This window comes from Natrix helvetica (assembly GCF_964273705.1).
Source record: "Natrix helvetica genome assembly, chromosome: 1".
NCBI lineage: Eukaryota > Metazoa > Chordata > Lepidosauria > Squamata > Natricidae > Natrix > Natrix helvetica.
In genome coordinates, this window is record NC_138548.1 from 275,571,372 (window position 1) to 275,715,550 (window position 144,179).

At 41.5% G+C, this 144,179-nt stretch overlaps 2 protein-coding genes across 7 annotated transcripts in view; one reads left to right on the forward strand and one right to left on the reverse strand.

Moving 5' to 3' along the window:
- Window positions 1-355, reverse strand: part of ARHGAP26 (Rho GTPase activating protein 26) — a 257,550-nt gene extending 257,195 nt beyond the window's left edge. For 2 of the 3 annotated variants that reach the window (XM_081936141.1, XM_081936143.1), the window contains exon 1: window positions 1-353. This exon is cut by the window's left edge and continues 539 nt beyond it. The gene's annotated coding sequence lies outside the window, so the exon portion shown is untranslated. The other variant, XM_081936142.1, reaches the window with a different exon arrangement.
- A 39,672-nt stretch (window positions 356-40,027) lies between these two features.
- Window positions 40,028-104,755, forward strand: FGF1 (fibroblast growth factor 1). 4 transcript variants are annotated; one of them, XM_081937422.1, is made up of 5 exons: window positions 40,028-40,336; window positions 54,382-54,430; window positions 93,458-93,658; window positions 102,763-102,866; window positions 103,843-104,755. In XM_081937422.1, the coding sequence occupies exons 3-5, from the start codon at window positions 93,523-93,525 to the stop codon at window positions 104,035-104,037; spliced, it is 435 nt and encodes a 144-aa protein (XP_081793548.1). In that variant the 5' UTR covers window positions 40,028-40,336; window positions 54,382-54,430; window positions 93,458-93,522; the 3' UTR covers window positions 104,038-104,755. The 4 variants fall into 4 exon arrangements, with proteins under 4 accessions (XP_081793548.1, XP_081793549.1, XP_081793547.1 ...); XM_081937423.1 differs by lacking the exon at window positions 54,382-54,430; XM_081937421.1 differs by lacking the exons at window positions 40,028-40,336; window positions 54,382-54,430 and adding an exon at window positions 58,446-58,574.
- Window positions 104,756-144,179: the final 39,424 nt, after the last annotated feature.

Here is a 144,179-nt window from a genome sequence, read left to right on the forward strand (position 1 = left end):
GCTCGCGGCCACATTTTCCCAAACACGCTGCAAACTCGGGGGCGGTGCGGTCGTGGCTGTTGCCGGAACCTCCAGCTCTTCGCCGGGAATACGTTGCCGTTGCTTGCTTGCCGCAGCCTTGAAGAAAAACCCACCCCGCGGGGCCTCTCGAAGCAGAAGTCTTCCGATCTCCAGCTCAGCACAGGCACCTCCGACGGCATCCGGGATCCACCGGGACCCTGAGCTTCCCCATTGGAACGCCAGCGATCATTTTCCTACCGCTCTGCCCGTTGGAACGTTGTGGAAAGAGAGAGGATTTTTTTTGGGGTCCCTCCCCTGGGCCAGACGCGACCCCGCCTCTTGCACCAGCGGAAGCCAATCAGAGACCGGACGACTCATGGAGCAAGGAGGAGGCAAGCAAGAAAGATGCCCTGCGAAGACAAGACCGGCTATGAACGGGGGGGGGGGGGGGGGGCGTGGCCAGAGGTATGTCAAACCGCATGGAGCTGATCTCCTCCCTTCCCGCCCTCTTAAAGACATACCCTCCGGAATGGGGAGGGGGGGGAGTGGCGAAGGCTGGGTTGCTCAAGGGCGTTTCTGGTAAACCTGTTGCTGCAGTGCAGGCTGAAGGAGAAACCACCTTACACCGAATCGGTGCCGCCGGGAGCTACGCTTGGAGGCGGAAAAGGAAGGAAGGGAGAAGATGCACGCTCGGCGATCCTTTAAGAGGCTACAGTGACGGATCACCTTCACGCTGGCCTTGGCATATAAGGGAACAACCGTTCTTTTCATAAAAGGGATCCTTTCCCTCCGCAAATGAGATTCCCCTTTGCACCTTCACAGCCTGGCTTGCTTGCCTGCCTTCGACGCTCAGATATTATGTTCTGTCTTTTACGCCTGCCTTTCTACAGGGAAAATGAAATCAGCAGGATGACCTGCTGAATTGGTTCATGTCTTCGCCCTATCTGTCCTCTGCTGATTTGAAAAGCTAGCCAGGAGACTAAGCTTGCTTAGCATTGGGTGGGAGAGCATTGACAAGAGCTAAGGTGGAAATAAGACAATAGCCAAACTATATACGGTTCCTCCCTCTCAAAAAAAAAAAAAATCCTTCACAGACACGGTCATGAAATCAACAAGAACTGATCTTGATTCCAAAGAGATTCTCTTTCTAACCATACTGTTTAACATACATATTTAGTAAATATTTACATATTTACTGTTTAACATATATATTGAGTGGTCAACGCCTGGAATGCAGTACCTGTTACATGCTCAAATCCCCATAACTTCAACCTTAAAACCGTCTACTGTTGACCTCACCCCATTCCTAAGAGGTCAGTAGGGATGTACATGAGCGCACCAGCATTCCTAATGTCCGGGTCCTACTGTCTCTATTTATTTGTCCCCATTTCCTGTGTTCTTATTCATGTTTATTCTTATTCCCGTTATCGTGTACATGAGTGACAAACTAAATAAATACAATAAATAAATACTGTATATAATCTTGACTCATCTGAAAAAAGCTAATTGCAAGCCATGCCTTTTTCACTTCAATATTCAAACATTTGGCAGATTAAGTACCCTTTATTTTTTCCCCAAAACATATCACATGACCAATTATTGATTGCACTGGACTTTAGACATTATTCCTGCCCTTCTGAAAGACCTCTGGGTCAAAATTTTAGATTACGTTAATTCTAAAGAGCATTACGTAAATTGACAGCAAAAATTTTAGATCGCGTTTGTTTTGAAGATATTTAAATTGACAGCAGATTAAGAGACAGTTGAGAAGCCAAATTCAATGCTCTGATTAAAAATCCCAAGATTTGGAGAAGGAGCTATTTGAATCTTGAGTCATAGGACAAATATTTATTTGCAGTCCACCAAAACAATGCTACTTAATAAAAGGGGCATAGGCAAGTGCACTCCTTGAAGCATTTCATCTTGCAAAATTGCTCACAGGCCATTTCATTTAAATGATTTAAAATAGTTCTGTAAAATCTGAACAATGAGAAGACAAGGTGATCTAAAAGGTTTGACGTTCCTTAGAATGAAACCGGAGTAGTTTTGGCATTTTTATATTTTTAATTTTTCTTTGACTAAGGCTTCGCCATTATACTTTGCTTGCCAGAAGTTTGCAAAAAGTGATCACATGACTCCAGGACACCGCAACCGTCATAAATATGAATCAGTTCCCAAGTGTCAGAATTTTAATCATGTGGCCATGGGGATGCAGCAATGGTCATAAGTGTGTACAATGGTCATAAGTCAAATTTTTTCTGTGCCATTATTTCTTAAACAAATGGTTGTAAGTTGAGGACTACCTGCGTGTGTATGTGTCTCTGTGTGTGTTCCAATATAACTCTGGAGCACCTCGAGCAATTTCAACCTAACTTGGTACACAGATGACTCTGGAAACAAATACTGTGGGGGTAATCCACCAATAAAACCCCTGGGGGTAGAGGTGTCGTTCTGTTAAAATACAACCTATTGTGCCTTAAAATGGCTTCTACTGTACTGCCATAAAATGGCTTCACCTGTACAGCTCAGCTCATGGTAATGGCTTCACTGTATTCCATAAGAGGCCTCCCCTCGCAAGAGGGGACATTTCTAATCCAACATTAGAAATTACGTTTGGTCTGGACATTTTCCCCCTATAAATAAATATCCGGGCAACACCGGATTATCGGCTAGAATTCAATAATAAAATCACAATCCTGAATACATATTTGTATAGGAATACTTAGAGAAAGATTTTTCCTCATCAAGAAGGCAATAGCCACAACTGTTTTCTAAATTATTCCCTTATGCATAAGCAACATTGACAAATTGCATACCTGTAGGTTTGTTTGATTAAAGAAGCAAAAAATGACAGTGGAAGAGAGACTAGGCTGACTAAAAAGCAACAGATGGCCGCCTTGGTTTTTTGGACTAATGTCAGATTTAAAACATTTAGAGGGATTGCAGGGAATTGGTTTTGTTGGGGTCTGCATTAAAAATTAAAAGTTTCTCAATCAGAATATCCTGTACTGTATAACTGTATAACTGGCATTTTATAGGGACTTTTGGCTTGTATAGAAGTTCACTGCTGTCATCTTCTTTATCAGGGAAATAATAACATTCTAATCACAATCCTTGAATCTTCTTACCATATGACTTACATTTGTGAATATCCACCCATCTGTTTTTAGGAGTACTTATTCCAGATTAAATACCATGAAGTGAAAGAATTTGTTGTTATAGTTAACGTGTGATATTTCTTGAAGCAGATGGGAAAATTGAGTATTTGTTTAACCAGTTTACAGTGCTTGATTCAATTATAAGGTTCCAATGACTATTTTGTTACTAAATTCATTTTTGCTAGGTGTATTATAATAAAGTTGCATCACACAGTATAGTTACATTTAATTTTAAGATCCTGGTAGCTGTTTGAGCCACATTTTACCCCATAATCTTAGCTTGTGGCCCGAATAAAAGGATTTTTGAAAAAAAAAAGTCCATATTTTTACAGATTAGAATTTGTGCTGGTATAACTTGAAAAACCACAATTTTCGGTAAGATTCAGAAATGAGGCATTAGGTTGCCCTAATTTTGTTGTTATTCCTGTAGTTCATTCACAAGAAAGCAAAAAATAACACAGAAGGCAGGATGATGCAGTTGCTAAACAATCCACAATCGGTGTGTCACCGGTTGCAACAGTGCTGCTTATGGACAACATTAACACAGATATACAGTCCAGCAGAATAAAGAGATTACATAGGAAACAACATACTGGAAAGTTTGCCTGAATGTAAATATATATGTAACAATCAAGGAGAATATTTATAGCTCAGGGTTGAAATGTGGGGTCCTTGGTGCTCTCTGAGCTTTCTTGTTTTCTTGTAGATGTTTCATTAGGCACCATCACCAGTGCTAGTAAGGTGTGCTGTTTGCTATCAGTTTATATTCTGGTGACTTGCCTGTCTATGTGGCTGGGTATGATCTTAGAGGTTTTTTGGTTGGGCTGTTTACTGATGTGAAATTTCACAACATATTGGCAGATTTAACCATAATTTCAATTGAGAAAATATGACAATTCTAGACCAGGCCAAATCCAAAAATACCAGGGAATTTCTAGAAACCTGATACCCTGACAAATCAGTCATCAATAGACACATAGACATTAACAACATCTATAGGGGGTAGTTGGACTAGAAGACCTCCAAGGTCCCTTCCAACTCTACTATTGTATTGTATTGTATTGTATTGTATTGTATTGTATTGTATTGTATTGTATTGTATTGTATTGTATTGTATAGACCAGTGTTTCTCAAACTTGGCGACTTTAAGTCCTGTGGACTTCAACTCCCAGAATCCCCCAGCCAGCATAGCTGGCTGGGGAATTCTGGGAGTTGAAGTCCACAGGACTTAAAGTCGCCAAGTTTGAGAAACACTGGTATAGACTATGCAAAAGAAGCAGTCAACTTGCCCAAAAAGGAACCAAAAGACTCCAGCACCTCTCCATCAGTAATCAGCACCCAGGTCAGCATAGATTAACTCCAAGGTTAACTCTGGCCCAACAAACAAGTAAGCAACACCCCAATCAAGACACTGTCAAAGATCCATCTATAAACAGCCCAACCAAAGAATCTCTAAGACCGCCCCCTACCCATATTGACAGGCAAGAGGCCAGACTATAAACTGATAGCAAACAGCATGCTTACTAGCACTGATGACATTACCTAGTTAGAGTAATGAAACGTCTGCAAGAAAACAAGCAAATTCAGAATATATCTGTATTTACCATTAAAGCCAGAGTTTCTCAAACCATGAGATGGGCCTCCCTTAGACAGGTGCAGCAGTGCCCAGACATGCGAAGAACATTTTAGTTTCATTGTTACAATAAATCCACCTTTCCAAAAGTTTCATTGAATTGTTTTCATTGTTTGTTTCTGTTCATGTTGGTGCTTGGCACAGTACTCTAGAGGAGGTATGTACATTAGAATTCTACTAAAGGGAGGTGTGATGGCAAAATGTTTAGGAACTCCTGATATAAGCCATTCCTACAGTGCCAATTTGACTCTACGCTAACTTAGGACAATCTTTTCTCAGGCGACTCAACTTTGGCAGCAGCTTGCATGATGTTCAGTCCAGATTGCAGGCTTCCAGATCTTCCAATTTTGCACAATTGTAGTAAAGCAGGCCAGAGTTGAATCAGATTCTGTTTTAAAGTACTTCAGTTTGGAGGTAATCCATGCCTGAGGATGATCAGGAGCTAAACCATTAGTTTCCCTCCTGCCGTCACCCTTTCATTATAAACTTGTTTCTCCCTTCCACACCAGCCCTTTGGAGAAACCAGGGGAGAAATGAAGGGGAAATCCTCACCCAATCCTGCAACTGGCTAAACTACAAGAAGGGAAACAAAACAAAACAAAACTTTGAGACTCTGTAGCTCAGCCAAGCTGTGGCAGCTGCCATAAGGCAGCATATCAACATCTAGATTCAAGTCAACTTTATTAAATGTGACAAAGGAAAACACATTCAACACACAGTAAAAAAAATATGAAATTAAATGCAAAACACATAACACCTTTCTAGACCAAGCCTGGGTTCTATATACTTTTATCTACTATGCAACTTCCGGTTTGAAATTGAAAACGACAGCAAAAAAACCATTTTTAGCCTTGCCTGTGATAATCCACTTCATTCGAATCTAGTCACCTGAAACTCTCCCTACCAAAAATTGACAGATCCCTTTCTTTTCTTCTATTGGGTATTTTTTTTTTTTTTTTATTAATTTTATCTGCTGCTCATTTGCGGTTCAAGGTGATGTAACCTATTACATGTGCTCTAATAAGGAGTACTTCATCTATGAACAGCATCTGGGCCAGGGGTGAACTGGTTCGGGCCAGTTCGCCCCAGCTATGTGACAATCAGCTGTGCCTGATTGTCTGTGAGGTTCCTGCTTGTTGCAGGGGCCATTTTGTGTGAAGTCCAGCTGCTTTTGCATTGTGTGTGAGTCAGTTGTGCAGCCACGCCTACCTGGTCATATGACCACCAAGTCATGACCACGCGGTCACACGATCACCAAGCCACGCCCACAGAACCGGTAGGGAAAATTTTTGAATGTCACCACTGATCTGGACATGGGCTGAATCAGGGCAACCAGGATATCTACTAATTAAAAGGAGTACAAATTTGGATGTCTCCATGAAGGAGCAATAAAGAAGGATATGTTCTTTCCACTACTCTGAAATCACAGAAGCAAAACCTTTCAACCAATGGTCCTTTTTAATATTTACCATCCAATCCTGCAGAGGGAGAGGAGTATGACATTGGGCCAAAGAGAAAGCTTTCCAGTGGATAGTGTTTCTAGCTGTGTGAGGTAGCTGACAGCAGTGACAATATATATCTCTTGCGTACAGGAAAGCTGGGGCCTTCCCTAGATCTGCTTGTCTCTCTGTATCCTTTATCCTTTGCTTCATGGTTGGTTTCACCTGATCATATTCCACCTGAAGAACTGAGGGGAGAGAGTAGCCTAGATGTAAAAGATTAGATTCAGCAGCCTTGGTCCATATGGGTTGAAAATTGCCTTGAAGAATTATTGGTGCTAAGCCCTGAGGATCTGCAGAGAGATTATTGCCACAGTCCATGTGTATGCAACAAAATGCATACTGTGATACGTTTCAGTAGTGGTGGTAGCACAATCCTTTTCCATTGGGTGATTAGGTAGTGAAAAGGGGTAGATGACAACCTTTATCAGTTTTGATGCTTTGACATTTCTCTTGAAATTGCAGGATGTTATTTCTTTCTTGCAACAAAACAATGATGTCATTTTTAGGTCAGTCATGTGTACTGTTTCCCCGAAAATAAGACAGGGTCTTATTTTCTTTTGACCCCCAAAATAAGCACTTGGCCTTATTTTTGGGGTGGTCTTATTATTTTTGAGGTGCAGGAGGCAGCGAGCATGGTCACCTCATGGCTGCTGCTGTGTTGTAATCTTTTCGGGGAGGGCTTATTTTAGCGCATGCGCTCAAAAGTCCAATTGGGCTTATTATCCGGGGAGGTCTTATTTTCCGGGAAACAGAGTGCACATTCTTTGTACTAGAAGTAGAAAAATACATAGGATTATAATTCAATTATGCTGGTTTTATCTGTTACTGAGTTTCGATTAATAGACCTGCGAGAAGATGGAGACATGGCTAGTCTATACTGTAGATGTAAAGATCAAACATTATTGTTATGTAAATTGGAGAACAGAAGAATTTTGACAGAGATTCGTGCTAGGCTGACATTTCTCCATTTTTTAAGCAGAAAACAAATAAAATAGACAATATTATATTTTAGCTAGTAACTAATGATTTAAAAATTTTCTGGCCTTCAAGAAATGTTTTACGTATGGCATGTGTTCTGTAGAGCTTAAGCATGTTGCAGAGAGAAAATTGTAAGATGCCTTCTCAAATGCCAAAGAGAATTGGCCCAGCCTCAAAAATTTTAATATATTTAACTGAATGTGCACCTTACAATACATTTAACAGGGGTTAGCATTCCAGGCATGTGACTGATGAGATATTGTCAATCAGCCAGGCCACTGACCTCCTTTTAGTTGACAATGTTCAACCATTGTAAAATGTTTCCTTGAATGCTGCTGTGTAGATGACAGATTTCCTTTAAAAAAAAACCCTATTCTCTTGTCACTTGCTGGCAGAGAAAGAATCCTTGTCACCTTCTAACAATTCAGGGCAATGTTTTAAGAATAGCAAAGTTTCTCTCTCTCTCTGCCTACTTACCTGAAGATAAAACCATGGTCTTTCCAGAAAAAAAAGAAGTGTTTTGTAAGGAGACACAAATTATATGGTACGGCGTTTCCCCGAAAATAAGACAGGGTTTCTTTTGACCCCTGAAATAAGCACTTGGCCTTATTTTCGGGGAGGTATTATTATTGTTGAAGTGTAGGAGGCAGTGAGCGTGGTCATTTCATTGCTGCTGCTGTGTTGCAATATTTTCGGGGAGGACTTATTTTTTTGGGAGGGCTTATTTTAGCACATGCGCTGAAAAGCCCAATTGGGTTTATTATCCAGGGAGGTCTTATTTTTGAGGAAACAGGGTAGAAATACAGCTCTTGAGTAGCTACAATAGCTCTGTGGTGCTTACCTTCCATTACTGATCTTGAACAAATGATCTGATAGAATATGACTCCAATAACTCCCTGAAGTTTGCAGTTCTGTCTACTTGGCAAAAAAAATCAATCGGAAAGACAGGGTCTTAAACTTTTAGTTTGATTGAACTCGTGATGGTTGTTTTTGCAACGTGCTTCCCTGGACAAAATGGCGAGGAACGTAATGGAGCTGCAAGTCTCAGGTAGGACGCATGCTTCGCTTCTCCCCCGCCCCACCTGCTACCCCTCTCGATACAGAGATGGTGAAGAAGGGAAGCAGCCTTGATGCTGTTGCCATTGGGGTGGGGTGAGACGTGTTGGGCCATGAGACTTTCTTTCCTTTCTCCTCATTCTCTCTCATTTTTTCCCTAAGCAGTGGTACTTAATGGCAAGACATAGGGCACTAGGCAAGATGCTGGCCTGCCACTTTTTTTGTGGTGGATGCTCTTTTTGCCCAGCCATCAGCCTTATCGGTAGGTATGGTAAGGGTGTGTGGGGTGCGTATGGCATGTCCCACCCACCCCTTTGCCCCCCTCTGGCCTCACCTCCTCACCTCGGTCGTTTGCACTGAAAGCAACCAGTGGAAATGGCAGGGACTGGCTGCGCATGTGTTTTAGTACTTTTGGGGGGGCACTTTAGCCCATGCCCTGAAAAGCCCCATTGGGCTTAGTATCAGGACATGTCCTATTTTCAGGGAAACATGGTATCAGCAAATCCCAACTCGGTGCCTTCCAAATTTTTTAGATTACATATTTCATCATTCCCGCATTTCCTGCTTGGATATTATCAGAGCTGCTATCCAGTATTTTTGGACATATCAAATTGAGGAAGTCTACGGGAATGGTAGAATACTAAATAGTATTTCTTCCCCTGATTTCCCAAGGTCAGTTCTACATACTATTACAGTCTATTGATTTTCTGCTTATAATTCATCCCAAGATCCTACGTTTTATTTCAAAGACTGTGTAAATGCACCTGGACCAGGAATTGTGAAACAAGACCCCATTGTTTGCAATAATGTCAGTCAGTTACTTCTTCAGTGCAACTAGAGTGGGAGTAAGAGGGGCCTTACATTAACAGTAGTACATTAAGTATTAATTAATTAATTAAGTATTAATGTACTACAGAATCCAATAGAACTCTAAACTACTGTTAGGTTACCAAATATCTTCAGATCTGCCCAAGGAAAGGTGAAAAACAAAGATGAAAGTATACTGTATTACAATATGTTTTCATGATAATGTGTCAGATCAACTACTACAAAGCAAAGAGTCTGTGCTTAACTCAAGAACAATTGTTCTTTTTATTTCCATTTTAAAACCATCCTCCATGGAGTAATATGAACACAGTGCTGTCCATCAGATACAGCAAACACTACATTATTATTTAGAGGATGCTAGCATAAGTTAGCTACTGAATGTCTTAAGATGGGGATGGTAGTTTCAAGCACTGCAAATTCAAGGTATAAATATCGCCATATCCTCAATTACAATCTGAATATTTGCTAGCTTGATTCTTACTAGGAATTAGAACAAATGAAAAATTGAAGTGAATATGCTCAGTTTGATTTTCATTCATTCTGAAATAAATGTTCAGCAGCGCTAATAATAATAATAATAATAATAATAATAATAATAATAATAATAATAATAATAATAATAAATATTTATTTCTTAGCCGCATCCTCTCCCGAAGGACTCGGGGCGGTGTACAACAAAACATAGGAAATAAATATATCGACATACATATAACAAAACATATACCAAGACATATACACGACATATACAAGGAGGAGGTGAAGTGATAGATAAAAACAAGCAAAAACACAATGTTTAAAAACCCCTAAATAAATTGAATGCAATTAAAATACCCCAAATAAAAAAAAACCCGTCAGGAGCGATATAGTTGGATCAAAGTTGAGCCAGGCCAGCAACTTGAAAAAGGTGGGTCTTGAGCTTTACACGAAAGGAGCGGAGGTCAGAGGTATTCCTAATATCCGGAGGGAGGTCATTCCACAGGGCTGGGCCCGCCACAGAGAAGGCTCTACTCCTAGGCGCCGCCCCTCGACACTGTCTGGTGGACGGCACCTGGAGGAGGCCCTCTCTGTGCGAGTGGATTGGTCGCAGGGATGTATGGGGCAGAATACGATCCCGCAAGTAACTAGGTCCTGAGCCATGGAGCGCTTTAAAGATTGTTATCAAAACCTTGAAACGCACCCGATAGACCACAGGAAGCCAGTGCAGCTCGCGCAGGAACAGTGTCACATGGGAGTACCTAGTACTCCCCATAATTACCCGCGCGGCTGCGTTCTGGACCAACTGTAGCCTCGGGGTGCATTTCAGGGGAAGCCCCATGTAGAGAGCGTTACAGTAGTCCAAGCGAGACGTCACCAGCGCATGAGTGACTGTGCGTAAGGCGTCCCGGTCCAGTAGGGGGCGCAATTGGCGCACCAGGCGAACCTGGTGGAACGCCCCCCTTGCCACGGCTCAAATGACCTCAAACGAGTTGAAAAAATGCTTCAACGTATCTCCAAGCAAGGCCAGTCAAGATCTAGGTGCAGCTACCGGTTACAGGTAGCCCGTCACTGACAACTATTACTTTAGTGCCATTCAAAGGTACACAGACCAGAAAAAGTGACCCATGACTGCTTTTCATCCGGTTGGAGCATCCACATGGTCACGTGGTCACATGATCTGGGCACTTGGCAACTGGTATGTAGTAATGACAGCTGCATTGTCCTGGAGTCATGTGATCACCATTAGTAACCTTCCGAGCCAGTTTCCAACAAGCAAAGTCAATGGTGGAAGCCAGATTCACTTAATGACCTCCTCATTCACTTAACACCTGCAATGATTTGCTTAACTATGGCAAAAAAAATGGGATGAAACTCACTTAACAACTGTCTTGCTTAGCAATGGAGATTTTGGGGTCAGTTGTAGTCATAAATCAAGGACCACTTATAGTCAATGTGAACCAGAGATAGCCAACTATGTGTCTTCTGGATATTTTGGAAAACATTTTCCATAATCCTTTACTCAATGCCATGGTAGTTGGGTCTGATGAAGTCCAGTGCACCAGCTAGATAGATGACTCCGTGTAAGGCAACTTCTTGTGATCTGAACAAATGCCAGTAACTAAAGTAAACTAAGGCTTATGACAGTTCTGATACACTTGACTTACCTGAATGTATTCTAAAATTAATGTCGACTGTGATAAACTAAAACATTTTTCATACACAGTCTTAATCCATTGCCATCTCTGCAGAGATTGAAGGAATATACAATAAATACATAAATAAATAAAATGGCTTTCCTTTACCCATGAGTAAACATGACAAATCTTAAATCATTCTTGTGCTGGTTGGTACGAGAAAGGTTGTATAAATAATGTATTTGTTTATGTTTTACCATTGTATTTTTGGCTTATGAGTCACTAGGCTCAGAATGATTAAATGTTCTAAAGAAATAAATGAAAAGAACCAGTCTGACCTAGTGATTAAGGCATCGGGCTAGAAACCAGAAGACTGTGAGTTCTAGTCGCACCTCAGGCATGATACCAGCTTGCTGACTTTGGGCCAGTCATTCTCTGTCAACCCTAGGAAGCAAGCAATGCTAAACCGTTTCTGAAATCTTGCCAAGAACAAGTCAGGGACTTGCTCAGGCAATCCCCCAGAGTCAAGACTAACATTATCAAGGGAGGTAATTATTAAGATAGATAGATAGATAGATAGATAGATAGATAGATAGATAGATAGATAGATAGATAGATAGATAGATAGATAGATGATAGACAGACAGACAGACAGCAATAGTACTTAGATTTATATACCACTTCATAGTGGTTTACAGCACTTTCTACGCAGTTTACAGAGCATATTGCCCCCAATAATCTGGGTCCTCATTTTATCAACCTTGGGAGGCTGAGTCAACCTTGAGCCAGTTAGGATTGAACTCCTGGCAGTGAGTTGAATTAGCCTGCAATATTGCATTCTAACCATTGTGCCACCACATCTCAGATAGATAACTGATAGATAGATAGATAGATAGATAGATGGATGGATGGATGGATGGATGGATGGATGGATGGATGGATGGATGGATGGATGGACGGATGGATGGATGGTGATAGATAGAGATAGAGGATTTTTTCCTACTTGAGATATCCCTTAATTAGGTTTATTATACGTAGAACCAGTAGCTAGAAGTGTTCTTCTTCTGAAGATTAATTATATATGATCTAGAACTTTTGAGGGATACTCCTGCTCTATTCTTAGATATGTGTCCCAGAGAAACATAAGGATGGAATTGTTAAAAACAGTAACACTTGCCATAATCATGGCAACAAATTATCTTCAACCATTGACCAGTCTGCAATCATTCCAACTATACTGATGGTATATCTGCACAAATTTTGACTTACCACTCTTAACCACACTTAGGTCAAGCTGTCACCAACTTCTAATTTTCATATGACAGAGGAAGGACATTCTTAAAGAAATGTGCAAGATTCATATTTAGTGTCTCAGCCAATTCTATATGATTTAATTAATATACTGTAAATATGAATTAAATTAAAGGTATTTTGGTTTTTCATGGCCCCATCTACTTTTTTGCCCTGACCTTACCTCATTGTTGAAGTACAGTCCCAGGTATACTACTTTAAACTAAGTGTGTTCTTCTGCCTCAAAATTATTTTGTATTCTGAATTATAAGCATAAAAAATAGACAATTCAATAGCAACATGAGCCCATGTAATACTACAAGATATAGGCCATCAGTACTGACATTTATGAAGTGATAAATATGTATGCATAATTTGTTAGACTAGACATGCATATAACTATGCCATTTAGTGCATTGTATCTGACAAAGTCCTAAAATATCTATGCAAGGGGAACAGGACAGACATGGTAGTTGCATTATGATGCTCTATTGATCAAGTCAAGATATTAAGATGGATTAAATCTTCAAAAAATAAACTCTGAAAGCTTCAGAGGATTTTTTTTTTTTAATCCTCAGAATCCCTGCCAAACTAAACACATCCAAGCAACAATAGACTAAAATTCTCCCAGTCATATACTTATTCCATATTGGTGCAGAGAAGTAATGTAGTTATATCTTACCTGTTGGGTGTGGGTGCAATTGGGACAAGAGAAACAATCCTAAAATAATTGATAACTTGGCTGGACATATGATCCAGCTGAAATTAAACTTCAGGCATATTTCAAATGACTCACTCGCAGTGGGCATTGCATGAAAATTTTTTGAAGCAAAATCATCCTGTTTTCACAGACTTTATGGCTTGGAGCAGAAACATTCAGTGTGTTGCTTAGCAGCCCTCTCATTTCAGAATCTATTTCTGATCCTTAAATATAGGTTTTGATATTTTCATGTTTGTGCCTGTGAAATACCAGGTTCTGTATTTATCCCACATTTTCACATTGCCAATTGTTATCCCTGTTAATCATGGCATAATCTATAGCTATGTAAATGGTGAGAACCAGTTTGGTGTAGTAGCTAAAAGCACCAGGTTGGAAAGCAGGAGATGCGAGTTCTAGTCCTGCTTTAGGCACATGCCAGCTTGGGTGACCTTGGGCCAGTCTTTCTCTCTCAGTCCTAGGAAGAAGACAATGGCAAACCACTTGTGAATTCTTGTCAAGAAAACTGCAGGGACTTGTCCAGGCAGTCGCCAAGAATCAATACTGACCAGTGGTGGGTTCCACATCCCGTTCCAACCAGTATGGTTGGAACGGGCCCAGCATCGCCCACATGGATACATGTGGTGTGCGTATGCGTCGTACCTGCCTGCGATGCTTCCACAAGCCTCCGCGATGCTCCAGCTTCTCAGAGGAGCGTCGTGCAGGCACCGTATGCACCATGCACATGCGCGGAAGCGCCAAAGGCTTAAAGGACAGGTAAGGAGCTCACGCGGGCCGGCCCACTGTACCGTAATGGTACCCAGGGCTCCACGTCCGTACCGGGGCGTACCGCCTGCAACCCACCCACTCAAAGAAAAGAAAGAAAAACAAAAAAAAGTAATGGTTGGGCTTTACTTTAAGAATTGGTCAGATGTCCAAATATTATGTGGTTAACAGAAGGGAAGGAAACAGTAACATGCACAATGTTCTGAGGAACCTAAAATCAAATATTTCTACTAATGTTTATGTAGATAAATACAAGTAAGATCAATCCTTTAGTTTTTTGCATCAAATCCTTTGATTTTTGGATTTCCTTTTCCCAGGAAAAGGGAATTCAATTTCTCTTCATCTTCTCAAAGGTTCCCCAAAGTTGGGGGATTTTTATCCTGACATTTTTGAACGGAGACTTGACTACTATGAGGGAACAAAAGCTGACACAGTTGCTGCTGTATCTTGTTACACCTGTCTTTGCCTGGAGACTGCTTTTCTGACTGTCCCCGCGTTCCACTTTGCAAAATCAGTAAGTGTGTAAAATCAGGGAAGGTTGAAAATATCTCCAGTGGTTATTGTTAAATGAAGGGCAACAATAAGGTGACCAACTTTTTTACAGTGAAAAGGAGGACAAAACACGTTCTATTGTCCAAAATGCTAAGGTGACCAACTTTTTTACAATGAAAAGGAGGACAAATAAATTGGAAAAATATATCGTAAATAAAAGAAATATTTTATTCATTGCAACAATAATACACTAAAATATGATATATGCATAATAAAAACATTTGCAACATTTTATATTGTAATTATGCTTACATGCCTGTTAATTATTATTTAAATGAGTACTTTTCCATTGAATTAATATTTTTTGTCAATGTATCATCTTCTAACAATATATTGGAAATATCTGAACAAGAAATATCCTTCATGTTGAATTTTACGGCAAGTGCTGCAGCTAGAGTATCAACATTCAATCTCGATTTCTCACTTGTCGAAAAATCATTGGCAATTGAAAAAAACTCTTTCAACTGCTGCATTAGTTCCAGGGCAGCACAACGTAAATTGAACAAGTATAAATAAATGTTCACATGGAATATATTCATTTTTTAAATGGCTGAAAATATCCACCCATCTTTTATCAATTTCAACATGTTGATTTTCCCATTGTATTAATTTTTCAGAATATACATTCAGTCTTCTAATTTCTTCAAAGAGACAATTGTCGTCTATTTTAATGTCTAGCATTTCTTTAGATAAAAATTCAACACAAGATTCAATATCTGTTCAATATACTTGCGATGAAGTAAAAAAAAAACCATTAAAAACTGTTTAATAAAACGTGAATTGTACTTACCTCTGTATAATTGAATATTCACTAAGAAAGAAATAATTACCGTGAGTCATTCAATTGCCAACGTGCCGTGAGTCTACTGTGTGCGTATGTGCCGTGTTGTGTTTCGGTAAGAAGTAAACAAAGCCACTTGCATGCAGCGCTCTCTCTCAAGGTCTCCCGTGCAGAGCGCATGCATCTCATAATCACGTCTTATACCGCACTATACCGAGTCTTGACTAATTGTCATGTCAAATACAAATAGGTCACATAACGCGCAACAGATTAGTCTTCAAATATCAAAAAGGAGGACATGTAGGAGGACACTTTTCGAGAGAGGACAGAACTTACAAAGAAGGACTGTCCTCCCTAAAGGAGGACGGTTGGTCACCTTAGCAACAAGGAACAAACCCACACAGCTACTTGAGCTCCTTAGTCCACTAAAGTAAGAAAACTCCCATGTTCCACCCATAAGCATTTACACGAAACATTCTTCTACACTGATTAAAGAAAAAAAAATTAAGGCAGTTTTGTTTCATCCAATAGAAGGTGGCCTAGAAAAAGACCAGAGAAGAAATGTGGGTGTACCATGGTTATAGATATGAAATTCACACTGCTTTTAAGTGGCATTTATTCTGTGCATCGTATGGATAAGTCTCCTCTCTTCCATTGCAGAGCTTAGTGTAGAATAGTGTCACTGAACATTCCAAGAAAGTTTGGCAGGATAGCAGCTGGATGTTCACTTAGGCCAAAAGCAAGATCATGGCACTTATATCTCTACAGCGTTCAGCTGAGTAATGATTCATATAATAGGATATGGGATATAGTCCTGCACAAGCTTTGCTGAAATGAATAGGACAGTGATGGCGAAACTTTTTTGGCTCGCGTGCCAAAAGCAGGGGGAGCACAGGGGGGTTGTGCACGGGCATGCCACACCCATAATGTAATGTGCAATCCCAGCATGCATGCGTGCATGACCAGTTCGACCTCCCATTTTTGGCATGCTTTTTTTGCCCTCCCCAAGCTCGAGAGGCTTTATAGGAGCCTGGGGAAGGCAAAAACACCCCCCTGTAGGCCCTCCAGAGGCTTCAGGAGCTTCCCCTGAAGCCTCCGGAGCGCAAAAAACGGACTTACAGGCAAACTAGAAGTTCGGGAGTGGACTTCCGGTTTGCTTGTAGGGCCGGTTTTAGCCCTCCAGAGCCTTCAGGGGCGTTCCGGAGGCTTTCCTGAAGGCTCTGGAGGACAAAAAATGACCCAACGAGCAAACCAGAAATCACTTCCAGTTTGCCCATAGGACCGTTTTTAGTCCTCCGGAGCCTTCAGGGACCTGTAAAGCCTCTGGAGCCTGGGGAGGGCGACAAATGGCCTCAAAGAAAAGCTGGTCAGCTGGCCAGCATGCGCATGCTTGCCGGGCAGCTGACTGGGCAACATTTTGCGTGCCCTGACAAATGGCTCCACATGCCACCTTTGGCACACGTGCCATAGGTTCACCATCCCGGGAATAGAAGCTCTACTGAACCCAAAAGGATCATACAATATGAAGTAAGAAGTAATACCATGCAAAAAGAAAGCAGCAACATTACTATGGCCTTGGTTTTATTTTCTTAAATTTCTGCCTTAGGCTTCTGCTTTGATAGCCAATCAAAAGAAGCTACTGTAATAGTCTAGGATGAACTTCTGCTTTGCAAGAGTAGTTTCTTGGTCTTTGCATCTTGCGCTGAAGGATGGGGTGAAGGGAGAAGTTGGTAGACAGAACAGCATTCTCACCTGACACACTGTGTACGCACAAAGCTTCCAGGTACTGGAACCAAACCTTGACAACTTCATTTGGCTGGCCTGAGGTTGAAATATATACCATATTTTTCAGACTATAAAACGCAGCATGTATAAGACGCACCAAGATTTCAAAGAGATGAGTAAGAAAAAATGGGTGGAAAACAGGCCGTTTTTCGCAAAAATGGAAGCATTTTTGCCTTCCCCCAGCCCTGCTGAAGCCTGCAGAGTGCTTTTTGTGAAAACGGCCCATTTTTTTTGCAACAATAGGATGCGGGGGCAGGGCTTCGAGAGGCCAAAAATGACTGTATTCAGTATATAAGACCCACCAACATTTCCACCCTCTTTTAGGGAGGGGGAAGGTGCGTCTTATAGTCCAAAAATACAGTGATTAGGTATCATCAGCATGATAACGATGTAATATAAACTTTTGAAATTAACTATAGATAGATAAAACTGCATGTTAATGTTATAAAAATTGTTCATGTATAGATTACTTAATCACCTGACACAAATTATAGTGGCTTCTTGTTTTTCAGCATCAAAGAAAGAAACAAATATATTAAGTCAGGAGAAAATCAATACTCTTATCTCCCCTGCAACCTGTTTGGAGGTCACAGTTAATCTTGGCTAAGTTAGTGGAATTCTACATCAAACTCTTCTCAGGGTGCAGCCTAACAGCTAAAAAGCCAAAAACTGAGAGTTACAATAAGCAATTGCCAAAAGTCAAGGCAGGCAAAAAGGAGTGCGAAGATGGACCAACCACATCACCAAGTATTGCAGGCCCAAATGGCAAAAGAAAGCTCAAAACCGTATTGGTTGGAAACCTGTGGAAGAGGCCTTCATCCTGCAGTGGACAGACAAAGACTGGAATGATGAATGATAATGACATAAACGTTTGGGATTTCAGTTTGAGTATTTCCTAACATCTATTTAGTTTTGTTATTTTTCTTATAATTTATTGTTTGCTTAGCGTTTTATTGCTTTAAATCCAATCTCCTTCCCAATGTATAAATCCAGAACTTCAGCATCCCCAACAGATGACAACCCCCACCATCCTTTCTTTAAACACTTCTAGAGAAATTGAGCTGACCACCTTCTGAAGCAGGTGTTCCATGGCTGAACAGCTGTTACTATTGGGAAATTCTTGCTGATGTTTCCCCAAATCTACTTCTTTTTTGTAATTTAAACTCTTTAAATCCTCGAAAATAGCTTTCATTTCTGCATGCAATCTTTTTTTTCTTCAGATAAACATAATTAGTGTCTCCAACCATTCCTTTTTTAAAAAAAAAAGTTGATAAAGTTTATATACGAAGATTAAAAACTAATACAAATTAAGAAAAACATAAAAAGTAAAGGAGAGGAAAAGTGAAAAGAAATAGAAAAGAAAAGAAAAAGAACATGTATAAAATATGACTATTTCTCCCTTCAAATATAAACAATTTGGCTTCTATAGTAGGACTATTTTTTTTAAAAAAATCTCTTCTTCCCATGTCTTCCCTCTTATCAGTGGTCAAATTACAAAAAACACATAATTCGATCCTAATCAGCAAAAATCTACTAAGAGCTACTACAAATATTAATGGATGTGGGTTTATTTTAAAAAACAACAACTTCATAATCCAAACATATATCTTTAAGAAATAAAGCAGAAGAAATCTCTTCCCACTTATAAACAAATCTTTAAAGCCTTGTCATAAACTCCTGGGCATAAATAAATCCCATAAATACCCACCAGAAGCCATAACATATATATTTTAACTTTTATCAAATGGATTCATTTTATAAATCTTCTTCTCATTTTTAAAAAGCTTGATCTTTAGTCCCATCAATAGTGTCCCACAAGTTGATTTCTTATTATTTTCTTTTTATCTCTTTCCAGAAACAGCTTGAGCCATTCCTCTTTGTCTCTTCTCAGAAAGAGTTTCCTTGGTCCCACACATTCCTTTTGCAAATGCAAAATAAAAAAAGGCTTTCCAAGCCACTCTTCTGATTTATTATTTGTATGTCCCCTTTGATTATTAAGACATCAACTATTTCATTTGCAAATCCATTTTGGCATAGCTTTCCACATCACTCTTATATTCTGGCATTTTAAAATCCATTTTCAGATCCACATCTTTTTTCCATATCATTTTTATAATCCCACATTTTAAAACTCCAAATCCATAGTCAGATCAGTCACAATCTCTGTTTTATCCAATAAAATGTGTTGTTTTTCTATGTCTTCTGCTATAATATCACACAATCTTGTAAGTAACCTCTGAATAAATTGTTCCCAAACAACCTTAATGTACATGATCAGTACCTGAATGAAAGATTACTAGGGAATACCAATCTGTAGTCTAATTTAGTGGATGGAAAAACATCTTGGAAGAAATGCCTAGACAACTAATTATTCATCTTAAATCATCTGGCTGACTGTTTTTCATTAGAACATCTTACTGTAATATGGCACTCTCAATGTATATGATCGTCCATTCCCATTCTCCTTTCCTCCTCCTCCTCCTCCTCCTCCACCACTTCTCCTCCTCCTGCTTCTCCGTCTCTTCCTCCTCCTCCTCTTTGTCCTCCTCCTCCTCCTTCTCTGCCTCCTCCTCCTCCTTCATAATCTCACATATATATAAGAATAATAGACCAGAAGAGGCCATGCTGGCTACTGAATAATAGGAATTACAATCCAGCCCATCCAGAGTCCCCTGAAAAAAAGCTTCATTATTAATTCTTCACAAGTTAAATAATATTCAGTGCAGTGAAAAGTTTGAAAACATAGATGAATCATATTGTTTTTATATTTCAGAGGTATGCCAACTATGATGTTAGAATTTGGAGAACGATCTCCATTTTATTTGGAAAAGTGCTAGTTTTCTGCAGTTGGGATTAATTTTAACCTCTGGATGCTTCCAATCTGAACTCATTTTTTATTCGTTCTCTTCTGTAAATTGTTAGCAGCCAGTCATGTAACACAATGTTGTCTTAAGCTCAGGAAAAAGTTTTCAGATGGCTTATTCTCTTTGTGTACACATTAGTCATTTCTAAGTTTTGCTGTAATGCCTTCTTTATTAATAGTTCAGGGTGTTGTTGATGCCAAGATACAACTGAATCAAGAGGCCCAAGCTGAAGAAAGATGCAATTCCTCCTGATCTCTTAACAAGTGGCCAGGATGGTCCCAACTGGGCTCCGCCCCTCCCCAAATCCCTTTCACCCAGCCATGTCAATGACTTGGCCTTCAGTAACACTGACACTCAATATTAATGATAGTTGTATATCGGGGGCAACCTGGGCAGACAGCTGCAATACTGTGCAGATCAAGGAATTCTGCTGACATAGGCAGCCTGAACTATGCAAAGGCCCAAGCAAAAAGAAATAAAGAAAAAAAAAGTCAGAGACAAAAGCAAACTACCGGTCTTTGGGTGAATGCCTGGATGCCAATGGAAAGGGAGACAGACTTTCCTTTGTCTGGACTTCTAGAGTCCCTGTTGTAAGGGAACCAGGCAAGCTTTGTCTGAACAGGCCTGTCTCATACCATTTGTGCTAATTGCTGGGCTGAAAGAGAAGACAAAATAAAGAATATTTCAAGATTTTAGGCAATGAGGTATTGCCAGCTATGTATGGATCTAAATATCCACACGTTTTGTTTTTCTCTTGGGAAACATGTTCAGCGGTGTGAATCACTTTCTGGGAATGGAGAAATAGCAAACGTCAAAATTACGAGAGCCTATTGTTTTACTATTTAATCATTTTGCGTCTTGTTTTCAAAAGCAGGAGGTGCGAAATGTCGGTTTCAGGGTCAACACACAAAATGAATGAGGAACAAAAACCATTTAAATAGAGAAAAGGACAGCCCACAGAGAAGCTCGTTTCTAAAGAGTGGGTTGAAAAACCGGACAAAAATAGTCCATAAAGTTCCTGCAGAAAGTCAAGTTTAAGAACTGTCTCAAGAATGTTGACTGTGGAAGAGATGCCCGTAAGCCTTTTTGTAACCAACTGATACACTTTCTACGGTATGGAAAGAAGGATGGGTTGTGTTTGTTTTGAAAATTTTTAAAAAAACTTTTATTTAAAAAAAAAGAATGTTTACTATGGACTAGGAAAATGATGTCTCCTTTTCTTGCTGTGCAATAATATTGGAGAAGGCAGGAAGGAGCAGGAGCAGGGCTGATGTTTGCTTTCATTTGTTCTATATCACAAAGATCTCCTTCCCATATTTCCTTCCCATACGCGCTTCCTCTTCTTTGCACTGGCAGCCAATCTTTAGATCTGGGCTCCTCTCCACCTGAATAGAAATCCGGATAGAATGTTCCATTAAGGGGGATGCATCACAGCTACAAAAATCGTCATCACTGAAAAAAAATATTGATGACATAACCTTATCTTTCGGTGATAAGCAACATCTGCCCACAAAACTCCCTTAGATTCTTATGTAATGTGTGGATTGTATTTTGAATTAATAGTCTTAATTAATTAATAGGATAATTTTTACTTCGGTGTCAGGTGTGATAAAGACTCAATTATTCAGTAATTCTTTAAGCACTTACACAGCAGTCCCATTGCTATAAATAAAAATTATATTCAAAACGGGCCCGGGTTTTTTTTTCAAAAAAAGGGCATAAATAGCCTTTAGGAGGCTTGTAGAGTGTTCCTGGGGGGGGGGGACGACAAAAAATGTCCCATTTTTCACGAAAACAGGCCCGTTTTTTAATCAAAAAAGGGGCATTAGGAAGCTTATAGAATGCTCCTGGGGGCTGGGGGGGCACAATTGAGCAAACCACGGCCCCTTTATGCTCATGTCTGCCCTCCCCAGCTCCCAGGAGCTCTCTGGAAGCCTCCTACAAGCTATGCACGGCCATTTTGGTGAAGGGGTCAGGATTTCAGGAGGCAAAAAAAAATGCTGTATTCAGTGTATAAGACGCACTCAGATTTTCACCCTCTTTTTGGGGGGGAAAAAGGTGTGTCTTATACTCCGAAAAATATGGTAGATTGAAACTCCAGATGCACAGGAAACCTCTTCTATCAGACATTGGATCCAGAGTTTTAATTTCATTCGCGAGAGCAATGGTTCTCAATCCATGGCCGGGTCCGTGGCCACAAAAGGTATTTAAAGAGGGTCCACAGCAGGGGTGGGTTCCTGCCAGTTCTAACCTCTTCTATAGAAGAGGTTCCACAAATCTACAGTGCCGTTTATGTTCTAGCTGGGAGAACACGGGTGGACAAACGGAGGCGAGCCAGGACTTAACAAATGCTAACAGTTTATTGCTAACAGGTTGCCAAACGCGGCACTTCACATTTCGCGCGTCGCCTAGCAACGCAGCAGTAAATTGGGGGCCATTGTCAGAAATGACCAGATCAGGTAACCCATGGGTCGCGAACACCCTCCTTAACACCTTGATAATGGCAGAGGCAGTGGTGGAAGACAATAATGCAACTTCAACCCACTTAGAATAAGCATCAACAATAACAATAAATGTTTGGCCCTTTACTGGCCCTGCCAAGTCCATATGAATCCGGGACATGGAGCCCTTGGCTGCTCCCAATTCTGGATGGGAGCTCTGGGACAGGCAGGTCGGGACTCCTGGCACTTAGAACAGCTAGAGACCCACCTCACAATGTGGGGTCCATGCCCAGCCACCAAGCATAGCTCCGGCCCAGTGACTTCATCCAGACTATGCCCGGGTGGCCTTTGTGGAGAGTTGTCAGCACCGCAGGGAGGCAGGAATGATCACTCGGCCACCCCACAGGAGGCAACCCTGCTGAGAAGAGAGTTCATGTTGCTTGGTTGAGAAGGGTTGCCACTCGGTGCCCAGAGGTTTCGCTGGCCATCCCCGTTCAGTCCAAGCCAGCACCTTGGCGAGTATCTTGTCCTGACTCGTGTGCGCGGCCACATCAGCTGCTGTTATCAGTAGCTGCATCTCGTCGATCAGCAAAATCTTTCACTGCGATGGGCAAAGGGCACCTGCTCAAAGCATTGGTATGGCAAATGTGCTTCCCTGGTCTGTGATGCAAAATATAGTTGTAGGCAGCCAGGAACACAGTCCATCTTGTGAATCGTGGAGATAGAATTTGGGGCGTTTGTCTGTTCCCAGCGATGATGCCCAGCAGGGACTTGTGGTCTGTCATTATATGAAAATGATGGCCATAGAGATAAGAATGGAAACGCTTCACCCCGGCTACTATAGCCAAAGCTTCCCAATCAAGCTGGCTATAGTTTCTTTCAGGCGAGGACAGAGTGCGAGAGAAAAATGCCACAGGGGCTTCTAGTCCTGACTGCAGATGGTGGCTCATGACTGCACCAACGCCGTAAGGAGATGCGTCACAAGTCAGAATCACAGGGAGGGATTCATCGTATTGGCGCAGGACACTCTCAGATGTTAATTTTTTTTATATTGTCAAAAGCTGTGGCTTCCTTCTTGCCCCAAACCCACTTCGCTGAGCGGTCTAGTAGTCTGTTCAGGGGTTCCACAACAGACGCCTTGTGAGGCAGGAAAATATTATAAAAATTGAGCAGACCCAGGAAAGCCTGAAGCTCGGCTTTGGTGGTAGGCGGGGGAGCCTGACTAATAGCCCGCTCTTTCTCAGGGGTCGGATGAATGCCTTTCTTGTCTACCAAGAAACCCAAAAATTCAACTTGGGGAACTGCAATCTGGCACTTGGTCGTTTTAAGTTTTAAACCAGCACCACGGAAATGCCGAAGTACAGTTCGCAATCGGGACAGGAGGTTGGATAGGGAGCGGGCTGATACCAGGACATCGTCAAAATAGGGAACGACGCCTGGTATCCCCTGTAGCAGCCATTCCATTAAATTCTGAAAAAGTCCAGGTGCTACACTAACCCCAAATTGTAAATGGTTACACTTAAACGAGCCCCTATGTGTAATTATAGTCTGGGCTTCAGCAGTCGCCTCATCCACAGGCAACTGCTGATATGCCTGAGCTAGGTCAAGCTTCGCAAATATGGTTCCCTGACCCAGGGAGTGCAGCAAATGCTGCACCACAGGCATGGGGTACGCGCTCTGCTGCAAAGTACGGTTCAAAGTGTACTTAAAGTCAGCGCAGATGCGCACAAAGCCATCATGCTTAACTGGTGTGACAATGGGAGTTTCCCAAAGGGCATGGTCAATAGGCTCTAACACCCCTTGAGCCAATAACCTGTCTATTTCTGCGTCTACTTTGGGTTTTAACGCAAATGGTACCCTATGCGGCTTCAAACGCCGTGGTGGTACCTGGGGGTCTAGGTTAAAAGAGATGGGGGTGCTGTGTATTTTCCCAATCCTTCCCCCAAAACTTCGGGAAATTCTTTGATCAGCATGTCAAGGTATGGAGTGGTCTGAACCTGATCTATTCCCGTTATGGCCAGACCCAGGGCTTCAAACCATTCCAAACCTAACAAGCTGGGCCTGGTATCCTTGACTACAATAAGAGGAAGCCTCTTATGATATTGTTTAAAGGACACCCTACAGAAAAACTTTTCCAGCACTGAAAATCCCTCAACTTTAATGGGCACGGTTTCAATCTCACTTGGGAGATGTCTGGCACAAGTCTCTTAATGCCTGCCCACGATATAATAGACACGGCTGAGCCAGTGTCTACCTCCATCTGACAGGGTTTGCCCTCCAGTCTAACAGTGAGGAATATTTTTCCTCTCGGGGTATGGACAATCTGATCTACTTCAGATTCATCTCTGTCCTCATTGACTGCAAAACAGGAATCCTGCTTCCTGAACCCTGCGTTCCTACCAAAATTGGAGGGTTTTTTGAAACCCTGGCTGGTGCTGCGAGAGTTCCCTTCTAAAGCACTTGCGCAAGGCGCAGCTGCCCTACAAATGGCTAAATGGCCCTTTTTTCCACAACGGAGGCAGGACGCATTTTTAAAATGGCAGTCCGCTCTATCGTGCCTACCCCCACACCCAGGGAAATTTGTTCGGGACATGGCTTTACCCTGCCAACCTTTGGATTGCTCACCCCTTAGGCGATGTAGTTCATCATTCCCGGTGGGCCCAGCGTCATCGATAACGTCATCATAGTGCACCTCGGTAGTTTTATCTGCGGGTTGTGGTCTGGAGAATCTCTGGATTTCCTCTGTAGATTTCATTGACAGCTCTACCGCCCTGGCTTCATCCAGGCCTGTCTGTAAGTCGAGTTCAGGTTTGTCCAGCAGGCGGCACTGTATGCGGAGGTCTCTAACCCCCCCCCACCCAATCTGGTCTGTCAGGGCTTCATCTAAATCTTTGAATCTACAATGAACAGCTGCGGCTCGTAAAGCAGCCACATAGTCGTTTATTGACTCTCCCTCAAGCTGAACACTTCTATAAAAGGCAAATGTGTGCGTTGTATGGGACAGCGCTGGGGCGTAATGATTTTTTAACTTGGACATTAAAACCTCCCAGGTCACATCGTGGACGGAGTGTGAGGCAACCAGGGTCTCCGCAAGATTAAACATCTCCGTACTACATAAATTTAAAAAACATGCCTTTTTCCGCTGTTCAGTTAGGTTTGTAAAGCCGTTGGCTTCTAAAAAACACTCAAAACAGGAAATATAGGAGCCCAAAGTCTCTGTGGTCGCGTTAAAAGCGGCTAGTGTGTTCATTGAGGCCATCTCTGAGGTAACTTCTTTCTTCGTCGATTAACCAGAGGCAGTCTTCGTAGGCAAGTGACTTACTCGACCTCTCGTCGAGTGATTCCCTGAGGAAATTCAGCTCTCAGTGACTTAGCTCGTAAGTTAGTGACTTTTCACAGCTCTGCCTGGGCTCCGCCTGTTGATCTCACCTTTGTCGCCAATGTTCTAGCTGGGAGAACATGAGTGGACAAACGGAGGTGAGCCAGGACATAACAAATGCTAACAGTTTATTGCTAACAGGTTGCCAAATGTGGCACTTCACATTTCGCGCGTCTCAGCTAACTGGCCACAGCTGAGCCCTGTTTGACATCCCTTTATATATGCTGGCTGTCAAACAGTCAACCAATCAGCGTCGAGCACAGCGCCCCCTAGTGAAATGGATCAGAGGGAAAACTATGATACATAACAGTTTAGAACCGATTCCAGCTCCCTCCCCCCCCCCCCCCGCCCGTCCGCACATCATCAAGATGAAGAGCGAGAGGAGGAATTCTGGGAGTGGAAGTCCACAAGTCTTAAAGCTGTCAAGTTTGAGCACCCCTTGTGTTTTTTTTCTAAAGGGTTAGGGGTGCAAGGGTCTTGTAACTTGACAGCTTTAAAACTTGCACACTTCAATGCCAGAGTTCCTGAGCCAACATTTTGATTGCTAAGCAAGAGCATTGTTAAGTGAGTTTCACCACATTTTACAAGTTGGCCACGCCCACCCAGTCACATGGCCAGCAAGCCACTCCCACCCAGTCACATGGCTGGCAAGCCACTCCCACAAAGCAGGCTGTACCTACAGAAGAGGTTCTAAAAAAATTTGAAACCCACCACTGGTCCACAGAGAAGAAAGGTTTTGGGAACCACTGCACATCCACATCCACGAGCAGCAAGCTGCTCAGAAACTCATTGGTAAAAAATGAAATGTTTACCCATCCCACTTTCTTTAGCCTTATCCCCACTGTTCTGGATTGTCCTCTAAAGCAGGGGTCTCCAACAAAGGTGGGTTGCTCCTGGTTCGACCTGGATCAGGCAAACTGGTAGTGGCGGCAGCGGGAGGCATAGAAGCCTCCCAGAGAAGCATCACACATGTGCAAACTGGTAGTAAAAAAAAGAAAAGAAAACCCGCCACTGGTGTCCAACCTTGGCAACTTTACGACTTGTGGACTTCAACTCCCAGAATTCCTCAGCCAGCGCATGCGCATGCTGGCTGAGGAATTCTGAAAGTTGAAGTGCACAAGTCGTAAAGTTGCCAAGGTTGGAGACCCCTGCTCTGGAGCATATCTTGATGGGCACAGTTGGCTGCAAGAAGGAGCCAGAATTGATAAAAGAATAACTTCTCTCATCTCAAGCCAGGAGAAATCTCTACAGGATCAAAAGCTTTCCATCTATGGGAGGATTTTGTTGGAGCTGGTCCAGTTCTTTTAGAGAACTCAGAAATCTTAATTAGTTTAAGACACAGGAACAGTTTTCCATGGACTGCCACTCTTATCTAAAGAGTGAGCTTAAAAATTAATCTCACATCATGATGGAAAACATCCACTTCCTTGTATTTGCTTCCCTCATTTTGCTTCTTCTCTTTCCTTTGGTATTGTTTAGTGCAGAGGTACAAACGGACAGGGGCAGATCATAGAAGTGGGTGTCTATGGAGATTCTCCGTCATCCAGGTCATGGTTGTCCCAAAGGTGCTTTTTTCAAGAGACAACTGGACTTTCTGATTTTTCTTTGAAGACATTTTGCTTTTCATCCAAGAAGCTTCTTCAACTCTGACTGGATGGTGGGGAGCAGAGGATTTATACTCCTTGCAGACAGCTGGTCATTTGCATTCTTTTAGTGAGTTTCTTAAGTTTCTGAAGGTTTATCTGTGTCATCAGGTCACCTGAATGGTGAAAATGGGTGTGGAGCCTTCTTGGAACATTGAAAGGGCTGTGTTGTAGACTGGAGATAGATGATGTTGTATCCCCCCCCCCTCTGTTGAGAGAGGGCTGTTCAATTTTGACATAGATGGCCTCTTTGACCCCTCTTTCAAACCAGCAGTCCTCTCAGTCCAAAATGTTGTCTTTGCTGTCTTCAAAAGAGTGGCCTGTGTCTTTTAAATGCAGATGGACTACTGAATCTAGTCCTGATGTGTGTATTGTACCATGAACTTATGAAGTGGTTGTTTTGTTTCCCCAACGTACAGATTTTCACATGGCTCACTGCACTGTACTGCATATACATTGCTCGGTTTTTGTCTTTTATCCTTGGGGTGGACAAGCTTCTGCCTTAGTGCATTCTTGGGTTTGAAGTGTGCACATGTGTTATGTTGGCTGAAGATCCTCCTGAGCTTTTCCGATATGCTACAATGAACAGAATGACAATGTTGCTTCATTTATTGTTCTCTTCATTATCTGTTATAGAGGAGCTCCTGTAGGGTTTTGGGATTTTTTTTTAGATTTGTTGAAGGCCACTTGGGATAGCCCCATGTTCTGACTGCTTCCTTGATGTGTTTTAGTTCTTTTTCTTTCCCATCTTTGCTGGTAGGCAAAGGCCTTCAGCTCGGTGGTATACATTTCTGAAGACTCCCATTTTGTGCTCCAGTTGGTGGTGGGAATCAAAATGTTCTAGGCAGGGGGTTGGACTAGAAGACCTCCAAGGTCCCTTCCAACTCTACTATTGTATTGTATTGTATGTAAATATTGATCTCTGTGTGTGGGTTTTCTGTACACTTCAATGTTAAGGCTACTGTCTTCCTTATTGTGTACCACATAGTCCAGGATAGTTAGACTATTTTCCTTAACATCTTCCCATGTGAATTTGATGTATCTGTCCACAGAGTTGATGCGTTGGGTGAACGCTTCCAATTCCTGTGTTGTGATCTTACCCAAGTATCGTCCACATTAGAGATGGTATTCAACCGGTTCAGACCGGTTCACCCGAACTGGTAGAGAAAATTGTGGCTGGCTCTATGCCAGCCTATTTAGGCATGTTTTTTAGACCGGGCACATGCACAGAAGGCTGGGTACATACATGAAAGGAACATGTGCACCTACAAAGCAGGCAGGCAGGTGGGTGGCGAACCGGTGATAACAAAATGTGAAACCCACCGCTGGTCCACATAGCTATATCAGTGAATGGGTGGAGTCAGAGCTGAAGAAGCTACTTGGATGAGAAACAAAACGTCTTCAAAGAAAAACCTGAAGGTCCAGTTGCCTCTTCAAAAAAGCACCTTTGGGAGATAGAAGTAGGCGTTCTAGCAACAAGAGAACAAATAAGAATACAATTACACATACACATGTCATTTCCTACACTTCTAAGCTATAAAACAATAAAACAATTCTTAGGGGTGGAGGATTATACTGGCACTTTTCTGCATGTGATGATTCTCATGAAACATTTGAGGTGTGGTCAGAGCCGTAAGGCATGATTGGAAGAAGGACACACGACACGTTTCCCATGTCTTAGCCTGATAAATAATTTGTGTAGGCTCAACTGTTTGCTCGTTTGTTGTGTTGTTTGTTTTCACTAAATGAAGCATTGCTCAAATAAAGAATTCCTCATTTTTCTCAGTGACAATGGGCGGCTTCAAAGTCTTCAAAGTCTAATACCGACTGTGCACTTTCGAGATAACTCCTGGATACTTGTATGGCTGGGCACAATGTTCTTCCTGTCAAAGCTTCTGATTCTGTTAAGGGTGTCTGCGTGACTCTGTTGAATGCGGTGCTGACAGCCAATTTTGCAAAAAGATAGTTTTTTTCACAAATATGAAGTCAACTGTAAAAAAAAAAAAAACATCATCAAATGTTTCATTTAAAGGGAGGTCAATCAGTTCCAGTTGTTCCTGGAAATGGCCCAAGTTGACTTAAAGGCTGAGAATGTGGCTAAAGCTCCCCCTTGTGGTTAACAGTGTCGAAGCCATAAGCTACATTGTCAAACAAGTCCGGTTGCCTCTTTGAAAAGCACCTTTGGGACATAAGCTGCATTGTTTCAGGAAGTTCCATAACATCAAAAAAAGAGTTGTGGAGTTCAGATGATGAAGAACCTCCAAATGTGACTACTGTTCATCACTTCTATTCATAATGTAGCCGGTATTGCTTTTCAGATATGCAAGAAGCTATGACAGGAAGAACCAAACATATTCATTCTAATTTTCAGTGTGCCAATCTCAGCTATCTTCTCTTGGATGTGTCGGAGTTTACCTCATATCAGTCAAGATTAAGGCATAGGAAGAAAGAAAGGAATCTGAGCAGTGAGCACCAGGAAAAAAGAAATAAGTAGAGACACAGAGAAAGAATTGTCAGGCACAAGTTTCAACCCCCAAATTAGATTTCTAGACATGTATTAACAGTATATTTCTCATTAACATCCCTAAATCTTTTTCCTCTAGAGAAGGTATTGCTGATTTTGACAGACATACTTTCAAGTCGGCCTCTTGAGTACTGCAACCCTATTTTAAGTCCTAATTTATTTTTCAGTTATCATTTTTATCTGAAATTATAATCAGCCCCAGGGTTCCAGCTACTAAAGGGCAGAAGGAAACCAGCTTTTTATCTGGAGGAAGGGGGATGACTCAGTCCACATGAAGATGGAAGACTTGCTTTGATCCTAACATAAGGATAGAAGAACTCTGATGGATTCAGTCACTGCTCTACATCTTCCAGCATTCAACGCCACGTGGCCAATTGAATTCTCGGGTATAAAGATGTGCTCTCTTCTTTTGTTCCATAAGGCTGTCATTTAAAATTTGTTGCTTCCAGTTCTGGAAGGAGTTATCCTTTTGTAAGGCATTAAAGACTTGGCTGTTCCCCCAAGTGTTTGGGCTAGGAGATTAAGCCTTCTCTGTGACTTAAGTTTGTCTTCTTGAAATTGTTTTGTTCTCAAATGTTTATGTTGGTGTTGTTAAATTGTTGTATTTCTTTTAACATTGTACATCTGCCCAGAGTCACTGCTGTGAGGTGGGCAGCCATAAAATAAAGACTAGAAGGTACTGATCACTTAATTTTCTAGGAATTTATGCAGCTTCTTATTGAAACTATCTGATGTGGTGGATTCCACTTTAGGGCTAGAAAAAACCTTTCTTGAATCTTCCTGTATTTAATTTTAATGGGTGATCTCCAGGGGTGGGTTCTGGCAGTCACTACTGCCAGTTTGCTTGTGGCTGTGCCATGTGTGCATGCACAGTGCATTAGAAATTGCTCTGCGCATGCGCAGAAGCAAAAAACAAGATGGCGGCGCCTACAGCACCGCCTGGAGAGCCAGTTTGGGGGCATGGCAGGCCTGGGTCGCTGCCGGTTCCAGCGACCTAGGCCACCAAACCACTACCGGTTTCGCCAAACTGGGCCGCACTGGTAGGAACCCACCACTGGTGATCTCCATTCCCAAGTGATAACATTGTGAAAAGGAAATAATAATTGTTTCTCCCACGTTTTCTCTATTGTGTGTGATTCTTTTTTATTTTAAAGCTTATATAACCTATGGTCTTCTATCCCAGGCAGTTTAGGATACAAGTATTAACCAGGAATGTAGCTACCCAGCTTGTTATTACATTTTGACAAATTCAAGGAGAAAAACACACACATTCATAATTTATGGTAGTAGATGTTTTACCTCAGAAGCCCAGCTCCGTGTAGTGGTTAAGGCACCACACTAGCAACTGGGAGAGTGTGAGTTCTAGTCCCACCTTGGGCACAAAACCAATCGAGTGACCTTGAGCCAGTCACACACTCTCAGCCTAGGAAGAAGACAACAACAAACAACTTCAAGAGTTGAAAAAAACATTGTGTGGGGGAGTCAAACATGTATTCAGATTCAGACAAAAATTCCTGCATTAACTAAAGTTTTATTACTATATATACTTGAGTGTAAGAGACAGAGAGGAAGAGAAGCACTGCGGATAGAGAAAAGCATAGCCAATTTCATTGCTGAGTATTATTTTATGGATGAGTAGATTTGAATTTAAAAATAATCGAGATATAATTTAAAAACTTCCATGTGACGTAATTCCATGTTCAGTAGTTTTTATGAGAAACTGTTTCCTGTTCTGGTCCAATATCATAGGGCACAGGTGTCAAACTCACAGCATCACGTTGCCATCATGTGACATTTTGCAACGTTTTTCCTATTCACAGAGCTGGGGTGGGAATGGCCCACATGTGACGCATTGGGCTCAGGCAGGAGACTCCGTACCAGTTTAGACAGGTGGCTGTCCAGTCTCTCCTTGAAAGCCTCCAGTGATGGAGCATCCACAACTTCTGCAGGCAAGCTGTTCCCCGGGTTAATTCAGGGGTGAAATTCAGCAAGTTCTGACCAGTTTTGGAGAACCGGTAGCGGAAATTTTGAGTAGCTTGGAGAACTGGCAAATACCACCTCTGGCTGGCCACAGAGTGGGGTGGGAGTGGAGATTTTGCAATCTTCTTCCCCCAGGAGTGGGGAGGGAATGGGGATTTTGCAGTATCTTTCCCCTGTCACGCCCACCAAGCCACGCCCACAGAACCGATAGTTTTAAAAAAATGAATTTCACCACTGGGTTAATTGTTCTCATTGTAAGGACATTTCTTCTTAGTTCTAGGTTGGATCTCTCTTTGATTAGTTTCTATGCATTATTTCTTGTCTCGCCTTCAAGTGCTTTGGAAAATAGGTTGACGCCCTCTTCTTTGTGGCCTTCAAATATTGAAACACTGCTACCATCTCTCCCCTGGTCCTTCTTGTGATGTGTGACATCACAATGCACATAGGGAAATGGCAGGGCTTGCACTGAAATGTCAGTCACTATACTATCTCTCCCTGAGGACCCTGTTGGTGGCTAAGCACACCAGTTCTTAAAATACTAGCTCAGCTATGTCTGAAAACAAGAGTGAGATTACCATGGCTACTTACACACCACACATTTTCAGGAATGATATCATCTTGCCTGTAGGTGCCAGTATTTGACCATTTTTGATACCATAATGGACCTTCTGTAGGACTGTGCCTTTCTCATTTAATTTGTTTTAGCTCAATGTTGAGAAAATTATATAATATGATAACCATAAATATTTTTTAAAAATAAATAATGGATGTCCAAGTATTTGTAAACCTATCTAATTCTTTTATCACTTGTATAAACAGCTATAATAACAGATTGATAACGTTTGCTGAAATGAGGGCATCAAAATTCACTTGAAAAGGTGAAAAACCTTATCTAGCTCCATTCGTTTTTGAGAGTGTAACTCAAAATCATACAAAAACGTGTCAATGTTTGAGCTTTGCAGTGCTCTTCTTTCAGCATCAGGATTAGTCTGGTCAATCCAATGAAATAAAGTTCTTTAACTCTGAGCAGTAAGATACACAAAAGAGGCAGGGAGGAACAGGTTTCCTTGTTTGTTTATGTAAATTAACATTTACATCGATGTAAATGGATGAAGGCTCGCAACCTCCTCTCACATTTTGCCTTAGTGTTTATGTAAATTAACCCTAAGGCAAAATGTGAGAGGAGGTTGCGAGCCTTCATCCATGGTTTTATTAGGAAAACAGATGGTTTGGTGTGTTGCATTTAGGACTCTCCAAAGAACTGCAGCCCCTTGGGCTGAAAAAGTCACTGATGCTTAATTCCCCATATTTAAAAATATGAAATGGAACCTGTCTTCATCTCTGGGCAAAATAGTAATGTTCTGTAGAAATATTGAACAGCATTTCTTTCTTTGTGAACAAACTCCCAAGACTCTGGGCAGTTTCCTACATGTTTTAAAAAATCATTAAAACAAGAAAACAATATAAAATTTTGAAAAAAAAGCAAAGATGGCAGAAATAACAAACACAGATAGGAGCAAAGAAAAAGCAGAAAAGGGGGATTCACTCATACTTGCCAAAGACCTGGATGAAGCTCCATGCGGTCAGAGTTCTTCAAAATGTATTTTGTTTTAATCAACAGAAAGATCATCAACTAGGCCAGTTGAATGCCAATCTCTAAAGCTGAGCCTCAGCTCTTGACTTTGTAATACAGGGGTGTCCAAACTTGGGAACTTTAAGATGCTGGCTGGGGAATTCTGGGAGTTGAAGTCCACAAGTCTTAAAGTTCCCAAGTTTGGACACCCCTGTTGTAATATAAAGAAGATGCTATTTCTGCCTATGTACAATATGTCATCCACCCTAGAAGAGAACGTATGTAGCTCAGGATTGAGCTGTGGAGTCCTTGATGCTGAGCTTGGTTGTTTGCTTGCAGGTGTTTCATTACCTGATTAGGTTACCTAGTTGGATAGCTGATGATATTATCTAGTTAGGTAGTGGAATGCTTGCAACCAAACACCAAAGTTCAGGAAGCACTAAGAAATCCATGATATGTCATCTCTCTGCTGAATGATTATTACCATCATCATCAAACCTGAGGGGGGAAAGCACCTTTGGGACATCAAACCTGCATTTATAGTGAAAGCCACAAAAACTCATACTTGATTCCATGATCTCTCTCTTTCTCTCTCCATGGGTGATGTTTGTGTCATACATTTTAATTCACATCACTCTAATTCCTTGGCAAAGTATCTCTTTTCTTCCGCAAAAGACGGAGGGTGAAAACCAACTCCCCTGGGCTCCGGAGGCTGGAAATGGGCTCGTTTCCGACCTTCCGGAACTTTCAGGAGGCCCATTTTTTCACTCTCCCCAAGCCTCCACATGAGCCCTGCACTTACCTCACACCCAAAACGGGCTGCATGGAGACTCCTGGGAGGGGTGGGGCAGAGTGGGGCCAGCCAGGGATGGGATTTGGAGGTGCCATAACATTAGCTACGGGTTCTCCCAAACCCGGTCAAGCCTCTAGCAGCCCACTCCTGCCTTTAAGGTTCTATTACTTTTACTTTTACATTGTGCCTTAAAGGGCACAATGGCTCAGAGGCTAAAGATATTGAGTTTGCCAATTGGAAGGCTGACAGCCTGGGTTCGAGACCCCAGCTCCTGCATCATTGGCATATAACCATACTGTCCACATGACCACAGAAATTGTCTTCAGACAACACTGCTCCCTCGGCCAAGAAACTCAGGATAAGCACTATGCTGTAGAGTTGGACACGAATAACAGGGAGAATATTACCTTTGGTTTTTTTTAAAAATTTTAAGTACATTTTAAAACCACTTTTTCTTTGCTTATGCTTTTAGTTATTGATATTGGTATGATTGTTTTTCATTCGGATTTTATGTTTGATTGTAAACAACTGAGAAACTTTGGTAGTTGGCAACATAGTCAATTAAATGAGTAATAAACAGAAAATGAAGCGAGGAGCTTCTAAGAAGCTTGCAAATGGCCTAGTCCAATATTTTTCAAACTTGGCAAATTTTAAGATGTGTGCGCTTCAAGTCCCAGAGTTTTTAAGTCAACATGGGAATTTTTCTGATAATGCTATTTTACTACATGCAGGCTTATAAAACTTCTTGCCCTCCTTTCTGTTATCTTGGTCCTTACAAAGAAGGTATTGAAAAGAATTCGTTCGTTCATTCATTCATTCATTCATTCATTCATTCATTCATTCATTAATGTACAAAAGCAGGGAATGTGATATAGTACCTTTCTCCCCTTTTCGCCCTCTTAATAGTAAGAGAGATTATAATAAATGGGCATCCTAGAGTTATGTACTGACCTTCCTGCCTACTTAGGGCTTTAAACCTGTCTCTCTGTGCCCTAATCTAAAGCCACTACACTACTCCAGCTCTCAGGAAACTGATCCCAGAAATTTAACCACTGTCAAAAAGTGGTAAATAAATTTGGAATAAGGCTTTTCTTTCACTGCCTTTATCTCCATTGTGCTACTCTTTATTGTTTTTTTTTTCTTTTCTTGCATGCACATTTTAGAATTCAAAAGTCAGCTGAATCCGTTTCCAAGACACTTTTCTCCATGGTGATCTCTCAAACCTGCGGTCATCTTTCAATTTTTTTTCTTCTCTTTAATTTTGTAATTGAAGGCAAACTGCACAGTGATAGTTTTCTCCAGTTCCATCGCAAGGGATCTGCAAAATATGTTTGTGTGGTTATTAAATATCCCAGCAGAGCATTCTGACGCAGTTTGGGTGTGTTTAGCAAAAGGAGTAATTCATTATTCTGCCTGAATCTTGTGTGTCAGGCTTTGAAGCAGATGACACTTCCCCTTAATGAAACAGGAAAGCTCATCTTAATCAGACAATGTCTTGGCTTCCTATTATATTATCAACTACCGAATGGAATTTAACGTAATTATCCTGGCTGAGCCATGAGAATGTATGAATAAATAAAGCTCTAAGCAAAAAAGATTACTCCTTTAAAAATTCTGTTAAAGATGGAGCTCAGGTTTTTTTCCTCCCCTTTATATTCACCCTGAACTTTTCCCTGGTAGTTTTAGGATTGTAAATGATGTACTGGTAATAGCCATTCAACAGAAAGCTTATATACAGTATGGTAGAGTTGAAATTTGTGGAAGGAAAATGTGACAGTAGAAATGGCATTCTGTGAATGTTTGCAAGCAAACTAGAAAAATAGAGATTTTATCTGATCTTTAAATTAAGAATTAACATTAAAAAAGAAAAAAAATGCCACTGAGTTTGTGTTCTTCCCAATCCCTCTACCATTATTTACTTTCACATTCCTTCAACTTAACGGTTAAAAACACGATTTTGTATAATTCTGTAAGAGCAAAAGCATTTCTTTCCAACAAGACTGATATTATGGATATTTAAAAAGACAATTTCAGAATGTTCACTATAGCTTCATAGTAACTTTCATTCTTCATAAGTGTTCATCTCCAGATTCCTTGTAAAACTGACTAAAAGTATTTACAATGGTACAAATAAAATAAAAAATAAAAAACTTTGCAAATATCTGGCAGAAGATACATGACATAGAAGGATGTGAAGCAGCAAGGGGCTTTAAGGGTATGAAGAACTTAAAAGATAACTTTATCCAGAATCATGGGCCAACATGAAGGTGATAGAAAAATATCAGAGGTATCATAGAATAAGAGCAATGAAAGAGACAATTGATTTAGTCAGCAGAATGCTGAGTATATGTGGAGGGCAGGATAAAGAGATAATAGAAGGTCATGAAGGAAAATATTATAGTAGTCTAGGTAAGAGTAATCCAACACACTGACTAGAGTTTGCCAAGAGAACAGAAACAAAAAGGCATTTTTACAAGGTTATAAAATGAGGTGATGTCTATTGGATATGGGAAACAAAGGAGACTGAGGAGTTAAAGCCAAGGTATCATTAGTGGGTGGTAACATTTTTAATGAAAGTTTAAAAAGCATATATTGTGGAGAAGAGATCAGGAGGGAGGGAAGATACACCCCATTTCAAACATACTGAGCAAGAAAGACTGAAAATTTTCCATGCAGAAATGGAGGAGGACCTGGAAGACCAACAGAGAGAGGGAGGAAAGCACTTCAAGAACTTCCACCACTAGAAACTTACCTTGATCAGCCTAGATTTATTTATAGCATGAAGCTACATTTGGAGAAAAAATGTTGTGTTGCCTCTGTTAAGCATGTTTGTACATGGTATATTTAGAATAGTGTTTTTTTGTTCTAAGTTCCTGAATTCCCCTAAAGATCACTCAACTTCATTGGCCCTTCATTGGCACATGCTGGAAGAGAAGGGTCACATCTGGTACCAAGGGGTTGCCAAAGACAAGGGCATAATAGGCCCTGTCAGGACCTCGGACAGATCACACTAGCAATTGCTCACCTAAAAAACGGCAATGAAGCAATGAAAGAACTTTAAATTTACTTTTAATTTTATCTATTCTGAATCGGGATGAGAATTAACAGGTTCAGATTTAATATTAGCTGGATGGAGTGATCATAGCTTCAGAAGCCCTCCAAGATCAGGAATATTCTATCTTTGGTCATGCACTGCATTACATATGAAATTAGTTCGTAACTTGAGGATCTTCTTGGACTCAGTTCCCACTTGAAGAACAGGTACAGTTATGAGTAAAAGATATTTGCAGAACTACATCTAGTATACCAGTTAGGACCTTTCCATGATTGTTTGTCATCTGTAATGTGCTATACATTGGGATGCCCTTGACTACCACACAGAAGCTTCAGCTGAATAATAACTCATTAGCAATAGTACTTAGACATATACCACTTCATAGTGCTTTACAGCCCTCTCTAAACAGTTTACAGAGTCAGCATATTTCCCCCAACAATTTGGGTCCTCATTTTATCTACCTTGGAAGGATGGAAGGCTGAATCAACTTTGATCTGGTGAGATTTGAACTGCTGAACTGCAGCTAGCAGTCAGCTGAAGTATTACTGCACTCTAATCACTGTGCCAGCTCAAGTAAAGAAAGGAGCCTCTAGGTTTAGGAGTCCCTTCTGCTTTGAAAGCTGCATCAGTTAAGAGTTTCCTCCTAGCTGCAGTTCAGGATTCTGGTTGTCATGTCTGATATTCTACATGGCTTAAGACTGCCTTCTTACCCACCCAATAAAATCAGGATGATAACCTGTTTTCGGATCCTCTCTTAGAAGTGGCTCTTTTCAGGGACCACAAAAATGAGCCTTCTCCGTTTCTCCCTCTCTTCTCCAAAAATTAGAATGATCTCCACCATACTGGATTTGGAATGTACGCTTGTTTGTTTGTTGAAAACCATTTAAACCTCAATATTCCATAGACCTTTAGGAACAGATTTGTTATGAGGGGAAACTTCCTGTTATGCATTTTTATATGAAATAGTTTGCTGTTCCTGTATGGATTATTTTAAAAAATGTCTTGTAGATTCTATAAAATTCTAAATTATAGAATTTTTCTTTCAGCTACTGATTGGACTGGAATGAAATATAAGCCACAATCAATCTGTATATGCAATCTCTAAAACATATAGTTCTTCGCCCTTTGGCCTTAGAATATTAGGCTCTGGGTTATTTTGGGGGAAAAGAATTGCCCTTATTTCTTAATCTTCTGCAGCTATTTTGTCTGACCTAAAGAATTGGATGATAGCTTTTTCATTAGAGTTTTCCCTGTGGGTCAATTCTGTGGGTGATAAAGGAGAATGCAAGCCAGAGAATGTGACAGTTGGTCAAACTGGGTCAGGCAACTGGAATATTCATTTCTTACAATTAAATGTATAAATAGGGTAAGAGTCCATGTCTCCTTAGACCATTTCTTACTAAGTCCCATTCTTGATCACCAGAGTTAAGGGCTCTGAAGGAGCTTCCCTTTGCTACTGGTTCAGAGGAAGAATGCAGACTAATGGGTGGGCAGGATAAAGGGAACAGGAGAAGCGGAGGCCCCACTGCCTGCTTTAGCCCCATCAGTCTACAGTAAATAAATGGAGATTAGAAGAAAAGAGGGAGGGGTTGGAATGGGGGAGATGTACTGAGGGACGTTTTCCCCCAAAAGTCAGACATGTCCCAAAATATATTGGGGGGGGGATGATATTGCTCTTTTATTGTTTTCAGATTGGATTTTTATCCTTGTAAGCCATGTGGAGTCATTGAGTTGGGTGGCCAAATAAGTTTTCATAAATAAACAAACAAATCAATAAGCAAATATTTCTGCCTCCTTATCCTCATATAAGGATGACTATTATTAAAACTGATACCTGCCTTTCGGCTTACCTAAATAAGTGATGAGTTGGCTATTGAGAAATTGATTTTATTTGATGCATGGCAATCACTTCTTCCTCTCCCCCCTCCTTTTTTATAATTAGCTACTCTGCTTATCTAAACTTTATAATAGCAGTAGCCTTGTGAAGTTGGCTCTGGTTTTAATTTGTAAATGGCTGCTTCCAATAAGTTTCTGGACCCTCTTCTCCCTCAGCTGGCTCTTTTGCTATCATGTTCTGTTAAGACAAAAGGACCCTAATAGATAAGAAGAGGCAGTAGGAAAAAGAGGACCCGGTGCCTCTCACACTCCCGTTTTTTCCCCCAAATCAGACACCATCCCACTTACATGCCATTTTAGACATGATCAGACAGACCAAGATTTTAAAAAATCATCATTCTGCCTAATTTTGCCCTAATACTACGACACTTTGAAGAAGAAATAATGATGGAGAACACTTGAAGTCCAACGGAGCTGCAGTCCATTCTTTCCCTAGAAGTGGGAGTCTGAAAATACCTCTGCAGCTCAGCTGAGTGGTCCATCTAATTCAATCATCAGCCTAGAAAGAACCCATTGGAGGGTGATTCATTAGAGCACCGAGCTGCTGCAGCAGCTCCTGCCTGCCAAGGGCTGCTAGTCACTGGGATGAGCTGGCTGTTCTTATTTACCCGCGGCTGTTTCAGGTTTCATCCCTCCTTCTCCTGTCACTTCTTTCTGCTCTGTGTCAACTTGTGGTTTTAGGTGGAAAGGGTTTCTTTTCCCCTGCTCCGTCTAGCAGGATCTCTGAGGAATAAAGTGTAACCACAGTGATTCCCAGGACTTTTCTTATCCAAACAGAGCTGTGGACACTGTTCTGGAAACCTTCCAAGCCCTGATATGCACGTTGTGGCCTGTCACATTTGTTCTCCACAGTAACAGAGAGAGGAGAAGGCGGAAAGCACAGGCAGTATCTGAGTGAAGCTGTACAGGCATCAGAGTAAGAGAAAGAAACCTGCAACTGTGTTGGCACCCTTCTCTTTTGCTGCTCAGCTTTGCTTCCCGATCCAGACGGCGAAAGCTTCAGATCAGTCGGCTGAACTGCCCTCTAGCAGGTAAGATAATATTACACAGAGATGGCCAAGAATGCTTGAGCAACAGGAAATGGATGAGGAAAAGACAGAAAGCACCTTGTATAGGTTACTGCTAACTGTAAAAGGCAGATAATCTAAATATGACTACCTTCTGTGTTGAGAATCCATCCAGGCCATAAAGGTAAGAGACTTAATCAAGGGCTCCTTCCTTTCATAAGCATGCCCAGGGATAATCTCAAAGACCACAATGATCCAGAATTCAGAAAGAAATTCCTTCTTCCCCATCTCTGCACTTTTATTAGTGATGGGCCACCCTTGAACATGGGTGAATTCATAGGGAAGTTTTCTAAGAATATTTGCTGGGAGACAGCAGGGAAAGTTAGTTTTGCTTAGATGCCAATTCTCTAGCTTCCGCATTAGCAAAAATGGGGGAAAAACTGCTCCTAGTTATGTTACCTTTTGTCCTGTCTTTAATTATACAAATCCTGTCGAAAAATCTATGAGATGGTGCAAAGGATTTTGCCTGCTTGTTTGTTTTTCTTTTGCTAAATCCCCACTGTAAGAAATCTGTAAAGTAACGGAGGTCCCCCATGGAGGCCTCTTTTCTTCCTTGAGGATTTTTTTCGCATCAATCAAGTGTGGACAAATGGCTCATGAGAGCTTGAGAAACCTCTGCAGGCTTCCTGGTCAATCTCAAATGTTTTCTTGTTTCTTGTCTCCAAGTGTTGATACTTTGGAGCAGGTGGAACAGTTAGCATGGTGGTGGTGGCTTGGAATCACATGGCTATTTTTTAGAGCGTGTACCACGTGTCTTTCCATTTGTTTCTACTTGTGAAATGCTGTGTTCCGAATCACATGGGATTCTAAGGGAACATATCTTAGCATCTTGATACAAAGCCAACATGTGCCCTTGAACATTGCATTCAAATGTTCCTTTTGAAGTTTATACCCCTCATTGCCTTTATAATACTCTGGCTTACAGCAATATGGCTAGCAGTGGAAATAATAATATGATCCAATTACATTTGTTCTAAACCTAGAAAAAACAACCCAGTGTTATTCTAGTCCCTGATGACTCTCAGATACCCAGTAATGGGTTGGGTTGGGTTTTGTTTTGCTTTGGCTTATGAATCAAATGCAATACTGTTTCATAGACTATTTTGGGATACTGCTATAGTGTAGTATAATATAGTTACCCAAATCAGGGAACCAGGCATGTTGTTAGTACCTGGCTTATGTTTGCCAGAGTCCTCCAGGGCTGAAACCGTTTGCTGGAACATGCTTTTTTACCCCTGTCTTTGTATAAAGCCATAGCAATAGTACTTAGACTTATATACCGCTTCATAGTGCTTTACGCCCTCTCTACGCAGTTTACAGAGTCAGCATTTTGCCCCCAATTATCTGGGTCCTCACTTTATCCACCTCGGGAGGATGGAAGGCTGAGCCAACCTTGAGCCTGGTGAGATTCGATCTGTCAAACTGTAGGCAGCCAGTGATCAGCAGAAGTAGCCTGCAGTACTGCACTCTAAACACTGTGCCACAGCAGAAACATATGCTCACTGTATTATTTTTACTTTTAAAATACAGCATTCTTCTAAAAGAACAAAAGAAAGAATGGTGCTTGCACTCAAAGATCAATAGATGATTGAAGTCCCTACAACCGATGAAATATATGTTGTAGAATAATTAAGTTGTATCCCTGGGGTTATTACCACCATAATATTTGTTGGTGTGAATGCAGATTTAATTTATCTCAAGAACTCCCAGCAACCTTAATATCTTTATTTGATACCTGGGGTAAACGTTGCTTTGCTCAACTAAGACACCAACTCTGGTGTCTTAGTTGAGCAGAAACCAAATCCTGATTCCATCTCTGCTGAAATCACATTTCTAGCAGATCCTAACTAATGGCTTCAAGGGAAATACTGTATGCTTCCAGTATAATGCGTGATCATTGGGTAAGATTTATGGGGAAACTGTCATATCTGAGAGCTTCCTAGTAAGCTAGATAAGAAAGAGTGATACAATGCATGCCTTAGGACAATTAATACTGAAAAAAAATGTCACAGTTAAATTATTTTTGTGAGAGATAAAAATAATAATAGAGGTGTGTTACTCAATCCCTTATTTTTTATTATTTTCTTGATCAGCAATAACCCTCCCCCCCCTTTCCCCACGTACATTTAATATCTTTTATTTTGTGGGTAGAAAAGCAGATAAGGAACCATTTTAAGTGGGAAAAGAGGAAGAGAGGAAATGATTCTCATAAGGGTTGTTTGTTTCAATATTATTTTTCTCAAGAGAATTCAAACCAATGTAAGCGATCCAAATAGAATCAGAGAAGCATTCATGCCTGCATTCTAAATTTCCTTTATCCCTTTATTTCTTTTACAATCTCTTTTTCTAATTAAGAAACACAGCAGAAAACTTATATAATTTCAAAAGAAAAGTTATATAAAGGTAAATGCATCTTGGTATATATAGGTAGTCCTTGACTTACAACATTTAATGATGGTTTGAAGTTACAATGACACTGAAAAAAGTGACATGACTATGTTTCACACATATGACCATTGCAGCACTCCCATGGTCAGGTGATCACAGTTCAGACACTTGGCAACTGACTCAGATTTATGACGCTTGCAGTGTCCTGGGGGAATCTTGTGATCGCCTTTTGCAACCTTCTGACAAGCAAAGTCAATGGAGAAACCAGATTCATTTAACAACTGTGTTACTAAATCAACAACTGCACTGATTGACTTAACAAATGCAGGAAGAAAAGTCATAAAATGGAGCAAAACTCACTTAACAAATTTCTCACTTAGCAACATAAATTTTAGACTCAGTTGTGGTTGTTAGTTTAGTCCACTATCTGTATAATATTGCATTAGATTTCCCCCCCTTGGTGTAGGCAAAGTCATCTAAGGCATTCCACAGAAGACTTCAGTACCGCAAGAACTGAGTGTTCTAATTATGTGCTGGCAGCAGATTAGAAGGTGACCACAAGGAAAGGGTCCCATACCCCTTTCCTGAACTTTCCCAACCCCTCTATTATCTATCGTTTTCCAGTTGTAAGAATTGTAAGGGAATCAAAGCCAAGAAGGAGGAATGTAGCTATAGCAGCTCTCCTCCTGATTCCTAATCCATCCCAACATCTTGTCCTGGGCCTTCTTGGTGTCAGAAATGTTGATAAACAGTTTCAGAAGGAAATGGAAGAGGCCAGAGGGAACAATCTAAGGATTTGATACTTCCTGCTTTGTGTTTGGAGCCCTCAATCAAAATCACCCGCCCATGCATGCATTCTTAATTAAACCAACTTTAATTACATATTTAACTCAAACATTTTTTTCAACTCACAAGGATAAGGCTACTTATAGTCTTTTTTCCCCTCACAAGAATAAGGCTATTTATAGGGTGTGTTAAGCTATCTCCTCATCTTCTCCAGGGTGGAAACTGAAATACTTCCTTCATAATATCCAGAATTGAAATTATAATATAAATAGTGGTGTTTCTTTGTCCTCAGTGATACCTTTGAAAGAATATAGAAGCCGTAGGTTTTTCTCTGTGTAAAAACTACAAAGAATCTTATGTTAGCCAAAATATGAAGATGTGTAATGACACAGGCTTTGAGAGAAGTATAAATTAGCAAATGGATGGAACATTATTTTGTTCATTTATTTACTTCAATGTATTGCTTTCTATGAAATGATATCTCCAGATGGTTTATTGGTATAAAATTAAAGAGTATTAAAATACAAAAATAGAATACTTAAAAAACACTTAAGATACAATATGTCAGGTGCAAGTAATCAGGAACCAGGAGAGTGTTCAAACTACTACAAGTTTAGTTCATGCTACCTACACACAAGTCTTTGAACTACTAAAGTCAAGGCAAATTGGCACTAGATAGGAGTCAATGGAATTCATGGGCAGCTAAATGTAGGTCTCTTGTGGGACTTCAAACTGATGATGCATTTTATCCCACCCTTGGGCTCAGTCTCATCAACAACACTTTGTGTGGCAAAGAGGGCAAAACCAAGCAAATTCACAACATTGAAAGACAAAGACAACATTGAAAGAAGAGGCCAAGTGAAGAGTCAGATTTTTAATAGGCATCCAAAAGATGTAAGACCTTCTGGGTTTCAGTGGAAGGAGCATTCGAGAGTACTATAGAGAAAATCTACATGTAATCAAATACAAATTTATACTTTATCATTTGACAGTGAACAAGGAAAGATTTTCTTTGAGGTTCTTAACAATTAATCATCAGTACACAGAAAGTGAATCCATGTATCCTAGCTCCAAATCGCATATGAACTTATTGGTCAGAAGTAAACCTTGAATCTAGCTTAGTACGTAATTGATAATTAACATTATAATTGTCAGGGCTCCAACTAGCACCCCCAATGAAATAAGACTCTGAGGCTCAAAGTTCCATTTTATTAGAGATGTCATATTGGCACCTCTGGTAAAACCTGACTCTGAAAGCTTACAAGTTTTCCCCACCCAAATAAAAGACCAAGTCCCTGCCTAGCACCCACATATCTGTCACATTTCCCAATCAGGCACCATCCCAACTGGAGATGCCTCCCAGTCATACCCCTCCAGGTACAGGGCAAGATGTCCTTGATTCTCTGAGAAAGGAATGTTATTATGCGTATATATCTCCCATACTCCATATAATCCCCCCTCCCATTTTCTCACAGCATTAAATGTGTCAGGCCTAATGGCCCAATGCAAAAGATAGTTTCCAGGCCTGACAAATAAGTAACAAGTGAGCAATGAAATTAGGTGGATAAATGCATATCAAAGAGAAAAAGGTTGGGGGAAATGTATAGCATTCACCTATGAGTGTTCCATGTAAATCCTTCATCACCTTGAAAATGTATTTTAATAAGTAATTTAAATGTAATGGTTTTTCATTTCTACTGTATAATTTGTATACATTTTTTAAAATGCAGGCTTTACTTAATTTCCCAATTTCATCTGATTTTGCTATCCTTGTTTTGTGAATTTGTTGGGAGAGCCTGTCCCGCGGGATAAAGTAAAACTCAAAGAATTGTGAAGAAATGAAGTTCCCATTTATATCCTGAAAACACTGTTTTTAACTTGCATTGTAACATTTATAAATTAGGGTTGCACCCATTTTCCCCCCCACTTGATCTTTTTGCAAGGGCTGGAATCAGCAATGTTGAATACATAAGTATTAGTCCAGGTACAGTAATTTCATAACAATTCCAAGAATTACCTGATGTAATCTGCATTCCTGAGCATTAATTAAGCTCATAAATCTCAGTTATAAGTTTCAGTTATAGTGTCTTGTCTACTTGTAGGTTTTGCATGGAATTGCCTTTGATAACATCTGGGAAATTAACATATCAGTTCAACTCATCAGAAGAATGAGTCACTAAAAGCATGTTATGTCAATGCTCTAACAACCATCCAAGTAGAGGATGCTAGGTTAGGGAGAGTCTTGAGGCTGCTGTTGTGGATTCATGACCTTGATAAATACAGGTAGTCCTTGACTTAGGATCATTCGTTTAATAACCAAAGTATTCTTTTGAAATGATTTGAGGATTATTAGAGAAATCCCAATAATATCCCAAAGTAATTTCAACTGAAAGTTGTGTTTGCATCCTCTTGAAGGAAGCCCCCTTCCAGTGGAATAGTATAATAGGTCTCGGGGGGGTCGGGGGGGAACCTGTTGATCCACCTCATGGCCCCTTCCTTCTGGTAGCAATTGTGCAGGCCATTTGTAGCAAGAGTAATAGGATAGTTGTTGTGAAACGAACTCAAAAGCCATCTTGGGAATTGCACCCATAATAAGAAAAATAACGTGCTATTTCCTTCCTTAAATACATAAAAGAAAAGGAACTTCCTTACCATATCTGTTTTATTTAAATCAGCTATAAACAGATTTCTGTACTTTTCAAAGCCATGCCAAAAATCAGGTATGACCAGACTTAACGAATAAAGAATTGATTAATTATGTGTGAGTATCAATTCTTCTCAGCATTGGAACTTTCTCCAATGAGCTACAGTAGGTCTTCACATAATGTATTAGACTTCATTGTATGATAATTTGGAGCCAGGCCATTTGTGCCTTGAGTGAGAACTTTGGATTGTTTAACAATCCATTTGTTTTCCTGTTGTTGTTTTGGGTTTTTGTGTGTGTATTATCAATGGTATTCTCAACACCTTAATTCAAACACACCAATACTCTTTATCTTCGTAAGTATACGATAAGTATAAACATACCGTAATCACTTTTCCAAGGCCTTTGTGGCTGCTGTACCAAACATTAATCTGCAGCAAATTCCTTCCTTGACTGCTGTTACTTTTACATTTTTGTTTGATTCCAAAAGCCAGAAGTTATCTACCATTTCAATATCTTCATTGTCTGTCTTTCATTATTTCTCCTTAACATTTGCTTGCATTCCAATGCTCCTCCTCCTCCTTCCTCTCCCTCTCTCTCCCCTCTCTCTGTGTTCTGAGTAGTGAGCCATAGGATTTTTTTTTAATGAAAGCATCAAATTCCAGTTCTTTTCAATTGGCTGATGCCTAGGATGTCAATGCGCAGTCAATTAATGTAATTTTTCCCTAAACTGAACTTTCCCGTGTCATTTGTTCTGGTTCTTTTTTTTTTTTTTTCAAAAAATTTTATTGGTTTTTTAAACATTTATAGGGAAAAGGGTAAGTGGAATGGTGTACAAATTTTGGCAGTTGCAAGTGTGCAAGGGGCCTCCCTCCAAACTCATAAAATACATCTAAATATAAAACATTAATACATGATCATATAAAATCAGCATATTAATTCTAGAAAAATTTTCAATCAGTTTATATATTATAATATATAGTCTACATATAATTTCATTATTACTTTCGGTCTGTTTATAACAATGTGGTTTTCTTATTCATTTTTGTGATCTGAGCTTTCTTGGTATTGCTCCTTCTCCCCCCGCTGGCAGAGCTCCGGCCCCACCCGTGTCCTGCGTAACCGTTGTAGAGTCTTCTGTTTTTTCTAGGTTCGCTTTGTTTTTTTCCATAAAGGCCTGTCCCTCTATGGGTGTATTGATTCTAATTCTTGTCTCCTCCCAGAATATCAGCATACCTTCAGGCATCAACCATCTAAACCACACCCTCTTCTGGTATAATTTATTCGCCAATTGCGAATAATTTTTCCTTTTCTCCCTAATTTTTTTGGGGATCTGCTTCAAGATGGTTATCTCCCTGTCGTGATATGTCAATGCTTGCCCCCTTTGTACACCCAGAATTTCGTCTCTTGTGCTTTTCCTAAGGAATTTAATATGGACCTCCCTGGGTACATTGTGTGTTCTGGCATATGCTGAATTCACTCTATAGACCAGATCTATCTCCCATTCCATCTGTTGTTTATCTTTATGTATGTATTCAGCTAAAATATTAGTCAGTATAGAGAATGGACAGCTGGAGAAGTAGAGCAGACAGATGAGTCCAGGAGGCAGAAGATCCAAGCAGATGGGAGTTTCTTTAGTCAATCTAGCAATAGAGAGGAATTTTCCCCCCAGAGAGTTCAAAAAATAACAATCCACAAGAGATTCTTCTGGGTGACACGGAGACAAAGACCGGAAGCCTGAATTTTAAAGGTGGAGTCAGGTTTCACAGTTCATGAAGACAACGGAAGTGTGCCATCTTGCCCTGCCAGCTTTGGGCTCAGAGGCATAGTAAAGTTTTAAAAGTTCACAAAATTCTCAGGTCATCAATAAATTCTGGAGCTAAATACAGTGAAAATCACTTTTACAGGGGAGAGGCATCATTGGTTGGCTCTCCCCCCTCCTCCTTCCCCTGGGGGCAAAAGCAAAATTTTCTCAAGCCACTTGTCCAAGGGGGGGGGAATCCCCCTCCCTCCAGCCGCACCTCCAAAAAAATCCGAGAGTTTAACTTTTAAAATTGCTGAAAAGTCCATCAAATCAAGAGAAAGGGAATGAAGAGAGGAAGCGCCTCACCACACCGCCGCTGCTTCCTTCAATTTTGCATTGTCCGATCAGCCTGAAGCGAGACGCACGAGCGCCCTCCGAGACTGCTCCTCGATGCCTGGAGCAAAGCGGAGAAGCCCCCACCAGCCGCCGCCGATGCCAGGGTCCTCCGTGAGCCGCTCCTTCAGCAGGACGCCTCTCCGGGGCGTCCTGTGCCCCCCAGAGGCGGGGAAGCCCACCGAGGAGCGGGAGCGGGCAAGGAACTTGCCCGTCGCCGTAGCCGCCGGAACCGGAAGATTTGTTCTGGTTCTTGATATAAGATACCAGCTTTGGATTTTGTATTTTCTGCTGCTACATTGGCAACTGGATGCCTTGAAGGCTTTAATCTAGGTACAAAACACAATTTTTCACCATTCATAGTCTGAAAACTTCCCAGCTCTTTCTCAATAGCTGGATCTATTTCAGTCACATTTCAATCTGGAATTTAGGCCAGAACAGCATTAGTGACATGACAGGGTAACGGTAGTTATCTCCAGCACCTCCTTATATGCTACATCAGGGATCCCCAACCCCTGGGCTGTGGTCCACTACCAGGCCATGGCCTGTTTGGAACTGGACCCGCAAGTGGCTGGTCAGCGCACTTGCCTGCATGCGTGCACGAGCGGCTGGTCAGTGCCTTCGCGTGTGCAGCTCAACTTGTGCAAGCAATGGGCTGGCGCTAACCCTCTCAATCTCTATGATCATTACATACAGCTTTTTTTTGTCTCCATTCCAGTTAATTAGTTGCTATTTTCTAGCAGTTAGTAAATACGGTTGCTAAGTAGTATAGCATATTTTCTGTTGGCGGTATCCAGATTCAGTTTGGAAATTTCAAGTGAATTTGGGGGAAACACCTAGACAGCTTCTCTTAGTCAGTATCAAGCATCCTATACTACCTTCATAGAAGTTGTATGTTGGGAAACAGATAATATCATTCATTAATTCATTCATTCCAGTCTGACTCAGTAAAAGGATCAGAATTGCTGATCCATAAGATAATATCACTTTATTAAAAAGACTTGGGAGATAGAAAATAAAACATTGGAAGTAGTTTCATGCCCTCTATAAATAGTTAAGTATCTTCAGAGAAGCAAAGACCTGTATCAGACTGCCCTCAATTTTGAGCAATCTATATATTACTCAAGAAGTTTTTTGTCCCTCCCCAAAATTAAACAATCTTAATAGTAACAACCACCACATAAAATGTTACACAGTGTTGAACAAATGCAAAGGAACATAGTTATTACAGCAGCTGGTATTACAGGATAGGAATATGGAGGTAGGAAGAAGCATATCAGGAACAAACCTGCCATATTATATATTGTGACAATCTATATATGCAGTAATTCATAAATAAATGAGATACACACCCCAAAGTCTAGTATTTCTGGTAATCTCATGTGATATTGTAATGCAAATGAAGAGGTGAGGGTTACATTCACATGGAAGTTCAAACATACATGTCTGGAGTGAATAATGCAATTCAAAATGAGTTTTATGTTTTCCTATTTACATAATTAATCTTGGGCACAATTTGGTTTCTGAAAACTGGATTTGAAGTTCTGGGAACTGGTTCAACAGGTGTAATTGTAGTGGAAGACTAACTTTAGGTTTGCATCTTTTCTACCTTCTGTCCAGATTAATACACATATTTCAAAAAGTCCTTAATTAGATTTCTCAAAAATACAATCAGGAAGATAAATTTAGCCTATCTTATCCCCAACATCCACCCTCATTGCCCATTCTTTGAAGGCTAACCATTTTTGGATCATTTACAACTTAGAATTGAAAGGCCTTCAAGTAAACATATTGTTTTGTATATTTATTTAACTGATCCCAAATTACAGGATGAAGCTGCAGGCAAGTATTGTAACCACTGACCACCAATCTTTTCTGTCTATCATGCAGGGTTGAAGCATAGCCATCAACAAGACACTTACTCTGCTCCTACTGTTTCTGTCTCACTGCTATTAAACAAAACCTAGTCCATTAGCTCTTAGTGGTGTGTGTACACACACACACACACACACACACACACACACATTTGTGTTACAACCCTTGGTATGCCCAAATATGGGAGGGAGCTCACTACTCCCCCTTTCTGTCCTTCAGCTCAATTATAGAGGACCATCCAGGCAGAAAACCATATTTTTTATTTTTAATGTTGCCTTTTTATATTTGTGTTGTATTTGTGCTGATAAATATTAGGCAGATGTAATTGCCACTAAGCCACAGGCTCTCTTCCTTATCAGCTAGGCCAGGGAAATAGGTATGTATTTGTGTTACAACACAAATATGTTATATTTGGGCATACCAGGGGATGTAACACAAATACATACCTATTTCCCTGGCCTGGCTGATAAGGAAGAGAGCCTGTGGCTTAATGGCAATTACATCTGCCTAATATGCAATACAGCCCTGGTTCGATTGCCAGTAAGGGTATGGCTAGCTGATGAGACCTAAATATGTTGAAATAGATCTATACTAGTCTCCCTTTATTTATTTATCAGCACAAATACAACACAAATATAAAAAGGCAACATTAAAAATAAAAAATATGGTTTTCTGCCTGGATGGTCCTCTGTAATGAACCGAAGGACAGAAAGGGGGAGTAGTGAGCTCCCTCCCATATTTGGGCATACCAGGGGTTGTAACACAAATACATACCTATTTCCCTGGTCTAGCTGATAAGGAAGAGAGCCTGTGGCTTAGTGGCAATTACATCTGCCTAATATGCAATACAGCCCTGGTTCGATTCCCAGTAAGGGTATGGCTAGCTGATGACACCTAAATAGGTTGAAATAGATCTATACTAGTCTCCCTTTATTTATTTCTCAGCACAAATACAACACACACACACACACACACACACATATATCTGTTTTCTGAGGTTTTCGCGGGTGTTTGTATGTATGTCTTTGGTTGAATTGCTCCTGGAAGCACCAAGCCGGAAGCACCAGCCTGAAGATGATGAATGAGACTTCATCGAAACGTCGTGAAGATACTTCCAATTCTACGCGGGAGAAAACCCGAACAACCAAAGACATACATACATACATACATACATACATACATACATGCATACATACATACATATATATGTTGTATTTGTACTGATAAATAAATAAAGGGAGACTAGTATAGATCTATTTCGAGCTAATTAGCTCTCATCAGCTAGCCATACCCTTACTGGGATTTGAACCTGTGCTGTATTATATCTTAGGCAGGAGTCTTAGCCACTATGCCACAGGCTCTCCTCCTTATCAGTTGAGCCAGGGAATTTAGGCATACCAGGGGTTGTAACACAAATACATACATACATACATACATACATACATACATACATACATACATACATACATTGTGTGTGTGTGTGTGTGTGTGTGTGTGTGCGTGTTTGTAGATTTTCAAGGGTGTAGTTATGCTGGTCTTGTTGTATTCGGATCTTTTCCCATGTAAGATTGAGATTGTCTTGGCAACGTTTCAGCGAGGTCTCACTCACCATCTTCAGGCTGGTGTTTAGCCGAAAACATTTATCAGCACAAACGCAACACAAATATATACATATGAATGATATGATATGATATGATCTCCTTGGGATTATATTGCAAAGAGCAACAATAAACTGAAAAATGCAATCACTTGAATGTTTAAATCTAGAAATATAAAGGTTTGTGTTTAGATCACAACCTACAAATAGAACTTTTGACCAATCATACTATTCCAATTAAACCAAGTTCACATGAATGAAAAGAGGGAGATTGCTGACTTGAGACTCTGGGGAAAATATAAACGTTCACAAGAAATAGTTTTTATTGTGAAAAATATCAAAACGTAGAACAGGTGGTAAACAGCCTCCACATCATCATATTTGTCATAGCAAAAGAAGAAGCCACTTTGATGGTTTATGTTTTAAGATCACAACCAATTACACAGTGATATGTGGAGCATTCCTTCTCTCAGCTAGTGAGAAAGAGGACCACATAGCTAATTTAATGTTATCTGCAAAGATGATCCAAAATATAGTTTGCGGGGGTTTTTTTGTTTGTTTGTTTTTGGTGCCTGTAAGTGAGTTGACTCCAGTATTGGATTGGATTGGATTTATTAGATTTATATGCCACCCTTCTCCCAAGGACTCAGGGCGGCGTACAGCATTAAAAAACACATAGTACAAAAGTTAAAAGGAAATTAGAAACAGTCCAAAAAACAAACCCAATTTATATAACACTCACATTTTAAAAATTAAATAAAATTAACAGGCCAGGCCGGCTTGCTGGAAAAGCCAACTTTTTAGGGCACGTCGGAAGGACCGGAGGTCAGGGATTATGCGAAGCTCCGGGGGCAGCTCATTCCAGAGGGAAGGCGCTCCCACAGAGAAGGCTCTCCCCCCGGGGGTCACCAGCCGACACTGTCTGGCCGACGGCACCCTGAGGAGGCCAACTCTGTGGGATCGTACTGGACGGTGGGAGGCTATTGGTGGCAGTAGGTGGTCTCGCAGGTACCCTGGGCCTAAGCCATGGAGCGCTTTAAAGGTCATAATTAGTACCTTGAATCGCACCCGGAAGACAACCGGTAACCAGTGCAGGCCGCCTAAAAGGGGTGTAACATGGGAGCACCTAGGTACCCCCATGATAACCCACGCAGCCGCATTCTGGACCAGCTGAAGCCTCCGGGTGCTCTTCAAGGGCAGCCCCATGTAGAGAGTGTTGCAGTAGTCCAGGTGAGAAAGGACGAGGGCATGAGTGACTGTGCACAGAGCATCCCGATCCAGGAAGGGGCGCAACTGACGTATCAGGTGAACTGAACAGGTCCTTGCAATTTTCCTGGCAAGATTTCAGAAGTGGTTTGCCATTGTCTCCCTCTTAGGGCTGAGAGAGATTGACTGGTGGTTCAATGACTTCCAAAGGCTGGTCTAGAACTCATGACCTCCCATTTCTAGCCTGATTCATTTAGCAAGAGAGAAAGACTCAAAGAGACAAATGTATAACCCGTTCCCATTATTCCTGTTCCATTTTTTGGGGGGGTCACAAAAGCCTTATACTTGTTCCTAGATATGACTATATATAACTTGGATGTTGCAGCAGGAGGTGGGGAATCGAACACAGCACAGAGTCCCAGGAGGGAATTTCTATTTGCGGAACAGCCTATTTCATAAGTGACAAGGTGCATTGCATCCATTTACAGGATTTAATTATAAAAGGACACAGAACTAAAAGTACTGGCAACTCAAGCTTATAATTTTGCTGTCCAGTGTCAGAATACTGAAAACCCCTCATTTACTCTTTTGCTTTTTCTGGAGGTGTCTGTTTGTTTTGGTCAAGAGAATGGGGGTCACTGCAGCTTCCATGGCTTACTCTTAAGAAAATGAGAAAACACAATCTTCAAGTAAACAACTAGTTTTTAAAAATTGAACACCATTTTTGTAAACATCATTGCCATTGCCATTCATAAATACATATCTTCCCCAGTTATTTTAATTTGCCAAATACACACCCTTTGCTGAACCTTTCTTCCTATACTCTTATTTCCATTAGTAAAAGAAGAAGAAGAAGAACAAGGAATTAACTCAGAAAAAGAGGACTGGATAAGTTGGAATTCATGGAATGTGTCCAGGGTAGAGAAAAAAGTGGTACTTCAGGAAAATAATAAAAATAAATGTTAAAAAGTTAAATGGCATTTTTCATTTGATATCACATGTCTACTTTTTTCAACTAAAACACCAGGTTTCCTTTTAAGCATAACATGACTATATCTAAGCATTTGTTCTCTAATATTGATCTCAAAATAGTACCAGAAAAGTAATTCATGGTCCATACAATAATTTTTATTTATATATTTGGGTTATATCCTATCTTTTCCTCTAGAAGTTCATGTGTGCAGCATCTCTTCCTCCATTTTTCTCTCCTAAGCATCTCTATGAGTATTTTGTGTTCAGAGAAAGTCACTGCCGCATACACTATCAACAAGCCACATAATTCCATTTTCTATCTGATGTAATTGTGCTCTGCAAAGAAACTACCTTCTTATACGAAAATTATTTCAGGAAATATATTTATTTCTATCCTGTTATAGGTTACAAAGAACAAGGAGTATTCACTGTGAAATAAAGATGCAAGGACTGGTGAGTAAAAATGAAACAAGAGTAAAAATTATCAGTACCATAACAAACGCTACACATGTACCCTTTTTTCCTCATTCTATTCATTGCAAAATTCTGAATTAATCCTTCTAGTAATGCTATCATTGTCATCATCATTTGACACCAGTAGATTGGAATTCTGCAATGCATTTAGCAATTTTTCTTCACTGTCACTTGCCATTCTTAATTCTGAAATCATTTTCAGGATTTATTATATTTTTTTAAAATGCATATACATTAGGCTTGCAGATCCCCATTCTATCTGACCATATCCCATGCTGCTTGTATCTTCAGAGAGCTTTCCACTTTCCTTGGCAAAAGAACTTTGGGACTGTTTTGTACATGTCACCTAAAGAAGCACAATTGTTTTGTATCTAAAAGTCATACTGTAGTTTTAGCTGCACATACCATGTGTTAGAGAACAGTTTGGGACAACTCATTGACTGGATTCACATATAACACTAACTCATCATATGTATTATTTCTTTTGTTTGGATGTTTATTGTGTTATTGGAATCCAGTCTTTGTTTGGAATGTGTACCCTCATGTTATACTTTGATGATTTTTTTGGGTTTTAGGTATTTTTAGTAAGAGGTCATTTTATATATCAGATTACCTGGAACCAGTTTTAAAATGTGTCAAAGTAGTTGAAAAGGAATATCAGGAGCATCTTCTCTACCTGTTCAGTAATGCCCTGTCTTCCAAACAACCCCATTTTATTTTGCTCAGTGAATAGCCGAGTCCATCAAGGCAGAATTAAAAAGAAAAAAGAACAGTGTTCATCCTTGTATCTCCAGAGAGGAAGTTCACATCATAATTATCTGTTCTTCCTGGACACTGACGCAGCAGGGATAAGATAGGATGATTTTGAATAGCCTGCAAAAATAACAATATAACAACTCATGGTTAATTGTTTCTATCTCCCACATCTGCAGAAGGATGTCTGCCAACATGATTTAGCCTCTTCTCCTCTCAAGATAACAGTATGATAGTTAGGTCAGGCTGTCCTAAAACTTTAGGCTCAAATAACACCCATTCTCCGTGCCTTGGGTCCTTAGTGTGAAAACTAGAATCTAAAGACTAGATCTAATACCAAATCTTGTCTTTTGAAAATGGAGATGAGGGGGAAATGTGGTTTTTTTGACTGGATTAACAGAGCAACAAACATCTGGAGATTAAATATATCCTGTTTCAAGCTCTGGTCTCAGCGTACAGGATAAATTCTGAGTGAGTGGTTGATTTGCTGACCGCAAATAACTGGCTATTACTTATATTTTCAGGCAGGCCTAAAAAGCGAAGCAAAGGAAAAGGGACAGAATGATGTCTAAAAACAGCATGGTGAAATAAACCTATTAAATGCCCTGCCTTGGTCCAGAGGTGATTGTTGTTTTTGTATGGACTTATTTTCCTGCAATATGGAGCAGGAGGAAATGGCTAACTACTTTTGTAGGAGGTAATTCGGGGCAGGATTTTTGTGCTACGGAAGCCACACCTGCAGAAAACACCAAACAAACCTGAGTTGTATTGCTTTTGTGGTCTGGCATTTATATATATGTAAAAAGAAAGAAAGAAAACAAGAATAAGCAGAGAAAACAAAACAAAGTGATGGGAATATCTGGCCCTATTAACTACACCAGGGAGTTGACTTATTTTGGATTTCTATCACGCTTTCTGTTTCAAAATATTTCAAAACCCAGACCTTCCAATTCAAAATACATTCAAAACATTATCACTTTGCTTAGCAATTATCACAAAATTGATAATGAAATAAAATACGCTGGGCTGTAATATTCCCAGAAAATGTTTAACAACCAGATAATGATCTAGAGTCGTCTAGAAGTTTCATAAGAAATAATTGAAAAAATATAAAGATTAACTTATCTGGACATTGAGCCAGATTCCATGTCCCATTTCCCATATCACAAATGGCAATGCAACAATCCTTGGGCAGAAGCCCAGGGGCTAAATGATTTATTAGATTTTCTTCTTTGGGGTTACTTAGAATGCCACAACTCGAGAGGAAGAATTCAGAAACCCATTTCTTTCTTTGCAGATAATTCCTCGGCCTTTATTTCTTCAGTTAGCGCTAAGGATGCTCAGTGCCAAAAAGAAAATGTAGAGCAGGGGTGTCCAAACTTGGGAACTTTAAGACTTGTGGACTTCAATTCCCAGAATTCCCCAGCCAGCCATGCTGGCTGGGGAATTCTGGGAGTTGAAGTCCACAAGTCTTAAAGTTCCCAAGTTTGGACACCCCTGATGTAGAGAGAATCACTGGGCTTTCCTGCTGTGTACTTTGAAAAACTCTCTTGAAGGTTGGAAGACCTCCTGGGCAATTTTGATTAAAACATAGGATCTGTTGGGGTCCAAAGAATCCCATTACAGAAAATTGGTTTAGATTCTAACGTGTTAACTTTCCTCTTCTTTTCCCTTATGACATTAATGAAGCAACATCTGTCCTTTGTCCAAAAAACTTTGGCATGGAACTTTGTCCAAAGTCGTCCAAAGCACTTTGGACCAAAGAACTTTTTCCAAACAACATTAGCATATCATTCCCTCCTGTTATTCTTGCAGCTAAGATATAGCAACAGGCCTTCTGTTGTTAGTTGCAAAGTCGTGTCCACCCCATCGCAACCCCATGGACAATGTTCCTCCAGGCCTTTCTGTCCTCTACCATCCTCTGGAGTCCATTTAAGCTCATGCCTACTGCTTCAGTAACTCCATCCAGCCACCTGATTCTCTGTCATCCTCTTCTTTTGCCCTCAATCTTTCCCAGCATGAGGCTCTTCTCCAGTGAGTCCCTCTTTCTCATTAGGTGGCCCAAGTGTTTGAGTTTCATCTTCAGGATCTGGCCTTCTAAAGAGCAGTCAAGGTTGAGCTCTCTAGGACTGGCCGGTTGGATCACCTTGCAGTGCAAGGGAGTTTTCTCCAGCACCATAGTTCAAAGGCCTCAATTCTTTGGCCCTCAGCCTTTCTTATGATCCAACTTTCACAGCCATATATTGTAACTGGAAAAATCATAGCCTTGACTATATGCACTTTTGTTGGCAGGGTGATGTCTCTGCTTTTTAGTACGCTTTAGTATGCTTTTTAGTATGCTTTAGTAGCTTTCCTCCCCAGGAGTGAGCATCTTTTAATTTCTTGGCTGCAGTCCCCATCTGCAGTGATCTTGAAGCCCAGGAACAGGCCTAAGTGTAACTATTTAGTTTACAGCAGAGATCCTGAATCTGGATTTCCTTGATGTAAGTACAGCATCTAATCAATATTCACATGGTCACTTACTTTGTAAAGAATTTTCTACCTTGTCTTTTGCTGAAATCCAAAGTGGTTCCTTCCTACCTGCCCAAATGGTGTCTTTTGAATGCTCTCAGGTACAGAGGCAAGAGTGTGTGTCTGGAGAACAGATCAGAATGATTCATTTGTTGTGGTAGGTCACTGCCCATCTGTTTGATGTCTTTTGTTGGCTGTAGTGACTAATGACACTTTCCATTTTAAACAGAAGAGGCTTGAGCAATGATAACATTATTTGATGTGGCTTGCTTGGACACATGATTACTCAGAAAACAGGGGAAGAAAGCCAATAGTTTTTTTCCCCTGCAACTCAATAAGCCATAATTTTATTTTTCTTCTGCATGTCTACAGATAGTGAACATCTTTCCTCCAGAACTAAGGGCCAATCCCAGCTATCATTTCAGTATTAAGTTATTCACCAGGCATAAATGTTGCAAACCCCAGGAGGCTTGTCTCACTGTTCCTATTTGAATTGTCTACATGGAAGAAATCTGTATGATACTTATAAAGCAATATCTTAGCATATATTCCAAGAGATCCCAGAAGAAAAATATGTAGACAGGGTCTTCCCCCTTGCCCCCCCCCCCGTCTCTGTCTCTGTCTCTGTCTCTGTCTCTGTCTCTGTCTCTCTCTCTCTCTCTCTCTCTCTCTCTCTCTCTCCTTCCCTCCCTCCCTCCCTCTCTCTGTCTCTCTCTCTCTGTCTCTCCATAAATGAGTCAGTCTATTCAGTCAACTCTTTCTAGATCAGCAGATTGGTTGGGTCAGACCGGCTATTAAATGCTGAACTGAAGCAGACAACTCATGCACAGGAGTCTTTCTGTGAGTCCCATGTCACCAGGTAAGCAAATGTCTCTCATGGCTGGGGAAGGGAAAGTTTTTATGGATTGATTCCAAAGGTTTGACATGGAATAGTGCTACAAAATATTTTGCCTTACAGAAGTCAAGAGCATTCCCTTTTCTCTTTGGGTACCCAAACTATCTTAATTATGCATGCATTAGCTCTGGAAATGTCACAGATGGAATTGCTTCTCCTTTTGTGGAAGAAGAGAAGTACTGAACTGCTTCCAAAGAAAAAGAGCACACCACATTCCTTGCATTCTCTTAAAGTGTTGGTAACAAAGGCAAAAGTAGATCAGAGCACAGAAATTAATCGGGAGATACAAAGAGATGCTTCCCTGTTATCCTTCTATTCTGTTTTACCTCTATATAAGCAGAGCTGCACCAGTAACTTTGAACACAAATTCAGAGCCAGCCTCTGGATACCTAGATGCATCCCCTGAAAGATCTAGAAATTGGATACAGCTGAGAAACTATTTGACATCTTTTGATTCTAATGGAGTACAGCTACTGCACATTGACCTGCTTAAGCTATAGTTCTTGTTTTGCTCTGCTTATAGGACTCTATAAAACTAGCTTCTTCTAGATTATATGCAACTAAAAACAAATAATAAAACTTTCCACTTCATACTAGCAAAGTCTTGCATTATTTATGATTTGTTGTTTAGCTAATCAGATATTATTTTATTTGAGTCAGTGGGGGAAGAAAAGCAAATAAAGAGGTCTAGACTTTATTGTAATTAAAGAGAGTTACAGATAGGGTCATTTTACTTTAACTTTATATAGCTTGAGTATCTACAATATGTAGTGATTGCATTTTGCTAAATACAAATAAGGTGTGAATAACAATATGTAAGTATATTTTATCCTTTTTGCATTATATTGTTATGAAGGTTCAGGTTAAAACTGTCTAGGAATTATGGAAGTTGACATGAAAAATACTTCCAATAAGGTAACCTTCTCCTATATGATACTGGGGGAAATTGCCTTATTGTGCTGTGAACTATCTTTTCCCATCTTCAAAAAAGGAAAAAAATAGATCCAGGAAACTACTGACCTATCAGCCTGACATCAATACCAGGGAAGATTCTGGAAAAGATAATCAAACAACGAATTAACAAACACCTAGAAGCAAACAAAGTAGTAACCAAAAGCCAACATGGGTTTGTCAAAAACAGATCATGCCAGACTAATCTTACTGCATTCTTTGACAAAGTGACAAAATTAATGGACCGGAGGAATGACATCGATATAGTTTACTTGGACTTCAGTAAGGCATTTAATAAAGTAGACCATAACCTACTACTAGATAAAGTAGAAAAATGTGGTTTAGAAAGCACGACTACCAGATGGATTCGTAACTGGCTGACCAACCGCACTCAATGTGTAGTCCTCAATGGAACTGCATCTTCATGGAGGGAAGTATGCAGTGGAATATCCAAAGGCTCTCTTTTAGGCCCAGCACTCTTCAGCATTTTCATCAATGACTTGGACGAAGGGATAGATGGGAAACTCATCAAATTTGCAGATGATACCAAGCTGGCAGAAATAGCCAACACTCCAGAAGATAGGCTAAAGATACAGAAGAAACTTGACAGACTTGACATTGGGCGCTGTCCAACAAAATGAAATTCAACAGTGAAAAAAGTAAGATTCTACATTTAGGCAAGAAAAACAAAATGCAGGTACACTATAGATGGTACCTTGCTCAATAGTAGTAACTGTGAGAGGGATCCTGGAGTCCTAGTGGACAACCATTTAAATATGAGCCAGCAGTGTGCAGCAGCTGCCAAAAAAGCCAACACAGTTTTAGGCTGCATAAACAGAGGTATAGAATCAAAATCATGTGAAGTGTTAATACCACTTTATAATGCCTTGGTAAGGCCACACTTGGAATACTGCATTCAGTTTTGGTCACCACAATGTAAAAAAGATGTGGAGACTCTAGAAAGAGTGCAGAGAACAACAAAGATGATTAGGGGACTGGAGACTAAAACATATGAAGAACGGCTGCAGGAACTGGGTATGTCTTGTTTAATGAAAAGAAGGACTAGGGAAGATATGATAGCAGATGGATGGATGGATGGATGGATGGATGGGTGGATGGATGGATGGATGGATGGATGGATGGATGGATGGATGGATAAATCCACCAGAAGTCATCTATAAAAGCATGATCAATATGATTTGGTTCTATACCAGACCTGAATTCTGACTGAATATGGATAGATATTGTAATAACCAGAAATGTATTTATTTATATTTTATTTATTTATAACATTTATCGTCCACCCATCTTACCATAAGGTTGGTTTATGCCATAAGAATTGGTGGTTTTGCACAATGCATTGAGCCCTAAACATTGCTTATTAATAACCATGGTTGGGTAATGTCTTTCATATTAAACCAAACCAAATGAGCCCATGTTGTCTTTTAGTGTGGTATTAGCAATAGCAATCACATTTAGGCTTATATACTGCCCCATAGCACTTTACAGCACTCTCTGGGCAGTTTACAACATCAGCATCTTGCCCCCCTCAATCTGCGTTATTTTGCTGACCCTGGAAGGGTGGAAAGTTGAACCAACCTTGAGCCCCTGTCAGGATCGAACTTCAGGCTGTGGGCAGAGCTTCCCTACAATGCTGCACTTTAACCACTGTGCCACTCAGGGTACTGAAAAGGTGCCATTGAAATTATGAATGGAAATTATGTAAATATAGTTTTTTTTTCCCTCTATGAGAATCTATATGATAAACATATTTTGACTCCACCTAGATGAGGACATTCTGAATACTAACTGGGTTTGAAATAGCTAGTAAATCTGTTAACATTGATAAACCTGGCATGGGAGCAATAACGTAGAGCTGAGCTCAGCCTAAGGACCTAAAATGTTTTTTACCTTCTGTTCAATTGTGTCCAATTCTCAGAGATTGCTTTACATGTCCCTGCAGTTTTCTTGGCAATGTTTTTCAGAACTGGTTTGCTATTGCCTCCTTCCATGGGCTGAGAATGAGTGATTTACCCAAAGCCCCCCACCTGGTTCTGTGCCTAAGACAGAAGTATAACTCACAGTCTTCCTCTTTCTAGCCTGATGCCCTAATTACAACATTAAACTGTCTCTTACCTTTAAGATATAGAAACCAACATACATACCCATGTAGAAATATCAATATCTGGGGCCTAGGTTCTTGCTTATTTATGTTTTCCTCCTAAGAAACATACCCTGAGAAATGTATTTTGTGACTTTATAATGTTGCAATAGCTGTGGTGGTGCATTGGTTAGAATGCAGTACTGCAGGCTAACTTACTGCTCACTCCAGGAGTTTGATTCTGACCAGCTCATGGTTGACTCAGCCTTTCTTCAGTGGTGGGATTCAAAAAATTTTACTACTGGTCCTGAGGCCGTGGCTTGGCGGGCATGGCTTGGTGGGCATGGCAGGGGAATGATACTGTAAAATCTTCATTCCCTCCCCACTCCAAGGGAAGGTTACTGCAAAATCTCCATTTCCTCCCTATCAACTGGGACTCGGGAGGCAGAGAATAAATGGGGGCGGAGTCAGTCAGAGGTGGTATTTACTGGTTTTCCGAACTACTCAAAATTTCCACTACTGGTTCTCCAGAACTGGTCAGAACCTGCTGAATACCACTTTTGCTTTCATCCTTTTGTCAATAAAATGAGGACCCAGATTGTTGGGAGCAATATGCTGACTTGGTGAACTGCTTACAGAGGGATGTAAAGCACTATGAAGCGGTATATAAGTCTAAGTGCTATTGCTAACTTACCAAATTTTCCCCAAATAAAACTTTCTGGAAACCAGGTAAACTTAAAGTAGGTAGGAAATAATGTCAGATTTCTTTGTTGGTCTTCTGTTCTGGTGTTCTCTGTTCAGTCCTGGTTAGGCTAGGAATTCTAGGCCAATATATCCAAGGGGTACCAAATTAGGCAAATCCCTACATCAGCAGAAACACTGATATGCCATCTTCTAACAAAATCTCATTTAGAGAAAGAAAAGAAAAAAACCACTCCTCCCACTCAATAGATCCAGACTTCTGCTTTTCATCAGGAATTAGCAGTGAGAGCTTTTCCATATGAGACAGTAAGGTTTTGCTTATGCAGCTATTGTGGTATTTGTTTAAAAATGCAGATGGGCCACATAGAATCCTTCTTTGAAATGTTAAAGCCTTCCTAAAAAGTCAGAAAATGACACAGCTCTAAAAATAGAGTACTATGTGATACAGTAATCTCTGCTGACCATACTGATTAGTTTGCAGATCAATGATTATTTTTTAGACAGTTGGGTTCAACAGTACAGTGGAGAAAATGTGAATAAAATTAATTGATGTTAGTGGGGAAATTAGCAAGGGGTTTCTTCTCCAAAACTGGAGGCAAGAACTGAACGGTGAATTAAAACTGGATTTAGAGGTAATCAAGAACTAAGAAAGAAGATTCATTTATTGGCAATGAAGAACTGAAAAGAGTGAACTGTTTGAATGTTAAGAGATGGCAGTGAATTGGACTGGGACACTAAGAAATTATTGTTATTGGTGGTACAATCCTCCCTTCAGATGAGAGACAAGGGCAGTAGTAAAATGCTCTCCCCCAGGCTGGAGGAACAGAGTGTAGACTTTCTAATTCTAATTAGAAGATTATGAAGGTATAGTAAGTGTAAATGTAATGACCTTGTCAAATCAGCCTCTAGGTAAGAAGTTGGATAATTTGAAGAATCGGGAATTGGGATGTCTAGCTGCTAAAGGGAGAAAGAGATGTAGAATTATTTCCAGCAGTTCCTCTCGTATTTTATTCAACAACATTCAGGAGTTCAAAGCACTTGTAGATGCTTGTCCTGGAAAGGATGGGTACATGCTCAAGATCACAGGATGAAAACTGGTTGATTTTCTTCTGTTGCTTTAGGTTGACGTAGAACTTAATAAGAACATATTCATCTGCTCCACAGTCAGCCCAGTGGTGGGTTTCAAAAATTTTTGGAACCTACTCTGTGGGTGTGGCCTCCTTTGTGGGAGTGGCTTGCCAGCCATGTGACCTGGTGGGAGTGGCTTGCCGGCCATGTGACCGGGTGGGAGTGGCTTGCCGGCCATGTGACCGGGTGGGAGTGGCTTGGCAGTCATGTGACCGGATGGGAGTGGCCAAGACAATGTCACTGAATTTTTTGCCCCAATGAATGATCTACAAAAAGAAAATATAAAAAAGGAAATTTATTATTTTGTGCACTTACTACTTAAATAAGATTAAAATAAGTACACAAAACAATAAAAGAGCTACTTACAGAAGGGAATAAATACATATTTAATTTTACACATGTTAACAGCTGTTGGAATTGTGTTTGCACAACAGTGGAAAAAACAAAGATATGAAAATGAATAAATATTAGAATGTGCAAGAATGAATAAATTGACAATTAAAACCAAGAAGGCTTTGAATACTTTTTCACGTGGAATTTGTTTTATCAATTGCTAACTAACAGAAACAGCAATTAGAAATCTAAAAGTATGAAAGAAAACACCAATTATGAAAGGAAAGGTCATTAAAATGTATAAGGAAATATTATTAGTACTTGATCATTATTAATGTGTAGATAACTGCAGGACATTACATACACACAAACTATGACAGTGCCAGGAAAACACACACACACACACACACACAAAACAATTCCCCCCCAAAAGACTGCAGATGAAACCAGTTTTTTCCCCTAACCCTAAGAACAGGAAAGACAAAGCCACAGGAATAAAAACCATCAAGGCATTGTGGGAAATTATAAAGGACAGTGCCAGGAAGCTCACAGAACCAGCAACCACCTCACAATTACCTAAACAACCAGGTATCACACAGAAACACACAAAATCTGGCAAAGCTGCCTTGCACCAACCTGGCCTGCCCATAGAAAAGAAGCCACCTTGAGACACATACCATACACCAACCTGTACACTTAAAAGCAACATATTGCATCACAAATAAAACATTTGCAAAAAGGAATAACATTTCTTGTAATAAACATTCTATAAACAATAAATAAATAAAAATTCCCTAAAAATAATTAAAAACCACCAGGTTCAGAGAACACCAAAGGACCCCACAGTCCTCTCCCTCCTTATCTTTTTCCTTTTTGTCCTTCGACTTCTCCTCCTCCTCCTTTCCCCACAACCCCATCTAGCACTGATGATGTTACCTAGTTTGGTAGTGAAATGTCTGTAAAAAAAACCACCAAGCTCAGAAAGCAGCAAGGATCCCACTTTCCCCCACCTCCTCCCTCTTTCTCCTTTTTGTCCCCCCCACCCCCCCAAAGACTGCAAATGAAACCAGTGTTTTTTTCCCCCCTAACCCTAAGGACAGGAAAGACAAAGCCACTGGAATAAAAACCATCAAGGCATTGTGGGAAATTATAAAGGACAGTGCCAGGAAGCTCACAGAACCAGCAACCACCTCACAATTACCTAAACAACCAGGTATCACATAGAAACACACAAAATCTGGCAAAGCTGCCTTGCACCAACCTGGCCTGCCCATAGAAAAGCACCCACTTTGAGATATATAAACCTGGTCTGAACACTTTTAAGCAACATATTGCACCACAAAGAAAACATTTGCAAAAAGGAATAATATTTCTTGTAGTAAATATATTTTATAAACAATTAAAACATAAAAATTCCCAAACAATAATTTAAAAAAGATATTCTATAAATAAAAAAAATCCTTAAAAACCATTAAGTATTCCACCAGCAATAATTTATACTATAACTATTTTAAGGTATTGTACCAACTGTAACCATTATTCCACCAGCAATAATTTATACTGTACCATTTCAAACTACTCCACACACAATAATTTAAAATGAAACCATTAAAAACATTCAATACACAATAAATTACAATAAAACAATTTAAAACAATTCTATACACAATACATTTTAAAGTATTGAGTATAGAATATTTTAAAATGGTTTATTTTAATTTATTTTGGATAGAATCTTTTTTAAAATAGTCTGAGACAATTTTAAAAAAGAATCCATACACAATAAATTGAAGTAAACCATTTTAAAATATTCTACACTCAATACTTTTAAGTAAAAATATTTTAAAAAATTCTATGCACAATAAATAAATTATTATTTTAAAATACATTAAAAAAATAAAAGAAAAAAAAACAGGTTACTTACCAGCAGGCAGAATCAGCAGCTCTCCGATGCAACAGGCAGCAGACAGGCAGAGAGGCAGGAGGACAGGTAAGACTGTTTAAGACTCTTAGGGCTTAGCCAGCCAGGCGAGGCTGGAGAGGGGAGGGTGGGGGGCTTTTGGCCTAGCCTCGCGGAGGCTTGCCGCCCACGCCAGCCTGGTGCTTTGTCCCGGAAAGGCCCAGGGGCCTCTCCTGGGCGAAGCTAGCTTCCCGGCGGCCGCACATCCCACGCGACGCCGGCGCTTCGTCCCGGAAAGGCCCAGCGGCCTTTCCCGGGCGAAGCTAGCTTCCCGGCGGCCGCGCGTCCCACGCGACGCCGGCGCTTCGTCCCGGAAAGGCCCAGCGGCCTTTCCCGGGCGAAGCTAGCTTCCCGGCGGCCGTGCATCCCACGCGACGCCGGCGCTTCGTCCCGGAAAGGCCCAGCGGCCTTTCCCGGGCGAAGCTAGCTTCCCGGCGGCCGCGCGTCCCACGCGACGCCGGCGCTTCGTCCCGGAAAGGCCCAGCGGCCTTTCCCGGGCGAAGCTAGCTTCCCGGCGGCCGCACGTCCCACGCGACGCCGGCGCTTCGTCCCGGAAAGGCCCAGCGGCCTTTCCCGGGCGAAGCTAGCTTCCCAGCGGCCGCGCGTCCCACGCGACGCCGGCGCTTCGTCCCGGAAAGGCCCAGCGGCCTTTCCCGGGCGAAGCTAGCTTCCCGGCGGCCGCGCGTTCCACGCGACCCCGGCGCTTCGTCCCGGAAAGGCCCACGCTAGCTGTCCACCGCCCGCACGGCCCACGCCAGCCCGCCGCTTCAGCGAGGGAAGGCCTAGAGGCCTTTCCTCGCCGAAGCTAGCCTCCCGCCCCCCCTCGCGCTTAGTTGCTTACCTGAAGGAAGCAGCAAGCTCCCAGCGAAGAGAAGGGAGTTTTGAAATGGAGGACAACCCGCTTTTAAACGGGTCGCCTCCAGCCCGCTCACTGATTGGCTGAACTCCAGCCAATCAATGAGCGGCTAGCTGGGCTAGCTAGCTTAGTGCGGACGGGCGGGGGAGCGAGCGAGCTCCGTTGGGATGGCAAGGGGGATAAAGTGACAGGACCGGTGCCGGTTCCCGGTTACTTCCGGGTCCGGTTACTTCCGGGTTCGATCTTCAACCGGTTCGCGCGATCCGGTGCGAACCGGTAGGAACCCACCACTGAGTCAGCCCCTGGTCCCATCTTGCTAACTGGATTATATTCTATATACTTGTATGAATAATATATTGCATTTCAGTTTTGTGTGCTCTACCTGGTAATACACTGTACATTTTATTTTGCTTGTTTGAAGGCATTGCTAACAATGAAGAAATCATCAGATTGGCAAAAAATGATAAGTCTCTTGATTCATTCCTGATTCCTAGGCCATACAATCCAAACTATATATTCAAGCCTCCTTAATATATATAACTTTGGCATTCTGATATCCAACCAGAACAGACTGCATATTCTGTCAATTTTGGATTGAGCTTGACTATTAAACTCATCAGACTCCTCATTTTGTGCATCAATGGTTGGAGTATGACTTTGGATAATCATCATATGAGAGAGTTGTCTGCAAAATCTAATTGATATTATCTGGTCATTGAAGGCTTTATATATCCAAATATTATCTTTGCTGTATCTTTTCTGATTATGAAAGCAATGTTATCAGTTTTCATGTCCTGAGAGGTAAAAGACATGATGTCTTCACTCAGAGTATCCAGTTCCAGTTCATTTCTATTTGTGCCTAAAATGGTATTCTGTAGTTGAAACATTTTATCTTTAATGCTGTTTAAGTCCCGAATCTTGGTCTGAAAGTAAGACTGAAGGGGGTTCTGATAATCCACTTCATCCAGGATCCCCTGAAGCTGGTATGTGACCACTTTCTTATAAACATCCCTAAGAAAATAAAGGTTGGATACTGGAAGAAAATAGTCCAGCATGATTAAGGTTAGTGAACCAACACCATATTAAAAGATGAAGGGACAATCTCCTCTCCCAAGGAAGAAATTACCACCACTAGAACGCAGCCTCCTGTCACTTTCTAGGAGGGCTTTGCCAACCAGGAGGATCATGGATCTGATAAATAGATGGCCAAAGTCAGTCATGAGGAATTTGTCTACTTCATCAGGTCCTATCAGACTCTTCAAACAGAGCAAGACTGCTCCGGTTAACTCCTTAGATGTATAAAGCAGGAGTGTCAAACTTGATTTCATTGAGGGCTTCGTCAGGGTTGTGTTTGACCTCGGAGGGCTGGGGGCATGGCCAGCTCAATATCACTCATGTCAAGGGCACCTGTGGCGGCCAAATGCTAAGGTAGGACTTCCCTGAGACCCTCCCTCATTCCATTATAATCTCCTTCCTTCTTTCCTTTTCTTCTTTTTCCTTCCCTCTTCCTTCTCCTCTTTTCTTCCTTCCCCTCTTTCCTTATTTTTTTCCTTCCTCCCTCTCTTCCCATCTTTCTTTCTTTTTCTTTGTCTTTCCTCTTTCCCTTTCTCCTTTCTTGTCCTTTCTTGCATCCTCAAAGGCAAAAGGGGAAACATTTCTCCCTTTGTTTTGGTTTCGGTTTATTTTGATTGCCCTCTGCCAGTAAAAATGGAGCTGCAGGAGGCCAGGCATCACACACACACACACACACACACACACACACACACCCAAGCTCCATTTTCGCTGGCAGAGGGTTGCAGGAGGCCGCCGTGGGTGAAACCAGGGCACAGGTGGCTGTGTGCAGCCCCCTCCGAGCTCCGTTTTTGCTGGCAGAGGCACCACAGTCCTTTACTGTTTCCAGGCTGGCCCTGCAGGCCATATCGAAGCACCCTGCAGGGGCCAGATCCAGCCCGCAGGCCTTGAGTTTGACACCCTTCGTTTGAAGAGAGTAGAATTTTATCTGACAAATGCTCTGCAGTCAATAGGAAACAGATGGGAAAAATATATCAAAGCTGATTATTAATTTAATTGGACTTGCCATACTTTCCAGTATTTCTATATTTTAAGATTAATGGATCACATTCAGTTGCTCCTTTATATTTCAGTCTGTGGCTGTAAAAAAGTTTCATCTTAGCGTTTTAAGACTGGGTTGTAGTCCCAAAATTTGCACACTTTGCCTATAGTTGTGTGTGTGTGTGTGTGTGTGTGTGTGTGAGAGAGAGAGAGAGAGAGAGAGAGAGAGAGAGAGAGAGAGAGAGAGAGAGAGAGAGAATGAGAGAGGGAGGGGAGAGAGAGAGAGAAGAAAGGAAGGAAGTAAAGAAAGAAGGAACGAAGGGAAAGGAAGGGAGTAAGAGAGTAAGAGATTACATGCCATAAAAGAGGTTGTCAACCTTAGTGGTCACACAGAGAGATTTTCTCCATGATGACCTGTCCCTAACCTGATCTTTCAGCTCTTCCAATGGGGCAATCATTGCCACTATAACTCAATCCACCCATCTCTTCTTCTTTTTCCTACATTTCCACAACATTACTGTAGAACCTTCTCCACAGAGCTGAATCATCACTTAATGTGTCCGAAATAGAATAATTTGAACCTGGTCATTTGTGTTCCAAATGAGAATTTTGATTAGGTTTGTTTGATGATGATGTAGTCTACTACAGTACAAAAATGTTTTGTCTACAATTATCTATTGCATAGATTTGAATCTACTGTAGTTTGTTGCGAGGATTTGGGGTTTGCCAATCTGATGCCCTTCTAGAATGAATGAAACTGCAGTGCCAATGATTCCGAGCGAGCATTGCCAAACCTTTACATTAATAAGCTTTCGAGGGTTAACTAATTTATTAGTTTATTAGCTAATCTTATTTAATTCATAAATAGCAGGTCTTATCTGATAATAATCTATTTGTAGTAAAATGGTTGGTTATATTTGCTATGTATATATATATATATAATCTTTTCAGGCAGCTAGCTAAAATAATAAGATTTCACAGTTCTGATTTAACAATAAAAAACCTTTGTTGTTGTTGATGTTAGTTGCAAGGTCATGTCCGACCCATCGCAACCCCACCATCCTCTGGAATCCATTTAAGATCATGCCTACTGCTTCAATGACTTCGTCCAGCCACCTCATTCTCTGTCGTCCCCTTCTTCTTTTGCTCTAAGTTTTTCCCAGCATTAGGTTCTTCTCCAGTGAGTCTTTCCTTCTCATTAGGTGGCCAAAGTATTTGAGTTTCATCTTCAGGAAAAAAACCTCTAGAAGACCAAAAATGCAAATCTCCCCTCATGTGCAGTTCTGGGTAATAATTAAATCCTTGCTTCATTCCAAATATTTGGGTTTGATGTTGTTATAAGTATTAATCTGAAACATGACCACAAACATCATACCTTCAAATATTAAGAATATTTAACAAAAAAACCCATCTGCTCCCAGAGATCTGTTTACTTTCAGATAGATTTTTCTTAACTCACCCTATAAATACTGCATTCCCAGAGTAACTTGCTTTCACTGTTTATTGATGGATGCCCAACCTTTCATTCCCACCTTAATCTTGTTCTTGTTCTGAACAAGATTAAATTTTTGAAAATTCTGGCCTAGCATTTTTAGAAATAATTGTATAACTATTGTTCTTTGTGCTACTCAGTTTTAAACCTTACTACTAAGAGTAAAAATAAGCTATTTTGTAACATCCCCTCCTGGTTCCTCTTCTGTCCTGGATGGGGGATACTTTGGAGGCAGAAAACTCATTGTAGGTTCTCTTGCACAGCTATTTTTCACTACATAACCTCCACCTCTGCTTGGCCATAAATAACCACATAATCTTTATTTTTAAACCTGCATTACTGCAGTTGTGGAGGGGTGCATGAAGTTAGTAGCTATTAAGCAACCCAAAACAGCTACTCGAGAACACAAAAGTATAACTGCATCTAGTTAACTTTACTGGGAAGATGAAGCACTCCTCCTCCTTCCTCTTCTTTAAAATGTTAGTTGATGTCATTTGTCATCTGCTTGATTTATGCAGCACATGTCACAAATAGAGTGTTGTTTGTAGGTTTCTAAAAGCATATTCCCTGTCACATGCCTATTCAGCAGCCACTCTGTTCTGGAAGACTATCACCAGCATTGGATTCTTATGTGACAAGGGCTGCAGGGTTTTTCTTTTCCTTGTTATGTTAAATGTCTCTTCATTTTTAAATAAGACTTGCAGGGAAGCCATGGGTTACCAGTAAACTATTGTGGTCAGTCCTACAGCTATTGCAGACTGAGATCTGAGCTTTCCATACCCAATCAGGATTTAGTTCCAAGGGAGAAGAAACAAAAAAAAAGACCTTCATCAGTGCTAAGAAGAGTTCAATGTTCAGTTTTAATAAATTCATAAATAGGATGAAATTGAATCCTGGAAGAACCAGGACAGGCGAAAAAAAAATTTTTTTAAATCCTTGTAAGTAAAGTTTGGAATTTGCTACCTGAGGTGTGGTGCTGGTTATAGCAAGTCATAGAAGTCCCAGTGGCTAATATTTATTTATTTGCTTGCTTGCTTATATATCAATTTATTTTTCAAATTTAATTATCCTTGATGGCAGCATGTGCTTCTGGAGGGCATCTGATGAGAAGCTAGTGGGCTTCCTTGTGTAGCTGGATAGCCATTGAGAACACTTGGCTCAACCAAGTGGACCAAGAGTCTGATACAGCAGGACACTGATTATTTATTTTATTTGTTTGTTTGGTTTGTCAAGCATGCATAAGATAGTAGATATAGGCACATACAAGATTATGAATATATGAAATTGATGCAAATAAATGGGGCTGTTAGGACAGGGATGGTAGGCACGTTGGTGCGCTTATGCATGCCCCTTACAGACCTCTTAGGAATGGGGTGAGGTCAACAGTAGACAATCTATGGTTAAAATTTTGGAGGTTTGGGAAAGAAACCACTGAGTCAGGTAATGCATTCCAGGCATTGAAAACTCCTTTGGTGAAGTCATATTTTCTGCAATCGAGTTTGGTACAGTTTACCTTAAGTTTGTATCTGTTGCGTGATTGTGTATTGGTGTGGTTGAAGTTGAAGTACTCATTGACAGGTAGGACATTGTAGTAGACAATTTTATGTACTACGCTTAGGTCAGACCAAAGGCAGCATAGTTTTAAATTGTCTAAGCCCAAAATTTCAAGTCTGGTGGCATAAGATATTCTGTTGGGAGTAGTGGAGTGGAGGACTCTTCTTGTGAAATATCTCTGGACTCTTTCAATTGTATTAATGTCCGATATGCAGTGTGGGTTCCAGACAGATGAGCTGTATTCGAGAATTGGTCTAGCAAATGTTTTGTATGCTCTGGTTAGTAGTACAATGTTACCAGAGAGGAAGCTCTTCCATTCTAGGCTGCATAAACAGAGGGATAGAATCAAGATCACGTGAAGTATTAATACCATTTTATAACACCTTGGTAAGGCCACACTTGGAATACTGCATTCAGTTTTGGTCGCCACGATGTAGAAAAGATGTGGAGACTCTAGAACAGTGGTTCTCAACCTTTCCAATGCCACGCCCCTCATGTTGCGGTGACCCATAACCATAAAATTGGTGTCTTGGTTCCTAAGATCATCGAAAATATATGTTTTCCAGTTTTAGGTAACCCCTGTGAAAGGGTCATTCGAAAGTGGTTGAGAACCACTGCTCTAGAAAGAGTGCAAAGAAGAGCAACAAAGATGATTAGGGGACTGAAAGCTAAAACATATGAAGAACGGTTGCAGGAACTGGGTATGTCTAGTTTAATGAAAAGAAGGACTAGGGAAGACATAAGCTACCCAGGATTAGGTTAGAAACTCTTAGTGCCTTTTTGGCAATGTTGTTACAGTGGGCTCTGGCATTTAGATCATTGGAGATGAGCACTCCAAGGTCCTTGACAGAGTGGGGGGGGGAGGGTCATCTACAAAGTTGTATCCGGCCAGCTTATATTTTGTGTTCTGATTATCTCCTAAAAATTCTGTTTCCTTGAGAACTTTTCAAGAAATCTAACAGACTTAGTTTTACCCCCCCCAAAAAAAACCTACCTGATGTACTCTTGTATATGAACAGGAGGATCTGCAGGGGGTCAAAAAATCAAGACGACGGCCACAACCATGAGATCAGAGCCCTGTCCTTTTTCTTGTGAATTGCATAATAATAAATCTCACAGTTGTGACTGCCACCTTCCAAAGGAAGGCACAGATGTCGGAAATATCTTTTGATTGAAGTTTGTCTTATCCTTAAATGAACCCCTGCAGAATAAGGTTTAATTTACTACTATTTCTGCACCAGCTTTTCTTTGTGATCGAATGAATATATCATTTTTGGAAGAAAATAGCATTTTAGCCAGATTAACACTAGATGTCCCCCTTGCAAGCTAATTTGCTGTTGCCTTCAAGAAACAGGCAGAACTTTGAAAACAGTTGAATACCTATTGGAAGATTAATTCAGCTGGTTTACTAAGCCATTCATTCTGCGGTGACATTCAGATTTACATTTGCCTCTTTCCTACCTACCTATAGAGATTTTTTTTAAAAAAAAGCAACTAGGAACAAATATGCAATCATGTTCAGAGAATGCACGGCTAGTGTATTTGAGTGCAATACATCCATTTTAAGGTCTTCTGTTGCAGCTATAATATTATCATATGTGTCTGTTCATGTACCACATATGAAATTGTATAAATACATGTGTATGCATGTGTGTATATATATATATATATATGTGTGTGTGTATGTGTATGTATGTATGTATATGTATGTATGTATGTATGTATGTAAGTAAGTATGTATGTAGATAGATAGATAGATAGATAGATAGATAGATAGATAGATAGATAGATAGATAGATAGATAGAGAATGTAAGTTCAGTTCAGTACACATGCACAGAACTGAAAAACAAGATGGCGGTACCTATGGCACTGCCCAGAGAACCAATTCGGTGGCGTGGCAGGTCTGGGTTGCTGCCGGTTCCAGTGACCCAGGCCACCAAACCACTACTGGTTTAGCTAAACCAGGAACTGATACATATGCATATACATACACATATACCTGTGGTGGGTTGGAGGCAGTACGGAGCACCGGATACCCTTCCGGTACTGCGTTCCGGAGGGCCCACCTGCCTGCCCAAGCTCCTTACTGGTCTTTTACATCTTTGGCACTTCCGTGCATATGCACGGCGCATACAGCACCTGCGTAATGCTCTGCTGAGTAGCTGGAGCATCGTGGAGGCTCGTGGAGGTGCTAAGATGCATGTGTGCACTACATGCCTGTGTGTGCGGGCTTCATGCATCCATGTGGACACCACCGGGCCCGTTCCAACCGGTACTGTTGGAACAGGATCCGGAACCCACCACAGACATATACACATATGCGTCGGAGAAGGAGAGGGAGAGGGAGAGGGAGGGAGGGAGAGAGAGAGACCACAGATTTGTAAGGGGGTAAAGACACATATTAAAACTAAATTGCTTAATTAATATTACCTTGTACAATCAAAATTATTAAAAGCAAACATGCTTCTCCACTTTTTTTTAGTCTGTTCAGCAGTGTATTAGAATCAATGTTCGCGCTAAGGTGTGCGGGTGCGCGGTAGCGCACATGGCAAGAAAGTACCACGCAGCAGTTTCCAACTGCTGTGCAGTGATTTCTAATGTCACAGGCTCTGGAAGCTGAGGGGCCTCAGATTTTCTGTCCTGGTTAGGTTTAGCACTGGCACAGGAGTGGGGACAGCAGCAGGACCTTACGAAGCACGGCCGGTCTCCTAGGACCTCCTGGGGGCCGGCTGTGCCGCTCAAACTACAGCCAGTCGCCCTGTATTCAGCAAAGCAAGCGCGGGGAAGTCCTTTGCAGGCGGCTAGAATTGGCCACCCGCAAATGACCTCCACAGACTTGTTTTGATGAGCACAGGGCAACCGACAGTACTTTGCGTAGTTTGAGGTGAAGCCACCAAAGCCCCCGCCCCCACCGGAATAACTGCTGCCGCCGCCTCCAACAGCACTGTTGGATTTGCCGCCCGGTGCTGCGCTGAGGTGAAGCTGCGCAAGCTCCCGCCGGTGCCCCCACCCATGGCAGCGGCGGCGGTGCCTCCCCCTCCACTCGGAGTACCTGAGCTGGGCCCCACATTATCTCTGTCACCTCCTCCTCTGCCGCCGTGCTTTTGAGGAGCCATGAGGCCTTTTTTTCCCTGCGGGATGGGAGCTGTATGGCAGGTGCGAACCGACCGCGGGAGGGGAAAAGGGCACTGGAGCCCTGGCAAAGGTGAGGTGGCGAGGAGGAAACCGATGGCGGCGCCATCGTAGGAGCCAGTAGGAAGGGGGCAGAGGGGGCGGGAGCAGAAAAAATAAGGCTTCATGGCTCCTCAAAATCACGGTGGCGGAGGAGGAGGCGGCAGGGATAACATGGGGCCCAGCTCAGGTGCTCCGAGTGGAGGAGGAGGCACCGCCACTGCTGCCATGGACGGGGGCACCAGCAGGAGCTTTGGCAGCTTCACCTCAGCCGCAGCGCCAGGCAGCAAATGCGGTGGTGCTGTTGGAGGAGGAGCGGCAGCAGTATTCTGGTGGTGGCGGGGGCTCGTTGGCATCTTCAGCAGCAGCCCTGCCCCCAGTGAAAAAAATGAAGATGGAGCAAATCCAGACAGAGGTAGCCAGAGCGGCACCGAGGTGAAAGAGCAACATGACTTGAGGAATTCTGGGAGTTGAAGTCCACAAGTCTTAAAAGCTGTCAAGTTTGAAGACCCCTGGGGTTTTTTTCTAAAGGGTTAGGGGTGCAAGGGTCTTGTAACTTGACAGCTTTAAGACTTGCGCACTTCAAATGGCAGAGTTTCTGAACCAACATTTTGGTTGCTAAGCAGGAGCATTGTTAAGTGATACATATTATATAACACTTTTAATTAAGCGGGTACCTTGAATAAACATAACTTTGAGTTTCAAATAATACTGATTTCATTGTTCTCTTAGGTGACATCTGTGAAAAAATTCAGGTGCTCAGGCATGAAAATGTGCCGCTCAAACACTATACTTTTCTGCTCACACTGAAAGAAATTAGAGGGAACATTGATTAGAATATCTTGTAATCAGCCATTATTATTTTTGAACTATGGGCACAATGGCTCACTAATTAAAGACACTAAGCTGGTCAGCTGGAAAGCTGATAGCCAGGTTTTGAGACCTGAGCACTGCACAATGGGGTGAGTTCCCATTCTGTCTCAGTTTCTGCCCACCTAGTTCAAAAGCATGCAAATGCGAGTAGATAAATAGGTCTCCACTAGTTTCCAATTCATCTTCAAGACCAATTCAAAGTGTTGGCTTAAATTGATAGATTCTACATATCTTAAGGTGTTGATACCTGAGTAGATCAATTTAGAACAATTCTTCAGCAAACTTTTAGTTTTATTAAAACTAAATCAGCTTAGCAAGAGATTAGGCATTGCAAAACTTCCACGGGTGCTTCCCTTCTATTAAGGTTTGTGCAAATCATCCCATCAAAGCAGTTTCATAAAACTGTGCTCCTAAGAATATAGTGATCGCCTCACTGGAAAATGCAATAAAGTTCACTTCTGGCTAAGAGAAATGCCAAAGAGGACGGTACTTTGTGTCATGCAAAATATCCTACAAAATAAAAACATATTGTCCTGTTTCCTAAATAGCTTTTGTTGAAGATTAGGTGAAGGAATGAGGCTAGACACGTCTGAGGAGATTTAACGTGGTTTATTGCAACAGGCACAGTCAAAACTATAAACAGGAGAGAATCAGCACCTTCCCTGCTTGACAGCTATTTATACGGAGCTGTCAAGCAGGGCAGCCAATGGCAACAACCTGAGCAGCCCGCGGTCAGCCAAGCCGCGTCTTAGCCAATCAGGCGCAAGGCAGACCGGTCGTAGATCAAGGATAGAACACTTCTTCCCCCCCCCAGCGAGGACACACACGTGGAAATCGCGCAAGCATAATCACGAAGATAGGCGGGGCGATGCTGGATCCACCCAGAACGCCTCAGAGTAGGGTAAGATTCCAGCGGAGGAGGATGTGCCTGTGGACTCTCCTCCCTGATGGGAGTGTAGCTCCAGGTGACATCATTGGAACCCGGTCCAGAAGGTGGAGCCTGCAACACAGGTAGGACAGGGCGAGGGGCCACAGCCATAGTAGACGGGCTTGAGAATGGCTGCTGGTGGGCAGTTGCGGAAGAGAGGCCTGACTCAGGGAAGGCCTGCAGATAGGGGAAACCAGGAGGGGCGTGTCTGGGAAAGCCTGCCCCTTCGAGAGGGGGCCTGAAAATGGCGTCCGGTGCTGTGTGGTCCAGGAGGTGAAGGGTCTCGCTAGGAAGCATGGCCACTGGCAACAGCATGTTGGGGGTCGAAGATGGAACGGACGTGGCCGGCCTTGGTGGATCGGATTGAGAGGTAGTCTCCGGTGGTAGGTGGCGCCTTAATTGATCCACATGACGCCGCCATTCGTTGCCATTGGGTAGGTGGACCCTGTAAGAACAGGGACCAGTTATAGAGGTGATGGTGGCAGGCACCCACCTTGGATCCCCCGAGTATGATCTGGCCCAGACAAGGTCCCCAACCCGGAAGCTACGGGGAGGGGGCCCCAGGTTGCCAGGCTGTTCCCCAGAATAGAGTGGGTGCAATCTGTCTAGGGTGGTCCATAGGCGCCGACCCATCAGCAGCTCCGCGGGGTTTTTCCAGAGTGGGGGCAAGGGGTGGAATGCTGTCCTAGAAGGTAAGCAGCCACCCTTGCAGGCCAATCGCCCCCAGCCATCCTTCCCAAGGCCTCTTTGGACGAGCAGACAGCGCGCTCCTCCCGGCCATTGCTGACAGGATGGTATGGGGCGACCGGGGCATGGCGGATGCCCTGGGCATCCAGGAATTCTTGGAAGGCCATGGATGCAAACTGTGGCCCATTGTCAGATATGACAATGTCCGGCAGGCATGGGTGGCGAAAAGGCACCGCAAGACCTGGACAGTGGACTCTGCCGTGGTGGAAGCCATCAGGACGAGCTCCACCCAGCGAGAGTACGGGTCCACGACCACCAGGAACGACTGGCCACGGTAGGGCCCCACAAAATCCAGGTGTAGGCGGGACCAAGGACCCCTGGACAGCTCCCATTCCCTAGGGGTCGCTGCTGGGAGTGCAGGCCGGGGCTGTTGGCAGGGGGAGCACTGGGCCACCCAGGATGCTATCTCATCGTCCAAACGTGGCCACCAGACATAGCTGCAGGCGAGCGCTTTCATGCACGCTATGCCTGGGTGGCCCTCATGAAGGCGAGACAGCACCTGGTGGCGAAGGGCCAGTGGGATAATCACCCTGTCACCCCACAGGAGGCACCCACTGTGGAGGGACAGCTCCAGCTGCCGGGTTTTGAAGGGGCAGAAGTCATCGGGAACCCTCCCCTCCGGCCAGCCTCTCATGACCCGTGCCATGACCTGTGAGAGGACAGGGTCAGCCCTGGAAAGGGCAGCCACATTGCTAGCTGACAGTGGCAGGTCCATGTCAGCAATAGCGAGGACGGAGAGGCAAGGGACAGCTGGCGTGTCAGAACTAGGTAGGGGGCAATGGCTGAGGGCATCAGCATGCCCCAGCTGCTTCCCAGGCTGATAGAGCAGGGTGTAGGAGTAGGCTGCCAGGAACTCCGTCCAGCAGGTCATACACGGGGACAGAATAGGTGGGGTTGGACGGTCACCGGCCAGAAGCCCAAGGAGAGGCCCAAGTGTAAAATGCCATCCATAGAGATAATCGTGGAACTTTTTAACCCCAGACACAGCAGCCAGAGCCTCCTTGTCAATCTGGCTGTAGTTCCTCTCTGCTGGAGAAAGTGTCCAGGAGTAAAAAGCTATGGGGGCTTCTGAGCCATTTCGGAGAACATGGCACAGGACAGCCTCCAAGCCCACGGGGGATGCGTCACATGCTAGCGTCAGAGGCAGCCTGTCACTATACTGAACTAGGACTGCCAATGACGTAAGCATGGCTTTGACAGCCGTGAATGCATACACTTTGTGGCTTCCCCATCGCCAGGCCACAGATCAGTCGAGCAACCGATGCAGCAGCTCGGCTAGTGACGCCTTGTGAGGCAAAAACGGCACGTAAAAATTCAAGAGCCCAAGGAACGCCTGAAACTCCTTGGAGGCAGGCGTCGGGGCGTTCCTTATGGCAGACACCTTGGAGGGGGTGGGGTGGATGCCCTGGGCATCTATGGAGAAGCCCAGGAAATCCATCTTTTGCGCAGCAAAAGAACATTTGCTGCGTTTTAATTTTAAGCCCGTGCCCCTAAAATTCTCAAGGACCTTCCACAGGATTTCAATGAGTCCTGAGCGGCTGTTTGCAGCGATCACGACATCATCGAAATAAGGAATGACGCCAGGGAGCCATGGAGCAGTTGCTCCATGAAGCTCTGGAAGATCCCTGGGGCAACGGAGATGCCAAATTGTAGGCGGCAGCAGCGGAAAGCTCCTTGGTGGGTGACGATGGTTTTGGCAGCCACCGCATCGTCATCCACCAGGAGCTGCTGGTAGGCCTGCGCCATGTCCAGTTTAGCGAAAATGCAGCCCTGCCCCAGAGAATGGAGCAGGTGCTGCACCACAGGGACTGGATAGGGATTTGCCTGGAGGGCAAGGTTGATTATCAACTTATAGTCAGCGCAGATGCGGACAGACCCGTCGGCCTTGACAGGGACCACAATTGGAGCCTCCCATCTGGAATGGTCGACGGGCTCTAGCACGCCCTGCACCAACAATTTGTCCAATTCACTCTCAAGGCAAAAGGCACCCTGCAGGCCTTCAGCCTGATTGGGGCAACCCGGGGGTCAAGGTTAAGAGAAATTGGGGTACCCTTATACCTACCAAGCTCCCCATCGAAGACATCGGCATAAGCGGCCAGGACGTCCTCAATGTCGGGGGGTATGTCATCTGTATGATGCACCCCGTGCAGTGACAGGCCCAAGGCAGGGAACCAATCAGGCCCAGCAGGGCTGGCAGAGGGTTCTCTACTACCAGGACTGACAGGCATCCACTAAACCCCCATAGTCCGCCCACAGTGCGTAGCAACCCAGGGTGGGATTGATAGTCCCCTGGTAGTCACGTAAGGTCGTGTCCGGAGGTGCTAACTTTACTTTACTTTACTTTACTTTACTTTATTCATATTTCTAGACCGCCCCCTCTCCCGAAAGGGACTCAGGGCGGTGTACAGTCAGTGGAATACATAAAAAGAACACATAAATACACAAATACTTAAATATTTAAATACTTAAATGCTTAAATGGAGGAGGTTGTAAAAACTGTACATTCAAGTAAAGCATTTAAAATACATTATTTAAAAAACGACCCCTAAAAATACCCCAAAGAATTAAATTTAAAATAGTTACCACAGAAATTCCCAATTAAAATATCTGCCAGGAGGTAAAATAAAACTATGAGTGGGCCAAGCCGGCTAATCGAAACAGGTGAGTCTTTAGTTTTTGTCGGAAGGAGCGGAAGTCGGTGGTAGTTCTGATGTCGGAGGGGAGGTCATTCCAGAGGGTTGGGCCCATCACAGAGAAGGCTCTACTCCTAGGCGCCGCCCGTTGGCATTGCTTAGTGGACGGCACCAGGAGAAGTCCCTCCCTGTGAGAGCGAATTGGTCGCAGGGATGTATGCGGCAGGATGCGATCCCGCAGGTAGCTAGGTCCTGTGCCATGGAGCGCTTTAAAGATGGTGATCAACACCTTGAAACACACCCGAAAAACCACAGGCAGCCAGTGCAGCTCGCGCAGGAGAGGTGTTATGTGGGAGTACCTAGTACTCCCCGTGATGGCCCGTGCGGCTGCGTTCTGAACTAGCTGTAGTCTTCGGGCGCGTCCCAGGGGAAGCCCCATGTAGAGGGCATTGCAGTAGTCCAGACGAGATGTCACCAGCGCATGAGTGACCGTGCGTAGGGCATCCCAGTCCAGTAACTGGCCCCGCATAATGCTGGGGCAAAGACGGGAAAAGTCAGCCCAAGAGAGGAGGGTGCAGAAAGACCCGGAGTCAACCTCCATTAGGCAGGGAGACCCCTCGAGTAAAACGGAGACTTGTATCTTCTTCGCACCTGTGGATGCACGGTTGACCAACACTGCAGGGGTGGCAGGGAAGTCCGGCTCCACGGCAAAACAGTCATCTTGGTGGCGCTGTTGACGGCGAGGTTGCTGAATGGCAGACTGTCCTGGCTGGCTGGGCGTCTGGCCGTGGACCTCAGGGCACTGCTGAAACGGTAGGGCAGCCCGGCAGACTATGGAGCTGTCAAGCAGGGCAGCCAATGGCAACAGCCTGAGCAGCCCGCGCTCAGCCAAGCCACGTCTTAGCCAATCAGGCGCGACTTGGCTGTTGCTAGCTGTCAGGCAGGCAGTCCAGTCGTAGGTCGATGATAGAAGAGCTTTATAGGACATAGCTACATGAGGGATTTTCAAAATGAGAATTACCTAATTTCTGGAGGGGGGGGGACCACAAATTATTCAGGCAGTGTATGTACACTGTCAAAATGCTCTTCAACTTCATCTAAGCATTATGTTTGCACTGGCAATGCAGGGAACAAGGACCAGAACGAGTTTTGAAAGATTGCTTATGCCCATGGGCCTAAGCTATCCATTAAACCCATCCATCAATCACAGCACTTTATTTATTAATTATGATTTCTACATGCTAAACTCTCTTTTTCTGGTGTAGCGTCTTCTGTGTTCAGAACTGCTGGACATCTTGAGATTTGTAAATATCCTTTTTTTCTAGAACGAAAACTAGAGAAAAGAGATGAAAGGAAAGAGCAAGCTGGACAGTAACTCATAAGTAAAAAAAATTTGGTCAAATGTGATTGGACACACAAGGACTTTGTGCATACGTTCTTAGTGTATATACAAACAACAAACTGATAAATCATAAATTTTAAATCATAAGATACAATCACAAATTATACAATACAAACAACAAAGTGATAAATCGTAAGATACCAATAGGAGAACGTAATAGGAAATATGAAAAGATTAATAGCAATACAGCCCTACTACATGGGTAAATATCCTTAGGCATAAGACAGTGCTGTAGGGAGTATGTGTTTAGCAGAGTGATGGCACGGGAGGGGGGGAGTGTGGGGACTGTCTCTGTGCCTAGTTGTTTTAGCATGCAATGCTCTATAACAGCATCCTGAGGGAAAGAATGGAAACAGTTTATGTCCAGGTTGTGAGGAGTCTGTAGATATTTTCTCAGCCCTCTTTCTGGCTTGTGCAGGATACAGGTCCTCAATGGAAGGCAGGCAGGTCACAATTGTTTCTTCTGCAGTCCTAACTATCTGTTGAAGTCTGTACCTGTCCTGTTTGGTTGCTGTGCCAAAGTATGCAGTTATAGAATTACAAACAGCAGATTCAATAATTCCTCTGTAGAATTGTATCAGCAGCTCCTTGGGCAGTCTGAGCTTTCTGAGTTGATGAAGGAAGAACATTCTTTGTTATGCCTTTTTAATGATGGTTCTAATGTTAGGTGTCCATTTCAAGTCCTGGGAGATTATAGAAGCCAAAAACATCAAGGTGTCTACTGTTGATTTAAAAAAAAACCTGTGTTGTCCGATTTTGTAAGAGGTGGAAGAATAGGAGGGCTCCTCCTAAAATCTACTATCATCTCGTCAGTTTTAAGTGTATTCAGCTTCAGATTGTTCTGGCTGCACCAGAAGGCTAATTGTTCAACCTCTCATCTGTAAAACAGGAATTGCCTTACCTTTCAAGTTTATTGTTTTCTATTAAAGTTTAGATTCCTATTCAACTTATCCTTTCAGTCTATTAAATCTATTTTTAATTGCTTTCAATGCAGGTTTAGAAGAGTACAAAAACATCTGTCTCATACTACTGTTCCTTTGGCTCAAGTGTTGAGTCTGCAAAGAATGTCAGTGGCAAGCTTTCTGCTTGGCAAAGTAACTGCTCAACCGCAAAAAACTAAAGAAGTTGGACAAATGTAATTCCATAAACATTATTGTAGGAGGCAAGGGAAAGGAAGAGATATTGTTTTCATACAAGATGATGGAAGGAAACCATGAAATACAGACCTTAAAAAAATATCTCCCACCTCACTTCCAGAGAAAATAGAGAAGAATTTTCAGATCTCAGACAGATGAAAATTCAAGTAGAATACAGCTAAAGATGAATAACAGATCTTTAGTTTTAAACAGTTAATGGAGCCTTTATATCTGTAAGGAGATAAAGATAAATACGAAATCAAAGATTTAGAAGAAGATTGGATGAATCAAGATCTGAGAAAGAAATGGCATGGATGAGGAAGGGGAAAGTAATCCATCTGTGGGACCATTTATTATTTTTCATAAGTGTTCAGTCCACTGAGTGTGCCCCATCTTGGAACATACACAGCAGTGGTGGGTTTCAAAAATTTTTAGAACCTCTTCTGTAGGTGTGGACTGCTTTGTGGGAGTGGCTTGCCGGCCATGTGACTGGGTGGGAGTGGCTTGCTGGCCATGTGACTGGGTGGGAGTGGCTTGCTGGCCATGTGACTGAGTGGGAGTGGCTTGGCAGTCATGTGACTGGGTGGGTGTGGCCAACTTGTAAAATGTGGTGAAACTCACTTAACAACACTCTTGCTTAGCAACCAAAATGTTGGCTCAGGAACTCTGGCATTTGAAGCACGCAAGTCTTAAAGCTGTCAAATTACAAGACTCTTGCACCCCTAACCCTTTAGAAAAAAAAACCCAGGGGTCTTCAAACTTGACAGCTTTAGGACTTGTGGACTTCAACTCCCAGAATTCCTCCTCTGGCTCTTCATCTTGATGATGTGCAGACAGACGGGGGGGGGGGGAGGGAGCTGGAAGCGGTTCTAAACGGAACTGTAGATTTGTGGAACCTCTTCTACAGAAGAGGTTAGAACTGGCAGGAACCCACCCCTGATGCACAGGTACTAAAATGCAGCCAGAGAAACAAAAATAATGTGTATCTCACCAAGGTGAGCAATTCTAATTTGTACAAACTATGGAAGTTTTTTTTTCAGGCATACAAATTCAGGTGGTCCTCGATTTACAACCACAACCGAGTCCCAATTTTCTCCTGTTAAGTGAGATATTTGTTAAGTGAGTTTTGCCCCAATTTACAACCTTTCTTGCCACAGTTGTTAAGTGAATCGCTGCAGCTGTTAAATTAGTAACATGGTCGTTCAGGGAATCTGGCTTCCCTTCTGATTTTGCTTGTTAGAAGGTGGCAAAAACTGATCACTTGATTCAGGACACAGCAACCATCGTATCTATGAGTTGATTGTCAAGCGTCTGATTTTTGAGCATATGGCCATGAGGATGCCACAATGGTCTTAAGTGTGAAACGTGTTCATAAGTCGCTTGTTTTAGTGCTGCTGTAATTTTGAATGGTCATTAAATGAACTGTTGTAAGTCGAGGACCACCTGTACAGTACGTCAAGGGGGAAATGTACCTGTTGTGGCTTGTCGACCGCTGGCCTCTCCAGCAGCCGAATCAGATGAGTCAGGATCAGCATCAAGGCAACCTGAGAGCTCCGAGGGGGGAGAAGAAATGGAGTTGTCAGAAAGAGAGTCAGAGGTGGAGCCTGGGCCGTTCCTCAGCCTTCAGATGGAGAGTCAATAGCCCCCCAGGTCTGGAGGTGGCTGATGAGGAAGAGGAGGAACAGCTGGGTCTAGCGCCTGGCGCACAGAAGCACAGAAGGCAGAGGAGAGGAGAGTGTGAGCCGATCCTTGGGATGGAAGAGCCACCTCTGCTTGCGAAGCCTCACCCTAACTCTGGTGATAAAAGGCAGAGGGCGGAGATGAATACATGTGACAGATAACTATTCATCTCCCAGCCAGATGGACTTGTTAGCCTGCTGTGAGAGAGAGACTTTTTGCCAGGGCTGTTGGCCCTTCTAATAAAGGAATCGGTGATTAAGTACAGAGGGTTGGTCATGTTTGGGGAGCTGGGTCAGAACAGTACCATACATTTCAGAGGTTTGGAAAGAGTGGTGTAATTAGATAAGAACTGAAACTTGGCCAACATTACCAAGAGGAGAAGATAGGAAAAATATCTATTCCACTCAGCAATTGTTTTCTCTTGCATTTTTCCAGGTACCATTTATGATTTTGTAAGGTCAATTACAATTACAATTATGAGTCTGCAGAGATTCTGTCTTCCATGTCAAGGTTGTCCCAAAGGTGCTTTCTCAGGAGGCAACTGGACTTTCTTGTTTTTTTCTTTGAAGCTTTTTCACTTCTCATCCAAGAAGCTTCTTCAGCTCTGCCTGGATGGTGGAGAATGGAAGGATTTATATTCCTTGCCGACAGCCGGTCATTTGCATTCTTTTAAAGGGTCATTGAAGAACTTGGAGGGTTACTCAGGTGACCCTGAGGACACAAATAAACCTCCAAGTTCTTCAATGACCCTTTAAAAGAATGCAAATGACCAACTGTCTGCAAGGAATATAAATCCTTCCATTCTCCACCATCCAGGCAGAGCTGAAGAAGCTTCTTGGATGAGAAGTGAAAAAGCTTCAAAGAAAAAAACAAGAAAGTCCAGTTGCCTCTTGAAAAAGCACCTTTGGGACAATCATGGTTTGTGTAGATGTCCTTACAATGGCAAAATACTGAAATCATGCAAAGCAAACCATGATTGTGCTATTGAAAAAGTGAGAAAAAAATAAATTTTAATATGAATTTTGTGTTTTTTAAGATGGAAATTGTTTTGTATTTTTTAAATGTCTCCTTTTCTTAAGTGTATACTTACGAAGAACAACATTTTTTTGGAAAGAACGCATCTGAAAGTACATTTCAGCCAACCCAAATTCCATAAACTGCCCTATTTCTAATCTGCTCCATTAATCTGCAGTAATGGATTGCCTTCCACTATTATTCCAAGCCATTTTATAGCCACAGAATGTTAATAATGTTTCTTCAACTAAGAACAAAAATAAATAAAATGAAGGACCATGTAAGACAAGCTTTCAAATATTTTTTTAAATATAATTGTATTTCTTATGAAGCGCTATACTATTAGAACTCCTTTTTAAAAGATGATTGATTTGATTTGATTTGATATGATATGATATGATTTACATCCTGCATTTCCTACTGGGTGGTGAACATAATATTGTCCTCATTTTTTCCCCACAACAATCTACTCATGGAATAATCTTAGGTGACAGAAACTGACTGGGACAAACTTACTCAATGAGTTACCATGGCTATGAGTGGATTTAAACCTTGATCTTTAAATCCTGGCTCTAAATTCAGCATTCAATTAATCAAGCAAAAAAGCAACCATTTCCTGACAGTTAGAACAATTAATCAGTGGAACAACTTGTCTCCAGAAGTTGTGGGTTCTCCAACACTGGAGGTTTCTAAGAAGATATTGGACAACCATTTGGCTGGTATAAAGTCACTTGCCTGAGCAGGGAGTTGTACTAGAACACCTCCACAATCTCTTCCAACTTGTTATTCTGTTATTATAAGCGCTGCACCAGGGGTGTCAAACTCAAGGCCTGAGGGCTGGATCCAGTCTGCAGGATGCTTAAATCTGGCCCATGGAGGTGCCCTGGAAATAGCAAAGGACTGGCCTGCGGTGCCTCTGTCAGCAAAAACGGAGCTCAGGGAGGCCGCGCAAGGCCCTCCTAGGTTCCCTTTTCCACCCCAATGGCCTCCTGCAGCCCTCTGCCAGCAAAAACGGAGGCCCCGGGAGGCCACACACTCTGTTTTTGCTAGCCGAGGGATGCAGGAGGCCATCATGGTTGAAATGAAATGAAATTGAGTTTGACACCCCTGCCCTACACCATACTGGTTCTCCTTCAGATTAAATGCCCCTTAGTTCAACGCCACATGGTTCCAATAAACTTTGTTCTGTAAGCTTACACATGCCTGTGAAAGGAATTGGAACTGAAAGACGTCATCCATCTACCTACCTACCCATTCATCCGTCCATCCACCAAATCTGCAACAGAATCATTTGCCAATCAACAGAAGTAGGGCAGGGGAATCCTAAGTAAACAGTGGCATAGACGCCTGTTGACAAGTTCCAGATAAAGCTCTGAATAACTGAAGAATCATTTGACAGAGTTGACAAGCCACAGCCCAACATTGGGATGAGTGAGATTTCTAATCAACTAAGATCAGTGAATTTTTTGCAATTGATGTCACCCAAAATAACTTTGAAACACCTATGCGCTTATACTCTCATTTTTTCAAATATTAATTGTAAACTACAGGAAAAAATATTACAGAATACTAAAATACGCTTTAAAACGCATAATTGACAAAAAGCCCTTTAACCTTAAAACATTTAGAATAAAATGACTTGTCCATTGTTTCAATATGATTCTTTTAGTCAACAGCCTCTCTGTTCCTATGCTCACTATAATAATTCCCGATAAGCAGTCAGTTCCAAAGCTTTGGTATATAGTTTAACATTACATTTAAATCTTTAACATTTTAAGCAGGGATCCCGAACCCCTGAGCCACAGTCCACTACCGGACCATGGCCCATTCAGAACCGGGGCATGCAAGCAGCGGACAAGCGCTTGCGCACACACAGTTCCCATTTCCATATGTGGCACACATGCCTGCCATTCCCACAAAACCATCTCCTCTCCCCCCCGCCAGGTCTGCCAAGTTGGCAAGGTTGGGGACCACTGAAAAAGTTCCTTGCTATTCCGTGTCTGTGTGTGTGTGTGTGTGTGTGTGTGTGTGTGTGTGTGTATGTATATGTATTTGTTTTCGTAGATTTTCACGGGTGTAGGTATGCTGGTCTTGTTGTATTAGGGTCTTTTCCCATGTAAGATTGAGATTGTCTTGGCAACGTTTCAGCGAGGTCTCACTCACCATCTTCAGGCTGGTGTTTTGGGCTCCATCAGCCTGGAGATGCCAAGTGAGACCTCACTGAAACGTTGCCAAGACAATCTCAATCTTACACGGGAAAAGACCCAAATACAACAAGACCAGTGTGTGTGTGTGTGTGTGTGTGTGTCTGTCTGTGTGTGTGTGTGTATGATTACATTATTCCAAACAAGATATCAGACAATCAAATGACCACATCATACAAGTCATTGAACCCTCAATTTTTTTAAACCACCGACATAGAGAATCGGATGTATATCCTTTCAAATGCATCCTTTAGGGAGGCCAATATACCCTAAATATATTTTTTTATAAATCAGATTTAATCTCAGATGCATAGACATTGTTTAAAATGTGAATCCATTGATAGGGGCATTACTGGAGAAAATCTCATTGTATTCCTGTCATGGATTCCATCACATAAGAGAACATCTTGGGTGTCAAAAGCCAAAAGCCAACATGGGTTTGTCAAAAACAGATCATGCCAGACTAATCTTATTGCATTCTTTGACAATGTGACAACATTAGTGGACCAGAGGAATGCTGTCAATATAGTTTACTTGGACTTCAGTAAGACATTTGATAAGGTAGAGCATAACCTACTACTAGATAAAGTATAAGAATGTGGGTTGGACAGCATCACCACCAGATGGATTTGTAACTGCTGAACAACCACACTCAATGTGTAGTCCTCAATGGAACTGCATCTACATGGAGGGAAGTATGCAGTGGAGTTCCCCAAGGCTCTGTTTTAGGGCAGTACTCCTCAACATCTTCATCAATAATTTGGATGAGGGAATAAATGGGGAACTCATCAAATTTTCAGATGACACCAAGCTGGCAGGAATAGCCAACACTCCAGAAGATAGGCTTAAGATACAGAAGGATCTTAACATTGAACATTGGGAACTATCTAATAAAATGAAATTCAATGGTGAAAAGAGTAAGGTTCTACATTTAGGCAACAAAAATGAAATGCACAGGTACAGTATAGGTGGTACCTTGCTCAACAGTAGTAACTGTGAAAGGATCTTGGAGTCCTAGTGGACGATCATTTAGATATTAGTCAACAGTGTGCGGCAGCTGCCCAAAAAGCCAACACAGTTCTAGGCTGCATCAACAGAGGGATAGAATCAAGATCACGTGAAGTGTTAATACCACTTTATAATGCCTTGGTAAGGCCACACTTGGAATACTGCATTCAGTTTTGGTCGCCACAATGTAGAAAAGATGTGGAGACTCTAGAAAGAGTGCAGAGAAGAGCAACAAAGATGATTAGGGGACTGGAGACTAAAACGTATGAAGAACGGTTGCAGGAACTGGGTATGTCTAGTTTAATGAAAAGAAGGATTAGGGGAGACATGATAGCAGTGTTCCAATATCTCAGGGGTTGCCACAAAGAAGAGGAAGTCAAACTATTCTCCAAGGCACCTGAGGGTAGAACAAGAAGCAATGGGTGGAAACTAATCAAGGAGAGAAGCAATTTAGAATTGAGGAGAAACTTCCTGACAGTTAGAACAATTTATCAGTGGAACAGCTTGCCTCCAGAAGTTGTGAATGCCCCAACACTGGAAGTCTTTAAGAAGATGTTGGATAGCCATTTGTCTGAAACGGTATAGGGTTTCCTGCCTAGGCAGGGGGTTGGTCTAGAAGACCTCCAAGGTCCCTTCCAACTCTGCTATTGTATTGTACTGTACTGTATTGTCTGCTTGTGCTCTCATTCATGGCTTCTCCTTTTATAGCCATTCATCCTCCCAATACATTTGATGGACATTGCAGTCTGGACTGCAAGGGATTGGGAGAAGCTGCTTTACATATTTCCTGCAGGTTGGTTGTGTCTTACTTGTTTCATCTTGCTGAAAAGGTTGGGAAAGAAATTTCACCATGGATGATGTTTCCTGCCCTTCTCCAAGCATTTTGAATAATTAAATGATTAGGCTTTCAACAAGAAAAAAAAACAAGCCAGACGACTTCCGGTCCCCGAAGGCGACAGACGTGTGTGTCCGCCGCTCGTCTCTTCGGTGGGCTCCTTTTAGGAGCACAGGGGGCCTTGGAGGGGCTCCCTGCCGCAGGGCAGCTTGTTTCCAGCTTCGCCCCAGGAGCCGGGGAGCGTGGGGGGTGCGTGGTGGCATTTTCCGCTGTCGCTGTGTGCCTTCGCCGATTGGATTCCGGAAAGAAAGAATCAATTAGACGTTACAGCTGAAGTGCGGTGAGGTGAGAGGTTTCCCTCAATCTCCTGTAAATCTATCTAACTGATGAACAGCAGCTTCTCCAAATTGTGGATTCAATCCTTTGAAGTGTTAAGATTGGAGGGGGGGTTTCCACCACCCCCCTTGGAAAAAGCAGCACTTGGAATATCTCTCTCTCTCGGAGGAGAGAGAGAGAGTTAAAAGCTAACTTTCACTTCCTTTAACAATGGGAGAATGATTCTTGCTACAATTGCAAGGGATGACTGCTGAGTTGTTGTTTTTAAACTATCTTATGAAAACCTTGGACATGTTGCTCCCTGGTCCCCTGTGAAGGCGGAGCCAAGATGGCCGACTTCCTCCTTCTTCTTTGCTTTTATGAATGAAGTTTCCCCTTTGAAAGAATTTCTGGCTTATATTATTCTACACCCCGAAGATCTCCTGGAGCCTCTCTTCTTATGTGGCTCCCTTGGATTTGGATTTGACTCTTATCCTCTGGCTTGCAGCTGTACAGGAGGATTAACTTTCACTTCTGGCTTGTTTGCCTCCACGATCTCTCCCAGCTGTGTATTCCACAGACGCCATTTCTTTTGCATAAGACTTATAGCTACCTCTGAACTTAGTATGGGACCTAAAAAGCCACCGCCTGGTAAGGCATCTTCAGCCCCGACATCTTCTACATCTAGTCCGATTACACAACAGACACAAATGGCTTCATTTCTGCAACCTAAAACAACTGAAGAGAGTTCAAAGGACTTATCTGTTGCCCAAATGTTTCAAACTATTTTGAAGGGATAGGATGAACTGAAAAAACAATTGGCAGATGTAAATGAACAGCTCAGAGAAACGCAACAGCAAGCAACACAAAACAAACAGAGAATAGGTGTGTTGGAGGAAGACACGACTGGGTTGAGGGAGGAGGTTAAGACCGTCCAGAAGGGGAATAGAGAATTTGAAAATCATATGATAAAAGTGGAATTTGAAAGAATGTCTTTTTTTCTTAGATTTCAAAATTTACCAGAGACAGAAAATGAAGACCTTAAGGAGATTATGACCACAATTTTATCAGAATATATTAAAAGAGACAAACAACAGCTATGGTGGGATATTGATTTGATTTATAGGATCAATTCAGCATATGCTAGAATACACAACGTTCCAAGGGAAGTACATGTTAAATTTCTTAGAAAGACCACAAGAGATGAGGTCTTAGGAGCTCAGAGGGTGGGACCATTAAAATATAAAGACAAAGAAATAGCCATTCTTAAACAAATTCCGAAGAAAGTAAGAGATAAGAGGAAGAAATATTCCTCTTTATCAAAGAAATTATATGATAAAGGAGTTTGGTTTAGATGGCTATTGCCAGAAGGAATGTTGATCTTTTGGGAGGGCAACAGAATTAGAATCAACACAGTTGTGGAGGCAGAGGCCTTCATTAAAAAACACATTGCCTTTCTAGATGGAACAGGGGACAGTACACAAGATATGAAGGAGGGAGGGGCCATGGCTCTGCCAGAGGGTAGGGGGGAGGAAGCAACATCAAGAACACTCAGGTCACAAAAATAAGTTTGAAATATTATTGCAATTGTTGTTGCAATGTAATTGTTGGTAGTGATATATAAGATGATTGAATATATTGTTGATATAATGTAAAACAAAAAGCTGCCAATGTTTATCTTTTAATCTTTGATCTTTTTTTTCTGTAAAAGTTGTGAGATTTGGGGGGATTTCTACCCTTCGCACGATGTAGCTATCAAAAAATTTTATACCTACCTACCCCTTCCTATAAATATTTGTAAAAACCAATAAAATTCTTTTTTAAAAAAAGAGAAAAAAACAAGGATTGTCATGTTGTCTTTGGTGTGTACTCTTGCTCCTTCTTGAGCCTGTGTGTGTTTGTGTGTGTTCACTTTCATTTCCATAAAACCCAAAACCTTATCAGAAAATACAGTCTAGCAGACAAGCCAAGAGTAGAGCTATGTATGGAATACCAAAAACACAGGCCTAAGAAGATGAGAACACAGCTCATATCGATCACAGTATGACAATGAGGACAGGAGCTTGTATTCATTCAAGAATTCTGCTGGAGTCACAGGCGACTGACAAGCAAGGACAGATTCTAAAATTAGTGATAAATCTTAAAACAGAAACATGGAACTTGCTAACTTATTTCCAAATGTACTAGCAAGCTCCTTCATTAAAACATTCCAGAAGAGCCCTGGGAGCATGAGGCTATTAAATATATCAAGATAGCACCCTCATCTACCCCTCCTCATTTTAGCACTGGTAATACACAGATGTAGGTGTTGATGTAGAAATAGATTGAGATAGAGATCAGGGGCGGGTTCCGGCAGTCACTATGCTGGTTCGCTCATGGGGACGCCATCCATGCTTGATGCGCGCGGTGCGTGCATGCACAGAACAATAAAAATTGCTCTGCGCAAATGCAGAAGCCAAAAACAAGATGGCACCACCTATGGCACCGCTAGGAGAACTGGTTCAGGGGTGTGGCAGGCCTGGGTCACTGCCGGTCCCAGCAACCCAGGCCACCAAACTACTACTGGTTTGGCTGAAAAGGATCTGAACCAGTAGGAACCCACCACTGATAGAGATACTATAGATACTGTACATATATAGATCCATACACTCAGCCATATCTGTCTATTCCAAGGTTCAGTGAAGAACAAAGTTCCCACTGGCATCTGAAATTATCTGCCATCTGCAGGTGTGGTTAAAACAATATGTCTCACTTCTTGTTCTATATTTTTACTACTCTGTTTATCTCAGCTTTGGGGCCAGTTTTCAGAAAACAAATAAGCTAATGGCTTGTTTTTTTAGGTGGCCTAGAGATTGATGCTTCAAATAATTGTAACAAGGCATCCTGTCTGGAGCAAATACTCGCTGATAATACTACCAACATCATTTTTTTGGTGCCATGTGAGGTAAATGGAAGACTTGACCCGAGGAAGTTCTCAGAGAAGTGAAAAGGATTTGCCCATTTGCTGCTACCCAAACCCACATTTTTCTTAACCACTCCCATGTTTGGTGTTTGCTTTGAAAAAGAGCCAATTATTTGATACTTAATCAAACAACAAGGAACAGTCTTCAGTTATACTGTTGTGTGTGCGCATGTGCGTGTGTGCTCCCATGCGCTGTGGATCCCTTTTTCTCTTGTTGGGACCTCCTCTGATTATAAATGCAGCTTCCTGTCATTTGACATGGAAAACAGATGAAAGATCTAAAACATCTCACATGTAACAGAAAACTATGCCAAACCCTTACTTCTGGGTACATTTGTGCTATAATTCTGCCCATTCTACAGCATTTAGCTCTTCTCCAGAAGCTACCAATTTCTGATTACAAACAATAAAAGTAATCCGGGAAAGCTTAGGTCTTGCTTGCTTGCTTTCTTCTCTCTGCCTATTTTCTTTCTAGACAGAGACAGGGATTGAACTGGTAAACATATGGCCCTAGTCTTGCTTTCATTGTATTTGCTTTTATTTCTTAAACACCGTTTTATTGATTTAATGCTATGGCATACAGTAGGCATATTCAAAAAGGCTTTTCAAAGATTGAGGAAACCAAAGATACAGCATAGCCTTTTGCTCTGTATGTTGAATGATACTTTCGTGAGGTGGGTAATCCCTAAAATAATGTGTATAAATAATGCTTGGAAATTTCTTCTCCCTCTTTGAACTTGCCGTGACATGGAAGGTATCATTACTATTTTGGCTCCTTTCACTGAAATCCTGCTAAATTTCTTTTCCAGGACTGAAGACCTGAGACCAAGGAAGGAAAAGAGATGTCTAGAGGGAAATCACAACATTTCCTGCCATGACAGAAAAATTTGACCTGCCAATGGCAGATTACAACCAGCCCAAGCTTCTTTATTGCAGCAATGGTGGTCAGTTCCTGAGGATCCTTCCAGATGGCAAAGTGGATGGCACCAGGGACAGGAATGACAACCACAGTAAGCTGCTGCTATTGTTATTGTAGCTGTTATTTCTGACCCAACTAATAAGTTCAGTGACCTTCTCTTAGTGGCTTTCAACTTTGTGGCAAGGCAAAAGATTTGGAGGCATCCACTGTGTCAAGACCAAATGATTGTGCCACAATCCATATAAAAACATATCATTCTGTCACTTAATGAGAGTAAATGTCAGTGTTCCGATGGATGCCCTAATTAAATCATGAGTTTCAAGCCAAGCTTCAAAAGAAATCAAGTTATTTATTAGGAGCTTCATATCGGCACATTCCAAGTGTAGCCAACTCTGACCCCACATAATTTATGGTCCAGACTTGACCCTGTTTCCTCCCTCCCCTCAGGGTGTGTCATCAGTCACATTCACCAGCAGAGCAATTTCGCAGGGTGTAGAGATCACTCTCCTCCAGCTGCTGTGGGTAACCCTGGGAGACAGCCTTGAGAGAGATATGTCGGGAATGTGCTTTTGTTTTTGGCTGCTGTGCTGCTTCGCCATTTTCCCATCCCGCTTGCCTATGGCAACTCAAGAGCAGTGCAGGAATGCTGTGCGAGTTGACAGTAGAAACAGAATGCACAGACCTGTCCCCATCCCTATCCAGTTTGAGTGGTCCCAATACATTCTGCTGATATAACAAACAAAAAAACCCATTTATTTTTAGAGCAGTACTATAAATAAGATGTCAAATGCTATACACACATCCATAGCCACACACACATCCACCAACACTGAAAGTCGAATCAATTGTCAGAAGTAACCCATCCAAAGCCCATTAGAGTTTTAAGTGTGGTGTTAATTAATTAAACCATTAACTCAAGCATAAATTGTAGTTGGGTATGTCTGATACAAGCAGAGACCTAGATTCTATTTGTGTAATTAATCAAATTACTTTGGGGAAAATATTGGGGTATAGGTCAGGTCCTTCCTTGTCTTCAAGTTTACTGCATAGCTGAGTGGACCATCTAAGAATCTTAGGAACCTTCAACTGGAAATTCTGAAGCTAGGAGGCAAATCCTCCATTGGCCAAGCATTTAGCCACATGTATCAGGAGGGTCTCCTCAACTCTTCCTCCTACATTTATTCATTGATTATTGTTTGAGCTCAACTAGAGATGGGTAAGAGGACAGCCTACATGTCAGAACTGCCATCTCACATGCATTCGCTCGATGCCAGTTTGTTATGGACTCTGGGGGAAGGATATTGGATGGGTGGGGGAAAGCTTACTACACACCACAACTTCTGGAGACACAGCCTGAAGGTCAGAATGGCATGCAGCTGCATACCAGCCCACAATAAGAGACTGTTCAAACAATTCATTTGAATATGATTGGACAATGGGAGACCAGCAGTGGGAAGTGGCTCAAGGGGAGAACGTTAGAGATTTTTGTGCCTGAATTTCAGTAATGGCTTTGCTCTATTGTATTCTCCTTGACCATTAGTAAACTATACCTTTTTCACCAAATGGAGTCCAGGGTTGTTAGAATAGAATAGAATAGAATAGAATAGAATAGAATAGAATAGAATAGAATAGAATAGAATAGAATAGAATAGAATAGAATAGAATAGAATAGAATAGAATAGAATAGAATAGAATAGAATAGAATAGAATAGAATAGAATAGAATAGAATAGAATAATAGAGCTGGAGGGGACCTATTTCAACCCTCTGCTCAGGCAGGAAATCTTATTAAATAAAAAGGTTCTTATTTAAAGGTTCTAGCAGATGTAGGGCTGACACTACGCCAGCCTCCAAATATTCTCCTCTCCTTCTGTTAGTCGGAGAAAGGATCATGTATATTATATCAGAATGACAAAGCTCCAGGTGAAGACGCATAATGAGATTTTATGCAAAATGTTTGCAAAGGTCAAGTTATATTTCTGTTGTGCCTCTTTCTGGCACTATCTTCTGAAAAAGATGGACAGAGTACCTTTATTTTTTTAACATTTTTAAACATTTAATATTTCCCCACCCCACACTCCACATTGATCCAAATAGGAGAAGATATTATCCAGTTCTATTACAAAGCATTTACAACAGCTTACAAAGGCTGTTTCTAGATCTGGGCAGATGTTGATCCAATGGTCATGAATCCCCTTTAATGTCTAACTGGGGTTGGGCTCTTAGTTATTTTTAACAGATATATAATTTGGAGGGGGGAAAAGCTCTCTACAGTCTTAAACATAATATTTGTCTGGATTACACTGTTGCACCCATGTTCATTTGGACTAAATCCATTGACAGTTGCCTGTATGCCTTTAACCACATCTATTATTACAGTGAGAACCCACAAATGTATTGGAAAATAGTGCCATGCATTGTGCAAAGTGGTGAAAGAAACGACACCCACGAGCTAAGCTGAATCATGGAGGTAATGATGCCAAATATCATTCAGTCTACAATCCTCTTTGACTTGGTCCACGAAGAATTTAGTCTTTCCTCTGAGCATATCTTCATAACTCAAACACATACATGCCCCTCATATGTTCTGTATGAATGCATGCACGTGTAATGTGCATGTATATATAAAAAGTATGCAATTGCAACCTCTCTATCTAGATTTCAGGCACAATAGCCCACCTTTTAGGAAATTTTACACCAACAATTAACCTGTGGTACCAGTATTCTAAAAAGGACTACAGGAAAATTGGACATGTTTCTGCTACGGCAGCAAAAGCTATAAACATGTCTCATAAGTATTTAAAGCTTGTAGCTGCACTCCTTTACATATATTAAATCTTCTACTGACATTCCCTTCTTGATAATACCCATTGGCCTGTTTGTTTGAAGTGGCATCCTTTCACTAATATAAACTCTATTGTCTTGCCAAGACAAAATGCCTTTTATGTCTGTTTCTGCAGGATGTATTCTCAGCTCGGATTCATTTTCCTGAGGGAGTAGAATCTACTGAAAAGCCTCTTCTGTGCCATAACAGCCTGGAAAGAGGAAATGAGAAGGCCAGAGAATCTGCAGGAGTCAATCTTTATTTCTTAGGACACAAACAATTTGGTCTATTGATCCAAAGCTATTGCTCTTTGTGCCACACTCAATAAAAATGCCCAGTTGACTGAGAGGCTGACAAAATGCAGTTTTAACCCTTCTTTTACGTGTTATTAACTAGAGCATGAAGTTCGCTGATTTTTGCCACTGCAATCCTGTTTCAGATTTAATAAATCTTTACAATGGACCACTCCAGCCAAATATTTCTGTACTAACAAGAAAGGTACAAAGCAAAGTTGTATCCCATCAACCAGGCTCCCTAACTGTATAGAGGCAAAATACCCAATCAGATGCCTGAGATTTATCCCCTATCAGCAGGAAAGGACAGAAGTAGAAGAGACAAGACAGAGAGTGAAACCCTCTCCCCTCTTGGGATTCCCTCCCCCTTTTTTTTATCTTGGGGGCTTTTTTCTGCCTTTGAATTAATCTTGACACTGGGTGATTTCCTGGACAACCCCTGCCATTTTCTTTGCAAAATTCTGAACTAATTTGCCATCCCCTGCTACTTCTTGGGGCTGAGAGATAATGAATGGCCCAAGATCATCCAGCTGACATCATGCCTAAAGTGGGACTTTTGCTGGGAGACATTATTATTCTGGTTGATTGCTGAGTCAGTCAGATGTTTAGGCTGGGTTAGAGATTTTAGTCCACTTATCTAGTCCTTCCAAAGGACAGGGGATAGGCAGTTATTGTTGTTTAATAATATTAAACATATTGCTACAGGATATATCATTATGGTTCACTACACAATCAGCCAGATGCTGGGACTGGATTTGGTATGTCTACCTATATTTGATGGTATTATCATTTTGGTTCATTGCACAGTCAGCCAGATGTTCAGACTGCATTTGGCTGGATTCCACCTATCGAGTCCTTCCTAAGGATCTAAAACAGGCAGATGTGGCCTGTATTAAAGGTATCATCACAGGATGTAATTATTATGACTATTATTGGTATGTAGATGGTCCCAGATTTAGTGCTACCTAACACAATAGCTGCATTTAGCTGACTTTATTTGATCTGAAAATTAAGCAGATCAAACATGGTCAGTGGCTGAGGGGGAGACTCTCGGGTAATCCCAAGATTCTAGCCCAAACTATTAAGTTAAAAGAGAAATCCTAAAATGGCAAATGACTTCTGTATTGTAGCAAAGGAAGCTACAGTACATAGTTGAAGCGCAGGCTAGATCATCAACAACTGAGCTTCACTCAAGGGAGTTGAGCTTTACTTATTAAAAAAAAATAGAGTTCTTCCATGTTTCTATTATTCAACAGATTTTTATGTGGTAAGGAAAAAAAATGGAATCATTACGAAAACATGGGTGGGTAACAAGTGAAAGTTGCCAAGATAAATCTGAATCAGATAGGGATGTGTGATGAATGTACAACTAACATCTCATCTAGAAGGGCCCTACATCTGCTAATATCTATCCAGTGGTAGTACATTGTAGAAAAGTGACCTTTGGCCTCTGACAGGAAGCAAGTCTTCCCATGCTATCAGTTAATCTGCCTTGCTCTTCTTTGTGCTTTTACAGGTTTACAAATTGGCTGTTTTCATTATGAACTGCATGACTCTACAGTATATGTGCATGATTTATCTTACATCTACTTCAGCATTTCTCTTTTTCTGCATTTCTAATATATTAATCATATGTATACCATGGGAACCGTGAAATGTTTGATGCTGGGATGAAATTTCTTGTCAGTGAAAACTGGGTAGTGAGATGGCAGAAAATGAAAGAATAATAAGCTGCGCTTTATAGCTACTATTGGTACTATATCTAGATGAACAGTGTTTGATCAGCACACACGTATGCACAACAACTTGGTTTCTCAGTAGGGTCTTCTGTACTTCAGTTTATACATTGTGCATTGCGGAGACTAACTGGAATCCAGCTGGATTCCTTGGTGCAAGATGTGATGAAGATGGAGTCAAATGCACAGACCAATTCTAAGAAAAGCACTTATTTTTAAAAAAGAAAAGCCACAAAAACACTTGGTTTTCCTCCCCTGCCCCAGCTCTGCTCTCTTTTTTTTTTTCTGAAGTCAGTTTATGGTTGAGGTTTATTAGAAATAGCATTTACATACTCGTGCTTGCACCCTCAACACTGGTCTGAATGAAGATGATCTCATCCTGAATAAACAGAGCAAAGGACAGGCAGGAAGTCGCTAATGTAGAGTAAACTGGCATATTGCCTTTCTGAAATCTTGTTCAAGTGATAGAGGTAGGAAAGCAAACAAGGCAGAGATTCTGTAAAAGCACAAGTGTGCTTCCAGTTTTTAAGAACAAGCACAATACAAAATGCCACATGCTGTGAAATTACTTATCAGGAATCCATGCCCAAGGAGGCAGCCTGATCCCCAGCGCTACATAGGCTAAATGGGACTCACTTTTTTAAATTTTTGGCTAAGTATCCTCATGTCTTGACTGTCCCCTCTGGCTCTTCTGCAGGGATCTGGACTTGCTGACATCCTGTGCTTACTCTGGGATCTAAAACTATATATAACAAATTCTTCATGTCTCATAGAGTTAGTTTCTTAAAAATCAGCCGCTTCCGTCCATGCTGCAGCCCTTTTCCCACTCACTAAAATGTCATGCATGGAAAGATTAATGCAGCTAAAATATAACACATGCTTTTGCCAGCACTTTGAATTTCAACATTAGCAGCCTAATCAAAACACTTATGATAAAGTTCTTTGATATTAAGCATAAATCAAACTATATCTCTCTTCTAGAAAGCAGTTCTTCAACCTGGCTTCCTCCAATTGTATGGAGCTTTAACTCCCAGAATTCCCAGGGTAGTATGACCATGACCACTAGGTTGGCCTATTCCTATTGCCCTTATTCTTCTAGGTGTCAATGACTCATTATCTTGACTGTCCGATAACCAGATTTCCAAAGCAGTCCACCAGATTTATAACTTTCTTCAAGCAAAACCAAGTAATAGGAGCAATGCCTAGCACCGTGATGGCGAACCTATGGCACATGAGCCATCAGCTCCAGCATGCATGCATGTGCTGGACAGCTGATTTTCGGCCTTCTGGAGGCCATTTTTACCCTCCTCAAGCTTCAGGAAAGCCTCCGGAGCCTGGGGAGGGTGAAAAATGGGCCCAACGGGTCTACCAGAAGTTCGGAAATGATCCTTTTCCTCCTCCAGAGGGTCTCCAGGGGAGGCTTTGCATTATGGTGCTGGCACGCATGTCCGCTATCTTGCTCTCGCGCTCACATTTTTGGCACCCAACAACAAAAAGGTTAGCCATCACTGGACTAGCATCTAGGCTTGGGGGAAATAGTTTCCCATGTAACTAGGGAAAACTTTTACAAGAAAAAGAAGTAGCACAGCCATGATGACAAATGCCAAAAATGCGCAGAAAGCCACTTCAAGTCTCTAACCCAAAACAAGAGATCTACCTTGAAGCCATTATGCCATGAAGAACGCATGTGTGAATCAGTCCCATGAATGGACGCACCCGATAAGAAAGGAAACTAATTTCATGGCAACAGAAGGGAAGATATTTAGATTGACAACTGCACATCAATCAGCTAGCCAGGAGTTATGAGAACGAAAGAAAAAGCACTTGTATAAATGCTTGGCAGGTTTAATAGAGGAAGTCTCTCATCGTCTCCATGCTCATTGAGGATAGAAGCGTCAGCTACACTTATGTTTAAATACTATGAAATAGAGACAGGCAATGAATTATAGTTGGTAGGAGCCTTCTGGAGCATTGAATCCAGTCCCCTGGTCTAGTGCAGAGGTCAGCAACCAGCGGCTATGGAGCCGCATGTGGCTCTTTTATCCCTCTGCTGTGGCTCCCTGTCGCCAGTCTGCTCCACAATTGATAGGGCTTTCAGTTAGGGCAGGTAGAGGGGAAAGGATGCCACACTAGGAGGAGACTCTATGGTGGGGGAACTGGACTTCCAGTTGGCTCCAGAATTGAACAGGAGCTTTCCAGTTAGGACCTTTGTGGCTCTTTGAGTGTTTAAGGTTGCTGACCCCTGGTGTAGGGGAAATGGAGTAAAAAAAAAGTCAGGCTGGCAGCCACAATTGTGTGTGTGTGTGTCTAGGTGTCGGTGTGTCAGTGTGTCTGTGTTTGTGTGTGTGTGTGTGTAGATGTGGATGCTATCTTGACTTTCTCCTTTACCCCCAATCCCATAAACACCCTCCCACTAGTCAGGACAGGTATCCAAATTAAAGCCTCCTTAAAAGATCAGAGCTCCTGTTTGAAGTTAAGACCATTCTTTCAAGTCTTCCCTCTGGAACCATAGATACATTTTCCAAGCGTGGTCTTTTTTCAGAGGTATAAGACAACTTTGTTATGGTCCTTTCCATTCCCCCAGTCGTTTTTTAAAAATATGTACGTCACACATACCTGCATTTCAGACCAAGCAACTTCTTTTCCAAAGCTGCCCAAAATAGGCCCAACTTCAGCATGAAAGGTACAACTTGATGCTCTAGGATTGCATGCTACTCTAAAAAAATTTTTTTCAAAAAGAAGTGAACCCCCAGAGTTCCTTCAAGTGTAGCCAAGGAATTTTAGTGCTCCAAGAACATTATTAACTTGGGAAGTAATGATATTAACTGGATTTATTTATTTTTTTAAAAAAAGTCCTGCATTAACATTACTTTTGTTTGTTCCTGCCCACTTTTTGGGTCTGTGCTTTTCTCTGACTGAGAAAATCCAAACCCCTAAGTTTGAAGGGCTTGCTTTTGTTGTCATAAGACCATAAGAAAAATCCTGCTGCCTGTTAATTCAGCCTTTGGTTTTCAAAAATGGCCGGACATTCTGGGTATTTGCAAACCAGGAGCACACACACCTAAAGGCATTTTGTTTTCATAGCTGTTGGGCGATGACAGTCTTTGAATTTGTTAATATTTTCTAACAACCACCTGATTTAGTGTTCAGTTTTGGTTTTATATGTATGAATTTATTTCTTCTACTTCTGTTTCTAACCTGAAGTTTCCAGACCTTCTAGCTAATATTTTCCATAGTTGGGAATTCCGGAAACTGTACTATAATTCAACACATCTTGATAAAATTCCAATTTGGGGAAAGATTCCCTAACACATCAGGGAGGCAGGCAAATGTACTATTAACTGGTTATTTTAGGGGTATTGTTTTTAATTTATTGTGTGTGTTTTAGGGGTTTAAAAACCTATATTTATATATACTGCTTTGTACAGTTCTTTTAATTCCATTTTTAACCTCCTCCATTCCAACTGTACATATTCAATTTTTTATTGTATTTTGATATATTTTGCATGGACTGTACACCGCCCCGAGTCCCTTTTGGGAGAGGGGGCGGTCTAGAAGCATGGTAAAATAATAAATAAATAAATAAGTAGGCAGGCAGGAAGGCCGGAGGGATGGAGGGAAGGCAGGCAGGCAGGCAGGCGGGAGGTGAGGAGGGAGGGAGAGAAGGAGGAAGGCAGGAAGTCAAGCAGGAAGGCAGGAGGGAGGGTGGGCAGGCAGGAAGGCAGGAGGGAAGGCTGATTAAGGGTTAAAAAAAAACATTAGGTAACACTCTTGAATTATAATTTCCTCTCTCTTTTCTCCTGGAAGTAGTTTCAAGCCAGCACATTATTTTAAAAAATGCATGTTTGCTAACTAATGCTAAAAATGAATTTATTGTAAATGAATTATTAAACTTGGACATCCTGATGAAAAAATATTTACAGAGGAAACTCTTTAAATGGTTATGTGCCAGTGGAATAACCCTAGTTACAGAGTACACTTCTTGGTGCTGACTGTGTAAATAAACTTGGGTAGTGCCTTTACTTTCCACAGCCCATTAAGCTAATGCAATTATATTTGTACAGAGCTAGGAAGGGATTCAGAAAAGCCTTGGTTCTGTCTTTGGAAACAGAGCTCGGCAAGTTGAGGTCCCTGATCTGCATGAGGTTCCCAATCCTTTCTTTTGCAGGCCAATCAGGCTAAACCATGCCCGACATATACACGTTTTCATGCAATTAGAAGTTCCTAGGATAACACCAAAGTATTATCGGTCTTGGCAATTAACTTAGTCCTCACTGCACAGCTTCAACAATAGTTATGTATTAACAGTGGTTCATAATCCCTTTTTTTCTTTCAAACTATAGTTCAGTTACTGTTCAGCACAGAATATTTTGGTGCAGTGTACATAAAGGGCATCGGATCTGGATTGTACTTAGCTATGGATGTCAATGGACGCTTACATGGCTCGGTAAGTATAAAGTTCCCATGTTATTAACTATAGGGACGTTTTGAGGGTAGCAAAGATCTTGTAGCATGGAGAGCTTGGAATCAAAAATCATTTATACATGCACAATTAAAGGTCACTTGTTTTTGCTGCTGGGTGGATGCTTTGGGGGCAATCTTTATTTCTGGGAAAAGAAAGAGAAATATTTGAAAACAACATTCCGAAACATTTCAGCTATTAGAAAGTGGCACTGTTCTTCCAGATAAGATGAAACCATTAGGAGGAACTGAGACATACTGTACTTAAATCTAAATGAAATAAGGCCCATTCAGTAATAGGGTTTGCTAGGTTTTCCTAGGTTTTGCTGGTCTATAATAAAAATGGGATGCAGTGGCTAAGACGCTGAGCTTGTCGATCAGAAGGTCGGCAGTTCGAATCCCTCATGCCACATAATGCAGTGAGCTCCCGTTACTTGTCCCAGCTTCTGCCAACCTAGCAGTTCAAAAACATGTAAAAATGCAACTAGAAAAATAGGAACCACCTTTGGTGGGAAGGTAACAGCGTTCTGTGTGCCTTCGGCATATAGTCATGCCGACCACATGACCATGGAGACGTCTTCGGACAGCGCTGTCTCTTTGGCTTTGAAACAGAGATGAGCACCGCCCCCTAGAGTTGGGAACAACTTGCACAAATGTGTGAGGGGAACCTTTACATTTTACCTTTATAATAAAAAAGAATTGATAGGAAGACTTACTAACAGCCTTGCAAGATAGATGGAAAGTATCTTGCTAAGCAGCAAGGATCTGGAGCAAAAGGGTTAATTTTATCACCTACCAAAAGGCAGCAGATACTCAGACTTTCCCACCTTCTAAAGTTGGACTAGAAAGAGTCAAACTCTTCCACAATCCAAACACAATCACGATGGTCCTTCAGTGCCATAAACGGTTTTGGTCATTGCATTTGCTTCCCTTCTGAATGCTCCCAACCTCTTTTTCTTTAGCAGTTGCCAACAGCAGAGTGTGTGTTCCTGGAAAAATTGGAAGAAAACAATTACAATACTTACAAGTCAAAGATGCACGCAGATAAGAACTGGTATGTTGCCTTGAAGAAGAATGGAAACACCAAATTGGGACCGAAGACTAATTATGGCCAGAAGGCAATTCTTTTCCTTCCTCTGCCAGTGTCACCTGATTAGATTGCTTCTGCCCCTCCGTTAGAAAAGTGGTCCTGAACAATTAAGCAGCCAGTGAACTTTCCCTTTTGTCCCCTTTGATTCTTTCTCATACTGGAAACAAACAAAAAGATGGAGCGCAAAGTACTTGAGATGGAATATATATATACTGCATCTCTAAAATGTCCATTCAGCCTCAACAATTCCATTGGCATACCATATCATTACATACAAAATGAATCTGTTAACCTCACTAGAAAAGCATTTATCTTAGTGTATAGTTCCCATAGCCAGAGACAGCCTATAAATAGAGCTCCCCACTTTGAAAGTGCATATTCACGAGGCCCATTTCAAGGTTATATAAGACAGCTTTTAAAAATACTTGTGTATCACACCGAAGCAAAATACTTAAACTATACAACCATTTAAAACCAATAGACTGTGTGCCAAGGGCAAAGAAAGAACATATATTCATTATATATATATATGATATGAATATTCATAATTATGAATGTAGTTTCCCACTCCCAAATGGTTTAAATCACACACGCTTATTGTGTGATTTATTATTATTATGATGATTCACAGCCTTTGGGGCTGGTTGGTAGCTCAACAGCTCGAGTTCCTAACCAAGAACCTAGGAACTGTTAAGGTAACGTCGGAGGATAAAAGATGTTCCAAGTAGGGTGGTTTTATGTAGAGTCAGAATGTTCAAGTCAGGTAAATTTAGAATTTCCAAATAGCGAGGTAGCCCTTTAGGTATTGCTCCAAGGGCTCCAATTACAATCGGGACAACACTCAATTTCTTTTTCCACAGTCGCTCAAGTTCAATTTGCAAGTCCCAGTACTTTGTGATTTTTTCTTGCTGCTTATCTTCAATTCGTGCATCACCAGGTATTGCAATGTCAATGAATCATTATTATTGTTGTTGTTGTTGTTATTGTTGTTGTTGTTATTATTATTATTTTTGTTGTTGTTATTACAAAACTGAAAATTATATAAGTCAGTCAGACTGAAATCTAGGCTCTTTACACGTTTAACTGTGTGCCTACATTTCATGACTTAAAAGTTTGGGTCCCAGCATTAGTTTCCCTGTATTGATGTGAGGTTTTCCAGTACAGCCAGTTGTTTCTCACCAAGCCAGAAAACTGATGGGCACAAATCCCACCAGCTGTATATAGACAGTCCTTGAGTTACGACCACCATTGAGCCCCAAATTTATGTTGCTAAGTGAAAAATTTGTTAAGTGAGTTTGCCCCATTTTATGACTTTTCTTGCCACAATTATTAAGTGAATCATTGCATTTATTAAATTAGTAACATGTTAAGTGAATCTGAATTCCTCCCTGACTTTGTTTGTCAGAAGGTCGCGAAAGGTGATCACATGACCCTGGGACACTGAACCATCATAAATATGAACCACTCGCCAAGCATCTGAATTCTGATCATATGACCATGGGGATGCTGCAATGGTCGTTAGTGTGAAAAACGCTGACTAACTCACTTTCAGTGCTCTCATAACTTTGAACGGCCACTAAATGAACTGTTGTAAGTCGAGGACTACCTGTAACCCATGGGAACACTGTCTCTGATTAAAAGCTTGATGATAACATTGCTACAGTATGTAGTTGCATCAACAGATTCCCTACCTGTAGAATAGAGCAGATGTGTCAAACTAGTGGCCCATGGGCCAAATGCGTGACTTGCAGGCGACGCCCACCCCAGCTCTGCGAAGGAAAAAAACATAGCAAAACATCACGTGACGGAAACATGACACCGTGAGTTTCACACCCGTGGGCAAGAGTAACTGACTCTAACTTGTCTTTTTCCATGTGAATTCATTTGTTTATATTGATTTCAAAAATGCTCTACTCCAGGTGACTCTGAGTTCTTTACCTAATAAAAGTAGAACAATACACAGAATCAGATGATATGCATTCGGATAGATTAAATACAAAAGAATAAAATTGTATGAGTAAAAGAGTAAAACTGCATTTGTACCCAAATCTTAAAGAGTGATTCAACCAGGATTTTGTCCCAAAGCTTGGAAAAATAGCCCCATATAACATAATCATTGTGGGAGCCAAATGGTCCCTGGGAGGAAATGATTCCAGAGGCTTAACTGTGTTTAACAAAAGAGACTTGAAGTGCACAAACTGTGCCAGATTTTATCAGATGGGCAAAAGCAAGATATTCAGGAACCTTATTAATATCCAGATCAGTGGCACTGTGTAGGTTCATTGGTTTAATTCCAGAAATGACAGTAGCTTTGAAAGAATAAGCCAGTGAGAGTAATTATACTATTGTTATAAAGATAATGCACATATTACATGTACCACAGCCATTCAAATGGAAGATAGGAGAGCAAGACTTAGGAAAGGAACACTGGAGGATTGAATGTAAATTATTATAGGCTTCTACCAATATGTATGTAGGTGTGTGTGTGTGTGTGTGTGTGTGAGTGTGTGTATACACATACATACATACATACACACACACAGAGAGAGACACACATAGTCTTTTCCCGTGTAAGATTGAGATTGTCTTGGCAAATTTTCGGCGAGGTCTCACTTGCCATCTTCAGGTTTTGCCAAGACAATCAATCTATCTATCTATCTATCTATCTATCTATCTATCTATCTATCTATCTATCTATCTATCTATCTATCTATCTATCTATCTACCTACCTACCTACCTACCTACCTACCTACCTACCTACATACATACATACATACATACATACGCTGGTCTTGTTGTATTCGGATCTTTTCCCGTGTAACATTCCCATGTAAAAGACCCGAATACAACAAGACCAGCATACCTACACCCGTGAAAATCTACGAATGAATATATATTCATATATATATCCCAGCAGGGACGTGCGGTCAGGGGAGGCAGGGGAGGCAGAGCCGCACCGCTCTCATCATGAAAAAAATTTTTAAAAAGGGAAAAGGGTCCGTGGTCCCCTTCATGTTGACTTAGGAATGCGGGGAATGGGACGTGCGCAGGAGGGAGGCTGGAGGGATCGCGGAGGAGGGATCGTGCAGCGTGAGCCGCAGTCCCGCGGAGCACGCTGCGTGGTCCCCTTCATGTTGACTCAGGAGTCAGGAAGGAGGGGAATTCCCCTCCTTCCTGACTCCTGAGTCAACATGAAGGGGATCGCGAAGCGTGAGCCGCTGTCCCGCGGCTCACGCTGCGCGATCCCTCCTCCGCGATCCCTCCAGCCTCCCTCCTGCGCACGTCCCATTCCCCGCATTCCTAAGTCAGCGCGCTCCGCGGTCCCCTTCATGTTGAAGGCGGGGAATGGGACGTGCGCAGGAGGGAGGCTGACGTGGTCCCATTCCCCTCCTTCCTGAGTCAACATGAAGGGGACTGCGGCTCACGCTGATGACGTCACCAGCCTCACCAGCCGCAAAACTCACCGCACGTCATTGTATCAGAGTAAGGGTATGGCTAGCTAATGAGAGCTAAATAGCTTGAAATATATCTATAAGTCTCCCTTTATTTATTTATCAGCACAAATATAACACACACATATATATTTCAGAACCTTCAGACTGAAAGATATACATTGTTAATGGCTGCATTGTTCTGTGCTTGAAGATAATGTTTGCATAAAAGTACCCAATAAGCTGCCAGTGACAACAGCATGTCCCTCCTTAGATAAAGAGGGCCCACTCGTTCCTGGTCCCGGATTATGTTAGACTACTTGCATAGAGCTCTGCTTGCTTTGGTTGCTTTGGTTGCTTTGGTTTGTGCACTGTGCTTCTAACTAAAGAAAATTTACAACTTAAATATTTGCCTGTTTTATTCCAATCTGCGCCACTCAGGAGCCATGGAAGTAGAACAAACAGGAATAGGAAGGGGATATGGCCATGGAACATTTTGTTAGCAATGAACTGCCTGTTCCAAGTCTGGCACTGCAAGTCCATGAATACCTACAGCCCATTTCCTAACTAAAAGCCCAAATCAATTTTTCTGCAAAACATAATTTACCCAGGATTCAAAAAATTGTTGTGTTAGTTGAGGGTAGACATAGGATCTGAAGCAGGGGTGGGCTTCAAAAATGTTAGCTAGGGGTTCTCTGCCCGGTTGCTGGGTGGGTGTGGTCATGGTGGGTGTGGCCTATTCAGACTCCTGCAACACCGGGAGGGCGTTTTTGCCCTCCCTGGGCTCCGGAGGCTTTCCTCGAGCTTCCAGGAGGGCGAAAATGGCCTTCCCCAGGCTCAGGTGGCCCTCTGGAGGCCAGAAGGGCACCTTTTCCAGCCTTCCCAAACTTCCGGTAGGCCTGTTTTTTGTTCTCGAGCCTCCGTGCACTCCCTGCCCTTACCTCCATCCATAATGGGCTGCGTGGGGACTCCTGGGAAGGGAGGGGAGGGGTGGGCAGGGCCAGCCAGGAGTGGGACTTGGAGGTTCTCTGAACTGCACAAAATCTTAGCTAGAGGTTCTCCCGAACTCCTGGAATCCCCCAGCAGCCCACCCCTGATCTGAAGATAGCATTGCAGAGGGCCACAAACAACCCACCTAGCCTATCACAGCACAAGATCTCTTCATTAGAATCTAGAGGCCAAATGAAGTGCTGGATTACATGATCAGGTGTATTGCCCAATTTAACATCTCATATTCTGTCTATGAAGAGACAAAACCTGAGTGACTCTCAGTCATTTCGATTGAACAGAACTGTTCATCATATTGCAGGGAAATTCTCCTAAGCATCCACCAGAAACTATCGTGAACCATCGTGATAGGTGCCTGTAGTAATCCATTAGAATGAGCTTGAAAGATCAGACCAGATTAGGTCAGGTCTCCCAGGAAGAAACAACAGTAAAGTACTTTTATATTGTTGCCAAGAAAACTACAGATATGCCCCATGTAGCACAAAAGTCCATCTCAGCTTCAGAAAATGTTTCCCTGTTTTAAACATGCATGGAATTATAACCCAGGTTCATACATTTCTCAAATGCTGTGCATCTCGGTAGCGGAAAAGTGTTGTTTGCTTGACATTCTTGTTTCTGTGGACTTATAAATACTTGCACAAAATACTATAACATAAATGCAGTGCCATCCGCAGGAGCTCACTGTTTTTGTCAAAAAGGGGGAGCGCATAATGAAAGGGAAATTAAAGCATATTGGTTAACTTTTGATCCAGGCAAGCTTAGATTACTGGGCAGGAAATCTGCAGTCAGACATAAAGGATTTTAGAAATTAGCCAGCTTCAGGGCAACAAGCATAAGCACTTCTTTGAAAATGCCTTTTGCAAGCCCTGGAATTTCTTTTTTATTTTTGATCTTTGTTCCAAACCAAACACAACAGCAATTTGGGGAAGGACGAATCTCCAGCAAATTCAGCAAGTCTTAGCAATTGATACATTGGTAAAACAGCTTCCAATCATAATCTCACAGATTTCCAGTTGTGACCTGTCTTCACTCCTTTCAGGTTTTATCCTGTCTATGATCCAATTTACCTCATTCATTTCTCTGCAACCATATAACAAAGGAAAATGCCAACCAAATGAAGATCACATCATCTCTCACAAGCTAACTACATGGCACCCTATTAAAGCCATAAGGTATTTTCCCCCCGTAATTGATAAGAATAAGTTGCACTGTTGCATATTGTTTGATAAGGCCAATGCTCAAGTTTATCAAGATCCTTTTGAACATTTAACTGATATTCAGAGTGACAAGATGTTCCCCCACCCCCACTTCTTAGTCAATTATCAAAACGTTGAAGAGCACTAAGTCCCATGCCGAGATACCCCACTTCGTATCTCCTTTCATAGATCCATTAGGGCCCCTGCTTTGGATACAGTTGTTCAAACAGAGGTGAATCATTCTGGTAGTGGAACCATCAGTGGTGGGATCCTACTGGTTTAACCACTGGTTCAGTGATCACAGACTTCGCACTGGCGCTGTGCATGCGTGCGCAGTTTTAAGAAAACGTACTTTCCGCATTACTGCTGGGGAATAGCACAGCTGACGCATGACAATTTGCTCTGCTGCATGAATCAGCTGAGAAGATATAAGTCAGTAAAGCACAGGGGTGGGAGGGGCGGGGGGGCACCTGATCATCGGAGTGAACCGGTTCGCTCCCAGCTGATTGTTGGAGCTACCAGTTCGCCCGAACTGGTCCAAACCAGTAGAATCCAACCCCTGGGAACCATCCATTCTACATTGTTCCTATTTATCAAGAAGATGACTGTGGTCAGTTTTATCAAATAACTTCCTGAAGTCTCTATTAGACTACATCCACAGCATTTTTATTTATAATCTAGTCACCCTGCCCCCCCCCCCCCAAAAAAAAAACCAGCATTAAGATTTGCATGGCAATGACCTGTGATTTTTTTTTAAAGCAAAGAAACAAACATGGTGATCTTTAGCAATTAGTTTATGCCTTTCCCATTGCTTCCCCGTTTCTTGACGTTCTTTTCAAGCTTTCTCCTGTTACTGACCAGTAATTCCCCCCTTTTTAAAAAAAGAGTTGGACAGTGTATAGCTTTTCTCCGCTCTTCCTATATTTCAGAAATTCTCCATGACCTCTGCATGGTCCCACTTTTGGAAAGTGCCAATTGGGCTTTGAAAGTCCATGCCCAACCATCAGATTTTCTTAGCAACAATATGGAAGCAATTTATCACTAACTTCTTCTGGTTTTTTTTTTCCTTTGGTTCAATTATCAATCTAACCTAAGTCCTAGAATTCCCTCGCAGTCAATCTCCTATAAGCCAATGCTTATTTTGCTTGGCTTCCAAAATCAAACGGGATCAGCTCAGTGCTGCCATCTGCTGAGACACATATGCAGACTTTAAACACATTTCTGAAATTCCAAGCAAGGAAAAAAAATATCTAATTACTATAGTATATTTATCCGCGCAAAGGAGGTAGAATGTCCTCTTCCATTAACACTCTCCAAGTTTAGAACTACACACATGCTTCCACTTGCCCTCGTGTCATTCATTTCCTGCAAGGCATTCTTTTTGTTATCGAAACAAATGTCGTGTTAGCATTCTTCTATACCAGTGATCTATACTTCATGTAAGTTCCAACAGCTGAATATTTAAACAAAGATATAAGGTTATGTGGGCCTCACGGGTAAATCAGATAAGACTCACAACCAGGTAAAGCAATCTCGCTTCATTGTAAAATTCCATTGACAAAATCTTGCAAGTCAGAAAGTATTGCCCTCCTCACTATCTCCTTTACAGCCTCAGAACTTAGGGAAGGTCCCTTCAGATGCCTGTTGCTCTGCCTACTGTGCAGCTGCAGGCTATGGTATCTCTTATCTGACCATGTCCTTGAAGTATCCCTTTGCCCAGGTTCCCAAGATCTGTCCCACATATTATTATAGGAAGAGGTGGGTTGCTCCCGGTTCGGCCAAACCAGTAGTAGCAGTGGCAGAAGGCTCCACCCACCCACCCGGATGCTTCTGTGCATGTGCAGAAGTGTTGTGCCCAAGCGCACGCATAAGCACGAGCGACGGGGTAATAAACCAGTTAGCAACCCACCACTGATTACAGGTTAGTTCATATCTGCTATGCTGTAACTAGAACCAGTTTATTTTTCTGGATAATTGTTCCCAAGCTGTTTGCATCAGAGACACCATTTAAGGCGCTTCCAGGATGCAAAGATTAGCCATGTGACATCACCGTTGCTCGGGGGACCCAGACGCCCATAGGGGCTCCTTTCATATCCTAGTCAAGGAGCTGGAGTGAATGGCAGGAGCTCACCCTGCCATGTAACAGCACTTGGGTCTCCAATGCCGAATTTGTAAAATTTTGAGCTTATATTCTTGCTAACACATTTTCTTTTGGAACAGGAAAAGGAGCAAGACTGTCTTGAATATCATAGCTATTTCATATCACTTCAAATTGGGTTGTGGAGGTCTGGCATTATAGCGGAATAGAAATCAGATGCAGCATGAGAAAGTAGGAAAGGGCTATCTAATCCTGTCTAACAGGGCCTTCCCTCTCCCAATTCCCATGGATACAAGGATCTGGGTTGCCAATGGGCTGCAAGCGGAAGTGCCTGGTGTATGCACAAGTGACTGGGATTTCTAATTAAACCTGAAAGCTGGAAAATGGTAATATTGGATTTAGTTCTGCTGTTTTCCAGCACCTCATTAACCTCCTGGCATTCCTTTCATTAGACATCTGAAGCCCAGCTATTCCTTACTTCATGTGTATACGTGACACCCAACTGGGGGAAAATGTCAACACTCCAGCTTGAAAAAATAATCCCCAGTAATTGCTCCAGATGGATGAACAAGGGGGAAATGCTGAGGCTGGGGGCCCTCAGTCCTGCACTAAGTTAAGCATGTCTGAATCCACTGGTTTCAATGGGTTCACTCCAGCACAAGTACTATGCCTCAGATTGTGTCCCTGCAGCATTTTAAGAAGCGAGACTGTCTCTTTTCCTCCAGCTCATAACTAGAGATGAAGGAGAAAACATAAACCTCTTTTCTTCCTTTGTAAGTAGTAGGTGGTTATCAAATTCATTCATTAATTAAAATGGAAATGGAGTTCAAAGATTATAGGTCTCAAGCTGGTGCAGTTTAAGGGAGGTAAGTAAATCTGCTATGGGTTTGTGAATGGGGAGGACAGGAAAGGGATGCTAAGAGAAAAATTGGAGCAACCGAAGCATGGAATTTTTGGAATGTTAAGAACTTTTCCAAAGTTTTGGGTTTCTAGCAAATCCTTCCATAGCTACAGAATAGAAGGGGGAATATATAGCATACATTTTTTTAAAGAGAACTGGTGGAGTTAGAAATTGCAGCTTTTTACACCCTAAATATGTTGAGAGCTGAATAATGAGCCTGGAAGAAGTTCAAGCTATAAAATGGAGCAAGGAAGTAGAAAGAGATTTAAACCCCTATAGAGAAATAGAGTTGGGTTTTACACATATCATTCATCTGACATTGCATTTGGATGCAAATTGTTGAATAAATGGACAATGTAAAGAAATAAACAGCCTAAACACGGAAATAAACAGCCTAAACACGGAAGGTTATTTGGAGCCATGTTGTTAGTATGTCTTTCCTTTTCTTTAAACAACATCTTAATCTAAATAGCAGAATGGGTAGTTGATTCCTTTTGCATCTGTTGAGCACGTCACATTATGGAATGGCAATATCAGAAAATAAAATACCCATGTATCACCATGGGTATTTTAGATGCCATTTCTTCATTTGTTGGCTTTTCCCCGGCCCTATCTCATGTATGCTGGGATAGTTCTCCCCCATCGCTGGTTGATGGGTCAGCTACTTTGCTGTTCTTCAAGCATGTTACAGATCTCCATTGTTACAGAGATTGGACAATGGAATAAAGAATTGGGAGCTGGGACTGGCACATCACACATACAAAACCTAATTCTATATTTCCCATTAATCAACAATATTTCCGTAAGTGGAAAATATTGAACTCCAGTACTGGAAGCAATGTATCTCAGAAACAGTGTTCATGCTTCTTTTGTGAGGCTTTCCAATAACCAGTTTAGTTGGTTATTGTGGGAACCAGAAGCTGCACTTATCTCTTTAAGCTGATTCCATAAGTCCTTTCTCATAAACTTAATTCAACAACCAAATGTTAAATCCTTTAAGGTATGCACAGGTGGCAGGGAGTCCATGCAGAAATTAGAGTGATAGTGCAGAATCTCTCTTTTTTAAAAGCTGATCACATTTCCATCCTTGTGCTTTTATCTGAATAAGCTCCTTCCACTTACGTCACAGTAAGAGTTGTTACAGCAAGGCACCTATAGTTATCCAAACGCTGATTAATTTCCATCACCATTGTCAATGTTGGCTTGGGCTTCCAAGACTTGTTCAGCAAGATTCTGGTGGCTCACAAATTCCCCATTTCTATCAGATTATGAAGGTGAACAATAAATAAATTCCAGAATGCTGTGACATTCGATGCATTCATTACATTTTAACAATGAAACTTTCCAAGAACTTCAAGACAACAGGGATACATTCTGAAGAATTTAATTTTGCTCACCAGTCTACATTAGAAAAAAAGAAAATGAGAAATTACCAACTGTCTTTGAAGGTTTATTTTTACTTTTGCATATTATATTTGAAAGGTCAATTTTTAAAATTTGCTGGGTCCTTGGTCAAAAACAAATGCAACATTACCAATGAAAGCTGTCCGAAGTTCAAAGTCTCTAGGATCCCCCTAGGATTTTACTCCACTAGTCATTGCCAACTATAGCGGGCAGTCATCTCCATTTCAAAGTCATTGAGCCAGCACTGTCCAAAGACAATTCTGCAGCCATGTGGCCAGTATGACATCATGGAGTGCTGTTACTTCCTACCAAAGTGATATCTATTTATATATTCACATTTGCATGCTTTCAAACTGTTAGGTTGGCAGGGGTTCAAGGGCAAGGACAGAAGCTCACCGTGTTGTGTGGGGATGTCAAACCTGGACTGCTGGCTTTCCAGTTGACAAGCCCAGCATTTTAAGTGCTGAGCCACCATGCCACTCTCAGATTCCCTAACATGGGAAGATTTCATCAACCAACACACAGCATCCAGTTCCATTCATTTGTTTGGTTTTTAAAAGCCGCCTTGTAACAGTGTTGGGGTCAGAATTAATAACACAAATCTAATCTGTATGGGTGGAAAGCATTCCAATAATAAGACATGTTTTTTTATAAGTGCAAAAGGGGCCTTTCCAAGCACTCTGATTTCTGCAGAGGGCATGAACCAGATTGTTAACCGACCTGATAAACATCAGCCTGGAGAATCCAGCTCACTAAATTTAATTAACAATGTTGCAGTCTCTCCACCACTCCAGATGCACACCCAAATTTCTCATTGCCATTAAAAAAAAAACCTATGTGCGCACACACACACACACACACACTGCAATCCTGCACAGAGGTGGTGATGGTGGAAAGTTGTTTATTTGGCAAATAAAATCTGTGATTGTCTCCGGATTGGGTTTATTTGTCCTTCTAACTTCCAGCCAAACAACATTTTCCTATTAAAGCCTTCCTGCTCAGCAGGATTAGGGGGCCCCAAGCCCACCCTCCGTGCCAGCGCTTCCAATCCATTCAAAGTGATTTAGGAAGCCATCGCCGCGGCTGCCTGAGGGTGCCCATCAAGGGCAGGAAAGGGCCTATTAAGGGGCGGCGGGGGGAGGGGGGAGCTTCCACTCTCAACGCGAAGCGCTGGCAGGCGAGCAGGCGAGGAATGCACCCGAGACGACCGGGAGCGAAGCGGCCGGAAGATCCTCCTGACAAGGCCGGAGAACAACGGGTCCTTCCTGGCGCAGGGAAGCCTGTGATCCCATCCCACGCCTGATTATCTCCCTAGTTCCGGAGGGAGAAAGTAGGACAAAGACGACCCTTTCTCGGCCTCCTCCGTCCTTACTTGGGCTTTAGGCAGATTCCCCCCATCCTCACGTGGCGGGAGATTTGGGGGGGGGGAGAGCGAGAAGTCTCTTTTGGTGTCCTCCTGGCTGGCTCTGCAAGACGCGAGATAAACAGATAAGGCGGCATCTGCTCCGGCTGTGCGTGTTTTGGAGCCGAGAGACCCCGATCTGCTTCTCTACTTCAAAAACAGTGGCCATGGCAAGCGGCCGTCTGGGTGAAGGTTTGCAGCTCGCCCGGGAGAGCCCTTGATATCCTTGAGGATAGCTGCCTTAAAGAGTCTATGGAGCTTCTCAGTCATCCAGGTCATGATTGTCCCAAAGGTGCTTTTTTCCCCAAGAGGCAACTGGACTTTCTGGGGTGTTCTTCCTTCTTTGAAGACGTTTCGCTTCAAAGAAGAAGAAGAAAAAAAAATCCAGTTACCTCTTGGAGGAAAAAAGCACCTTTGGGACTTCCAAGAGAAAAAGAAACAAAAATTGTCCGTTGCTCCCCGCGGATCAGACTAAGGAGGACTTTCCTAACTATAAGAGTACTCAACCAAGGGAATAGTTTGCATTCAGAGGTTGTGGGTGCTCCATCACTGGAGGCTTTTAAGAAGAGATTGAACAGGCATTTGTCTGAAATGGTAGGGTGTCCTGGGGGTTGGACTAGAAGACCTCTGAGGTCCCTTCCCACTCTATTATTCTATGTTCTAATTCCCAGCCTGAAGAGCTTTCTGGATTTAGCTGGGTGCTTGCTCAACTCTCTCTCATTGGTTTTACTTTTGGGGGGAGGGTTTTTTGGGGGGGCTTCATTGTTTTATTGCTATTTAATCTTTTAATTATTTATATTGTCTCCATATAACCCAGAAAAAATGAATTCCACAAATTTGTAATTAAAAAAAAAAAAATCCAGAACACTAGAATAACCTCTGCCCCATCAAAATGAGAAGCCAGTGGCTTCTTTAAAATGTGATGCTTGTTGCACAGAAATGGAAATGTGTGTGAAAAGATGTGTCTTACACCTGCTGAAATAACCCTTACCTGTCTTCATATAATTGTAGTCTTCAGCCATTCGTTACAGCAAGTCCTCGTAGGCACTCAGCCCAGGGCCTCTGTTGGCTGCATTCAGTAGCTGTACCAATCTGCTTCTCCTTCAGTTGTAGCATAGTCAAAACCACAATAAGACTAGCCTTGGCTACAAAACACTGAGACTTTGTGGAGCTTTGGGGCAGCCTATTTCCCCATCTGAAGGAACTCTTCCCTCACATACCTGTAGTTCTTGGGTTTCAGTCACATTAAAAGTCTTTCAAAGGACTAGCTTGATGAGTTCACAATTATCTATCATAGGACGGGAAGGAGGACTAAGTATGTTCATCATCTTAAGTTACTTATAAAAATAATGAAGGTGGGAAGAAAAAAAATTAAATGTGAGATGGATGGGAAGAAGGAAGGAATGGTACATTAGGAGGAAAGCAGTGGTGAGGATACATCAGAAGGAAGGAAGGAAGGATACATCAGAAGGAAGGAAGGAGACATTAGGAGGAAGGAAGGAGACATTAGGAGGAAGGAAGTGGTGATACATCGGAAGGAAGGAAGGAAGGAAAGAAGGGTACTTCAGAAGGAAGGCAGTGGTGAGGATGCATCAGAAGGAAGGAAGGATGGAAGGAAGGATACATCAGAAGGAAGCAGTGGTGAGGATAATCAGAAGGAAGGGAGGAAGGATACATCAGAAGGAAGGAAGTGGTGAGGATACATCAGAAAGAAGGAAGGATACATTGGAAGGAAGGAAGGTATAAACACATAAATCAAGATATGGGATAAGCTGGGATGCCAGGAATTTATATTACTTCCCCTTTTCATATAGTGGGAGAAAGAGAAACCTTTTTGCAACACTCAGAGGGGCAATAATAGTTCTTCAGATTGTGAAGTCAATGGAAGAAAAGACGACCGTGATTCTTTGGACTGTTTTGGAGATGCTGGAGAGTGGCAATGCTCTTATTATTCCTACCTTGGAATAAATCACTTTCCACTCAGGTGGGCTTATTTCTAGCTTTCCAACCTTAGGCTGTGATTCCATTTGCACCTAACCACAAGGGGAAAATATCATGTTCATATGATGTTGCTTTTAGCTAATTGCAAGACCTTTAGCTGAGACAGGCTCTAGTTGCCCTTGGTTGTGCCAGGTTTAAGCCAACAGTTCCTGCTTTTTCCCCCCCACAATGCCATCCAAGGGCAACTTTGGGGAGCGGGAAAAGTCTTTTGGGGTGTTGTCCCCAAGAGCTTCCTTCTTGGAGGTGAATCAGATGAGCAGCGTCGATTGGGACCAGAGTCAATGTTCTGCCAAGTCAAGAATATAATTGTGGCTCAGGAATGGGGAAAGTCCCTCAGAAAATAGCAAGCTAGAGAGACGTCTGCTTTGCCCTAACTCTAACCCTAACCTCAAGGAAGCAGAGCCCGAAGGCTAAAAGTATTCATGGTTCTCAGGATTTTTCATTAAATTAAGTAAGCCTTTTTACAGTTTCTCTCCTCTTATTACTGAGCCTCTCTAGGGATTCTACCTTAATATCCTGCTTTCAAGTTTTTCAAAGCAGAAGGTCATTAAAAAATTTTTAGAGCTGTCCCTGTTCGCCTCTGAACTGAGCTTTATTATTTTTAAAAAAACTAAATTAAGATAAGTGTACTACTTACTGTATTGAAAACAGGATAGCGGTAGAATAAAATGGCAATTTAAAAAAATCACTAGAAATAAAACCTCTCAGATTGGTATTCATCTGGCACCTATCACCTCACACCTGGTGCCAAGTGAACCACTGTAGAAAAGTCATTCCATAAGTGAGACATCACTACTGAGAAGGATTAAATGCCCCATCAACACCCAACCACTGTAATCTATTCTGTTTTCTTCCTTAGACAATTTTTCTGCCAAGGGAGAAACTGGCATTTCCTAATGTAGAAGGCTACAATGCAACATGATATCAGATAGCATTAGCCTCTTCTGATATTAGGATTACATTTTGTATATCCCTCAGATTATATCGCTTGAGTCCTGCGGTGAAAGACACAGCTTTTATTTCAGATCTGCTTGTGAATATCTCTCATCAGCCCTGCATAACTGTTCTTCCAATTTGTTTGCTCTTGTGGTTTTATTCTCATCTCAGATTTCAACCATTGGCCTTGACTCTTCCTCTTCATTTATTCTAACCCTCTTTCCTCTCTCCTTTCCTCAGGATGTTGACATCTTAGGAAATTGCTTCTCATCCCTCAGTGCATTAACATTTTCCCGATTCTGCATCTTCTTGGCTCTGTCATTGGCAGCCAGATGCTCTTCTGTCTGCTCAGAGTGTATTACTAATCATACTACTGAACCTCCATTGCAATTGTCTCTGCTTTTTGGAAGGGTCAGTTCACTTGCTTTAAAGAGCTTCCTTACTGTCATGTTTAGATTTTGGTTTTCCAGTGTTGAGTCGCGATTTTCACCCTAAATTGGGGAGATTTTTGTATCAATCAGCCTTTTTCAGTGAAGGGTTGGTCAATAGATCCAGAATGGGATAACTTGCTGCACTGAAGCCAACTCACCATGGTCAATTCAACAATGGCCCATTTACCAAAGCTAACTCAGTTCAGGAAAACTCACCATGGCCCACCTGCCCTGGGACAACTCAACCATTCAATTTAATTATTTAAAATATTTTTTAAAATATTTTAATTTTTGACATTCACATTTCATTTTATCCCTCTTTTCTTTAATGATTCTATTCCACTATTCCTTCTTTATTAATAACTCTAGTCCCACAGCAAGTTGTCCCATGGGGAATTGGCCACAACAAGTTGACTCTGGTGAGCTGGCCACAGGGAGTTATCAAAGACCCTATTGGATCCATACAGTCCAATAGCACCAATAGGGACTTGCTTGACCAGAGCATTTCTACGGACAATGGCCTTCTCTCCATTTAGGACTGATGATGTTACCTAGTTTGGTAATGAAATGTCTGCAAGAAAACAGCCAAGCTCAGAGAGCAGAAGGTTATCACTTCTCTCCATTTATCTGATAATGCTTTCTCTTTTCCTCCATGTTAAAATGTGTGTGTGTGAGCTTTATACTAGAGAACCACAGTTCTCATCAAGTAAGTTCATTCACAAATGTCACAAGGAGAAGAATGAACACACACACACACACACACACACATGTCAGCTTATTTAATAAAGGCAGCCCAAACTCAATGCCATTGTCAAGTAAGGCCACTTGTGACCCTGCATGAGAAATTTTTAGTTAGCAACAATAGCGCTGTAAAGGCCCATACAGTGTTCTAAGGCCTCTCTGCTATCAGAAATTGCAAGTGAAGTAAAGTTTGGGCAGCCGGTGGGGTTTAATACTCCCCACCGCTTGTTTATGAGCACAAGTGGAGCCAAAATAGCAGGAGATGCTGGCAATGCACCAAGGATAGACTTTGTCCCTGAAGTAACACCTCTAACTTGTTCAAGTTGGTGAAAGGCAGCCCCTGATTCACATCCCAAGACTTCTGATAAAAAGAAACACATTAGAGAGATCTTCAAGGCGGTGGTGGTGGGGAGGGGGGAGCAACCAACAGTGGCCCTTTGTACGCCCAAAGATTTAATTTTCTATTTTCTGCAATGAAACTATTTGTCTAACTTTCCTGTTGTCTGCTTGAGAATGCAGGCCAGAAAGAGAAGGAAAAAGAGAGGGGCGGGAGCGTTACTGTTGATCCTCCTACAAAGGCTGGACATTGGTGCAAAAAAGATGCCATCAGCAAAGAGTACCCAGCAAAGTATCAACAGAGGGATAGAATCAAGATCACGAGAAGTGTTAATATCACTTTATAATGCCTTGGTAAGGCCACACTTGGAATATTGCATTCAGTTCTGGTCGCCACGATGTAAAAAAGATGTGGAGACTCTAGAAAGAGTGCAGAGAAGAGCAACAAAGATGATTAGCGGACTGGAGACTAAAACATATGAGGAACGGTTGCAGGAACTGGGTATGTTTAGCTTAAGAGAAAGAAGGACTAGGGGAGACATGATAGCATTGTTCCAATATCTCAGGGGTTGCCACAAAGAAGAGGGAGTCAAAGTATTCTCCAAGGCACCTGAGGACAGAACAAGAAGCAATGGGTGGAAACTAATCAAGGAGAGAAGCAACTTAGAACTGAGGAGAAATTTCCTGACAGAACAATTAATCGGTGGAACGGCCTGCCTCCAGAAGTTGTGAATGCCCCAACACTGGAAGTCTTTAAGAAGATGTTGGATAGCTATTTGTCTGAAACGGTATAGGGTTTCCTGCCTAGGCAGGGGGTTGGACTAGAAGACCTCCAAGGTCCCTTCCAACTCTGCTATTGTATTATTGTAAAGTAGCACTACGCTATAAGAAGACTTTCTGATGACAACAGAATAAGCATCGCTATCAAGGAAGTTGAAAACCAGTTATGACAATGCCTTAGAACAGGGGGTTAAACTCGATGTCATTGACGGCCGCATCAGGGTTGTGTTTGACCTCTGGGGGGAGCAGGGGGGGCATGACCAGGTCGAAGTCACTCATGTCAGGGTTGCCTGTGGCGGACTGAGCACTTTGCCAGCAAAGATGGGCTCCCAAGCTCCGTTTTTCGCTGCGACAGCCTCCTGCAACCCTCTGCCAACGAAAACGGAGCTCAGGAGGGCCTCACTCGAGCTTGGGAGGACCACTTGGGAGCTCCATTTTCACTGGCAGAGGCACCACAGGGTGATCCTTCACTATTTCCAGAACAGCCCCACGGGCCAGATCTAAGTAGTCCATGGGCCAAATACAGCCCATGGGCCTTGAGTTTGATATCCCTGCCTTAGAATACCCAGGCTATTAGGGCAGTGTCAAAAGGACAATTTCCTACTTGTTGGTAAACAGGTTTTGGGGCCGGCTGGTAGGCTTTTGTTTTATTTTTTTACAGAGAGGCTACAAAGGAAGCTTCAGTAACTACTTCCCTCTCATTATTTATATGAGTCATGCAGCATTCTTTTGCTATTTATAGAACTATTTTGCTATTCAAACCAGGAGGGGGGAATGCAAAGTAGCCAGTAATTAAAGCTTTCTCTTGTCCCCTTCAACCCCGCCTCCTGGGGAGGAAAATTTATGTTGGGGCTGTTCATCAATAATTATCCAGACACAAACGGAAGACACAAACTAATTGCGATTTAGAAATGCTTCAGCTGCCTAAAGTGCTATTACGCAGAATCATTCAGGGCAGCGGAAATGCCTCATGGCAAGGGATCTCACACCACAGCCTCCAAATCTCACAGTCCATTGCAGTCTCAGCTCTTCTCAGAAATGGAAAAATATTTCAATATTCGCTTTTAGGCTTCTGAAAAAAAAAACGAGTGGGCATTCTCTTTAGCTCTGCTCGGTGCTGCTTGTATACATTCCAGCATTGCGCGCATGCACACACACACACACACACACACACACACACAGTACTGCTCCCAATGAAGGGGTCAATTAAGAATAAGGTACTCTTGATTCCTAGTTTCTTGATGACAGACTCTGCATGCCCATATTTATTTGTTTATTATATTGGTTTATACAGCTGTCCGTCTCTCTGTCTGGCCTTACTAGTGCAGAGAATCAATGAGACGAATCCAGAAGACGGCAATGCAGAGACAGACACACAGTCCTGGGGCAGCCATTTATAATGTTGTACTGTCATACAAACACATTCATAATGCCAAAGCCTTTGGATTAAGCTCAGAAGAGTGTGCTGCCTACTTCTACGATATGATAGTAGAGAAAATGTATATGCTGTATGCTTTACCTCCTGCAATAAAGCAAGCTGGTAAATAAATAGAAGACTTCCTTCTCAGCACCCCTGCAAAACACAAGGCTCCATGCAGCCCAAGAAAACAACAGCACTACTAAAAAAAATTCACCATCAAGCAAGCTAAATATCTTTATATATTACAACCTGGGTAGCAAGGAGAGGGTAAACAGAAGAGGGAAAGGGAAGGGTACATCCTTTTGAAATTTTCTATACAGAGAGTCCTCAACCTATGACCAAAATTGAGCCCAAGATTTCTGCTGTTAAGTGAGACATTTTTAAGTGAATTATGACCCAATTTTATGACCTTTCTTGGCTCAGTTATGAAGTGAATTACTGCAGTTTATAAGTTAGTAACCCAGTTGTTCAGTGAATTTGGCTTCCACATTGACCTTACGAGTTTCAAAAAGTAATTGCATGTCCCTGGGACACTGCAACCGTCATAAATACGAACTAGTTGCGAAGCATCTGAATTTTGATCACATGACCACAGGGATGCTGGGAAGATTGTAACTGTGAAAAATGGTCATAAGGTCACTTTTTTTTCAGTGCTGTAACTTGTAACTTTGAATGGTTGCTTGATGAGCTGTCGTAAGTCGAGGACTACCTGTAGTATCCTTCTGCAGTCTGGTTTCAAATAGACAGAAAAAGAGCTACATTTTTTTAAAAATGAACATGAATTGGCCTTGCAGTGAGGAATATTCTCGGGATACTATTGGAAGCAGTACTAGAAGTTAATGCTACAATGTAAGCCTTAACATCCCCTCGGAGCCTTGAGACTCAAGGATTCAGAGGGATAAAAAAAATATCCCCTTGGATATAAGAAGCTTTAGAATAAATCGAAGAAATTGCATTATCTGATTTAGAGGTGGCAAATTCTTTTTATAGTCATTTAAATAAAAATTACAATTAAAAGATAAAAACTAATACATTTTTTTCTAAAAAAGAATAACAAATAAAAAGTGAAGAAAAAAATAACTATGTCCCTTCTCGCTGAGAAGGTATCCGGTTCACTATCTTGGTTTGTTATTGGATATCCATTTTAATTATGAAGGCACTAGCTGTTTCTTTTGTATGTCCCATGAGACATCTTTTTCCATATCATTCTCGTAGCCTGTCATTTTTAAATCTACTTTCAGGTCAGTCTCAATCTTGCCAGGTGAAATTTGTTCCTCTTTCATAACATCTTTTAAACACAGTTTATCTGTAGAGGCAGGCACTGTAAAAATAAACTTCTGAGTTCATTGTTCAAAAATATGCTTTGATATGTTCAATATTAAAATATTTTGCTCCATTTTGTATTAATAAATCAGATTTAAGCATTCTCTTTTAACTGTAATCTCTAGTTCTTTCTGGTTCCCTCTAATATTCAACCTTAAAGGTCTCATCATTTTTATAAAGAGAATTCAAAAGAAAAGCTTTTTTCCACAGGAAGGATTCGTCCAAAATTCTATTTCAAATCCATCTGGACTCATTCTTTCAGATAAATTAATCAACAAGATAATTGAATTTTAGGATCAGATTCATTTCAATATCATATACAGAAAACAAGTGGGTTTCTGTTTTATTTTAAGGATCCGCTTTGGCTGTGTCTCTTAACTAGGGCAGATCTCCTCCTACCGATCGGTTTATTTTTCTAGGATATCTTCAATCCTAAATATTTCCCAGTTTGGTAAAATCTCAGTTGTGCTGCTCAGAATATTATCCAGTACAACAAGGGTTTTAAAGGGTGGTAATTCGTGCTTACAGACATAAAATTATGCAACCTACATTTTAAGCTGCTTTTTAATTATTTAAATACAGGGTCATAGAAGAAAAGAAAAACACATGCAAATCCAGTTTGCTAAGAATTTGGATATGTGGTGAATGTAGTATTACAACACAGCTGAGTCAAACTATGGAAATTCTATGTTCCTCCGCTTACTTTATCCCACAGCATTGTCAACTTCATTTATTTGAATTTCTAAGCAAGATAGTTTTAGAACAAAGTGCAATTCCTCCTCTCTTTCTATTGTTTGTATTCTTTTTTGAGTGAATTGTATCATTTATATTCCAGCCGTATTCCAGTAAAGGTAGTCTTTGACTTACAACAGTTCATTTGGTGACTGTTTAAAGTTACAACGGCACTGAAAAAAGTGACTTACGACCATTTTTCACACTTATGACCATTGCATCATTCCCTGTGGTCACATGATTTTAATTTGGATGCTTGACAACTGACTCACATTTACGACGGTTGCAGTGTCCCAGGGTCATGTGATCATCTTTTGCAATCTTCAGACAAGCAAAGCCAATGGGAAAACTAAATTCACTTAACAACACTGTTACTAATTTAAATTTCTCACTTACCAACATAAATGTTGAGCTCAATTGTGGTCGTAAGGTGAGGACTATTGCACAGTATTGCCTAGTTTCTGTTATGCCTATTAAATCATATTGTTCTTTCTGAACCAAAAGCTCATGTTGGTCTTGTTTACTTGAAACAGTAGTGTACGAAGAAGAAAGCCCTGAACATTATGGGCCAATCTTCTGGTTTTTCTTAAAATAGTCTTATTTCAGATACACTTTCTATGCTGCACAAAAAGTTCTTAGGTGAAGCCCTTATTTCAAGGTTGTCCTTACTACATGCAGCTCCGTCTGGAGTCAATTTAAAGCAAAACCCAACCACCCTCTTGAAACTCACTGAACTTCGATCAAACCAGTCCATCCAACATCTAGATACCTTGGACCACTGTCCCAGAAACCATCTCCCATTGGCCATATTAGGTAGTCAGTCACTGACCAGCTGTGTTCTTCTCTCCCATACCAGTTCCTTCCTGTGGACTGGAAGGCTGGACGATCTGAGCTCACACAGACTTGATATTTCTTCCAAGATTTTCAAAGCTTGTGATGATTCAGTATACTGTTCCATCTGTTCCACTGGGCATATTTTTCTTCTTGTAAACACTCAGAACCTGTTTCATCAGAAAACCAATTCTGAGCTTTAGCAGAACAGTATAAAATACTTCCTTTTTGTCTTGCCTCTGGTTGTTACTCCCATCCATTGTGTGCTTATAACGTCTCCTTTTCTTCTTTCCTTTTGCTTTCATTGGCATATAAATTTAATTAAATACAATTCTTTTGTAGAGACTTCTTTACCTGAATGAATAGATTCTTGTCTTCGTTTTTTATTTATTTATTTTCTTCCAAATCTGCTATCGACTTGTAATTTGCTGCAAGTCCTCTTTAAGGTGCTTTTTAGAAAGAAGACAAATAAGGGCACTGTTGCAGATTCCTGTTCATTCACTTTCACCTTAGAACACAGTCAATACAAAGTTTTTACTTCTGCTTGCTGGTTTCGTGTGGCTTCACATTAGCCAAGTTAAATATCTTGATTTAGAAAGAAAATTTGTTCAAACCTTTCCCAGAGAACATGCAAAATATTTTTTTTCGTTCACTCAATCAGCTTCTCCCTGGATCCAAGCTGTCCTATATTTCTCTTACAGTTTCTGCTTACTCTTTAGGAGCTCAATGTTTCACAATAGAAACTCAACATTTCTTAGTACAAACCCTTTTCAATCACTATCTGTTCATTTTATCATTCGCCCCTCATATCTCAACACATTATTTCTCAAACACAGAACTTATTATCATTCTTTCTCTTCCTCTTATTCAACTTTCAGGAAAATCCTTTACCTCTTTCTATTGTTCGCACAACTGAACTGAACAGTTACAACTCCTCCCTTCATGGTACTACCCATATGATTAATCAAATTTTGCAATATGGCAAATATAGTTTTAATATTTTACAGAGCATTGTCCTATTCCAAGAATGTATGTATGTATGTATGTATGTATGTATGTATGTATGTATGTATGTATGTATTTGTGTTACAACCCCTGGTATGCCCAAATATGGGAGGGAGCTCACTACTCCCTCTTTCTGTCGTTCGGCTCATTACAGAAGACCATCCAGGCAGAAAACCATATTTTTATTTTTAATGTTGCCTTTTTATATTTGTGTTGTATTTGTGCTGATTTATTTATTTTATTTATTTATCAGCACAAATACAACATACACACACACACACACACACACACACACACAGCTCTAATAGTTATGTTTAAGAAAGAAGAATCCTATGTCAATTGCTGCATTTACTATTCATGTGCATTTTTCCATACCTCTGTTCTGGTTCTCTACCAACACATACTTTAATAGTAATAACTTTACATTCCTTCGAGGAAACTTTATAACTTATGTCTTCAGAATTATTTCTGACTCTTGGGGGTCCTTACTAAAAAAGCTTGCTACGAAAAATTGTGCTTACCAAATTAACCAGAAGAGTAAATGATGATGCTGGTAGGTGAGCTAGATAGATAAGTAGATAGGTAGGTAGATAGATAGATGATAGATAGATGATAGATAGATAGATGATAGATAGATGATAGATAGATAGATGATAGATAGATGATAGATAGATAGATAGATAGATAGATAGATAGATAGATAGATAGATAGATAGATAGATGATAGATAGATGATAGATAGATAATAGATAGATAGATAGATAGATAGATGATAGATAGATAGATAGATAGATAGATAGATAGATAGATAGATAGATAGATAGATAGATAAATAGATGATAGAGATATCTAGTTAATATTGCATGCTTTAAAACTCCCTTTTTACGATCCCGTAATCCTTTAATTCAGGGTAGAGTCAGAGTATTACATACTGAAAGTTTCCAGGATATGAATATTCAAGTATCCGCATCCTCTCTTCCTGACTAGGAAATGTTACTCTGATACCAAAATATGTCACTTCCTTTGCCCAATTCCTTCTTCCCTAAAAAATCCCTCCAAGCTGGTTCATTGCTGCAGACATTCTCTGTGCTGTGTTACTATCCAAATATGTTGTTGTTGTTCTTCTTCTTCTTTTCTTCCTCTTTCTTCTCTTTCTCCCCTTCCCCCTTTCTTCCTCCCTCTACCCCTCCCTTTTCTCCTGGGGGAGAGGAGGGAGAATGGAAGCAGAAAAAGAAACTTGTTAGATTAATAATCAGAGGGAGAGTTTGTTGATTTTGTCTGATTCCTGTTGACCCTTCTATTGGCACTAAGCCATGCAATCAAAAACTTAGTTATCTGTGTTGCTTACCTCTATTCTGCTTCAGTTGCACCCATTCTAATTCCAAGCTAAATCATATTGTCTGATTTTGGGTGGGCAAGTTTTTATGGCCAAAGATATTTGTTTTCTTCTCTGGCTTGCTATGGCAAGGAAGTCATTGGTCAGCAAGAAAACACAGGCCACTGCAACCCATATTGCATGGATCAGAGAAACTGCTTGGGTTGTCTTTGGAGACACAAAAGGAGGTGCCAGGATAGGAGTAAAACAGATTTTTGTCATGAACAAATAATCCCCTGTAGAGGTAGATTCCTGAAACATCTCACTTCTTTCCCATATAAAATAATGGAACTTTTCTTCTTTACCTGGCGAATACTTTGGAAAGAACTCAAACACGAAGGAGGATTAAAAAAGGTTGAAAGAACTCTGGAAACACAGGTGTAAAGTACCTGAGCCTCAAAGGTAACCAGATAAGCTTCCATGGTAGTGCAAAGAAGAAAAGGAACAGGGTAGTCAGTATTGAATGCTAGGATGGTTTGACTCTCCTCAAACCATTTTTACTGGTTTGGATGATTAAAGGAAGGAGAATTGGCTGGCTGCAGTTACACTGGTACTGCTGCTGGCAGAGCTGATGGCTGACTCAGTTTACAATATCAAAAGTTTAGTTCATCTCTCCCTTTCATTTCCCACAATCTCTAAGGCGCCTACTGAGTGTCATGATCCAGGAATCAGACAATGTCTCTAAATGTGAAGAAGCTGCTCCAGCAGGACCAGAGGGACGTCAGGCTCAGGAGACACAAAGCCAAGAACCACACAAGGCTGATCAAACACAGGCACCACCTGAGCAACGGAAAAGTCAAATCATGATGATGTAAGGCCTCGGGGGGGGGGGGGTTGATCATGATCCCTCACTAGAAGTAACTCATGGTTCTCTGTTTCTTGTGTGACATTTTCAGATATTGCATAGATATTATCAGAATATAAATAACTGTAACTATAAAATGATAATTTTTAAACCACTGAGAAAGCCCTCAACTTTGTAGAAGATTCTGTGGTGTTTCCAAGAAGCCATCTTGGTTTCACCTCTCCCCAATGATCCATATTAACAAAGACTGTCAATTTGCCTCAACCTTATGAAGGAATCCAGCAGTACAAGCAGCCCCATGAGAGTGACACATTTTTGAATTCAGGATTTCATGCCCAACAGCTTCACATCCCTTGGCCACACTTTTCCCATTTTCATTTGCAATGCAAAAGCTCTGCACTCTCAGATGAATGAAATCAGCCCATTTCCTTTCTTTTGTGTGTTTGTTTTTGGAAGGGGGGGGCGAGGTCCCCAGAAAAAGTGGGGGTTGTTTCTCAAAGCAGCTCATAAATAAAAGGGATGTCGACTTCAGATCAAATGAGTTAAACTTGGGCTAGTAGAAAGATTGGTTGTTCTGTCCAATCACTCCAAGTGCAAGTTTTCGTTCCCTAGGGCACCCAGTTGGGCCTCTCCTTTGCTTTCCATCCAAGTTTGCCTAGTGCTGCTTCCACTGCAGCGTTTTATATTTCAGCCATATCTTGGGTCTCTTGGGGAGACCAAGGATCTCTCCTCCAATCTACCCCTCCTTCGACCACTTGAATCTCATTTATCCTGCAACTGATTTGGGGGAAGGGATGGAGAGCAAGCTGTTTTTGTGGATCCATCTGGATATTATTAAAAATATGTTTTCAGTGCACTGAGGCTGCTGGCAAAAGTTTGTTCTTGGCTTTCTGAGTGCTGGACAACGGAGCCTTAGGAACTGCCTTTTAGAAAGAGTTTAGAAGTTTAGTGTACAAAACAGAAACAGTCAGTATCGTTTGGGTATTGGAAACTTGTAAGTTCTGTTAAACTCATCAAGACGCCACACATTGTCGCCTTAACGTGACCAGCCGTGTATCTCAGCAAACATTACAATAATTATGAATTATCATATTCAAGCATATTCTCTGCCTACCTTCTAAACGTAGGTACAGATACTAGCAAGAAGACAAGTAACTAGCCTCTTATCTGCTTTGAATTCTCAGTTCAGATTATCATAACAGTCTGATATACAGTAACGATTCAAGTTGACTTGGAAACTGAGTTGACTTGATGTTTTATTTTTAAAGGACCGAATCAAGTTGATCCCATGCAGAAAAGCCATCCAAATCATCCAATCAGTTTAGATCTGCCCTATCTGGTTTGACAATTTGATCATAATTTTCAGCCCGATTCAATTCAGAGATTGGATTGATTTGGCTTGGAATCAATTTCCCTCAATCAAGAATTTTCCACAGTTTGATATGCAAATGGACCATTATAACAAAATAATGGAGTTTTATCCATAATGCATCTGGATTACCTGAGCCTCTGGCAGAGTGCTGAAAAAAAAAGAAGTTATATTTTTCCTTCTATGTTGGACTCTTCCCTTTTTAAAATTTTTAAACATTGGAAAATGCTTCCCAGATAAAGACGCATGAGAACTTCACATACAGTTTCATTTGGGAGAAGGTCTGAGGAGACAATCAAAGTAGATTTGCTACAATCAAAGAAGGGTGGTGGATTGTTCATTGCAAATCCAAGCCAGAATCAGCTTCGCTATCAAGCTGTGATACTAATTTTGAAGTTATATACAAATGCTTCTATACACTTAGATCATAAGGCCTCTAAAAAGTGCATGGGTTAGTATATCAGACGTACTGCTTGCTTAACCTAAGGGTAAATGACTATTGGGACAGTATTGTTTTGGACTGTTTTCAAAACATTTTCAGAGTAGAAACCATTTGCAATTCCAGGAAGAGAAAGCCTATCACACGCCCCGTGTCTCATAAACTCTATAGACAGAGGAGACCTACAGAAGGCCCTTTTCTAAGTGACTGGAGACAGATTAGATTTTGTAAGGTGCTATCCAATGTATCCTGACACCACATCATAAAGGGCTTTAAAAATGATTGCAGCACTTTGAGTTGGGCCCAAAGCCTACCAAAACTTCAAGATAGATATCTATGGAGATTCTCAGTCATCCAGGTCATGGTTATCCCAACAGTGTTTTTACAAAAGGCAAGTGGACTTCATTTTTCTTTCAAGACATTTCGCTTCTCATCCAAGAAGCTTCCCCAGTTCAAGATAGATGTTATTCTCACTAGCCTTTAAGGAGTCTAGCACCATAGTTTGTATCACTATATTTTCCGAGTCCTTTCCAAAGAGAGCCTTTCCACATAATAGGCATTGGAGTGGTTCAGCCAGGTGGTGATCAGAACATGATACCTGGCTTACTTGATCCAGGTGGTCATAATTGGCACACCAGATGAATCTGGGCAAAGGTTGTCCTGGCCTGTTTCCATCTGCTCTTTAATCAGTAGCTGCAAATCTAGAACTGACTGGCGTTCAGTTCAGTCCCATCCAGAGTAATTACCAGAACAATTTTCCAAGATTACAACAATGCCTCCTGTCAACAACCAACTCTACTCTGGTAGATTTTAATCTGAGCTTGTTTTGTCTCACCCAGATGGTGAACTCTTTTGAACTGGAAATACTTTCAGCCACTTCTTTTTGTTTTCCCCTGTTAAGGAGTCAGTATACTGACTCAGAATACACAATAACTGAAATAAGGGGCATACATTCTTTGCTGCTATTTGTGGAGGGAGATGTTTGATTTTCAGCTGTATGTGGACAATCTGGTGTCTGCTCCTCACCAATTATTGCTTAGTCCCAGCTTGTGCATCAGTTGCAGCCCCACATGGAGTATGAATGTCTTTCAAAGCTAACCTATCACCATGCAATTGCATTGTTACAATGTGCTTTACACAGGGCTACCTTTGAAGACCACTGTAAATAAAATTTACACTTCACTGAAGGGAAGAAGCAATATCACTTTGAAGTTTATAATTGATGCAAAATATGGGGCCCCAATTATTATCAGCTGTTAACTCAGTGGTGGGTTCCGGGCGGTATAGCACGGTACGGGCCTACCGGTGGCCGCTGGGAGCAGCGGCCACCGTACCAGAACGGTGGCTCGTTGGGCCCACCCACCCGCCTGCATTCCTTACCGCTTTTTGTGGGAAATGGGCCAATTGCGCACACGCGCACAGTGTATGGCACCTGCGCAACCTCTGCTGAGCAGCTAGGGCATCGCAGAGTAGTGGCGTACACATGCACGCACAGTGCGTGTGCCCGTCACAGCGTACTGGTTGTGATTGGATCTGGAACCCAACACTCTGTTAACCCCTGCACTTAAGGCCCTACATTGGCTGTCGGTTGGCTTCCAGGTACAATAAAAAATGCAGGCTTTGAGCTATAAAATGTGGTTGGGTAGCTTCAGGACACACTACTCTTCTCCAACCAGAATCAACTCATTCTATGTATCCATCATGGAAAAAGCTCTCATGGATTCTATATTTTCAGAAGATGGGGGGAGGGAGTCTAAACTTAGAAGACAATAATTTGGGGCATGGCTGCCATGCAGTATTGTAGAATAACTTCCCTTTGAAATCACATTTGCCTTCACTCTGACAGTGTGAAGCATAAGGAAGAGAGCTTTGACAGGTATATAGGAATTATTCATGTGCTTTTTAATTCAGAGCAATGAGATAATAGCAACTCAGGCAAACACTTCCTAATTCACTGAAGTATAATAAGGAGGGAGAGAAATTACAGCACCATCAAACCTGCAAAATTCTGTTACCCTAGCCTAGCCAATCTCAATAAAAAATATTTTTTGCTTTCTTGTGGGATTCATGTCCTGGTCTGATCTAACTAGTGGAGCTAAGATATAGGTAAGCTTTAAAGACTGAATCATTTCAGAGGATCTTCAGTACGGAGGCTTTATCCACTAATTATTATTATTGGTGAACTGGATCTTGTGTGATTATGGGGAGATTTTTGCAGTTTCTGGTTTTAACAAATTATGTAGAATGGTTGGCTGGTTTCTGTTTGCTATAATTTCAATATTCTTTTAATATTGATATGTCATGGATGTTTCAATCATTGTTCATAAGCTACCATGAATCTGAATGGAGTTGATTGCATATAAATTTATTTTATTGATTAAATTTATATGCCACCCATATTGCTGTTCAAAGCAATTCTGGGTGGCTAAGGGCCACAATGACAGAATAGCTGTCATAAACAGGTTTTCTACGCACATGATAGTCCTTGGTAATAGGTTCCTGTTCCCTGCCTTTGTCTAATCCATTTTTAGAACCATTCATGTAGGTTCCCAGAACCAACTTCTGCAGAAACAAATTATTTTTATTCATGTGATTTCTGGGGAATTTATCTGATAAACCAGCCACTAATCAAGGAGTAAAATACACTATATTGCCAAAAGTATTCGCTCACCTGCCTTTACTCACATATGAACTTACTGTAAGTGACATTCCATTCCTAATCCATAGGGTTCAATATGACGTCGGTCCACTCTTTGCAGCTATTACAGCTTCAACTCTTCTGGGAAGGCTCTTCCACAAGGTTTAGGAGTGTGTTTATGGGAATTTTTGACCATTCTTCCAGAAGCGCATTTGTGAGGTCACACACTGATGTTGGACGGGTTTACGTGGCCTACCACTTTGTGGCTGAGTTGCTGTCGTTCCCAAACACTTCCACGTTCTTATAATACAGCTGACAGTTGACTGTAGACTATTTAGGAGCGAGGAAATTTCACGACTGGATTTGTTGCACAGGTGGCATCCTATCACAGTTCCACGCTAGAATTCACTGAGCTCCTGAGAGCGACCCATTCTTTCACAAATGTTTGTAAAAACAGTCTGCATGCCTAGGTACTTCATTTTATACACCTGTGGCCATGGAAGTGATTGGAACACCTGATTCTGATTCTTTGGATGGGTGAGTGAATATTTTTGGCAATATAGTGTATTACAGGAGAAGGAAGAGAACTGAGAGTCAGTAAGGGAGCTCCTACTTGGCATGCAGAAAGCCTCAATTTGGTCCTCACTATCTCCAGGCCCTGCATCCTAGGAGAAAATCTGCCTCAATTGTGAGAACTTCTGCAGGACGGTGTTTCTTATATCTGATAACCTAATGTGAAATGTTTCTCTTTGAAGAAGGTTTACTTTATCCCTGCACCTTACAAGATCTTCACATCCAAGGTCATTTTTCATTTATCTAGAGTGTCCAATTCTGCATTTTATAAAACTTGATACCCTTGAATACGTTCAGTTTAAGTTTATTAGAACAATCTTTGCAATTCTAAGGATGAGATATATTAAGAAAGCTGTTGTACATTTACAGACAGGCTTGGTCCCCATGTATCCTGGAGCTTTTCAAGCTTTGGCTAAAGTTAAACATTTTTCCACTTTAATTCAAGCGGGTTCTTGAGCAACATACAGCAGCATTATTGTTCTTTTTGCAGGAAGTCCCAGATGATTTTAATCCATCCTATCCTGAAGATATTCCCAGGCAGGCACAGAGTATGATTTTTATTTGTGGCTTTTCCTGTGTGACCTTTATTAAGATGTTTTCTCCCTGGATGGCCAGTTTTATCTCTACTCATGCAACATCCACTTCTTTTTGCATTTGAAAAAAATGTATATGTATTCGGTGGTATATACCAGTGATGGTGTGCCCACTCAATCCTCCTTGCCCACCTACACAAGTGTGCATGACCCTCTGCGCATGTGCGTGTGACTCCCCACGCTTGTGTGCATGACCCCTCCCCAGGTTCCTGAGGGTTTCCTGAAGCCTGGGGAGGGCGAAAACAGCCTCCCCCAGAGATCCTCCGGAAGCCAGAAACAGATCGTTTCCGAACTTCTGGTTGGGCTGTTGGGGACTCAATCTTGAGAGTCAACAGGAACAGATGAAAGATGGATTTGGTGAATCAGAAATGAAAATACTATCTTATTTATTTATTTGTCAAACATGTACAACAGGTATAAGTATGAACATAAACATGAACAAAGGAAGTAGATGCAAATAAATGGGAACAATAAGACAAGGATGGTAGGCATGCTGGTAGGACCTCTTAGGAGTGGGGTGAGGTCCACGGTAGACAGTTTAAGGTTGAAACTGTGAGGGTTTGAAGAGCTAACAATGGAGTCAAATAGAGCATTCCAGATGTTGACCACTCTGTTGCTGAAGTCGTATTTTCTGCAATCGAGTTTGGAGCGATTTACCTTGACTTTGTATCAATTGTTTGCCCATGTAATATTGTGGTTGAAGCTGAAGTAGTCGTTTAAAGGTAGGACGTTGTAGCAGTCAATTTTGTGTACTATGCTTAAGTCCAATCATAAGCGGCACAGTTCCAGATTGTCCAAGCCCAAAATTTCAATCCTGGTGGCATAAGGGATTTTATTGTGAGCAGAGGAGCGGAGTACTCTTCTCATGAAATACCTCTGTACCTGCTCAATCGTATTAATGTCCAATATACAGTGTAGGTTCCAGGCAGACGAGCTGTATTCAAGAATTGGTCTGGCAAAGGTTTTGTATGCCCTAGTTAACAACACGTTACTGGAGAAGAAGCTTCACAAAATAAGGTCAACAACTTTTAATGCCTTTTTGGCAATGCTGTTACAGTGAGCTCTGATCTGTCCACTACCTCCAAGAAAAAAGTCAACTGTCATTTCAAGGAATAATGGAATTTACTAATGGGGATTTCCAGTACAAAATAGATGGATTTCCTTTTTCCTGGTCTAGACTCCCGGGTCTAGTCAAAGAGCTAGGAAAATTCTTGTCAGGCATAATATAAGAGGGAAGCAAAAGGTTATAGGAAAGCAAATAGGAAAGGAAAATCTGAAATTTTGGAATTTTTTTTTTTAGTGTTCCGACTCATCTCATCCTGACACTTGTTAGACCTGTGCTCCCTTGATTGTATGAAGAACTTGGCATGACTTTCACCCATCAAGTTTTTAAACTACTCTTTGAGGCATGTGCTTGTTCAAATACTGAGAAACCCACAGCTGTCCATATAGAGCATATACTGTATATATTATTGTAAATGGTAAATAAATTGAGCTTCCTGAACTGTGGTGCCCTTTGACCACACGCTGAAGAATTCACTTTTATTTGTCTATTGCTTTCTTGAATACATCACAAGCAAAGCAGTTCAACCAAGCATGGGGACAAAACAAACACAAATATAAATACATCAATTGTTGGCTCTCTATAAAAGCTCCTGAAAGCCTGTCCAGCTTAGAAATAAAGAAGTGGGAGCATAAACTTTGAAGTTCTTCAACTTTGAAATTCAACTGTGGGATAATCTACATTGAAGGTACTAGCTGTCTGGATCACTTATATGGCACATGGCAAATCCTTAAAATATTACTTTGACACATTACTTCCATCCTTACTTTTTCTGGATTTGTTTTTCAGCCACTTTTTTTTTACTTTTTCACAATCTATTGAAGTTGCCCTCTTGTGTACATTTCTTTTGAATGATCGGAATGCTAATCTCACTATTAGTCCAGGCACATCAATATATGTTGAGATCCAGGGTGTCCCAAGCAGAGGACAAAACGTGTGTGGGTAAGCAGACAGTTAGGGTAGCTAGCAAAGTACCAAGGAGTTTCTCCGTTGGCTTCAAAATAACAGTAAGTACCCTCCATTCAAGCGCTCTCTGCTTGTGTGAGTGGAACTTCACGCGTGAGCGCAAGGGCTCATCGCTCGTGCGAGTGGAACTTCATGTGCACGCACACTTCCATCACTCACACGGCGTGATTTGAAACAGCCTGCAGCCCGGTAGTCAACTGCAGCCTGGGGGTTGGGGACCCCTGTTCTATGAAGTCTCATGAGATTTTGATAGTGTAGGACAGGGGTGTCCAAACTTGGCAACTTTAAGACTTGTGGACTTCAACTCCCAGAATTCACCAGCCAGCAGAGCTGGCTGGGGAATTCTGGGAGTTGAAGTCCACAAGTCTTAAAGTTGCCAAGTTTGGACACCCCTGGTGTAGGAGTATGGACCTGGGACACAGTACAAACAAAAATGAGGCGTTGATGGGTAATTGGTCAGACTGGTCCAAGCAACAGCAGTAACTTGCCTTTACCACTAGCAGGATGCATCCATTTGCCTTGGTGGGAGTAAAACCATTTGGGATTTACTTTTCTCAAAGAAGTTCCTCGTGGTGCTTGGAATTAGCAAACCACCATTCAATTCTTTTGAAATGTAAAAGGCAACTAGGAAACCTGAGGGAAAGTTTCTAGAAGGAAATTCAGATCAGCTTCCCAGCCATATATCTATAGCCTTTCTCACTGCACTCACCATAGAGATTACAGTTGTACTGTGATTGCAATTGTATATGTATTCAAACTGACCATGTGGGTCCTGTTATTTGTGTCAGGAATATCCTTTCCCATAATGTATCTTATTAACTGCAAGTGCTTAGGTTAGCTTTGGCAGTGAATCCGAAATTATTAGTTCTCTAACACGCAACATCTAAGCTGGGGAAATTGCAAAAGAAGCCAACCATTTAGCTTGGAAGTTCTCACTGAGGAGCACAAATAAACTACAAAAGGGGAAGGGGTTGAAATAGGGGGAAGTGGGGCATGGGGGGAAGGAAGAATCTTATGCTCTGACATCACTTGTGTCGTTCTTGAACACCACTTTATAAACAATTGCTTCCTGCTCCACGCTATATTTATCTCACATGTTTATCTTCCATACACTTCATTTTGAAAAATGTTAGCATGCATTTTCCTCTAAACTGTTACATCCCACTGGAACTGACTCAAAATACATCAGCTGTGGTTTATTTATGTACTATATACATGTACGTAACTTTGTTGCTCAAAACAGAAAAGCAGATATATACATACAGAAATTAATCAGTAGCATTTCACCAGCTTTTGTGTTTTGAGCGGCAAATTCACACATTCAGATTTTTTATCTTCTCTATTTCCCTTCAATGGAGAAATAGCTGTGGATTTGCTTACGTTATGTTTTTAGTTCATAAATAAAATACTAACCAAGTTAGGGTACATACCGGTGGTAGTGGCATATTTATTTACTTGTTTATGTATTAAATGCATGTACCGTCCATCTTGTCCAGAGATGACTTTGGGTGGTTTACAAATATTAAAACATTATATTAAAAACAATAAAGCAAGAAATAACAACAGGTTCCTCCACCCCAAACAGCTATTGGCCAAGAAAAAAGTTAATATTTCTGTCAGGTTTGTAGCAGGTCAGGTCTTTACCATGCAAAGGGTAAAAAAAAAGTATAAATTCCTTCAGGTTGAACTCCCCTTCTATTGTCTTCATTAGTATATTTATATATCCAAGCTATTTTTTTGGCAACCATATTTTTATTTTAATTAACCCACTTGTATCTGCTTCAATCACAAAGACCCCCGTAGCAATTTACATATGAGAATTAAAAACCACAACTGGGGTGAGAGAGGGAAAGACACACAATAACGAAGAATAGCACACCAACACATAACAAAACCCAGTAACAGTCAATTGTCAGGGTTCCAAATAGCATCCAAAAGTAAATCAGAGTCCAAGGCAAAGTATTGCTCAAAGTTCCAATTTATTAAGAGAGACATGTTGACAAATCTGGGAAAACCCGAATCTGAAAGCTTCCCCATTTCCCCCATCTAACTGAAAGTTCAAGATCTTGCCTCCACGCCCACAAGTCCATCACATGGTCCAATCTTCCACTGCCATGCTGGCAGTTCCACCCATCCAGTTCCGGTCAGGTGCAGAGGTGCAAAGACAAAGGATGACCTTGGCTTTCTAGAAAGAATTTTGTTATGGCTGCATAGCATCTCACTCCTTACAATCCCCCACTCCCGTTTTCCCACAATAGAAAATGCATAGTAGAATAATAGAAAGTGTGGCAGGCCTGAGATCCAAAAGAAAAGATGGCTGCAGGCCTGACATCAATGATATTTCGCTGGTGGAACATAATCTACCTTGTCTGAGGGCCTATGGAAGAGCCAGATGTTTAAAGATTTGAGGAAAACGTACCAAACTAGGATCATTGGAGCTTCTGAGAGAAGACCCCTCTCACCCTGAAAGATGACATTGTTCTGTACTGCAGATGGAACATGAAGTAAGACAGCTGTGATTTGCCACTGTCTCCTTTACAATTTGCCAATCTAGTTTACACTCCTGGTATTTTCTGGTAGTTATCCATCCACGTATAGTACTAAATTGGCCTGAACCTGCTTAGACAAATCCAAAGTTGCCACCTAGCTAACTTGATGAGTGTTAATACTTCTCCTCATCAGCCTGCATGCATACACATAGAAATGTTCTTTATGTTCTTAAAAGCACACACATAATAGGGTGCACATAGGGAATATCCTGTTTAATCTGGCCCTAACCTTTTAATGCAAACTGTTCAGAGGAATGTGAGCAGCCAATGCTTGTATAAAGTTTGCCCGACATACCAGTATATGGTAAAGACTGGTTTATTCTCAGCCCCATCCACGGATTAACCTAAAGCTTTCAGATAGATCTGTGCACCAACCTAACCCTTTAGTGAACTGTATGCAGTAGATAAGCAGACTAAAGCAGATTGTTTGTTTTTAACCAAGCTCCTTTCAGAGATGTTTGAAATAACAACAAATTGAGTCTGTCAATCAATGCTGAATTACTTGAAGATGAGAGAGATTTCCCAGGACTGACTAGATCATGGTCACATCCTTCCCCATCCCTGATGACTCTTAACAGCACACGTAGCTTTGCACGTAGCCGGTTTTATCCAAGGCACAGATTAAGCAATTGCATGTGGGGGATTTATCTCTATAAGCCTGAAATGCTCAAACAATTGACTAGTCTCACCCAGAATTCCCAGATCAGAAAATGAGACAAAAGGAGAAATGCACCTGGGCAGCCCTTCTAATCAATTGAGCGCAATCAGGTAAATTAAATAACATTTTGAATGTTGCTAAGGCATGTGTCAATGTCCGAGACATCCATTTCAGAGCAAAGATAGGTTGATCCCGGTTCGGGCCAGTTCAGCCGAACCAGTAGTGGTGGCAGTGGGAGCTCCGCCCACCCGCCTGGACACTTCTGCACATGCTCAGAAGCATTGCACACACAAGAGAGAATGCGCGCGCGCGCACAAGCAAACCGGTAGTAAAACCAGTACAAACCCACCACTGGTTCAGAGCCATTCAGAACTGAAGAGTGGTTGCTGGAGCCAGCCAGGACCAACGGGGAACATCAGGGCAGGGTGTGCCGGGGAAGGGGGGTGTTGCTGAGTCCGTATAGCCAGCTGACTAACAGAAGCCAGTAATGCTGGCTAGAAATCCGTATACATGGATTGTTCACCACATGATGAGCCGAGACTCCGATAAAGAGACTCGTTCTGCTCACAGTGTGGCCTCTTTTGCTGGCTTCGCTTGGAACCGTGACAGCATGTATCAAAACTCAGCCGAGTTCCATACCCTGCCATGGGTTTTTTTCTGGATCTATAATGTTTCATCCTTCTTTTGCCCCATCTTCAGTACCAATCCAGTACAGGTAATCTTTGACTTGCAACCATTCATTTAGTGCAGGGGTGTCCAAACTTGGGAACTTTAAGACTTGTGGACTTCAACTCCCAGAATTCCCCAGCCAGGCTGGCTGGGGAATTCTGGGAGTTGAAGTCCACAAGTCTTAAAGTTCCCAAGTTTGGACACCCCTGATTTAGTGATTGTTCAAAGTTACAACGGCACTAAAAAAAACGTGACTAAGGAACAGTTTACACATTTTATGACCATTGCAGCATTTGGCTTCCCATCGCTTTGCCTGTCAGAAGGTCACAAATGGGGATCACTTGACCCTGGGACCGTGCAACGCCCCCCCGGGTCAAGTGATCCCCATTTGTGACCTTCTGACAGGCAAAGCTATGGGAAGCCAAATTCACGGAACTACCATTTTACAACTTCAGTGATCCACTTAACGATCGTGGCAAGAGAGGTTATAAAATAGAGCAAAACTCACTTAACAACTGCCTCACATAGCCACAGAAATTTTGGGCTCGGTTGTGGTCGTAAGTCAAGATGTACCTGTATGTCCTAAACTTTAAAGAAAACAATGTTTTTATTCCCGTGCATACATGAAATTTTGTGCTTTTCACCCTATTCTAAATAGTCACCCAGGTCATGGTTGTCCCAAAGGTCCTTTTTTTTCAGGACATCAGGACAAAACAACATTAGAATAGAGTCCCTAAGGTGCTTTTTCAGGAGGCAACTGGACTTTCTTGTTTTTTTTCTTTGAAGACGTTTCACTTCTCATCCAAGAAGCTTTTTTTTTTAGCTCTGCCTGGATGCTGGGGAATGGAAGGATTTGCAAGGAATATAAATCCTTCCATTCCCCAGCATCCAGGCAGAGCTGAAGAAGCTTCTTGGATGAGAAGTGAAACGTCTTCAAAGGAAAAAAAACAAGAAAGTCCAGTTGCCTCCTGAAAAAGCACCTTAGGGACTCTATTCTAATGTTGTTTTATTCAAAAGTAATGTCTCACCTTAAGTTACTCTTACTAATCCAGTAGAGGACAATGGATGCAGCCTTATACTTGGAGCAATCATTCTTATTACATAATAATGTTCACTGGAGCAGGTTGTAAGTCATAGTTACTTGTTGAAAAGGATGATTCCAATCCAATGTTAGAACCTCAAATTATTTTTATGTAGAAACTAGATTATCCTATTATATTCTTGTATGATTGATCTAGCACCCAAAGAGATCACTCCATCTTTGGTTTCCCCTTCCTTGAGACTGTAGTAATACCAAAAGAACACCCTGGCAACAGTGATCAAGTATTTCTGCAAGACTAATGCTTTCCATTCACCAGAGAGAGGTTAGCTTCCATCTGTTGCTCAATTCCCATGCAATCTTCTAAAGCCACTTCCAAAGGTGGTGCTCATCAGATAATTCAATAGAAAGATGGCTGACCATGGGTAGGATGTACCCTAACCCCATTTCAACCACTTGGGAACTTAAAATGGTGAGTTTGGCTGTTTTATTTATGTTTGTTTTCTCAGATTCATAACTCCCTTTCCCCCACAACAGAAGACTCTCTACTCAAGTTATTCCCAGTTTACCCAATGAGCCTCCATAATGAATGACCCTGGACTAAGATCTTCAAGGTCTAACATCTTAAACAGCATACTTCTTTTTTTGTGTTTCAAGCAATTACTAGTATATTCATGTATCAATGTTTTACCTATTAAGGATACTGCGTCCCATAAGACCCATTATGTTATAGTTCTGTTCTCCTCAATGCTGAAATTCTTCCTTGGAATCTTTATCTGATTGACTGTGCCAAATCACAATGTTCTATAAGACAAAAGGAATGCCCACTCCACCCTATCCAGTGGGAGAAGTTGAAATCATGGGAAACAGATGGCCCTATCAATAACCTGGACCTATTCTTTAAAGGTAGTGACTACCACCTTGAATTGTGTCCTGAAGACTACTAGAACCCAATGCATTTATAAAGCAATAGTGTTATAAGGATATCCTGGGGTGTGCTTCAAACTGCATGTGCTACCATTCTGGACCAATGGCAGGTTTCAAATGCTTAAGAGCAGCCTCTTGTAGAGTGCATTGAAATAGTCCATTCAGGAAACAGTGCCAAAGCTTTCATACTGTCCAGATCCAACTGTTGAACAAGATGAATTGGTACAAGGTCCTCCTGACCATAGCTGCTACCTGATCTTTGGGAAGTATACAGCTGTGAAAAATTAATTGATATCTAAAATTGAACAGTTGGCACCTTCATCAAATTTCAACTCCTGTCATTCTTTGAAGGAAATCATATAAGTCATGTAGGAAGTTAAAACCCACTTCTCTCCTAGAAAAATGAAGTATCCTAGGAAATATTGAAAAGGCAGAATATTATATTTTACTGGATGTTAAAAGGGAGAAAACGTTTTAAAGACAAAGTAAATTCCTGCAGCTCCTGCCCAACCCCCTTTTTGTCAATGGGCCATTAAGATGCCAAAGCCAGTCTATTTACATAACAAAGACCCCTCCCCTTCAGGTCCAGGTGATGGAATCAAGGCATCTCTCTCTCTCTCTCTCTCTCTCTCTCTCTCTCTCTCTCTCTCTCTCTCTCTCTCTCTCCCTCCCTCCCTCCCTCCCTCCCTCCCTCCCTCCCTCCCTCCCTCCCTCCCTCCCTCCCTCCCTCCCTCCCTCCCTCCCTCCCTCCCCCTCCCTCCCTCTCTCTCTCTCTCTCTCTCTCTCTCTCTCTCTCTCTCTCTCTCTCTCCACAACTCACCTCAGAGTTGTTGTGAGGAAAATAGGAGGAGGAAGATGTGTTGGATATGTTCACCACCTTGGGTTGTTTGTAAAAGGAAGAAATGTGGAGTAAACTTCAATAATAAATATAAACTGGGGAAGAAGAAAGCCATGAAATGAGAATATTGGCTAAAATGAAGTCATCACAGATCAAAGCATTGGATGTAATTGTGGCTGGAGATTGTTGTAATGTGCTTCATGCCAGACAATTCACACTATCTACAAAGAAATGGCTCCCTTCTTTAAGAAGTGCTAGATTCAAAGCTGATGTAAGAATCATGGCAGTCAATAAGAATTTAATCATAAATAACTGGACTATCATTGACTTTAATGGATAAATGTGTATGTATGTATGTAAGTATATGTGTGTGTGTGTTGTAAATATAACTACATCTATATCAGTCCTCCTCTCATCAATTGTTAAACAATTAAGATGGGACTAATTTTTTTAAATTATCATTAAGAAAATATACTGTATATGAACCATTTCCTGTTCTGTTTTAAAAGAAATCTCATGATTTTTTTCCCTGCTTCTTCTTTTGAAAACATTGACTTTTTTCCCTTCTGTGCAACCATGGTGGCCAATCAGCCATCTGGACTGATAAACAGCTCATGATAGCATTTAGCTGACCATCCGTGGGGGTGGGGGCAGACATGTTTCCTTCAACTCTCCCTTCCTCTCAGTTGTTCCCAGGAGATTTCCATCATTCCCTTGAAGAGGCAGCTGGCTATCATTTTACGAGGCAGGAAGCAGCAGAGAAGGAAAAGGAGCAGACAAATGACCAAAGGAACGAGGCAAATTAAGTGCTGTGAAAGCATGAGGCACTTAAAAGTGTCTCCTCGGGCTTGAGTCAGTTAAGGCACAAAGTGGGAATGCAGATATAGGCCCATCTGTATATAACAACCATGTAGGTCACTTTATGCAATGCTTCTCAAATATTTCCAAAGATGCTTGCAGGCTCTTCTCCAAATTTCAGCAAGTTCTTCTCAATGACAGATAAGGAAGGATGTGTATGTTCAATTAAAGATACAGCAAAGGGACACAAATTCAAATATAGGGGATGAGGATCTTTAGCACACAAATTACTATACTGAAAGAGAAATGAGCAGGTTATCACTCTCATCCTTTTTTAATTTAAGAATGAAACCAAGCTTTCATTTATTTTAAATAGCTGGATTGATTTTTCTGGCATACATACATTCAAGACGGGGCTTTCCTATCAGAATCACAATCAACTGATTGTTTACAGGAGAAGCTGTTGGTGGTACCTCAAGTGAAGGCCTCGGTGGCTTGGCCATGGTGCTTTTTTCAGTGGCAGCATCTGCCATTTGAACAGCTTTCAGAATTTTGTGACCTCTTTTTTGGAAGATGCTAAAAATAGTTTTTCCATTGGTGGATTAAGTGGATTTTACCTGTGCACTGTATATTATTGATGCATTTAGGCTTTGTTTTTAGGAGTTATTTATCGATGGTGATGAAAGTGATGATTTTACCATGCATATTTTATTTTTATTTTTTTCTTATTGTAATGTTTTAAATAGCTATATATTGTTGAACATGGGAGACCTAGCAGATTGTGGAAAGAAAGAAAGAAAGAAAGAAAGAAAGAAAGAAAGAAAGAAAGAAAGAAAGAAAGAAAGAAAGAAAGAAGAAAGAAAGAAAGAAAGACAAACAAATAAATATTTTCTTAACTTAATAGCTCTTTCAACTAAGTTATCTTCTGACTTC

Coding starts and splice junctions, on each gene's coding strand:
- FGF1 (XM_081937422.1), top strand. CDS start 93,523: ATGACAGAAAAATTTGACCTGCCAATGGCAGATTACAACCAGCCCAAG. Junction 93,659..102,762: donor GGACAGGAATGACAACCACA/GTAAGCTGCTGC, acceptor TTCAAACTATAG/TTCAGTTACTGTTCAGCACA. Junction 102,867..103,842: donor ATGGACGCTTACATGGCTCG/GTAAGTATAAAG, acceptor CTTTTTCTTTAG/CAGTTGCCAACAGCAGAGTG.